A 144,179-nucleotide genomic window follows, 5' to 3' on the forward strand; every position below is an offset into this window, starting at 1 on the left:
CGCGGGGAGGCAGGGGGATCCTCCCACACCGTGCAGCGGACTCTAAAAGCGGACTTTTAACATCAATAACGACGACAATGGCACCTGATCAAATGTCCTTTTTTACCAAATGGGAGTGAGAATGTGTTTGAATGCCACAAAGCTTCTTAATCATTTTATTTTGGTGCTGTCACTCGTCATCTTGGAGCTTGGGAGTGAGAAAAAAAAAACAGGCTAATAACAGGCTACATTTTACAGATATGCTTACAGTGTGTATTGAAGTCACTTTTTTTCTAGTTTTTGTCCAGTCTTGCTTGTTCTGTATGAACATTAATTGTAGAAAGATATTTAGAATTAGACATAGCTTATGGAGATTTGTGCATATGGTTGTAAAACATATTCTCGCATTTTGAATACGCTTTGAAATTAAGCCTAGTCCTTATAAATTTCCCAGGAACAAGATATATATATTTTTTTATTTATATAGTGCTTTACAGGCTAATCAAAGACACTTTACACTAAAACCAGCACATTTAGCGCATAAAAACATATACAGCAATAAAACCAACACATAAAACATGCATATTAAAGCAATTAAAACGTGGAGTGACTAAGTAGATTTTTTTTAAATCCATATGTATTCAGTCGGTCTGCTATTGTCTGTCGGGCTTTTTTTCCGTTTGATAACAGCCGCAATTCCCTTTTTGCATGTTTCACCTCCTCGTAAATTTCCATTAGAAGCTGCTGCTGCACGCGTCTTTTCCATTTCTGCATCAGTAAATCTGTGATCGATACCATGGTCTATTTAAGAAATCCGTGAACGTGCACTTATCCCAGCTATGTACACCTGGCTTGACATAGCTTCACCTACTTATTCTGGGGTTAGGGTTAGGGTTAGGGTTAAGCCGCGATGAGTGGATCACACTAAGTCAAGCTGCGCTTTTTCATTTATCCTGGATTTCTTTATTCTACTTTTGTGCAATAGGCCCCAGGATGGTCACAGCTATGAGTTGCTTCTGAAATGGGAAGCAGAAGTACAAATTGAACTGGGTAAAGAACAAATCTTGCTTACCCAACTGCAGCATAAACAAGTGCAGATAGAGATACATCTCCTAAAGGCAGAGATGGAAAGAGCTGGTATCTGTCCTGTAAATGATTTTTAACTATTGGATAGTATTGTTTTTGTTTTGTAAATAACAACATCCAAAGATGGATGGATGATTTTATTTTGTTATTTAACATTATAAAAAAATAAGGAATGTATAATGTTTCTGTTTATTACAATTTTTCTGTTTTTTAAAATTAAAACAAACCATGGAAATTTGTGGCCACCGGCATTTTGTTGTTCTTTGCTAAGCCAGTAAGCTACACTGTTGGTTCCATTTAAGGCTCTGGTAAACAGGATTTGGTAAACCTGAAATTTGGTATTTGGCTCACAGTGATCCAATCCAATGTTCCTTTAAAAAACTGTCATAAAAGTAAGATGGAACAGGTGATCCTGGATAGCAAAACATGGGATTTCCAAATCTGCATCAATTTGATCCAGATTAATTGTTTTGAAAAACTGGGCCCAGAAGATCTTGCTGTATACAGTGAGTTTAATAGTTTAACACTGAAAACAATAGGCATATGGTCAGAGAAGGATGCATCCTCACTGCTTATGGGCCAGTTGTTCAAAGGTAAACTGATCGGATTTTGGTTATCGGATTGGATCAAATCTTGAAAATGGGTTGTTCAAAAGGGAAAGAAGGAATCTGAAATCAGATTAGATCACGGAATCCAATCCTAGTTTTAATCTGGATCAAACCTTCAGTTTGTGTTGTTCAAAACTTGTCAGTAGGATTTGGATAACTTTGATCCAAAAAAAACAGGATTATCCTGATCCCAACAGAGGGTAGGATTTCAAGGTGGATTCCAGGAAGAAAATTTAGTAAAACTTTAAAATTGGTAAAATAATACATTTGTATCATTTAGTGTATATACTTTTATTTATATTTTGCACTTGACTTGTGTAACCGTTGTAACAGTGATAAAGTAGAAAAAGTAGATATAGGCTACCAATTAAGCTATTCAGTATAGTAAAGTTAAAATAAAAATAAAAATGATCTTGTCCCCATGTCTAAGCGAGAAACTGAAAGAGCAGAAGCACAGATCGTCCTGGCAGAGGAACAAATCAAGCTGACCAAACTGCAGCAAACCAAAGCGAAACTTCAGATCTGCCTCCTAAAAACAGGGCTTGGAAATGCTGGTCTCTCCTCCTCAGATGAAGAAGAACCCTGAACATTCATTATTTTATTAACTATTGGACATTTAGCCTTTTGTTTTGCTTTTAATACGTTTTTCAAAATATCCACAATGTATTTGTTAATGCATATTTGTTTGTATTTGTTGTGGCTCAGATGAGGGGTCATAAAATAAATTATGAATGGAAGTGGATGTTTAAATGTTATTTTTGTCTCAAAATAAGAAACACTTACACTGACCCCATGTTGGCTCTTCTACCTGTTCTTTACATAGCTGGTAGCCCTTGTGATATGTTGTCCCATTTAGTGCACTGGTAATCCGGATTTGGTAATCTTAAAAACTGTGTATCTGGATCAGGGTGATCCAGTCCAATGTTGCTTTGAAAAACCGGCATAAAAGTAAGACAGATTACCTGATCCAGAATAGCAAAAAATGGGATTTCCAAATCCAGATCATTTTGATCCAGATTAAATGTTTTGAACAACTGGCCCCTTGTTATCAATGGAAAACCCATGGGATAAAATCAGATCAAGAGTGTGCCCGAACGTGGATCGATTTATGTACTGGAGGAGGCCAAATGACTCCAAGCTCACTAACCAAGGGTCACCTAGGCAACAGACATGAATATTAAAATCACCCAAAATCAACAAACGGTCATAGGATGTTGCATAATGAGGCAGAAAGTGTGAGAATTCTTTTATGAAATGTTTATCTGATTTGGGAGGCCTGTAAACAAGTGCGCACATCAATGGTGTAGTAGCGGATTCTACTTTTACGCATTGTACTTCAAAAGGAAGAAAAGCTCCCAGCAGAGCCGCAACTTAACCTTTGTGTTTTACTCTCCTCAATCTCATAAGCATTGTTTTTGGCAGCTCTTTCTAAGCAAAAACTGTAAAACCTCGCTGTAAATTACCTGCTCAGTACCAAACAGCAGACAAAGATAGAGACCAGCAAATTAACATAGTGGCATAGAGTTTAGAGCTAAAACTAACTGGTCTAATGTTCAGTCACAGTAGAGCTCAGACCCAGTACTGGACAGGAACATTTAGAAACGTAGCCCTAGTGTTAATGTACTGTATGAGATGAAACATCGCTTTATCTGTTAAGTACAGAGTGAAGAACTCCTTATCGTGAAACATTATAATCTCTGAAAGGTTGTCAAACATTGGTTAAACTCTGCCTGACTTCAGTCATGAAAGATAAAAACAAGACAAGAAATCATATAAGGTGAACACTGCACTTGGTTGCACACCAGAACACATTGGTTGAACTCTGACTGACTTCAGTCATGAGAGATAAAGAAACAGACAAGAAATCATATATGGTGAACACTGCACTTGGTTGCACACCAGAATACCCTATTTGTGCCCTGTCAGTAGGAGGCTGCATCAAGCTATAAACCAGCTGTGTGCATCTTGTTTCATAAAGGACAGCTTAGTTGTAGGTCACAGGGTTCAATGAGGTTTTGTTCCTCCTTTTCATTCAATGGTGATGGTGAAGCCACAGGTTACCAGCAAATTAGGTGTGATGTGATAGTGGACACCACTGGACTGCTTGTTTGTATTCATTATTTGCTGCTGGGACGTCAGGCCTCTCTTCTCATTTCTCTACTCAACTATTATATGAAAGACTGCATATAGTTGATGATAACCACTTTTTAGCGTTAAATGTCCTTTTGATGTCTGTGTGAGGGGATCTTTGTGAAGCGTAAGTCCCCAGAGGGCCTCCCGCCACAAAGACACTATTTCTGGGATACAATTTACTGGGTCTTTCCCTCTATTTTCTGCTTCACTTGTCTGTTCCAATAACAAATTAATTTACATTAGATGAATTATATAAAAAAATATATAAAAATGAACTAAATCAACTGTCCATAAAGCATTGATGGTTTTTCAAAAAACTTCCAATTGTTGTAATGGTAGCATTTGTAACATTATTTACATGAGTCACTATGACTTTGCTTGATATTCCCAAGAAATAGTTCAACAATTTGAAATGTGTTATTAGTTGTCCTACATGAGAGGATCAATCCTAGTCTCACGTTTGTGCATAAAACATAGAGCTTCACATAAAGTAACTATTCCTCAGCAAACAAATTCTGTACAATTCTGTATCTAGGGCCACAGTGCATTTTTTTTTGTTACAAGACTCAGAAGTCACTACAGGCAATAACCTTGAAAAATAAAATTGAAATTGAAAATAAATTCTTCCATTAAAACCGCAAACTGTTTTTACATTTCAATGTGTGTACAGATTAAATACGCAAAATAAAATGAGATAATAGTGGGAGTTTTAGCTAGTGTATTTTTGAACGTTGAAGAGAGCCAGTCTAGCTGTTTCTCTCTCCTTCCAAACCGTTACGTTTAGCTTAACTGTTCACCCCCCAACTATAATAATGCACAGACATAAGTGTAGTATGGATCTAATCATTTAACATTCTGAAGGACAGTAAATAAGCAGTGTTCCCAAAATGATTCCTTTTAAATGTATTTTTGTATTATCTGAAGATCTTGTGCTGCATGGTGTCCTATAGGTGAACAACACGGGGACACTGCTATACCAACTGTGCAGCAATATAGGTCCCAGGTTCTAATTAAATAATGAACTGATTGTTGTTGGTGCGGTGGTTTCAGCTATCCTTTCATTGGATATTTCCATCGGCTGTAATTCTGCAGCTCTAATAAATCGATAAAAGCCATAATTTGTTCCCTGTCATGCCAAAGTGGGAATTTTTAGGGTTCATGTCCTAAATGAAAGAAAGAAGAGAGCAAAAGAGCTTACATGTGTAAATGTAAGTAATTACACAAAAAAGTTGCTGCAATGCAGTGAATAATTTGAAATGATTTGAATGTTTCTTCTTTCTTTTATAGTCACCATATACTGAGATGACCAAATCAGTGAAAAGTCAATGCAGTAATACACACAAACACAGTGTTACATACAGTATATCTCTCTGTGAATGATTGTCCGTGACACAGTAGTCTTCCTTTACTTCAAGGGAGAGGAGCTGATTTCACATTCACATTTCCTCTTCCTTAGGCATATAGTGGTTGCAAGCAGCAATGCATCTGCAGTTTAAGATTATTGGGGTGAATTTTCAGTTTTGCCACACCACAACTTTGATGAAAACTCCTTAAGTGGCTTAGTTATGCTTCTGTTGTGATGTTCAATCTATGCCAACTGCTGAAGGGCCTAAGTTGTTTTTGTGGGAATTTCCTTCCTGCTTACAGGATCTTAAGTTAGTTTACCCCTGGTGGGGTAAGAAGCCATCCTTTCATTACATTATGTGTGGTTTTACTCAAAAGGGAAATAGTGGTTCTATGCAATAGAGGTGAACTCGCAACTGCAATGCTCTGCAAAAGATTCTCAAATTGGACAAACTTATTTCCATTTCATAATTCAAAACCATCCTATTATCCTTGTTCACGGACATATGCAGTTGCTTCTCTACATGATAATTTTTCCAGCCAAATATTTGAATGGTTTCTCCCTCTAGTGACCCATGTACCTGTGCACGTATCTCTTTATAAGTGTTGTCTGTGTAGTATTTCAAATTTTATTTTATGTAACTTCTAAACTGTATGTATTTCTAATGAATTTATTTTCTAGCCCTCCTTCCCTTTCCCTAAGTGGCTATGCCACTTGTCAGTCCGCCATTGTAAATAAGAACCTGTTCTTAATGACTTGCCTGTAAAAATAAAGGTGTAATAAAAATAAAATAAAAAAATGAGTATAACACAGCATTTACATAAGACTTCTAACACTCCGCCCTTACTGCCCTGTGGATGACCGAAACCATGCTCTTGGTTTACCTATACTGTAATGCTGTTGATATAGATTAAACAGTGGGAGCTGATAAAGCTCTTTCAGTATGCTTTTAGACCATAAAAAGAAGGCATGTCCCCTCAGCCTGGAACATGTTCTGTCCTAGTAAGTAAAGAAACTTTAAGCAGGGTTCAAACGTTAAGACAGCAAGACAGTCACGCGTCACTAGCGCCAACTCAATTATAGATTGGCTAACAGCACATTCAAATCAAATCATTCAAAAAGGGGCGCCCAGATAGCACAGTTGGTAGAGCGGGCGCTCACATATAGAGGTTTACTCCTCGATGCAGCAGGCCCAGGTTCGACTCCGACCTGTGGCCCTTTGCTGCATGTCATTCCCCCTCTCTCTCCCCTTTCATGTCTTCAGCTGTCCTGTCAAATAAAGGCCTAAAATGCCCAAAAACTCATTCAAAAAGCATTCTCCACCAGTAACCCTATCTGTGGGTCCCAAACTTTTCATGACACCACAGCAACAAGGGAGTTGTCAAGAGATCCAAATGTAATATTTAGAAAATACAGTAAAATGACTTTAAGTTATTTTTCTATTTCAAATATAACCTCATCAGTTAACCAGTCCTAAGAAATTTCCTATAGACCCATCTGAATATCAACCGACTTCCCTGTGAAGTCCTGACTCCACAATTGAGTAATTACTACATAATCTATATGGGCCACTTCAATTCTGCTATCAACCTGACTTGCACGTCTGTGGCATTTATGAAGGAACATAAAGAAGGGGATTCTTCCTGTATGCCTTGTGCTGTCAGTTAACGATTCACCTTTCAGTGCCCCCATAGAAACCATAACAGGTTTATTACGCCTCTTTGAGTGATATGCATTGCAATTGTACAGTGTTTCAAGCAAATATTGGGGCACAAAGTTAAATTAAGATGTAAAACCCAGACATGTCATGTTACCAAGATATTTCTCTGTGGCAGTTTTTTTAATGCATAACTGATATTTAATTCATTAAGTTTTACTTTATATACTGATAATACATAACTATATTTTTCAGTTTTGTTGTTTTGGGGCTTAGGCAAACACTGGAGGACCAAATAAGAGCCCTTACGTTTGTTGGGCTGTTGATGAATGTCATAATACACACGGATAAACAAGAATACATGTTTGTATACTTATGTTAAAACAATGTCCAGTATTGCAGATGTACATAGAGAAAATTTGTTGTTATTCTCAATCTAACCTTCAGTATTCTAAAAAAATAAATAATAAATTAAATCTACCCAAACAGGGAATACCAGTTAGCAAGAAAAAAAAATCTCAAATGATCCATTATTCCAGAAATAGAAGTTTACAGACAGAACATCTGGTCGATTTTGTGCTTGTATAAATATTTTGGTCACACTTAATAAAAAGGGTACAAGTAATATCCATGAACATATGATGTTAATGGTGAGCAAAAGTAAGTCATGATAGCCTATATCCTGTATTAATCATGCATTATATCAAGAGTGATTTGTTAGTTACTACTGTATATACCATTACTTAAGTGTATAGTGTACCTTTTATTAAGTGTTATTAAATTTCCCTACCAGCTATTCATCCAAGTGTATCTGCTTTCACCATCACTGCACATATGCATGCATATTAAGCATGAAAAACTAAAATATAAATGATCATGTGGAATAAAGAACTACTTGAGGAGAATGATGAATGCTGACTTGGTTTTTGCCACTTGTCAGTAAGATTTTGTGATTATCTCTGTGAATAATTTACCAGTTGAATAATCTTGTGATCACAAGTACTTCTGTTTTTTAGAAGCTTATGCAATCATAAAATCGTGGTTTGCTTGCCTAGTTATCTGACTGTTTCTAGGGGGGTCACAGCCTTGACGACAGTATAAAGCTGAGCCAGTGTCGGAGAAACAGTAGAGACAGAGCTACAGCCATGGACACCATCACACATCAACAGAACAAAAGCCCAGGTAAACATTTTATTCTACTAGCTGTGCACAATTTCACTTCAAATCAATTATTTGTTTAATTGACAATGTCCCTTGTTTTATATGTTGAAAATGGGTCTATGGTTTGCACTAAAATAAAGTTTGTTACATTTTTCCCCCTAGCGCTAACAAATTACAAGTCTAGGCAGAACATCGACCACTTCACAGATGTGCGTGGTCTGCCTTGCATTGAGAAGATTGTGCGCTCAGTGGAGGATAACCCTAATCCCATCAGCACCGTTATCACTGGAAAAATCCCAGAATGGATCAACGGACGCTTCTTGAGAAATGGGCCTGGGAAGTTCGAGATCGGAAACCATAAGTGAGTATAAGATTTTAAAGTGTTTATACATCTACTGCTGCCACTACATCACAAAGCTGACTCCTTTCTCTTGTTCCCTCCATTCTCATCAGGTTCAACCACTGGTTTGATGGTATGGCTCTCCTGCACCAGTTTAAAATATCCAACGGACAGGTGACTTACAAAAGCCGCTTCCTGTCCAGTGACAGTTACAAAGCCAACAAGGAGCACAACCGCATCGCAGTATCAGAGTTTGGCACCGTCAACATACCAGACCCCTGTAAAAACTTATTCCAGCGCTTCCTGTCAAGATTTGAATTACCAAGTGAGTATTTAATCAAACTGAATGAACAGGAACAAAACTCAATGCGGCGAAAAGACGTAATCTGAATGCAAAAAGCCTTACAACAGTTTAATTCACTTCAATGTGAAATACAAAATATGAATGATTAGTGAGGTGTTTTTGTGGTTGTGCTGTGGTGTGTTAACTTTGGCATCTTCCTTTTCTCCTCTAGAGACCACAGATAATGCCAATGTGAGCTTTGTGACCTACAAAGGTGATTATTATGTCAGCACTGAAACCAATGTCATGCACAAGGTGGACCCTGAGACACTAGAGACAACTAAAAAGGTAACATGATTTTGAATGTAGTTGTAAGATGTGTTGTAGCTGATTTGTCTGCAGAGACACATCTGTGCACAGCAGTTTTATTGCTAAGGCAAGTCATAAACAAGTGCAATATTATTGCTAGTTCATAGCAGGCTTGCAGGCTACTGTCACTCCCCATTGTATGATTAGCTGCTGGATAAAATCATAAAATAGAAATAAAGAGTTAACAAAGTCTTTGCACTCATGTATTTCTACCTTAGGTGGACTGGAGCAAATTCATTGCTGTGAACGGAGCGACTACACACCCTCACACGGAGCCTGATGGAACAACTTACAACATGGGGAATTCATACAACTCTAAAGGTAATTTAGGAAACACCAAATCAGTTTGTTCACACGGCATCATCAAAAGTCTGTATATTGTATCACTGTATGTAAGTGTACAGAACAACAAAACTGCTCCCCATGTGTCTGATGATGACCTTCAGCAAGAAATTCATTGTATCTGTGCTGACAGGAGCGACCTATAACATCATCCGAGTGCCGCCGACCAAGAAAACAGCTGAGGAAACCCTGGAGGGAGCCACAGTGCTGTGCTCTATTCCCTCAGGGGACAAGAGCAAACCATCCTACTACCACAGCTTTGGTAAGCAAAAGTTGTAGCACTCAAATCAAAGTAATCATTGCTTACACCCTTGAGCCTTGACTATAGAGCTATTTAAAGGACTTAGATTAACTCTTCATGTTTATTCTACCAATGAATGGTATCTACCAAGGAATGGTATCTGTGCATGTACTGACGTTATTAAGTGGGCTAGGTATTGGCCAGATGAGACGGATTAAATACAGTTTCTTCAATGTGATTGAAGTGAGTGTTTCTGCTATCACATTCATTCAGTCACATCAATCCCTAGCTTACTTAAAGTGCTAATATTATGCTCATTTTCAGGTTCATAATTGTATTTAGAGGTTATATCAGAATAGGTTTACATTAGGGTTGGGTACCTTTCGCATTTGAACCAATACTAGTCCGATACCAGTACCTGAAATCCGGTTCCCGGTACCCAACGGTACTTTTTTCGGTACTTTCCCTCTGTAATTACAAAAAAAATATTTCAGTTGTAAAAATAATTCCAAACCTATTTACTTAGAACATTGTTATTTATTTAGAATATTTTACACGGACAGAAATTAAACAAAAATAAAAATGAAACCCCTCCCTCTCTCCTTCCAAACCCCTCCCTACAACCTATTAAATTGAATAATTATTAATTTCTTACTCACTATAACTTTTATTCTTGTATTTGTATATTATTCTATTTTAGCCGGTTTTATTTTCATCATGACCATTTTTAATTGGTCTTTAATGTTTTTTGTAAAGCACTCTGAATTGCCTTGTTGCTGAAAGGTGCTGTAGAAATAAAGTTGCATTGCCTTACAACCTCAGCCTGTCAGTCAGTCCCCAGGGCACAGAAACCACTGTTGTGCCTGCTCGTCTCAGAGGAAGTGTAACGTCAACAGCACCGCGACTGCTTTTGGCTCGCCATTAAAATCATATCACAGTGAATGCTGTCTGCGTGAAGTTTTGAAAAACTGTGACCACACTTGAAACCGATTTATCGGCACTGCCGTAATTCTCTGTGACATCAACAAAACTGCAGAGCCGACGTGGTTTGCTACGTCCGCACCGCTGCGTGCGTGCTTGTGTGTCGGACCTGCTCTCTGTCAACATGCAGAGAGGACAGATAAGCTTGCGCTTATGGTGCGTTTTGTCTTGTAATGGCGACTAGTAGCTCGAGTGTGACGTCACATCCAGGTCGGAAAACGAGTAACCGTGGGTTGTTGCGTTCTTTTTGTCACACAATACTACGAGTCGGAGAAAAGATGGATTTTTGTAACATTTTTTAACCAGTTATTGACATATTACACACATATATTTCACAGTTTGATACATGAAAATTACGTTTTGATTAACATTAACGTTCGGCTACTGCTCTGCTTTCTGCTCAAGGCTCGGCTTAAAGCCGTTGTTGTCATATAGCAACCGAGCGTCTCTAGCCAATTTCCGCTGCACAAGCTACAAAATAACTAATCAGGCGGTATTTTAACTCCTAATAAGACTGTAGCAACATGCCTATAGGTAGCAGTATACAGTGCTATGTGTACCACTTCTTAATTTGGTTACAACAAAGACAAAAGTGCTTAAAATTGTAGAAAACCACAATGTTTACTACGTGTGATGCATGACGTAGCCATCTTTGAAAGTGAACTCGGGGTCCTCTGAGTTCAGACGACTTGACGAGTCGTATACACGACCTCGGTGGCGTTCTTTTTGCAACTTCCGGTTCGTAACTCCGGAAAACAACTCGTAAATCGACTTCGGTGGACAAAAAGAACGCACCATTACTCTCAGGTACCAAAATTTGGCACAGTTTGATTTTACGTGAACCAATACTCGTGATTCAGTCGGTACCGGTAAAAGTACAGGGTTCGGTAATTTAAAAACAACACCATATGCTACTAGTGTGTTGAGCTCTCTGTTTTAGCTACAGAGTGAGGCATCACACTTCTATTCCATCTTTGTTGGGAGTCTCACACAAAGTGACGCAAAATGAGGCGCATTTGTCACAGAAGTAAAGGCTGGACTATAATAGAGCAGTTTGGAAGTTTGTGAACAGTGTTTTCTGTTGGAGTCCTTTTGGGGTGGACTTTGCCAAAAAGCATAATGTGAGCACTTTAAATAAAAATGATCAAGGGCTGCAACTAACGATTATTTTCATTATACATTAATCTGCCGATTATTTATTCCATAGATCATTTGACCTATGAAATTAATCAACTAATCATTTCAGCTCTAGAATGATCCCAATGAGTTCCACGCAGGTTCACAGATTTTGGGAATAAAATATTATATTAATAGAAGAGAGAGCACTGGTATCTGATCAGGACTAGGTATTGGCAGATTCTCTTGGTTGAGGAATCGGAATAGGTATCCATCTAGTTTCCTTATGAAAATGTCTGAACAGAATGCCAACTACAACTGAATCATCCTTTCAGAATTTTGAATAGAAACTAATATAACCTTCTCAATCCATTACAGCAATGTCAGAGAACTATGTGGTGTTTATTGAGCAGCCTATCAAGATGGACCTGTTAAAGATTGTGACAGGCAAGCTGAGAGGGAAAAGCATCAGTGACGGAATTTTCTGGGACCCGAAACGCGACACCATCTTCCACCTGATTCACAAGCATACAGGAAAGGTCAGGAAATAAAACGGACCTTGAGTTCTCTGAAATGCAGTGTATTCACTATGATTGTACTGTATATTAACAAATATAGGCTGTTTTTTATTCTTCTACTCAATCCTGTGTTGCAGTTAAGCTCCATCAAGTACCTTGCCAAGCCGCTGTTAACTCTGCACCAGATTAACGCATACGAGGAGGACGGCTTCTTGATCCTAGATATGTGTGCTTCAGATGATGGCAAGGCAATTAATAACTACAACATTCAAAACCTGCGCAAGTCTGGAGAAGATCTTGATGAGGTAAGCAGTTTAAGTAAAGGTCAATGTCCAACAAGTTGTACGTTCCATGATTCCACGATTTGTCCAAACATAACTCGAGCGGAGTGCTGGGGTTGCTTTTGGTTCAGCTGAACGATAGTTGATTTGTTGAGCCTGAACAGATGTTCATATTTTCCCACCAGGTGTATAACACCATGTGTAAAAACTTCCCACGGCGTTTTGTCCTGCCTCTCAATGTGGACCGTGATACACCCTACGACCAGAACTTGAACCGGCCCAACACCACAGCCACTTCGATAAGAACTGCCAAGAAGACGGTATAGTCAGCCAACATGATCTCCACGTATCAGCACAAAAGAGATTGTGAAACTATTTTTTGAGTCAAGTCTGTGACACATGCGTAGCAAAAAGGAAAAAGATGCAAACTCCAACTGATAGCAAAACACATTAGGTAACTTAAAACTTTGATAAAACGGTAGGCTACCACTTACGAAAACTCTCTTTTGTAGCACACAGTTTTATGACCGAATGGCCATGTGCAGACATGCTTTATAGTTTTTATATCCATTTAGTGTTTTAGTAGTTTAGTTTAGTATTAACTGTTTGAATTACAGTATGTTTGATATCCACAAACAGAAAAGCTATTTCTTTTTAACATTCTGATCTCATTTTAATTACTTATTTTTTGAGGGTGGATACCTTTTTTAATTTAATTTCACAACTGTTAATTAAAAAAAAAAAAAAAAAACTATAGAACTGTAACTGCTAATGTTTCCTGAGTCTCATTAACCAGGTTGCTTTTTCTTTGTATAGGTCTTCTGTACCCACGAGGACCTCCACGGAGAGGATCTTCATCACTATGGAGGTCTGGAGTTCCCCCAGATCCACTACGACAAGTACAACACCCACCCCTACCGCTACTTCTATGGCTGCGGCTTCAGACATCTTGTAGGAGACACGCTGATCAAGATGGACCTCCACGGGAAACACATGAAGGTGAATTGAGTTTTACTGATTTCTCACTCGGATGTTTCCAGTTGTTACAGCATGGCAACAATTCATTATTATTTTAGTGATATGCAGTCGTACATGTAGTAAAGAAGTGTTCTATATTATTGTAGTAGATAAAAGGGAGACAAATTCTAACATCCAGTCTATGATCATTACAAGTTAAATAAGAACCCGTACAACAAAAAATTTCAGATGTACACTACCGGTCAAAAGTTTGGGGTCACTTAGAAATTTCCATTCCATTATAGACAGAATACCAGCTCAGATCAGGTGCATTGTTTTTTTAATCAGGGCAACAGTTTTCAGATTACATAATGTGCTTACATAATCAGCTGGTATTCTGTCTGTAATGGAGCAGAATGGAAATTTCTAAGTGACCCCAAACTTTTGACCGGTAGTGTACATTTGCACATCATTTGTTGTACTTTTTATATCATAAACAACAGTCCTTAAAATTTAAAGAACAAAATATGATAACAGCTATACTGCAGCAAACTTAAACTCTACAACTCACGAGTAACTCTACTGTATTTTCTCACAGGTGTGGGAACAACCTGGTCTTTATCCCTCCGAACCAGTCTTCGTACCCTCCCCTAATGCCACGGAGGAGGACGATGGTGTCGTCATGTCTGTGGTCATCACTCCCAATAAGGTCAGTCTTTGCTCGTTTGACAGCCATGATGTCTCTCTCTCTCATGGGTTCTCTGGGTGGGCAAAGCAGAGAAAGGGGAGGTAACCTTGCTCCTTATGACCTCATAAGAAGCAAGATTCCAGATCGGCCCATCTGAGCTTTCCTTTTCTCAAAGGCAGAGCAGGATACCCAGGGCTCGGTTTACACCTATCACCATTTCTAGCCACTGTGGGACCATAGGCAGGCTGGGGGGACGCATATTAATGTTAAAAAACCTCATAAAGTGAAATTGTCATGCCATGGGACCTTTAAACTCTATAGCTTTAAACAAGTTTTTTTCACCTGTGTCTTCATTTTTTCCAGGACAAGAGTACATTCCTCCTGGTTTTAGATGCCAAAACGTTTGAGGAGCTGGGCAGGGCTGCGGTGCCCGTCAACATCCCCTACGGTTTCCACGGGACATTCAATGCCACGCCATAGATGTAGCAGAGGAGGAAATACATGATGAGTGTACCTTTGACCTCACATGGATGGATAGAAGTCATAGCATAAGTTCTAAACTATTTAAATATTGTGGATGTTGACGTTTTGGTTGTTTCAACATACACGTGAATTTAGAGGTCACTACACAAATATGAATGTAATGTATAGTTTACTTGTTAGAGAAAGAAGAAAAACATTCCTACTCATATTTAATCCTATTGTAGCTGTATTATTGAAGTTGTGCTTTTAATTAAGTAAGTTCTTCTTTCTATACATTAAAACATTCTCTTAAAAATGTTTGTAAATAAAAAGGAACTGACAAGTATAATGCATGCTTTGGCACAATTACCAAATGTTGGAGAAATGTATGTTAATTAAAGAAATGATTCATTGTTAATTAAAGAAATGATTTATTGTATAAATGACACTATGAATACAAAAAACTGTACTTCAACATTTGGTCAATGTGGATTAATTTCCTTCTGGTAGTAAAAATTGTTTAAAAATAAAAAAATAATGTACTTGCTAACTGAACAACTAAAGATTAGCTTATTACAACCGGTGGAAAATATTGTAGACAGATATTGTATTGCTTTAACTGGAATCCTATAAATGGTAACTCAATTCTAGAAACTGTACATTTCAGTCACTGATATTTTATATATTACATTTGTACAACAGTACTAGCAAAAGTACTAAATATTTCTAAGTAATTGTTAATGTTAATTTATAAAGTTGTGGTCACTGAGTATGGCACACTTGCACCCTCTGCTGGCTGGCCAATTGAAAGAATACTGCTTGAATACCAATTAAAAACAAGAAGCTTAATATATACTGTATAGCCAAAAAAAAAAGGAATGCAACAAAGCTTTCTCTACTTTTCCTTTTGGTCATGGGTTTTGGATAAGTTTTCCTTTTATTTATTTATTTTGTGTGTGTGTTTGGGGAGAGGACATTTCCCCAAATCCTTCTTATTAGCTATCAATAATGACAACAAATAAACATAACTCTTACTTAATTGGCACTTTAATTCGGAATAAACAGTAATAGATACATTTCTGCATAGTAAACTTTCTTTTAATATTCTTTAAAAAATAATGATGGTTGGTTTATATTTAGGCTATATCACAATATCTAAAGTATGTAAAGTATGAAGAATCAAAGCGAAATTGTGATATGGGATAAGGAAGAATAAATAATATCCTATTCACTAAAACTATTCACCTATTTACTAAAACTCATAACTCAATAAACATGTAACATATATTAGTTTCTTTCATAGTCAAAGTAATGCCAGAGTATTAGTTAATGACTAACATATGAACTGCAGAAGGCACACGTGCAATACATAAATAAAGCCGTTCACTGAAAGAAAAGCATTCTTCAGTAAAATGAACAGGTCTGCATCTTTACATAAGTAACAGTCCATACAACAGACTTAACCCTGCAGTTTATCCGAAATCAGAGCCAATGTTTGCCTCAGGTGCTTTTTCTTCTCTTTTAGGTAGGACTCAAGGTTTTGAGCTTCTGTCAAAATGCCCTCCAGTTCCTTCATCTGGGACGTATCTGCTGCAGCTCTCTCACTGCAGAAGAAGCAAGTGTGTGTCGGTGTTCAAATCGATTAAAATAGTTTGTGGCACTAAATTAAGAAGTCAAGGGATCAAAAGAGTCATTAGGACTCATCATCTGGGCCTATCTGTACTAAGTTTAATGTATCTTAATCAAAAAGATGTCCAGTAGTCACCACACCTTTTACTTTTTTAGGAGAAAAACTGATCTACTGAATGACGTTAAAATGACTGCATTGGAGTTGTGTGTGGCTTTCACCTTCTGTATGTCTACCTGCGAGCCAGCAACTCACTAGAATAGGTGCGTGTTTTCCCACAGTTCTTCAATGTTTTATTAGCATCATTTTCAGATGAAAAGGTCGTAACTCTTTCATTTTGTTTTACCTAATTCGTTTAAGTTTTTAAGCAAATATAGATAATCAAGAGTAGAACATGACACTGCTTTGTGAACTCTAATCTAGTTTTTGGAATGTGACCTACCTTAATACTTCAGAAAATTTTAAAAACAGCATGCTGACCTCTCTACTTGCACCTGTAACAGAGAGCAAAACAACAGGAGGGATGCTGCAAATTTCACTCAATGGCAAAAAATATCTTGAAAATCAAGCAGAATAAGTATTATTTTTCCCAATATTCTATTTATGTGACTGAAAATTTGATTTGGTCTGGAACCAGACTATTTCAATCAGCACAGTGACAAGTCGCAAACGGATATTTCAGCAACAGCTTTGAACCACATTATTCACGTCATGCAATGTGTTTACAAGACACTTTTCTCATATCCTGTTTTTAATTCACACCACTCGCAGGCCACTTAGTTGATGGGGCACTTCATTTTGACTTGCTGTGAGCTCATGTTGCTGACAGTGTGACAGCACAGTTTGTTGCTGCTTTCATTTGTTTTGACATTCAAAAACAGTAACATGTATGAGAAGAAATGATGCTAGGCAACAGCCTGGGTCTTTGTTAACTTCCTTTGTCAGCTGATTTCATTCACATAGACTGCAACAAGAAAACTTATAATGTTTCTAAGTTTCGTTGCACTGAAACAGGAAATATACTGGGTGACATTTTGAATGCTTATGTTTACAACTGTGAAATGGCCTATAGTACTATATTTATTTGTAGGCTGAAATGTAATGTGACGGCCACTATTAGGGGTGGGAATCACCAGAGGCCTCACAATACGATATCATCACAATACTTTTGTCACAATACGATATTATTGCGAATTTAAACATATTGCAATATTCTGAAATATATTGCAATTTATTACCTTTTTTTACAACTTCAAATTTTTTCCCAATTCTAAATTATGTCCCCAAAAGGAAACTTTGTCAACATCTGTTTTATCTAAAAACATACATTTCTCTGTTTGTTCATCTCACTTCAATTTTATTGCTGCAAAATGGGATTGTCAAGCAGACAAACTGACCAATACATATATATAATGAAAGATCAATACTTGGTGTCTGTGTATCGATACAGTATTGCCATGGAAACTATCACGATACTATCCTGTATCGATTTCCCCCCCACACCCCTAGCCACTATAGTGCGACATACCTGCAGTTGTAGCCACAAATAAATCTGCTGACTCCAACGTGGATGGTTTAGAGGGAGGTTTTTTCTTTTTCGGTGGAGATTTGTCTTGATTTGCGAGTGTATGTTCCGTCTATTGCAATGGGGAAAAGACTGGTTGCATTTAAACATTATTTAAGCATTGAAAAATCTATCTGTTTCAAAACAAGTGAAAATCTCATTAATATAAAAGCAGTACAAATTCTGTACCATTTCCAGCACACACGTTACTTTAATTATTGTTATTTCCTTATTCTGGGGGACTGTGGCAAACATTCAGCAGGTCATTAAATGATACTGGGAAGGTAAGAGGGTCTCTTACCTCCTCAGTATCTATTAGAATACTGTATTTCTGAGCTGTCAATGACTCAAGATGAGCTTTATTTAAAACTTGATTTTTTTCTTGTAAATGATTGAATACACATTTCCTCATTTCTTACCTCTTGGGGTGTTGTCTGTTTAGGGGTTTTGTTGTTGTTCACTGCCCTCTTGTTTAATGTTGGGGGAATCAGCTTTCCTACCATTGGTGTTGCTTCTTTCATTGTCACGCAATGTTACTGCAAATGTGAAATTAAAATAGACATTATAATTACCTGTAGTTTATTAATCACAGAGTTCTGTTTGTCTCTAAATACCATCAGTGCTACAGTAACTTATAGTGTGTGCTAAAATCTGCCTATATAAATCCTGCGTAGGTCTTTGAATAACTTCTTGTATATTCTTGTATTGTATTGCTCATCTTATTCTTCACAGTCTCAGTCACAGCTGATGACCAAAATATTGTTAAATCATGATTTGGTAACAAACTGACTTAAGTCTGACTCAGGTGTACATTTTACTACACCTTGTCTATTTGTGTCTGTAGTACTCGTCACTGTGTCCACGTTCGGACACCACTTGCTGCTATTGGCCATATCCGGACACTTCCGACGTCACGCGCTTTCCGGTCTTTTCGCGGTACTTTGAATTTTCAATCGCCCAAAAATGTAAGTATAATTGATTTATACCCATCAAACAATCTATGTATGAAATTTCGTATATGTACACGGACATTTACATGTCTATTTAGTATATGAAAGTGACTTTGATGAGGGAAAGTAGTAAAAACGCTTGGGCGGCGATCTTCGCTCTACAAAGTTTATTATTTTTACTGTACTGCTGATATGATTTAGCGTTAGCATGAGTATGCATTTTTTTCTATAATTACCTGTAGTTTATTAATCACAGAGTTCTGTTTGTCTCTAAATACCATCAGTGCTACAGTAACTTATAGTGTGTGCTAAAATCTGCCTATATAAATCCTGCGTAGGTCTTTGAATTACGGTTTCTTGTATTGCTCATCTTATTCTTCACAGTCTCAGTCACAGCTGATGACCAAAATATTGTTAAATCATGATTTGGTAACAAACTGACTTAAGTCTGACTCAGGTGTACATTTTACTACACCTTGTCTATTTGTGTCTGTAGTAGATTTCTCCTAAATTCACCAAAAGATTGCATTAGATAATGCCTCATTTGCACATTTATCAAAACATAACATTTCAGAAAACTTGTCATAAAAAAGTATTGTCTTAATGTAGCTAGCTAGTTAAGTAATCAACAGGAGCAGTTTCGTTAGTTAAAATATTTACCCTATTCACCTCTAGTGTCTCCACTAAACTGTTAACACCTCCATGTCATCAATATAGCTAACTTTAGCTAGCTATGCTACAGGTCTTTCATAGCTAACTATATATAGTGTTATCATACCATTTTGACCTAATTCACTTAGTTAGCTAGTCAGTTATTATAATCAACTTAGAATTAAAATTAAATGTTAATAGCAGGTAAGCTAACATTAGCTGCTAACCTAGCTAGCTAAATTACCTGCTAATATCCAACTTTAGTTAACGTTAGCTAACGTTAGCTGTTGATGGCATATAGCCAGGATTTTTAGAGCAACGACAGTTAACGTTAACGTTACTTACAAGACATACAAGGTCTCAGTCGAAGAGTTGAATATTTCATAAAATAATTTAACAGAGTAACAGTTAACTGTCAGATATTAGCTATATCCCTAGTATGTGTACAGTGAGTTATCGATTTTAACGTTAGGTCCAACTTCCATAACGGGCAGCCACTTGCGCGTCTGGAAAATGTTGCATTCAAGGATCCTAGTGAATTCAAGTTCCACAGTTCTGCAGAAAATTCAAGAGGGGAGGGGGGTATAACTGACTGTAGAAGAATAACTGTATTTTAACTTTTATAAGAATACTCATCCTACACACCATGGACAAAATGTTGCATTTAGCTGTCAAAAATTGGTGGAATTTGTATTTAAATTTTCAAATGTTAGCTTCCATCTGGTGTAGGCTACTAGCCTACTGAATAAAACAATAAAAATAAACACACAAACAGGCAATTAGGCTGCATCATACCCCTAACACACGTGTGGGCAACGGACCAGATTGACAAACCATAGCTTTGCTGATGAGCAGTGGGATGGCCTGTTTATTGATCAGGGTCACCAATGGCAGAGCCAGACAATTCCAATAGGCCAGGCTGAGGCCAGTACTCACTTTGGGGTGACACAGAAATGAGTAACTTGTTCAGATTTTTCTGCATAGCATGGTGCTGCAAAGGTTAGATTAAGATGTTTTCTTATGGCCTAAATGCATGTATCTAAAACTTATTATTTAAGCCGCCCATCTGTGTTTAAATTAATTTTGTCATTACAATCAGATTAGACAAAAGTTATTTGTAAACCAGGTGCCTTTTTGAAGAATGTCCCTCCTTAGTTTAAGTCACATTTGTTGAACATTAGCCATGCCTTGTGCTACTGTATGTTCTGTTTGTGTTTTATACCATGTGATTGTGGTCCTGAGCCACATGAATAAATTAATTAAATTAGCCCCTGATAGATGTGCAGGCAATAAGAGAGAAACCGTGCCATTTTATTTATTTACTATTAGAAATGTCTTCATTGATGATATTATATGCAACTTTTAGTAGACCCCTCAAAAGGAAACTAAATGGGCCATGCTTTTTCTCTTTCCAATTAAGGTTGTAATGGAAAATCACATATTTGTCTTAATATTGACTTGTTTTTTATATTGACGTAAGCTAGTTTTTTAAGCTGTGTGAACTTTTTACCCTTATCTGATGTATGGACCTCACTTAGCTTAACTTTACGTTCTTCTGTTCATCTAAAGTGCAGAGACTGGCTTTTCTCTACCTCCCATTTTGGTCCCAGATTTGGAGGTCAGAGGTCAGATGGACTTATAGTCACAAGGGCTGTTAATTTTACCCCCTCCCTCTCTCTGTCAGCTTGTTAGAGGGTTAATTAGCAATAGATTCTCCAAGACTCTTTGTTCATTCTCTCAGACTCGATGAACTGAACCTTCTTTGCGCAAAGAATAAATACTTGAAAGACTTGGTTGAATGAAGCCTTATTTCAGATCTCACCTAGGTATTAGAATTTCTACCACAAACTGAGCAAATATTATAAAGCTTTAAATGTGACATATCCATTCCCAGATGTGGATTAAGATGGTTTTTTTTGCACATGGAAAATGTCTCTTTTAATAAGAATAACAGAGACTGGCTGTCATAGACATGCAGTGTCGTCAAATCTCTTCATGTAGCCTAGGTGGATTAAATCAATGGGATTATAAAAAAGAAGATTAGCAGTACCCTGTGAATATGAATAAAGTGGATATCAGATGAAGCTACTAAAGTGGTGGATTTACCGGCAGATCAATGCTGCTGCCCAATGGCAGCAAAGTGGATTATTGTAGTGTAAAAAAAAAAAACATAAAGTAGCAACATAAACTGAATAAAGTAAATTAACCAGATAATCAGGTTAAGGTGATAAAATTTGATTAATGTGTAAATACTTAGAAGTGCTAATCTTACAAGAGGTGCAATGTTGTTTTTACACTGGAAATATAGTATGACCTGCTAGCTGGATAGCATGGGCCTACAACCTATTACCTTGCCCACCTCACTTTGATTTATTACTTCATTTGATTTTTTAAGGCATCTGTCTTTAATTATCTACAATTAACCTGCTCTTGTTTCTAACTTGACATAACACAATTTATTTTTATTTTTTTTTGTGTGTGTTGGCTCCTGTTTGTGCATCTACTATAAATAGCAGCACATTTGGGATGTATGCAAATTTACTGTTTTTACTTGTGAGTCTATATGGGTGGGGTGGGGGAGGGGGGTGGTGGGATCAGTTGGTGTTGGAGCAGTCAGGCTTGGGAGGGCTGTGTGTATGTGTCAATGTATTTTGTGTTATTTATGTACTGTTTAATTGTTTTAAGGACCCCATCGAAAATGAGATGATTCATCTCAAGGAGTTATCCTACTAATACATACTTCTAAATACAATGTTGTTTGACTGGACATGTTAATTGTTTGTGAAATGGAAGTGACACTTCATAATGTCACCAGTTTGTTTTTATGTGTTGCTGGAACTTGTAGCATTTTTTTTTAAATATACTGCATGTGTGCTGATGAAGTATTTTCTGCATGCAAGATCACTTGAAGTTTAGCAGCTATAGTTTCACATTTCTTTTTTATGTTAGTATATATAACATATATATATATATATACATAAATACTGTACTGTATGTGCACACATTTCCCTGAACATAGTTCTCCATTTTGAGGCTGACTGGTTCTGAATGTTTTGAACACTGAAAACAGGAAGGTCACCTCCATACAGACTGAATATCCATCACATAAATTGAATATACAGTGCATATACAGTATATAGAGATTGTATTACATTCAGCGGTCAGATTTTGTGTAATGTAATGACTTCAATAATGGTGTTGATATACTAACTTAAAGACTTCTTGAATTTACTGCAAAATAACCAAATCGATAATCCATACCCATCTTGAGTGTTATAAGGTCACTGCAGTTTCTAGACTGCTTTAAGAACTAAACCAAAAAGTTACTTTTTAAACCATAATGAAACCCCCCTGCAGGGCTCACATTCAGACCAACTGTGTTTTCCTGTAGAAGTGGGAGTCCAATCAATTTCCAACTAATTCACAAGTTTTACAGGAAAGAATTAAATTATTGGAAGATGTTTATGAATGCAATCCCTGAAGAACACAATCAATGAAAATAAAGCAGACTGAATCGATTTCAAAGTAGAGACATTGTAGAGAAATGTGTCTGGGTAATATTGTTGCAGAGCTACACTGACAATTTTCAGAGTTTGTATGAACATATAGCATATAAAACTGAATTAAAAGGAAAATAAGGAGAAAATGTATTGATTGTCAAAATCTGGATTATTCCTTGACTTGATATTTTACCTTGACTTGAATGCTGGAAGAGCTTAGTTACTTGACTTGAAAACATAAATCTAATGTATTGTAAAGTTTAAAGTATATACTGTATGTAAAATAATCAGGCAATTCTTACATAGCCACACATCTTGAATATTTAACTATTAGTCAATGAAATGACTTGGTATCGGCTATGTAAAAAATAATATTAGCTCGACTTTAAAAGGAAAATAGGCCAGCATACAAAGACCTGAAAGACTTGCAATTTTTAAGACTTGTGACTTGACATGGACACTTGACACTTGAGATTTTGACAGACTTTTTATACCAAGCAACTATCCCTTTAACATTTCTTCTTGGCAGGCTACACTGTAAGCCATTGTTGGCAATGTTGCAAATTGATGCCTGATTGATGACTTTGTCTAAGATAGCGGACATTAATTGCATTTATTTGCTTCTGGTATCCCGAGAGGTGGCTAATTTCCTTTATTTATTTATTTACTTAATGTAGCCTAATTCATTTGTAACTCGTATGATGATAAGTAGGCTATTCATTTTCATACTGCGTTTATTTTTGCGGTTGCCAGTGTGTTTCTTTTGTTCTTTTGTCTCTCAATAAAAAAAAGACAGCGTCGAGCATCGGAGACTTGCTGCCTTTGTGTGTAGTAGTCTACTTACACGACGTTAGGATGTTTGAACTGAGAAGTCTAGTTGTTCCCTACATTCCTACGGCTTGTGAATGCAGCATAAGGGGCATCACTGCCAGTAGAAGGAGCTCTTCAGTCTTACCTAATCCACAAGCCAAACATACACAAACATGGCGATATTACGAGCAGGCAAGATGCAGTGCTCTCTTCGGTGGTCGTTATATGTATTAGTCCTCTGGGTTGCCGGAATTAATTCGTCGACCCTTCGTCTGCACACGGAGCGGCACTACATACTGCCGCAAAACAGAGGATTTTTCACAATAGAAGCAAATGAGGATTTACCAGACAGAGATGGAGGAGGCGCCGCGGCTCCAACGCTGCTTCTGGCCGCTCGTAGTGCTGCTGAAGGCGGGTCGGACTCCGGCGCCTATCCGCAACATCGAAGCCGTCGGAGCCCTGGTGAATCGGCTATGCCAAAGGTGTACGGGCAGGTAACGTAAATGTAGTGCATCTCGGCGGTACTAACATTACTCTGTTAAATCTACATACTGTGCATCACCTCAGACTGCCATTAGCTGGCATTGATGTCTTGAAGAAATTACGCAAGCCCCAGTGTTGTTTTCTAAGTCACACCATGTATTGCACCTTATGCTGAAGTAGTCCTGATGACTGTTGTATGGAGAGAATAGGACGCAAAGTGCCCTGTTTACCTCAAAGCAACATACCTAGCTAGTGCACAGGACACTCAGTGGTGTTTTCGACGTTTACAGCTCACTAAACATGTATTGAAATGAGTGCCAGCTGCACAAACCTGGTTTCCCTTGTAGTTGGTTATGGGCAACCTGTCCGCGGCTTCTAAAGTAAATACAGAAATAAAGTAAGAACTATATAGGTCCTACGTAGCTGAAATGTATGCCGAAGTTACCAGAAAACCCTTAAGAGTCTGAACAAGAATTTGTTTAGTGCTACCGGGCGTGTATGTCCGCCGATAAAAAAGAAAACCAAATAAATTTATTTTGTAATAGTTGTTCTCAATAGAAGATAACGCGGACAGAAGAGTGGTGCTAATCAAGGTGAGAAACAAATGGTTCAAGCTGTTATCTTTTACCCGCTGTCTCAACAGAATGTTGTGCTGACATGACATTGAAAGTTTGTGTTAAGCAACCAGTTTCTCAGAGAAGGACTCCGATTCAGAGTATCTCTGGTAAGCTGTTCAGCCAAACTTGATTCAAAATAAGGCAATTCAGCTGTCTCTGCTCATCGTCAGATACTGTAAATTACACCTGGTAGAAAATGATTCAATTTACATTTTCTGTAATAGCCTACATGACAAACCTTTATTTTAAGAGTGGCATCAATAGCTGTCAAATCAAATCATTTGGATCTGTGGGAACTTAGATGAAGGTTGAATTTAGCCAAATATAACATTTTCAGAAAAATATAGCCTACAGTTAGGGTCAAACATTTCAGTATTGCAAGGCCACAGTAAATAGAGTTTTTTTTTTTTTTTTGGTGTGGATGTCTCTCCACAAGGGAACACAACCTTTTGGTGCTAGATCTAAATTTGGAAGCAAACTGTTTTTTTTCTCCCGATTTGTACCAGTCCAGCAGCTGCTGCCAGTGTTTGTAGAGACTCTATCCTAAATTGGCCGTATTTGATCATATTAAACTCTTACAAAACTGCACTTGGTTGAATTTAAATTGGATGGAGAATGGAAATCCATGCCTGGTGTCACAGTTAAACCTCATTCCCTCTCTCCTTGTTCAATATGAGACAGTACTGTTAGCTGAGGAGCAGTCCGAGTCCAGCGTTGGTTTACAGCGTCAGTATATGATTATTGGCTGTGGTGCAGTCTGGTATAGCATTGTCATTCATTACAAAGACCGTTCATTCAGTAGTCTGACATCTTGCACTGGACTGTTGCACTCTCCAAGCCTACCGGCATTATGAAGCTGTTGAACACATTTAGAGACAACACCATGCTTGAAGAAGTGTAATGAAGCATCTCAGAGCAAACTGCAGCAGTCTCAGTGAAACATGATTGCCTGGGAAAATATGTCCTGCTGCAAGTGGAGAAAGAAAGTGAGAGTTAGGGCAGCGTCATTGTGAAACTAGTCTGGGAACCTATTAGTTGGTTACACCATGAACACAAATTGGCTGGAATTGTAATGGGGACATGGATCTATGCCTCAAAGGTTAGAGCTTTTCTACGATGGATTGAAGGAGGGCTGAAATTATTAGTTGATTGTTGATGGCATTTAACAGAAATGCCAAAAATTCACTGCTTTCAAATGTGAATATCTGCAGGTTGTCTTAGTGTAATATAAAAGAAGACTGTATGAACATGAACCCCTGCTGTCTGGAAACGTGTGATTCACATTTTACAGCATCTTCTTCTCATAAATTGACTAATCAAGAAAACAGTGTGCAGATGTATCAATAATGAAAGTAATCCTAAATTGTATCCCTAATTTCAAGCATTAATGGCTCTAGGGCCAGACAAGGAAGATGAAAACACAAAGATTTGTGCAAAAAAAATTGGGACAATATCATAAAGGATTTGTCAGAAAATACAGACAAGAAGAAAAAAAAAACAGTGTGGGTGCTTGTCTTTACATGTGTGGATGTCTGTCGTTGACAAAGCCAGAATGAGCTTCATAAGGAGGAAGAGAAGTGAGCAGAGGGAAGTGTTTATCTCCATCAGCAGCCTGCTGTCTCACGCTGAACGTTGCTTCCTTGTCTGGTGACACACGCAGCCCAAACACAGCAAACAGGCAAATAGCCTCCAGAGAGTCAGATCAGGATCAGGTTTCGTTGCTCGTGCAAGATGCGACCGACAGAGGTTGTTATTAAATGCTTAGCTTGTTGTCCCTGTTGGCTTGTAGCAGTATGACTGGGCTTGTTAAGCTTGAGCACTGTGAGCAGGCATCATAATTAGAGATAATGGCTTGGTCTGAGTGGGGTGCAGTTTGCATACTTAATAATAATTTCTCCGTTGACCTAATCTGTGGGTAACTGACCTGGCATGAGGTTTAATAGTGCTGGCAAAAAAATGCCCCGTGAAAATACTGTCTAATGTGCGCTCTTACATAGGGCTGGGTATCGTCAATGATTTTTTTTTTCCGAATCAATCCGTTTCCGATTCACAAGGTCCCCGAATCAATTTTATTCCCGATTCGGTTTTATTTTTGATTCAATATCAGTTAGGTTAGGAACACTTCAGTTACAATACCCATTTAGCTTTGATATGAAAGAGATTCTCCAATTGTACAAGGTTCCCTGTAACCTTCTGCATTCTTAAAAGTATTAGTGTTTACATTAAGAACTGACCCCAAAGCAGTTACATTGATGTACTTTTTATTTAACATGCAACATGCAGCTCTATAGACTCTACAATCAGTGAGTATTGAGTGACCTTTCATTCAGATATATTAAAATGGCCAGGGCAGTTTTTCCCTGACTGACTACATGGAGCTAGCCTGGTTGACACCAGACCCTTCTCAGTTGTAACTGAGAGTGGGTCTGGGAAAGGTTCATTGACAGCTCATTTCCAAAGGGGCGTCACCAACGGACGCCGCTCAAATGCCTCTTGGCACATTGGATAGTCCTTCAACCAATCAGACAAATGATCCGGGTGACGCTGCGCTTCGGTAGCCGACATGTTGAATGTAAACAAAAAGGTGCTCGCCGTCGCTGCGCTGTCATCGTCGCATAAAGCCCGCCTCAACGGTTGTGATTGGTGTAAAGCCCGCGTCAGTGGTTGTGATTGGTGCCTCGATTTTGGGGACATTGGAAATGGTTTTGAATGGGCTCTTCGCCAGACTGACTTGCAGAGCAAATCTCAAATTTGCCAGAAGTTCGTCAGGGTTTACCCAGGCTAACGTGTAGCCTGACTTTGGAGGGTTATTTAACCTGACAAGCTAGCATGACATAGTGGGTACCAATGGATTCCTTAGGTATTTTAGTTTCATGTGATACCTGACCGATATTGGTCCGTGGATTTTATGAATTGATTTTGGATCATTCAAATGAAAATCGATTTATATTGGAAAAACAATTTGTTTTAAACCCAGCCCTACTCTTAAAGGAGGTAACAAACGTCAGTCCTCAACGGAGCAATATATAGCTAAACAGAGAATTTCCATGACCACAGTACTAAACAAACATGGCATCTCTGGAGGAACTGTGGTTGTATTGAGCAGAAGTGAACCCCAAAAGAAGGGTTCAGCTCTCTTGTTGTTTCATGTTATAGCTCGCCTAGCAGCAACGCTCGCACTGCAGCTCAGGCTTGCGTTACAAATGTCAGGTGACTCATTCGAGAACACATCAACACTTGAAATTGAAAAGTTTAGAGTGACAGTTTAACTTGAAAGTTATGAAAATAACCGTCAATGATAACATATTCCATATAATCTTTTTTTTTAGCTGCACCACACCTAACGTATATTGTTTCATTATCAACTAATCTGTCGATTATTATTTTTTGATTAGTTGAGTAGTTGGTTAGTTGCTTGTTTATTCAGTAGTGAACGTTTCACATTTAAAAATTGCACCAAATTCAGCACAGAGCACGTCCTTGGGTACCCAGCAAGCAAGTAGATCTGATGAACAGTTCTCGAGTTATGTGAAAGACACACACACACACACACACACACACACACACACACACTAGGGCTGTTTGAACGAATACCGAAAGTCGAATATAATTTGAATTGTAAAAAAATCAATACTATTCGGATGCTAAAATTACTACTTGTTTTGACTTTTATTTATAAATATGTTGGCTAACATTAGCTAATCTCCCTGTTCTCGCCTTGGCCTACCCACATGTGTCACTCATGTCACATCTTATGAACAGTAAGTTAGCGGGAGTGAGAAACACAAGGCATTGTGAGGTCTAAGTTAACGCTGCGTACCGAGTAACGTTAGTACAGAGGGAGTGACATGACTTAAAAAGCAACATCCACCGAGCCAAAGTGCTTATGTCAACATTAATTAGCTTGTTTTTGTTTCCTAATCCTAACTGCGTCGTGAGTTATAGTAACGTTAGCTTAGCTGGGAGCTTCATGGAGACAGCTAAAGTTTATGTTAGCTGCCCTACAGCCGTCAGAGTTAGCTTTGATTTCATATATTACCTTCTAATAGCTGTATTCTCAGTAACGTGACAATCTGCAAGAAACAGGTTGCTAATAAATCACTAAAATAGTAGTGACAGCACCGTTTGGCTTAGTTATTAATATCGTTAGCATCGTGGCTAACACTATTGTTACTTAGCTAGTTTATGACAAATCGTTTCGGCTGTGCTTTCTAACATGATGTCATTGTGCTAACCGAGCACCGTTAGCCTTTACAACAGAGTCGCTTCACTACACTTGATAGATAATAGCTGCTTTCCGACCAAGTAGTTACAGGAACATAGTTATAGGAAAAGTCCATTTCTAAGCAGTTCTACTAACTACTCTCCCCCAAAACCGGTTTTCCCATTTGCATTTGCACTGGCCAAGTGGCCATAGGGACTATAGGAGGGGTAATGGATTAATGCAAGCACGGCAACAGTCTTTATGGCGTTAAAATCAGAAAACAAATGCACCAAAAAAGTATGAACTAAATCTGATGTATATAGCATATTTGTAATAATTTAAACAAGTCTCCCGAAGAGAAACGGGTATCTCTCTCTCCCCCGCCTCTGAGGACGTGTGTGTGCGTGTATGTGTGACGGCTGGACAGCGAGGTTGTCAAGCCCGCAGGGCACGCTTGTGGAGTTTAACTCCGAAAAGACAGTTAACCACAGGTTCCCGTTAATCTTATGATGGACATGTGTTGTGATATTTAAACAAACAAACCGTCAATGGCGAAATAAAAGCCTCTTATTTACGATAGTGGTCTGAGAGACCTCCAGCTTACAGCGTGGTCTCTGAGCCAGTCATGGCCGAGCGATGAGCTAGCGGCCAGGGCAGGCGCCTGCCGACTGTCGCCTCACTTCATGGAGCTTCTCACCTCCGAAAACTTTGAAGCAAATTGTCAATTTGGCATACATTTTCGCAAGACTGCCTATATTCGCCTATGTCGCCTAAAACGTTGTCAGAAGTGAATTTAGGGATGAATAAGATGGCGAAAATTGTTAAAATTGTCCCGTTGTTGGTCTGTCTGTACCGGAAACCTGACCCTCTTTGACCAAGGTCCCTATGCTGAAAAGGGAACAGTGGAAAGACCCTGCCCTGAAGTAGGAGCTGAAAGAGTTACAGGAACTGCAGCCAGAGGAACTTAAAAATCCCCAAATTGGTCCAGTCGGAACACGAGAAAAAAAGAGTTCCAGTAATTTTATGTTCTAGGAGCTGCAAAAATCCCTCCGGTCGGAAAGCGGCTATTGTTTCATTACAGAGTTTTCTGTTGATTTGTGTTTGTCGCTGTGTGCTCGTGGTGGAAAATGAAAATGAACAAAGTTGCGTGCAATGCGCCATGATGTAGGTCCCCTTCAAGGCCAGGCTAATGTTAGAAGTCCCTCTAGTGGACAGAACGTGTAACGAAAACAACATGCTTATCGTGGCATTGGCAATGCATAAGCCTGAGTAGTGTAGTACATATTAATAACAGGCTGCATTTCAGCATTATATATTCGAATATTATTAGAATATTAAAAAAAAACAAATGAAATTCCAGTGGCATTATAGAGGAAGATTGACTGACACACACACACACAGAAATTCCTTGCTTGATAGTTAGATTCTTGTCTCTGTGTTAACATCTTACAGTCAGCTGTTTAGAAAATATGACTGGTTTTGAGGTTTCAGCTTGCTGAGCTACAGGAGAGCAGCATCCAAATGACAAGTCAAACTGCTTTAAGTCCTCAAATCTGCTGTTCTTTCACCAGCTGTTGTTCAGAGACAGTCACTTCTATTTCTGGTCTCCCGATGTTGCAATTACCCCCTCTTAATCATAATGTGCTTGCAGTACTGTGGAGTGCAAATAAACCACACAGTGAGTATGCACAAATTGTACTGTATGTTGTATGTTAAGACATATTTCTGTTTTTATCACTATCTCCAGGAACATTTCATTCCAAACAATACAATTTCACTAGTAATCCCAAAAGCTTACATTAAAAATTATGTCTGTTTAGCCCTAATCTAATTAATATAAAGTTGTATTAGATATTACATGGAGTGATTCAACCTGTGGCCTACATGCAGTTTCAAATACTTGGAGTCTAATAGATCTTTGCTTGTGAAAAGTGGAAGAACTGGGTCAGGTCAGTTTACCAAGGAATTCTGTTCATATCAAACTGCAGCACAATTTCTGTCCAGTGTCAACGTTAGTTGCTAGTACTGGAAGTGTTGAATGTATAGAAGCATATTAATGAAAAAAAAATTGAGAGAGCTGAAAACATAGTCTTAGCAATACTGTTCAAGTCAACATTTGAGAGCACACAGGCATGGACTCAGAACATAGCAGAATTAGGGCCTGTGTCTATAGCCTTTTTTTCTGGCAGAAAAGCGCTGGCAGCGAGCTGGGAAGCACTTTGAAGTGCTGCCCGTGGGTTTTGTTTCTATGACGGCATTTACGTTAGCTAGGTAGCAAACTTAACGCTACGTTAACAACGGGTTGACTACACAGCCGACTCCAAAGGCTAACAGACTAACAGGCTTACAACACGTATGCTAATAAAAGCAGAGCACTCACCAGCCGACAGTCAGTGTTGCGCTCTCTTCTCACTGGGAACAATTGAAAAAAGACGCTGGCGCTTGGAAAAAAAATTGTGGACACTAGGCCTTAGATTTGTGCAATCTCGATCATGTGATGCTCGTTTCCGAATCTGTTCTCTCAACTTTCTCCAGCTGTTTTGGCAAGAGGTCACTAACCAAGGAAAAGTCTGCACAAGGAAAAAAAAGCTTTTTTAATATATATTGCTTCTCTGTAAGAAGCAATTGGCGACCATATGACTATTTAGGATCCACATGTGATTTACATATTCTACACATTATGCCTTATAGGGCTGGGCGATACGGAGAAAATCCAATCTCACGATATTTTTTACCTAAAACTTCTATATCGATATTGCAGTGATATTGTAGGGTTGACTATTGGTGCTTTCACAAAAATATTTACACAACGGGATTTTTGATAATCATCAATGTCAATATAATGACTAAGTGGGTAAAGGCAAATAATAGAACAGCTAGAACAGTCTGGTAAGTAAAAAAAAAATGGCATTCCTTTACTTTAACGCAGCCTGTATAACCAGTAAAAGACAACACTTACGATGCAACGATATCCAAGTCTAAGACAATATCTGATTTCATATCAAGATATCGGTATATTGCCCAGCTCTAATGCCTCATCACTTAGCCTACAATTTTGAATTATTGGGGGTGTGTGGATCTGCACCAGTTGGGGGGTTAGTACCACCTAGGGTTGGGTATCGCTTGGGTTTTTTCGATACTGGTGCTACAATGATACTTTTAAAACCTGAACCTGAACCAATACTTAAAAAAGAAAGAAAAGAAGAGCACAAAATGACATTTGGTGACATTAAAGAACGGCTTGTTTATTGCTAAGGCCATATGGTCAAATTTAAATGATATACATGTAATAACAATAACTTATTTTACCAGTCAACTGCTGGTTCACTCCACATAAAACACATCAGAACTAGATTACATCACTTCCAGCTAACTTCCCGGATAATAATGAGCAGAACAGCATCACTGATCTGTTTTAATCAAATTTAATCAGGTCCAGCTCAGCTTAAAACACAAAAACACAGATTTCGCCAGCGTAGGGGAAACACTGGAATGAATATTTGCCCTTATTTCTGGCATTACAAAAATTGCCTGGTCGGGGTTCCCTGGCGGCCTGTTCAATTGTAGGAGAAACACTAAATATTGATTATTGCAATACAGATTACAGATGATCAGATTATCTTTGGGAAGTTCATTATTATAAATTGGAGACAAAATACAAAAACCAAACCCGAATCTTCATAGACTACCACTATGTGTGAGAGTGATGTGTATGTGTGCGTTTGAATAAATGCATGCTACATTTGAGCTATCGACTGCAAAATATTTATAATTGTATGTCTATGATTTGAGCTGAATGTAAAGTCCAACTGAGTGTCTCCTTAAATGACCCAGGGCTGAAGCAGTGTAAACTTACCTCCTCAAACCACCACACACACTCGCACGCCTTCATAACGCACGGCGCCCATCTTTACCCTTAATGCTTGTGTGCTGATTCTGATTCTCAAAGCCTTCTTAAAATTCATGACTGACTCTCACTCTGAAATCCCTGAGCTCGGGCTTGAGGCACAAAAGGTGTGTGTGTGTGTGTGTGTGTGTGTGTGTGTGTGTGTGTGTGTGTGTGTGTGTGTGTGTGTGTGTGTGTGTGTGTGTGTGTGTGTGTGTGTGTGTGTGTGTGTGTGTGTGTGTGTGTGTGTGTGTGTGTGTGTACGCACTTAGCTCCAGTATGAAAACATCTTCATTCGTTTTTGACTGGTTGAGTTTGTGCAGCTGCTGTCAAGACGTTTCAAGCTGAGCTTTCTTGGTGTGAAACCACCTTAGCCCACTTCACATTCAGAAGAACTAGAATATAATATTAATCATTCATTCTTGAGGGCCTCCTCCATTCCACGCAATAGAAGGTCTTTGCATTGGAGCTTTGTTAATGTTCAGTTTCACCTACACAAACGCGTTGGCCAATTTTCTTGCATCTTTGTATCTGTATCCTGTTTTGTTGTCTCAATTCGTCAACACCTTGCTTTCCATAGGTGAAAGCTAACCTGAAAAGAACCCATATGGGGATGTCCGCTGTCACATTGTGAGGACAGTGGCTTAGTTGTGTTTTTTTTCTGCCTGTAGCCAGAAATACGCAGGTTGCTAACAGCACAGGCTAACTTACATATTCAAACTGGAGAGTGCTCACTGCATGGTGAGCGCGCAGCGAGCCTTCCTTGCCTGCCAGTCCTGCAGATATGATGTCATTGTTTGAGACTGGCTCTGCCACTGATGACCCCCCCCCCCCTCCAAACACAGTTGAATAATGGAGAGCTCAGAGCTGAGGAGAGGGGAGGGTAGTGGAGGGGGAGAGTGTAGGCTAAATGCCCAGGCATATTGTTGCTCCGTTCCGCTCCTTGGTAGTACCAGACACAGAGCCTAACTCCTCCACGCTACCAATAGGATATCAAAGTGCCAGAAGGGTGGGAAGGAAGGAGAGGAATGCAGCAGATAGCAATAAAGTGGTTTCTGTATCAGTTTTAAAGCCTGTGCTGCAAAAAGATTCTCTCAATTCAAATCAAAAGTGTCATTTCCCTCATGCTAATGCAGAAATTTGCCATTTTCTGCCATTTTAAGATTCTTGTTTCCAGACAATTCTGAACAATCTTACTTTGCTGGTTGAAGAAGACTAAAGCTGCAGACACACTGACCAGACGGCCGACCCTCGAGAGAAAAGCCAGTTGGACTGATCAGTCTCCCCGAAGTTGGTCAAGAAATTGCCTCGGAACACACCAAAGCGACGAGACGTAATACGTCTCCATAACAGCAGGCGGCGCTAATCTGTATTGGCGCTAATCTGTATTGGCGCTAATCTGTATTGTCGCCCAAAAATGAAAACCTTGTTCTTGTTTCTCCAGAAATTCAAAGACAGACCGAAACGTGTTTCTGAAAACATTTTAAGCGAGAAATAGGCCGTGCAGTTGCTGAATCGGTCTTCATTTCAGATCAACAAAGGTCAGGAAAAAATATTTTTGTCAGATTTTGAGAGACTCTAGTCACACAGTGCCCGCCCCGTCGATTATACATGTCAAATCGGCCAAAATGAAGGACTACGGTATGGAACACACCGAACAGACTCGAGTCACTGACCTCGCCAGACTGTCCAACGGCCGATTATCGGCTCTGTGTGTCCGGGCCTTAAGGGCCCTATCTTGTACCCGGCACAGCGCAAACCAAACTTTTTGAGGCACTCGTCTTTTGGACAAGTGCATTTACGTTTCACTTGTCCATGCACAAAAGTCACTTGTAAAGATTTATCATTTTATAATTTTTGTGTGTTTTGATGCAGAATTCACAAACAAACCGTTTATATTATTATATTATATATTATATTTTAAGTTTTAATTCATGAAAAATCCCACTAAAAACGTATTGGTGTAGTTATTACACTATTACATTTCTCCTCTCGCGCACCCGCTAGACGCACCTCAAGCACCCCAAGGGGTGCGCACACCACACTTTGTGGTGTTTGTGGTGTTCAAGTTTCACTTACATTGCTAATCCTCTGACGAGATTTGTCTGGTCTGGATCACTAATGTTGAGAGGCTGATCATGTTTTGTTTATGGCCATTGTAAATAATGTACTTTGTGAATACTAAACACTGCAATTGAACATGTCTAAATGACATTAGTTCCATTCCAAATGTTCAGTATACATTGATGAGGCTTTGCATAACCACTAAAGATGCTCCTTAACTGTTGTCAGACAGCCAGTTGAAACCCCTGCAGCTTAACAAGACCAGAGGCTTTTTATTTAGATCCAAGCACAAATAAGGAATGCAGTCAGTTTCTCAGTTGAATGTAATGGCTTGTTAGTGAAAGGAAAAGCCTTGCTTGTAATTTCATTTTTGTTAGTTTTAAACAAAAACTATATTAGTAGTAGTAGTAGTAGTAGTAGTAGTAGTAGTAGTAGTAGTAGTAATAGTAGTAGTAGTTAGTACTAGTTTTTTTTCCGTGAAATTCGTCTCAATTTGTCATGCATTTGAATGTCTTCGAAGCATTTTGAGATTATAGCATTATGTCTGTTATGTACAGTTGCCATGGTTACATTTGTCCTTCTCGTACATCAGGAGGATGTTTGTTTTCGTAGTGTGACCTAGCTGATTTGTTGCTGCTTCTTTTCTAATTCTCAGTGTAGATACATTTAGTCCACAAGTCTGGTTCTTCCAAGAACCGTAACATCGGATAACATTATAGACACACTATGTTATTGAATGTAAGATGCATCTTATTAAGAGTAGCCCAGCTAAATCAACTTTTGGTTAGTTCTCTTACTTTGGGGGGAGGAGGATTGTTACACTAGTTAGCACTAGAGGTTACAGTGTGTGATTCTGCAGATGCATGCAGGTTGCTGAATAAGACTGCATAAAAAAAAAAACAGTAATGCGTTCATTTTTCAATTTGTAGTTTTGTTTTTAATTGTTGACAAAAAATAATACATTATATATTGCATCATAGTATTTGCTTCCAAAAGATTTAGTATTGTCATGAAAAATAGGTTGTCAACAAAATATTTTTTGGTCATAGTTTTTGTTGATGAAATGAACACTGATTGGACTCTGTAAGGTGTAAAATGAGATAAAGAGCACAAAAGGCATTGGTAACTTTAAGGAAAGTCCATGGTAATTACAGACCAAATGATGATACCTTAACCAGTGTTTTGTCCAGGTGTTGGGGTCACCTGTGTGGGTGGAAGGGGCCAGCTGGGGTGGGGCTGGTGCTTAACTGACTCTTAAAGTGATGGTTCGGAGCAATTTCACCCTAGGGTCCTTTGCACCATGACCTCGAGCCAACCCCGAGCTTTTTCACCTGGGTCAAACATTGGGAGAGTTAGCGTAGAGTAGCGTTATCAGCTGAATAGCTTAGCGCAGGGGCTAATGGACTCACATCTCGTAAGTTACCCCTCTAATAATGCACGAAATGATACCAAACGTCTACAGTAGTACAAACAGGTTATGCATTCATAAAGTGGAAAGTTTGTAAGTACACCAGAAGTTCATGTAAATAACACTTGCTGCTGGCTTCTGCTCTCTGCTGCTGCTGCTGTTGTTGTTGTTGCTGCTGTAAGACGAGTGTTTAGGGCTGTCTACAAATTACAACACCGAAAAGAGATGCAACAAAAATATTTTTTAATTTAACTTTTTTTTTTAAAGTATGTGCTGTAGTATAACTAGCAGGAGACAAGTAATAATTGAGGTAAGTTTGGAGACATTACCTTATTTAATCATTAAATTAATAAATATTTTTGTTGTATCTATTTTCGGTGTAGTAATTTGTAGACGGCCCTAAGCACTCGTCTAACTGCAGGTAGCAGCAGCAACAGAGAGCAGAAGAGACCAGGCAAGTGTTCATAAACTTCTGGTGTACTTACAAACTTTCCAATCCATCGTTTTATAAGTGCATAACCTATTTGTACTAGTGTAGAAGTTTGATATTATTTCGGGCATTATTAGTGGGGTCATTTACGAGATACAAACGTGGGTCCATTAGCCCCTGCGCTAAGCTATTCAGCTGATAACGCTACTCTATGCTAACTCTCCCAATGTTAGACCCAGGTGAAAAAAGCTTCTGGGGGGGTGTTTGGCTCGAGGTCATGGTGAAATTACTCCGAACCATCACTTTAAGGCCTTTAAGGGTAAATCTGTGCTGTTGACCAATATAAAAACATCAGTACTGAAGGAACAAAGAGGTGAAAAGTCCAAAAACAATGACGTTATTGTAGCTTAGTTGCTGTCTTGCACCAATCACTTATATTTAACCTCCTCTGCCGGAGTATTAACTGCAGCTCCAAAACGGTACCATTATGAGACCGGTGTCAGTGGTACAACATCTTAGTGCTTATTCCAGTTAGACATAATAATAAAATGTTATAATACAATTTCATTTATTTGTGTATGGGATTATGTGGAGACAGAACTTGTGTATCAAGGATGGGTGTGTATAGAAGAAGTACTGTTTAACTTGGTTTTAAGAGGACTGCTTAATGGTCTCTAAAAGTCTTTATGGCCTTTTTCCAAATTCCCTTTCTGGCAGTTTAACTTATTTTTTCGGGACTCAGTGGGCCTTAACACAGGAGCCAGTTTTGCCCATTTCACCTGTGCTGACCGGAAAAACTAAGCAAATATAAAATTTTACAATTTGTGGGTGTGGAGTTAGACAGATTGTCTGTCTGAATCTCGCTTATCATCTTTGCTTGAGACTAGCACTTCAAGGCTTCATCAGCCGCTACTAACATAACACAACCGAAACTCCTATGGAACTATCCAAGGTTGAGTTGCATTGTGGTTTATGATGGCTCCAGGTTTTGACAATGATGAGAAATGTGTGAAATAGGGGTGTAACAGTACAGAAGTCACAGTTGTGTTCATACCCCGGAGTCAGGGTTTGATGGGAGTTCGGTACAGGGGATAATAAAATAAAATGCACCGTAACATTTGGGCAGGAATACACCAACTGTTACAGCCCTATTGTGGAATAAAAAACGATATATCTGGTTCTGCTGCATCTATTTTGATCCCTTTTTCTAAACTGTCCATCATTAGTCCGACAGTGTGAAACGAGCGCAATGCAAAATAAGTGGAGTACTCTTTTAAGTAATCCTAAATGTATTGTGGGATCAAACCCTGGAATACAGTTTTGGCAATAATATCATAGCCATTAGTCTTTTTCAATGGTACTAGTATTACCTCATGTGATTTAGAAATGACCCCACCCTACGTCTGTGTTTATGGCAGCGCATTGACACGGGAAACTAAGTGAAGTCTGTATTTTACTCGAATTTAGTGGATATAATGTCAAGGCTCTGTCAAAACTTTAATTTATAATTGGCAACACAGCCAATAGGACCACAAATCAGAGATGCTGATTCGCAGGTGACTAATATTTAATATTAGAGCTGGGCAATATGGAGAAAATCAAATATCACAATATTTTTGACCAAATACATCCATGTCGATATTGTAGGGTTGACTATAGGTGCTTTCACAAAATATTAACACAATGAGAGTTTTGATAAATAATCACCAATAATGTGGATACAATGACATAAGTGTGTTAAGGCAAACAATAAAACCGCTAGTAAGTAGGGCTGCCACCTCTTAGTCGATTAGTCGACTAATTGGTCATTTTGGTCTTAGTCGACTAAGATTTCTTTAGTCGATTAGTCATTTTTTTTATGCTTATTCATGCTTAATTACTCATTTCAAAGAAACTTATGAGCAGATTTATGGTAAACACAAGATTTAAAGTGGTGCTTTTCCAGGATTAATTGTGGAGAAACTCAGTTTTACAGATGGTTAATTAACTACATTTATATTGTGCTTTTCTAGTCTAATCGATTAGTCAACAAAATTGTATAAGTGTTAGTCGACTAAGAATTTCTTTAGTCGAGGACAGCCCTACTAGTAAGTCTGGTTAAGTTAAGAAAGGTACTTCACTTTACTGTAATACAGCCTTTAAAACCAGGAAAAGACGGTATTATGATATCTAAAATGTAAGACGATATCCAGCCTCATAATCGATGTCGATATAATATCGATATATTGCCCAGCCCTATTTAATATACAATAAAAATATACAAATTCTGTGTTTAGCGAATTATGGTAGGCTATTTGTCGTGTAGTTTTTCCTTTACAAATTACTGACATGCCATGTTGGCACGGGATCAAGATCACGGCGACCTCCCTAATTATTACAAATTACTAGAGGTTCCCAGGTAATACTAGTCCAGTACGAATAGGGCTTAATTCAAACTGTGGTTATTGTGAAAATAGAGTTGAATGTGATCCTGCTGTCTTTTACAGGACTCAGGACTGTGTGTGAGTGACTCAGACTCATCCGTAATTTGTAACACCATTAACTTCAATTTACTGAATGAAAAATATAAGTACAACTTTTCGCTGTGTATAGGCCTACACACTTTATTTCTCAAACAAGGTTTGATCCATCTACGAATGTTAAGTAAATGTGTGTTTTTTGCTAAGTAGTTTTCTGTATTGTATTTAGTATTTGAGCAGGTTGTGCCAGTGCAGATATAAATCTTCCCTCATACCAGAGGTAGTTGGCACTGTTAAGATGGCGATAAACTCACTGTTCCAGTCTATCGACTCTCAAGGTCTGACAGAGGAGCGACCCATCATGAAAAGAGAAAAATCTTTCCCCTCTGCACTCTGCTCGGTCAGGTATGAAGGGTTTGCACCAGATAGCTTTTGGTGAGATGGAATGTATAATGAATGTGAGTGTGAGCGCAACAGACAGAAACCGTGGCAGTACAGCGGCTGCGATGCGCTTGACGCCAACTCCTCCCTCTATCCCCCCCCCAACTCCCCCAGGTGACCACAAAGCTGTCGTAGAGATTGATGGACGGAGCAGATGAGGAACACCTCTCTGCCACTTATAGAACCACCTCTGGACTACCCGCCATGTTGCAGTGCAGCGTGTGATGGAAAACAAAGGAAACAAACCGCACAGGCAAAATGCATAATACCATGATCATTACTTAAATCTTATCAGCAGTGGATAGTGTTGCTATGTAGAGATCATATTATGATTAAAGTGATGGTTCGGAGTAATTTCACCCTAGGGTCCTTTGCACCATGACCTCGAGCCAAACACCCCCCCCAGAAGCTTTTTTCACCTGGGTCTAACATTGAGAGAGTTAGCGTTATCAGCTGAATAGCTTAGCGCAGGGACTAATGGATCCGAAGTGTCTCTTAACATTACCTCACTAATAATGCCCAAAATGATACCAAACGTCTACTGTAGTACAAATAGGTTATGTACTCATAAAACGATGGATTGTAAAGTTTGTAGGTACACCAAAGTTTATGTAAATAACACTTGCCTGCTGGCTTCTGCTCTCTGCTGCTGTTGTTGTTGCTGCAGTAAGACGAGTGCTTAGGGCCGTCTACAAATTACAACACCGAAAAGTATTTATTAATTTAACTTATTTTTAAAAGTAAGTGCTGTAGAATAACTAGCAGGAGACAAGTTATAATTGAGGTAAGTTTGGAGACATTACCTTATTTAATCATTAAATTAATAAATATTTTTGTTGCATCTCTTTTCGGTGTTGTAATTTGTAGACAGCCCTAAGCACTCTTACTGCCCGGTAGTAACAGCAGCAGCAGCAGCAGCAGCAGCAGCAGAGACCGACAGGCAAGTGTTATTTACATACACTTCTGGTGTACTTACAAACTTTACAATCCATCGTTTTATGAGTGCATAACCTATTTGTACTACTGTAGACGTTTGGTATCATTTCGGGCATTATTAGTGGGGTAATGTTAAGAGGCACTTCGGATCCATTAGCCCCTGCGCTAAGCTATTCAGCTGATAACGCTACTCTACGCTAACTCTCCCAATGTTAGACCCAGGTGAAAAAAGCTTCTGGGGGGGTGTTTGGCTCGAGGTCATGGTGCAAAGGACCCTAGGGTGAAATTACTCCGAACCATCACTTTAAACAGTAAAGTACTTTGCAACAGGGCGATAATCAACCCTGACTCACAAAAATATTTTCTGATGTACTTTTTAATCCTTTAATGCTATAATCCTTAAGACTTGCATTATTTAAAATAAAATTTTTATGCTATTTATGGTGTCACTTATCCAGCAAAAGCTATTTAGTGTATATGCATTTAGTAATTACCTTTGTATACAGTAGTTTTTATTGTTCGGGGTGGAGGTCGCCATTCCCACGAGGGATTTAAATGAAATACACATGAACAAGAGATTCATGTACTTTAACATTACAGTTTACCGGTAGTAAACACTGTAGCTGTAAATGTGGGTGGTGTCAGCAATGATGTACTTAGACAGTGCATTTGGAATTTTAGTCTTGGTCATAATCTAAGGAAAAGGGCTGCTTGAGGTCTGATGTACGTATGTGCATGAAAAGCCCTGGTGTAGCCTTGTGTGCTTATGTGAGGGAGGTCATGAAAATGTCAGTTTAGCTTGAAAGAGAGCTGTGAAACTATAGTTGTGAACCAAACCACAACGTCTGTTCTGTGCAGGCTTTCATTAGCAGTTTATGGAGCTTACAACAAACGGTGCTGTGTTATAAAAAGATACCCGGGAGCTTTTATGGTATACAAATGCACCTCATTATGGTGGAGATAGTGGCCCTCCCTCCATTTTGAGCCACTACCGATGAACAGGAAAGTGATCATCTATGGATAGGCCCTTGCAGCGTTAACTCTCATGCTGCAATTTGCTGCAACCGGGCACATTGTTTTCATCTTCACAGTCTTCATCATTCTATAGATTCAACTGTGTCAGTCTGTGGAGCCGCTGGCACCCTTTTGTCCCACTTGACCGCGGCCAATGAGGCCTAAAATGCAGAGATTTACTGCTGCAACACCTCAGACTGAGAGCCCTGGCTTTTACTGAGGTGGCCCAGAGGGAGGCAGACTGAGGAAGATGGAGAGGGGGAGGAGGAGGAGCAAGAGGCTGATGACTAAGGCAAGAGCTAGAAAAGAAAGTTGTGTATCAGTGAAGCTGGCTTCATGACAGTGGCTCATAATCGTCCCTTTGTTTAGAAGTTAAATGAGGAAAAGGTTAAATTAGTGTCCTTCTGGCGACATACAGTCTAGTCCTGCAGAGTGTTGGCTTTGCTGTCGTCTGGCGACGACTGCAACATCATGCTGAAGGAAAATATCCACAGTTAGGTCGTCTCTCTTTGACTTATTTGTCATCGATCTCTGATGTTTGATGCTTTCCAGGATTTTTTTTGTTGTTGTGATAAACTGTTATTTTCCAGAATCACCCACCCCTTTTATTCAATGCACAATATGTGTTGTGTTGCTGTATTGCTTTATAGATTTTTGAGGCCTCTGTGGGCGGTGATATTAGTGTCTCTGCCTTTTCTTCGATGTAGGCTATTTCTCATGTAAGATTATTGTTGAGTTTAGGTGGAATCTAGGGCTGCAGCTATCGATTATTTTAGTATACAACGTTAGTTACATTGTTTAAACAAAGCTTCGATTCAACGAATTTTAGTAATCAAATTATTCGAGTTACTCGAGGAATCGTTTTAGCCCTAGAGGAATCCAAACCTTGATCCAAATGTTTCAGGCTGAATATTTTATTACAGTTTTTCTCGATTTCTAAGACACATTTCTTCAAACCCTCACCCATTTTCTCAAAACTGTGAACAAAACCAAATTCTCAAACTACACCTGACTCTGGCAAAATCAAACTCAAAATGCTTTCAGATCATACACACAGCCAGTCAATAACTAAACACTTCAGAGCATTCATTAGACGTTACCTCAAAAATCCGAGAACACAGTGTCCAGGGTATGTTACAGAAAAAAACATGTTTATTTCATACGATAAACACATTTTGCAATGAAAACAAAAAGTACTGTACATCACAACTTGTACTGGGAATATCTTGTACACTGCAAGTAGTGCAAGCAATACAATGTTAAATGTCTGTTTACAGTATTAGGCACTTGTAGAACAATACAACAATATTAACTTTTGCTGCTAACCATTTTGTAACACAAGTGCATCACAGTGTGAAATGTGTTTTAGTGAGTAAGAATGTGTTTAGAGTTTTGCAAGCAGAGTGATGGATTCGACTAATGGGTGTAGGCCACTTAGCATTTGGTTCAGAGAATGGGGTTTGCAGTGGGAATTTTTCTGAAATAAGGCCCGTCAAATATGACTCTAATTCTCTAACTCCAGCGTTCTTTCATCAGGCTTAAGTTCACCAGAACACAAGGATCAATCGGAAACGAAGAGTTCAGTTAAGCAAAGTTTATGGAGTCCAGCGTAAAAGTTACAACACAATTTTGGGTTCACAAACAGAGTATCATTTTCCCTAGCGACAGACACAAAGTCAGAGCCCGGTCCACCAAGTTGACCTCTGAATTATGAGCTCTGATCTGTTCTCTCCCTCAAGCTTTTATCCTATCCTCATAGGGTGGTGTCTTCTAGTTTCTAGACAGAAACGGTTACTTCACAAACACACACACCTAGGTCGGGGCCTTTGTGTGGTGTAAATTTCTCTTCTAGTCTTTTAACTTTAACTGGCTTTTCCTGTTCTTCTGCTTATCTGTCTGGTACACAATGCATTCTTATGCCATAAAAGGCTTAAACTATAATTAAAGCTTAAGCTAACCTTCTATGTGGACATTGGAATTTCCTCTTGCGGGATTACTAAAGTATAAATTATTATTATTATTATTATTATTATTATTATTATTATTATGTGTCAGAGACATTTCCTTGAACCAGTTCTTCAGTGACTGCACACAGCTCTTTTATGAGCACAAAATACAACTTTAACTGCTAATATTCTACAGGATTAGTGTTTTAGCAATTCAGAAAAGCAGCACTGTCACCCACATCAATGTTGTTAGTAGAAAATACAAATCGAAACTGGGTCAAGGGTTGCGTCTGATCACAGCTGACAGGAGTAGCAAAGATATTTGTTGTTTACTCCACAGTGCTAGTCACTAGAAAAGTTAAAGGAAAAAAGCCTTTGAAGCAAAAACGAGCCGGCCCCCCCTCTCAAAATCATCAATAAAAGATAAGGGAAGGAAGCAGCACGGAGATAAAATGGTGAGGCAGTGACAATGAAAAAGATGAAATAGCCTATTTCTTTTCATTGATCTACGAACCCGTTGGGAGGTGCACTGAGTGGGGAATCTGTATGTGTTGGAGCAAGTCATTGTATTACCCACCCCTTACATGAAAATAGACGTGCTGTACACACATGCATACATACTGTTTGAGCTTGATTTACCAGGTGTTTATATGGTTAAAGGTATGTGTGGCATGTTATTGTTTTTTATTGTCAGCTAATCTTATAAGAAAGACCAAAACCAACAATGATTTGATCCTGCTAACACATATTGTCTGTGTAGCTCTTTCTTCTGTGCCGTAGAGCTCCATTGTTGTCCAAAACCTATTAAAACGCATCTATGAGCCGCACTGTTGCACCGGGTGACATGTTCCTTCATTACCATGAACGCATAAACACTGTAGTTTATTTTTACTCAATCCCACACACCGTCCTGCTGCGGTACATACTCAACCAGCGCACCAAATATATATTATTCCACAGCAGGAAATAGTCTGCAATAAATGCACTATTTCCCCCTGTTTGAGTACCATTTGCTAAAAACTACAGTGGCCAGCAGTTTTAACAAATTAATGATCCTTTAAAAAATGGTATCCAAAGTGCTTTACATCAAGGACAAGAATGAAACAACATAACCTACAATGAAAAGAATAAAACATAAAATCATAAAAGGTTATATAAAAGCAGGAGGAGGAGAGGCAAAATGTCACACCGCTACTAAAAGCCATTCTAAATAAAAAGGTTTTTATCACTATATTGTTTGAAAACATGTTTCTATCCAGCTAACAAATATAAATCCAATCTACAGTCTTCTTTGGACTGTTTTGGTCTCTGGCAATTTCTGAGTAAAAATATCTGACTTATTATCTGTTAAATTCTCCGCCATGTTTACTAGCTAGTCGCTATTTCTTTATGCCATTTGGTGCTGGAAAGGTAGCATACTATGTGTTTATCAGAGCCTTTTCCTGCTGCTTGCTGTGTCTGGAAACCAAAACAATGAGCTAACTTATGCTAAAATTGTCTATAGAGCTGAGGGAAACTGCAGAGTTGGGCTATTGTTATTCTCTGTGTCCCTACGAGCAACACCTTTTTGCATAGTCATTTGGTGACTTTTTCATATAAAAATATTTACTAGTGCAGCTTTAACCTTGTTGCTCATTAGCCTATTCAGACTACAGTATGCACAACCTTCTTGGATTTGGTTATTCGTTTTGTGTGTTTTCTTTATTTTTTTTTATTTTAACTCCTAACAGATACTTGGCTGTACAGCATGAGGTCATAGCCTTGTGTGTGAGCATTAGCCACACCTTTAGGAGTTGTCATTAAGCCTTAAGAGCTGGTTCAGCTGTTGTTAATCTTTATCTTCTTACATTGTTTTAGTTTTGACAGTTGGGCTGTTGAAGAAAGAAGGTTAGTGCGTCTTTAGTTTCCAAAATAAAAGAAGTGAAATGAGCTTGACTTGGTGCCTGGGTCTAAATCATTACAGACTGCCAGGCTTTATGGCTGAGGTTTTACTGTGAAGACAAAAGTCATTACTGTCTGCCGTAGCCTCAGATTCAAGCCATATGTTTGGCTGATGAGATGTCTACATCTATTCTTGTGACTGTCAGCAGATCAGGCTGATTTGTTATAGGTCTACTCGTCGCCCCAGTATATAACATATTCACAGTGATAATAAGAATCTTAACACCAAGGGGTGGCATGTACACGTCATGGGCCTAGCATTAGCATTAAGCACTATAATAAAATATTGTGATATTTTTAAACAAATACAACAATATCAACACATAATAATGAGTTAAATCAAAATAATTTGTATATAATGACCAAATTCATGAGATTTTATTTGTAACTGATTTTGTTGAGCTGGAACATTCAATAGCGGGCACCATTCATCTGCATGTCCAGCCCGCGCTGCAGTAACACAGAGATGGGCCTGGGCATGATTCAAAGTAATTGTGTGAGCTTGAAGGAGGGAAAAATTGGAGCGGGAGATAAGGCGACGCTCCAACTTTTTAAAAATCCACTCTGCACTCCATCCAAAATCCTCCTGCCCGGTCATGCCGCGCTCCACTCACATGCTCTGATTCCCACTAGACATTCCTATTTTTTCATGTTATTTCAACAGGAACTGAACTAATATTATCACCTCCTTTTAGAGACCGCATACACAGATATTGCACTAGCCGAACCAAAAAATGTATGCTCCCGGAGAACACTTATGTAGGTCGACACTTGTTGTGTTGTTGTGACGTACCAAAAGCTTTCAGTATAAGTAACATTTAGTATAAGTTCCCGGTATAAAAAGCTACATTTACCTAGTGACAATCTGTGTTGTTTGTAATGCAATATGGGACCGAGGACTGGTGACATTATTCAAATATGTATGTAACACTGGAACTACAACGGAGCAGCAAGAGTGGGTCACTAATACTAGTATCAGGTATATCATATCAGGTGTATTTGCCTCGGTGACAGCAAAACTTTACACACACTGTCCAGCGGTCTACCACAGCTTTTGGCTTTAAACACGTTTGTGACTGGGTGCTAACTTTAGTCAAGCTTTCACAACATTGCTAAGCAAAGGAATCACTGTTTCTGAAATACCTTACAGTTTGACCTTTTGTTTTTCATATGTACCTTCATGGCACTCTATCAAGTAAATCCACATATACACACACACACACACACACACACACACACACACACACACACACACACACACACACACACACACACACACACACACACACACACACACACACAATACAGCAGCAATGCACAAACACACCGGCGAGGATCACCGAGCAGAGGAGGCCTTCATGTAACAACAAAGCCAGCTGAGCTTCTGTTGCATTATAAAGTTCTACAAAAAAACAACATAAAAAAACTATTTTTGCCACATCCAACCTACTACTGTCGTTATTTAACTGACGCTACGTTCAACAGGCTAAACTGCAATTAATAATAAAGCAGAACAAGTAGCGTGCTTTGGTCACGCGTTGTTACCAGGAGGAAACCACAATGGCAGTCAGCGAGGTCGATTCGGCAGGTACTCCGTGGGCGAGGATGGTCAGCTAACTGGAGGTGGTTTCTATGGCACATTAACCCCCTAGGACGTCATATCCACCATCAGATCTGACTAGCTTGTTGTTACACACGTTTTCTGATGTATGAAGCAGGAGTAATAGAAACAGGATGGTCTTTTCTCATACCTTGGGGGTCTCTAGACACACTGGGGACACATAAATATGTTGAAAAGCCTTTCAAATTCTCTTTGGTCTATTTGTCTATCACTTCACAGTAACCCAGTATCAATGTGGTTTCATTTTACATCGGTCTCTTAGAGTGTTTCTGAGTCTGCTTCCCGAGGTGCCTGTTTAGTTCATATATCTGTTTTGTCCTGCAGGCCAAACTGAACGACTCTCATAACCAGATGGTGGTCCACTGGGCTGGAGAGAAGAGCAACGTCATTGTCGCCTTGGCTCGAGACAGCGCAGGAGCCACCGGGCCCAAAACCAGCTCTGTAAGTACACCTGGACACATCCATGCATAAGACATATAGAAAAACTAAACCTAGCGCATCCATGGCCTTTTATAGTCTGTTATAACATATGTATATCATCAGTCTTACCCCCTTTTTCTGTTGAATCTCAGTCACTAATTTGCTTCAATAAGTTAACAGTGCAGCAGAAGGTGTGTGTGTTTGTCTAACATTTCTGTTGATGTTAGGACTGTTGAGCCACAGATTAAGCTCTCCATCTGCCACACACACACACACACACACACACACACACACACACACACACACACACACACACACACACACACACACACACACACACACACACACACCTCAAGCACAGTTTTTGGACCTAGCATTTCTGTTATTTATTTATTTCTGTTTTGACTTCCCCACCTGGGCTGCTGTGGATGTCATTAGCTTTCTAGAGCTTGCCTGAAAAATGTTAAAAAATAAAGTTAGGAGGCAGAAACTTTCCATGTCCATATGTTTTTAAGGCCAATACCAATATTAAGACCTTAAGATTGAAACCGTTATCTTTTATCCTGCTTAAAGGTTCCATAAATAGTACCTAGTATTGATCAATAAATTACATATGATTACATCATATGTAATCATCCATCATATGAGAGATGGACAACATCAACTGGACAATATCTGATTTAAAATGTTGGGTCTATGAAAGCATGTTTGATAGAGCGTAACTGCACAGACAATGGCATAAAAAAGAGCATCTAAGCAGACAACAGCCAAGATTTATTTTTTGTTGATTTTCTAATTCACATAGAAACTACATCTGAGAAAATGTACAGGTGACATTAGAGTAAGCGAAATCCCCCGTTGCCCGCTTAAATTTTCATTTGCAAAGCTTGTCATGACACCGTTAATTATGTAATTAAAACATAGGCGCAGGCAAATTGTAAATTGCACAATTTTAAATCGCAATTTTGATGTAAAAACAACTAACTGTTTAGGCCTTTTTCTACATACTGTAATCCAGAGCCATGTTTTTTGTACGGCTATCGCAGACCACAAGGTGTAGTCGTTGATTACTCCCTCTTCTCCTTTTCGTCTCCAGGTCTATGTGTCCTATGACTACGGGACCAATTTCACACTCGTCTCAGACAAGTTCCAGCTTTCAGGGCTCAAGGCCAAGGACGGCAGCAAGCAGATCATCTCCCAGTTCTACCACAGCCCTGCCGACAACAGGAGGGTAAGTCACGACTTACTCGTGGGCATTGAGGAATGCACTGCTGAAGGTGAAGTTATGAACATAAGGTGAAACGTACAGTAGAGGAGTATCTGTAGACAAGAATGGAATTATGTTCATCAACTGCATGCATAATAAACACATCTAACACCAGGTACAGTAAGTGGACATGAGGGTCTTCAAAACACACTTTTTCCATTGTACAGCGATGAAAGCCATTGTGCTCTTGGGTACTGTTTATGATTAAGGATTGTGACTTTTATAATACCATGTCTACAATCTGTTCCTCAACACCGATACAGTACATCTTGGAGAGCTACCAAATTCCAACATATATGGAGTTGTTTAAGATCCTGGCTTTGGTTTTCCTTTGACCATACCCTCTGAACTTCACGCCCTGCATCTTTTGAAAAGAATTGAAGTTGGCACAGTTCAATTAAACTCCTATGATGGTCTAGAGACATTCAAGGTTGATCAAAAGGAATTAAAGCAGTCTCTCCTAAAAGTAGCGTTCTAAAGCCTGGGGTATGTTTAAAACAAACTAGTTTCTAGGTCTGGTCCGAATACCATTTTTTGAGCTTTGAAGCTTCGGTAGTAATGAGCATTGAATATTCGAAGCTTCAGAGAGAGGGGGCTGAACATATTATTATCTCTAATAAAGGCAGGAATCTCTATGTGTCTGTCTGTTTGCATTTTGATTATTTTGAGAACCTTTCATCCAAACGACTTTACAAGTATGTATTTGGTGCAATATAGATAGACAGGCCAGACGCCTTCAGAATTAATAAACTTTTAACATCTCAAGGATCACTGTCCTGTCAACGGGACACTTTGTGACTGGGGCGTCGCTGTAACCTCATAAAACTTCCACTCATGAGCGTTTTTATAACTTTAAAGCATTAAATCTTTAAAATATACAGCCATGTACACAACTGTTACAAAGTAACAGAAAATAAAACAATTCAGCCGTAATCTGCGCAGCCGAGAGTGCGTGCATACCTGTTTTCGTTGTCCTTTCAGCAACAAAGTGGTATTTTGACCAAAAAATGATTTTCATAAATCCCCAAGAGTCCCAGGAAATGTAATATCCAAGCTTTATATTCCAAAACGATCTCTTCGCCTCACAATGTTGAAGTTTCTGGCCAAATCACAACGGAAAAACGCGAAACAGTTTTCCATTTCCGCACTTGTTATCGCCGCTAGCTTCTCGGCCCAGCTCGCTAAATGCTCAAAGTGGGCGTCATCGTGTACCGACAGTATCCTCTTCTTCTTCTTTGTAGTTTATTGGCGGTAGGCAAATCAACTTAAATGTGCATTACCGCCACCAACTTGACTGGAGTGTGAACGAGAGATAAATGCAGAAAATAAATAAACCAAAATAAAATAAAAAACGAATATTCGAATGTCAAATTTTCAAATCGAATACCAACCCACCGAACGAATATTCGGGTTCAGCCCTACTAGTTTGCATAGCATGTTGTCCAACAAGTCTAAAGGCAAAAGTTTTTATAGCTGTAAATTGCCCCGCATGAAGGCAGGGCTAAAAGCCAGCTATCATAAAGACAGCATAATTGTTCAAATGTGGATGACTTTTGGTCAATCTTTTCTCAAAGGCATTTATTGTTTTGTGCTCAGTTGTACACATGAAAAGTGACAAAATCAGTTTGACCATCCCTTACGCACTTCCTTTGAAGCATACTGAGATCATACCAAAGCGAGACATAAAACTATTTTATATTTGATTATATGAAGCAAAAGTAGGTACCATTTATTCTTTAAAGTATCATTTCATTATAAGACCGAATGGCCCACATGGTTCAGTTGCAGTTTCTCATCCTTGGAAGAAGGATTAAAGCTAATCTTGAAGAAAAAGGCCTTATTCCTTCCAATGTACTTCAAAGGCCAATCTTCATTTAAAAAAACTACTTTTAGAATATAAAAAAAAAATTTAAATGTAGGTTTAGTCAGGACCCAGGACAGAATTTTGACAAAGTGCTATTAATAGATCTTCTTAATTAAGGAAAGTGAACATTTTCATGTAAATTGCTGGAGCATCCCTTTTTAAAAACTGAAAAAATATTCAGTGGAGAGTTTTTCAGTAATACTTTCTGGATAAGATGCTACTAAGTCCTCCTAGTGGATATTACATTTTTAAGGGAGCATCTTTATTTCTTCTCTTAGTGTGTCTTGGGATTCTGCCTGTCATCAGTGTAGCTATACAGTTCCCTGCTTACACAGAATTGAGTGGTTATTGGGAATACAGTGACAAAGCACATCAAAGAGAGCTGAGAATTGTGGGATTAGCACAGTACCATTACATAATCAAGAGTGCTGGGGAATACATGTGTTGATGGTGCACTTAATATGTAGGACTCATACATTTCTGAAGTAGAATTTGTCAAAATAAGCCAAGACATCATCTTTCTGAGCCAGTTGAGGTGGTTCGGGCATCTGGTAAGGATGCCCCCTGGGCGCCTCCCTAGGGAGGTGTTCCAGGCACGTCCAGCTGGGAGGAGGCCTCGGGGAAGACCCAGGACTAGGTGGAGGGATTATATCTCCAACCTGGCCTGGGAACGCCTCGGGATCCCCCAGTCGGAGCTGGTTAATGTTGCTCGGGAAAGGGAAGTTTGGGGTCCCCTGCTGGAGCTGCTCCCCCCGCGACCCGACACCGGATAAGCGGACGAAGATGTATGGATGGATGGATCATATTTCTGTTTCAAATAGTTTCTTATGTCTTAGGCTCTTGTCTGGGAAAAAAACACTTGCCTCTGGGCAATTTTTTCTGGGGGGAAACCCTGTGCCTTGGTTGTGCTAAAAGTGTGTATTTTCTTCTTCTTCAGTACCTTTTTGTGGACTCCACCAACAACTACCTGTGGAACACCTTTGACTTCTGTAAGAGCGTCCAGGGCTTCTCTCTGCCCTTCAAACCGACAGATCTGCTGCTCCACAGCAGAAGATCCAACCTGGTGCTCGGCTACGACGGCTCTCACCCAAACAAACAGGTAGAGACTCCAGTTGCAGCGGCGCCAGCTTGATCTTCACGGGGTGTAGTCTGATCATTGTTTTATGATCCAATCTCATGTGGGAAATGTCAAGAATCACACAGGCATATTCAGTATCAAACCATTTGAAATCGATTCACGTGACTGCGTGAAATGTGTGAAAAGCTGTGCTGCCTTCCTGCTTCTTGTAGAGAAGCCTCTTCCAATTTCTGTAACAAAATTTAGGGTAAGAAGCTATATATATATATATTTTTTTTAGATACATATACTCTTACTACTAGTATACCTAGAATAACTATAAACATACATAAATGATGATATGCGAGTATGGTGGAACACGCTTTGTTCAAAATTCCTTCACTTAACAGTCTTGTTTCTGTTGCATTTATTTCCTTACAATTTAATAGTAGGAAATGCTTCAGTTGAGAATTTGTTGTACCTCTTGAGCTGCTATCAAATGTTCAGTAGGTGTGTAATATAGTGCTTCATGTAAACAAGAGAAGAAACCATTGGTTGCTGTTTGCATGGAAGCTTTTTTGGTTTTCTTGTTTTGAGCACAATAGCGTCAAACGGCTCTCCAGTGTTCTCCTTTTGACGTGTGTAAGAGCCAAAACGAAGAAATGAGCTTGACCTACATTTTACAGTGCACCATCCCCCTTTTCTTCCTCTTCTTCTCCTTCCCCCCCACCCCCTTACACCGTCTCTCTCTCCTCCTGTAGCTGTGGAAATCAGACGACTTTGGGGAGACATGGGTGTTAATCCAAGAGCACGTGAAGACCTACTTTTGGTAAGACAACCGCTGTCTCAGCTCACAGCAAGTACAGTACAGTATGAAATGAAGAGTGTCCTGCACTCTATGCGGCCTTCAATGATGCAGTATAAGGAGGAATGAGTAAATACAACCCTTCCAGTAAATACCAGTTCAGTTCGTATCACTACACAAATATGTCTCTCGTCCGCTTTTAATTACTCAAGAAGACAAAAAATGAATTAATCAAAAATACAGGGGTGATTCTGACGTACACACTAGGATGTACTGGGACAAAATCATCAGTGATACAACCTTGAAAGTACATACCAATTATTTTCTCTGCCAGGCGGAGATCTGCACTCTGCTGAGTGCACTTTTCTGGTTTGAACATAGATTAATGTAGTGGCAGCAGTGTTTTGATCATATTTACAGTGGCAATAGACTGTGTTTATCTTTTGGGAAGGGCAAGTGAATGGGTTCATTATTTTTGTTACTGAACAGGACCAGACCTGATTGCTGAAATGGTTCATGTTTACTTTCACTTTGTCAGTTTCTTTCTGTATGTGTGTGGGTGGTTTTTTTTGTATGAGCTGTTAACAGTGACACTACTACTTTTTGTCATGGCATTGAAAATGGAAGGATCAACAAATGATCATGTGTTTTAAATGAGTCTCATGGTCTGCAGCCTCAAATATATATATTTTATGCTCACTGTCCCAAGCACAGAGCCAACCCTGGATTGTTAAAGGAGCGAACTAAACATCAGTAGAGACACTTTCTTCTAGACGCCCAAAAAGTGAATACATCTCATTTTGTAAAGAGGAAACATTGCGCCACAGTATAAAACAAACGCCAGTTCCTTCACCAAAATACATGGCTTAGATCTCAGACCTGGCTTCATATCTTATCTATAATCTTATTTCTGTTTTAGTATCAGAATAACATCGAGGGGGGAAAAAAAAAAGTGAAATAGCTGAAACTGTTGTAACTTCATGTAGGATTCCGTCGCCCAAAGTAAGAAATCGATTGAAAATAGATGTTTTCAGGTCAACCATGCAGGTGGCCTTCACACTTAACTGGATTTAAACAAAGTTGTGTTTTTTACAAGACGTGATTCATTCCTCCAGTTCATCTCGGCAGTCCCTGAGCGGCAGCACAGAAGTAAGGTAGAAACAAACTTGATTAGCTTCGGCAGCAGTGGATCCAGTCAGAACCCAACCCCTCCTCTATGTGCTGTTTATATTTCATCGGTGCATTACTATGTGAACAAATGTCAAAGGCTAACATCAATCGATGATCCCCTACTTTGACGCTCTGTAGTGATAGATTGGCACTGAACAACACCCATCATACACCTCGTTAGCAGAAGTCGAGACGAACAGTCGTGTGGTTGGTTGGTATTATGTATGAACATTTCGAGACAATGCAAAACCCAGCAAACTCAAATTACTAGTGATGTCCTGATCAAGCTTTTTCAGCCCCCATCCCAATCTGAGTCCTTTAAATACTGGGTATCTGCCAATATTGATCTGATAAATATTTCTTCATAAACTAATGCAGCTACAGGATTTTTTAACTGGTTAAGATACACTCTCAATTTAATACTGATGCCTCTATATGAGCTACATAATCAAACTAGACAGTCAGCGAGAAGACTGGCTATCTTAATATAGTTACTCTTAATGCCTGTCCGTGGGTTCGATCCCCTGCAAAATCAGATTAAACTATTTACGGCACGCCGGCCCGGAAGAGCATATGTTTACAAATTTTCCAGGCAAAGATTCACAGTGAGTAGTGCATTAGTCAGTTAAAAGGAAGCATTAGAAGGGTATTTTCTTTTTGATGTTATATTTTGTGGTTATACTTTAGCTGATAGTAGGGATGGAGAGAATGCGAAATTTGAAATAATAATAATAAATAAAATGTATCCTGAATTTGTTCTTGTTACTTGTTAGGATTGGTGGATTAACAGTTTGTCTTGTGAATCATTTACTTTGCACTTTATTTTACAAGAGAAAAGGTGGCTCCTGCTGTGAATCCAAATAGTTGATTTATATTCTGCTTTAACTAAGTTTGACAAAAGCTAATTAATAGCTTCGGTGTAGAAGTAGGCTTTTTGTTTTAAGCCTTTTGGAACTGCACTGTTGCTAACAACCAATGGAATCATTGGAGCAGTCTGTTATCTGTTATTTTAAATTGAAATGAAAGCAGTCGGCATACAAGGCAGTGCTTAAGCCTCGGGAAAACAAGGGCTGAGAGAAAATGAGGAAACGGCACTGAACAACACCCATCAGACCCCTCTGATGTCTGCTAGCTGATAAATAAGTATTCAGATGAATACATGTCTCCCAACTCCTTTCTATGCATCTCCTCCTGTATGAATGGCTGTTAGATGGAAGCACCTTTAGACAGATCACATGTAGCTGGGTTGCCCCCACCGCTGCTCCTTGGTAAAGCTAAATTACTTTTTTGTCTGTGAACGAGATTCTGACAGTGATAGAAAGATAACACACACCCACTCACACCCCTCACTTAGATCATGTCCACTGGTGATGACGGAAAAATTGCATGTGCAAACATAGTAAACAGATTAAAATGTCCTAAATGTGAGTTGCAGTTACATTTCAATTACTTATTATAATTTGAAAATGTGAAAGCAGCTGAAATCAGGTGGTGTAATCCTGAAATAAATCTTCTTTTTCCTGTCAAACTATTTCTGTTCTGTTAGCTTAGAGAAAATGAGTGAAAACCAAGTCGTCTTCTGCCATGTCCATCATGTGTTCAGGCATCCACTCCAATTTTTATTTTTTTAAACAACATACAAAACATACAATTCAAAATATGAACATACCCCACCCCCCTCCGATTTATTCATCACCACCCACCCAGACAAAAATAAAAAAAAAGATGACACATTAACTACAATATTTAAGACCATACAACAAAATAATAACAAAATAGACAATAAACCAAATAAATATATGTATAAATGACACCATAAGCCCATCATACACGTCTCTCCCAAGCACCAAACTTCTTAGGAGCCCCCCAGAAAGCTCAGGCACTTTTCCCATTTTCTAGTATAGACATCCAATCTGGCAAACTGTTTTTATGACATATTTTCAAACGCCGACAACTCTAGCCATCTCAACAGCCCACTCCCGGATTGGCGGCACTTAAAATAATCTGTCTGGCTATCCTTAAACTAGTCTGGACCCAGCTTCTTATGTGCTTATCCATCCTGTTTAGGATTGACCCATCTCCCAGAACAGATAATCTTGGGCTGAATGGAACCTGGTTCTCTGCAGTCCGACATAGGTTATCATGTATCCCGGTCTAAAATTCCTGGACGTTAACACAGGACCATAACACATGAAGTAATTGGCCATCCTCTATGGCAATGTAACTTTTTGAAGAAGAAATAGCATATTCTTTCTGTTACATATGGACAGATACATTAATAATGGTTAAATCAGAAAAGATCATACTTCACCAGAAGTCTTTGTGCATTCATGAATTGAAATCAATTCGGTTTTGGGATTAGCCCAGATGTTTTGGTCAAATTTGAAACTTGAAATTTGCGCCACTCAGCCATTTGGGCGCTGCTGTTGTGCTGCAGATCAGTCTTATTAGGCGTTGAAAGCATGACTCTCGGCCTGCTGCTGGATGCGTTTAAAACCAACCCAATTTGATGGGGTCAGTCCCCCACCCAGCTCCTAATCCTCTGATCTCCCTGCTAGGAAACAAACAGAGTAAAATCCTCTGTGCATACAATGACAAGTACAATTTCTTTTTCCATATGGATTACAGACAATGATACAAATCCTGTAGACAGAGTGATTTTAAATGCACTGAGAGAAACAAACTGAACAGTGAAAAAAAGATGGGGCAGAGCCGGTTAACAAGAAAAACCCATGATATTGGAATGAGTAAATGTCACTGCTCAAGAAAGGAAAAGAGCAAATATGCCTTTGCAAGTCCACATAGACTTGTGAAGGCTTTTTTGTTTAGTAAAACGGACTAATTGACATGTTGACTAAGAGGGCTGTTACTTTTGAATTACTGTACAAAACAAATCAGTCTGTAATGTTCTGACCAAATTCCGCAGTTTGTGTAATGTGTTGAGTCTTGTCACTTTGATCTATTGTGTGCCTTGTTGCGTGATGAGTAAACTAGGCTATTGTTGTAATTTTTGTTAACCAAATTTGGAGAAAACAAGCAAGCCATGATGAACGGATAATTGTGACCATTCAGAGAAGTGCGGACCATTTTGGATTCAATACCATAGACATTCTTAATTAAATTGTCCATAAAGGTTAGGCTATTTGCTGACTTCTTAACTGCGTTACTGTGGTTTTAGCTTGTGACGTTAGCTTGTGACGTTAGCTTGTGACGTTTGCTTGTGGCGCTAGCTTGTGATGCTAGCTTGTGACGCTAGCGTATGAGCGTATGGCGCTAGCTCGTGGCGTTAGCTTGTGACGTTACCTTGCCAGTCCAGTGAGGCAAAGGAGGCACCGCAAATACAACCAAACAACGTTGACTTACTCAAAAATATGGATGTTTAGTTTAATTATATAAATAATGGGGTCTGAGATGTTCACCTCATTTATGATGGCTTGTTTTTTTTATATATTTTTGTTTCAATGCATATAAGAAGCCATGAAAGTTTGGCCTGAAATAGTCACGTTAATGAAAAACTTGGCGGTTGACAGTTCAATCGAAAAAGGGAGGTAGTTTCCTTCAGAAACATTTAAGGGAAACTCCTAATTGAATGACAAACAGAACTGGCAGAAAAGGGGGGTGGGTGATAGGAAGTGTTTAATGAAAGTGACTGAGACAGACTGCGAATAGCCCTCTGTGCAGTCTCAAGCCAGACAGTGTCCATCAGTTGAACAGGGACCTTTGAAAGAATGCCACAGAGGCAGAGCCCAGCCGAGACACTGCTCTCTCTGTTTAGCTCTTAAATCCCTGGAGGAAAACCCACTGATTTGGAAGGCAGACGATAAGACCCAGTGAACCTCCTTCATTCATTCTGGCTGACTCTCCGTGCCACGGTTTCGGAACACACTTGTGGCCACTATTCTGTACTGGCATTTATTGTTTTTATTTATTTTGCCACTGTTTATAGCACCAAATGACAAGGATTCTTTGTGAAATTGAAAAACCTCAGAAACAGCTCAGTGAAAGCCAGAATAGTTCAGTTATTTTAGGTGGTGAATTAAGCACATGTTTTTCAGAATGACCGCTCAGAAGATGTTAAAAGTGTGAAGTTCTCCAGGCTAAAATGATAACTTAAATCAGAATGGAATAGAACAGCCTCAAAGGACCCAGAGTGGGACTTTCTTTTTTACCCTAGCGGGCAATTAAACTGAAACCGGCACTGCATTAGAAATACCCAGGAGACTGTGTTGGTAGGAGTGTGAGGGAGATGTAAACAAGTAATCTACCAAGAACAGTAACAGAATTTGAAGTTATGTGATTAGATGTTTCCTGCCAAAATGCCCCTTGGAGAGTCATAGTTAATGTTTACCTTAAAGTGTTTAATATACACAGGATTGTACCTTCAACTTTTTATCAAGAACCAGATTTTTTCGAACAGAGTTGTTAGTCTTTTGTACTCATTCAACCAGAAGAGTTTGATGCTGATCCAAGCCGTAGAAGTGCTTCACCTGTCGGTCATCTAGCATAGTCCGTCTACTTTAAAATACTGTGTTTTGAAAAAAAGTTTTAGGATTTTGATATAAGTTTGCAAGAAAACTAAAATGGTTTGGCGTCCATGAAGACTATGTATGTTATTTCAGGAAGATTCTGCTAACAAAATAGTTCTTGTGTTCTCTCCCTCACATGCCCTTTCTTTATCTACCCCTCAAAACTTCCTTCCCTCCAATCCACTCTCTGTCACCCCTGTTGCTTTCCTCCCACTCGCTTCTCCCTCATCACAGGGGTGTGGAGCCCTACGACCCCCCCACCAGAGTGCTGGTCCAGAGACATGAGCCCCAGGGTGTCTCCACTATACTCAGCAGCACCGACTTTTTCCAGAGCGAACAGAACCGCACGGTGATCCTGGAGCAGGTCGACAGCTTCCAGCTCCGGGACAAGTACCTGTTCGCCACCACCACACGGGTAAGAGAGCTGGGGGAGGGACAGCTGAACACTCAACGGTTTCAACATGTCTGGTTAATGATCTTAACTTATTAAACTTGGCATTGTGTTATCTTTGGGCTCAAACCCTGCTTTTTTCCTAGCACATTACACTTGTATAGCCTAGTGGTGATGATCTTTATTAAAGGTTAAAATTGAGCTGAAACAATTAGCTGATTAATTGACTATTTAATAGACAGAATATCACTTTCAAATGCTCTTGTTTTTTTTCCTTCAAGTTTTGTATCATTGTAAATGGAGTACCTTTGGCTTTTTGGACTGTTTTACTGTTTTACATTTTGGGATTTAGGAGCATAGTAAAAGACATTCAGTCCTAGACCGTGAGCCTAAAAGGAATAGTCATATATTTTGGGAAATACATTATTTGCTGTCATTGAGATGAAATTGAGAAAGCGAATAAGAGATTAATTTTATTTTTTTTAACAACATAAAACATGCTGTTTAAATCCAACTTCTCAGGAATGCTGTACATTTAAGTCTTAAAATTAACTGCTTAAAATATGTCCCTTAACTGAACTTGACCTATTCAGACATTCTGTATTTTAATGTGGGAATATTAAATTGACTGATTTTAAGAATGTCTTAACACGGCTGAATAGCATTCACCGATACTGATGGAAAGAGCTTGGTCCAGTGTGGCCTTTTCTACAGTCTGTAGTTGTCACCCCAAAAATAGCATTCCCCACTTCATTTAAACTGTACCAGACACCAATAGACAGAAATGAATTCTACCAACTGACAGTAGACAGTTCCTACTGTTCCTACTGTGCATCGCATACATTTTTAAAAGCCTACATTGTAATACAGCATAGTAAAGCAATGTAGTGAGTAGCCAGTTTCCCACCTCAGCATAATGTGCTGAGTATAACAGACGTTAGATCAATATTTGGCTGCCGGTAATGTGAAGCGCTGTATGTTTGTCAGTGTTAGTCTCCAGTGTTTGTGTCGAAGAAGCTTCAGTTAGGCAGCAGACAAACAGGCAGCGTTACAGATGGTGAAAGGATTTGGATCTCATCTCGTCCCTTAGTTTCACAGGCTGCCACGGACAGATTTTGCTTTCCTCCGTGTCACATGTCGGCGTGGGCTGCCGGCAGCCTGTAGCTACAGTGTTTCAGAAACTGTTAATTGTAAAGAGAGGTCGGCTGTCAAGGATTTCTGTTGAAGTTGAAGTTGAAATGTCTTTAATGTCCCAGAGGGTCAATTTGGTTCACAACATGTAGCCAACACATAAACATTAACACAAAAAAACACATAAAACCTAAAATAGATAAATGGATTCTGTGACCTGATAAGTGATATCTAACTAAGTAAATGCTGCTGTGCTTAAATCTCACTTCTTTGATTAAGTGGCTGTTTGCATACTGGTTACATGTTTTAATGTCAGGAGTTTTAGTTTTATTCATCTGCTCCAGCTGAAGATTATTTCTCTACAAAATGATTTTCGGTGCTGGACTGACAAGCCAGACCCACATCCAGATGTTGGGTCTGGGAACTCACCATTGACGCAGCTCAATCCGAGGGGCGGGATAAACGGTTGTCTTTCAAATTCCCTCTGCACGCAATAGGATAGCGCTACAACCAGGCAGAGCAACGAAGAAGGTAGCGGAGCTAGTTGATAGATTCAACTTTTGCCGTGTCCGGTCAACAAAACTCCGAACACATCTTCCTTTTTTAAGAATGATTTCACTGCCGTTTTTTGTTCTTTTCTCAAAGAAAAGCTTAACTCCAAGTCTTCCAGAAGACCGCTGTTCCCAGCAGCAGCAGCCATAAGCCCCGCCCACCGACTCTATAACACGATGTGATTGGCCTGACCAGAGTTTGGTTTTTCCAGCTCGCAAGCCAACAGAGAGTGCCTAGACCCCCCTGGCTGCAAAATAAATTTGCTGCCGCTAGGGTGCGTCTAGATTTCTAGGCTATTTCGGTGCAATACTAAGCTAAATATACAATGATTTGAATGACTGAACGTACTAGAACCTGTTCGCTATCTGCTCTGCTATTTGCAAATAACATAAGACCAATAACAACAAAGAAAGTTATCTATCTATATACTCTGTAAATGTGTTTTCATCTGTTAGTGCAGTTGCATGATGCATATGGTGCAATGTACTGTGTACACAGCAGGCAGGCAGTGTTTAGTGCTGGGCTAATGACTTAGTAGAAATATACAGCAGCCTTAATAAGTACATGTGGTCAAAACTAACGAGTACACCTCATTTCCAATTACTATTGTGGTCCAATAAGACACAGAGGTTAACCTCAAAGTGTTGAGAAGCCAGCAGCTGGTAAGTGTGGTGTGTGGTTTTGTTTACTGCTCAGAATGTGAAGCAAGATGTTGGGAAAAGAGGCATGTGAGGGATTTGAGCCAGACACAATGGCTTCCTCTTTGGGCCCTTTATTATCCCCCATTTACACAATGTATCAGCATTTATTTTGTGAGTTAACCAAACTCAACCAAAGATGGCTTGTTAGAGTTGGAAACTGTTTTGATATTTAAAAAGTTAGTAAGGATTGTGACTTGTTCTTGTTCAAAAAGACCAACAAGCTAGCATTAGCTTTTTAGCCTTGTGCTTCGTTTTGCTTCGCTATAGCGGTCTTGTACTGACCAACAGAATTTTTTTAGTGAGAATCCCTCAGTTACACTAAATGACTAATTTCAGGGTTTTATATTGCCTTTTGACCACCGCTGTGCTACGAAATACAGACTTTAAATGGCCTGCTTGGCTATAATTGATATCTTAATCACCTTAGTTGAGATCTCTGGAGTATTCAAAGCAGCAACTTGTCCTATCAGTCTGTGAAATGATAGTTTGGATTGGCGACAGTTCATTTCATCAATGTGTGTTGCAGTTGTCTAACTCCGTTCTCTACGGGAAACAACAACAACAGTGTTTCCCACACATTGACTAATGTGTGGCGGTGCGCTACACTATCAACACCGGCCGCTGCACATTGTATTATACAAATATATATAATATATATGTTTGCTGCTTCAATCCAGATGAGTATTGAAAAGTATTTTCCGTGACTGAAAAATGCACGTGTTGAGGATGAGGACCAGCCTGAACCGGAGGTATCAGTCTGAACAGAGCTGAATAGTCCGACCAGTGTAATTAGTTATGTTATTAATTTGTTTACAATATTTTCAGGCTTCAACTAGTGAAAGACAGGGTCAGGGAGAGAAAGAGATCGATTTGTTAGGCATTAAAGTAGGAGAGGAGGACAGCATCCAACAGCGTGATCCTCGTCAGTTTGTGATACTTTGTCCTGTAATGTATTTGTGGAAGGGCCAGACCTTACCCTGCAGCGCTGTGAAGATAGGTCTGGCAATGCGAGACTAGTGAAATTATAAAGTTTGCTAACGTTGGCTCAGCAGCCAAAGGGGAGGCTGGGATATATTGACTGAAAATTGTTTCAGATATCTTCAGCTTCAACTGTCAGACGTGACTTACCAGCTGTTTGTCATCATTACCATGAGTACAACTACATAGCAGTCACCACTAAATGTTCTCAGATAAATGCATGTTTGCAGATGTAGCTGCTGTGGGTTTTAAGTGACTGTCAAATGCAGGAAGTTGTGAAGTTGTGCATAAGCTTAAGCAGCAACAAAATTCAAAACAGGATGTTGTTGCACAGTAAGTACAGTTTTTATACAGCTTTGGAGGCTGTTTTGATCTGATATCAGCACTAGTTTTGTGGTGCTGCTTTCAGTTATGCAGTCAAAAGTTAGTTTTGAGGGATGGGAGACTGTGTATCAAAACTGTACACACTGTGAGAAAGACATCCAGTTTATAGTTTGACCAAATAATCTGAACTCAAATTGCACTTACTATGTTTTTTTCATATCAAATCCAAAAATGTATGTAGATTGGAGAACAAAACCATCTCAAATTAGTCTGTGACGTAATACGGATTCATCTGGGGCCGGTTGACATGGAAAAGACAGAGAGGCTTTGAGCACAGGAGGGCAAAATAATACTGCCAACATTTGGCCTGTTTCTTTCTGTAGTGTTTCCTCAGATACACACGTTTCTAGACCATTCATCAGTGTTGCATGTGATTAAGGAAGTCAGGGGGAACGCTAAACATTACTGATATCCAGATAAGCTCAGAAAGTTTAATGTTGCAGCTCAGAGACATAAAAATGAGAGATGGTTATTGATGAGTGTATGCATACTGTTTTTTTAAGTGGTACTGCTCTGCAGTGGTTTTACCATCAACATGGAAAAAGGTATGGTGAGTTGAGACTGTGGTATGGTGAGTTGAGACTGTGTTATGGTGAGTTGAGACTGTCACAGTTTCCTGTTATGATATATTTTCCTTCTGACTGACTGTCATTTTCAGTAATTTTCTCTGTATTGTACCAAAATCAGCTAGCTGCCAATGTGTACAATATTAGCGTCATTCTCAACTAAAATATAAGAACAAGAGGTTTTCGTTAAAACAGTATTGTAACTCTTACTGAGAAATCAAAAAAATGTTAAGGTCCCGTCAGACAGAAGCAAAATGTGTTGCTCTGAAAATTTAGCATTCTAATCAAATCATCTAATCTTATTGTTAGGAAACCCAGTGTAAGACTAATTCATTGTTATCCACAAACTATTAAAAACACATCAATGAGAGACATCGTTGCACTGCATGACATGTTGCTTCATTAAAATGAACATGCACACTTTATTTTGAGTCCATCCCACATACACTGTCCTGCTGACCTCAGTGAAGAACCAAATGTGTATTAATCCGCAGCTGAAAATAGCCCCCAACAAATGCACTGTTTTGTTGAAGAAATGTTTTCTAAAAATGACAATGCCCAGCTGTTTTTGGAAATTAGACCCGTTTATTATGTCTTCAGTAGGACTGGGTCTTAGTTCCTTAGATGGACTCGGTAAGTCAGAAAGTATTGAGAGGTGGACTAACGTAGCTTCCATCCAGACCTCGGAATCACAGCCTTTATTTATCATTTGTTTAGCAATTCAAATTGCTCCGATTCAAAACTCTGGTGTTGGAAAGTCAGTTGACCAATCAGTATGTTGTCAGGATTAGGAGAAGCTAGCTAGATATATCCAAGACAAAAAAAGTGACTGAAAAATGGATTGAAGATGAAGATTGAAGATTTGAGGTGATTGACACAACTGTACAGGTTGTTGTAAGTAGACTTAAAGAAATAATGTTGAGTTGAACGAAAGCAAAATTGCAATCTAGTGCGACTATCAGGCAAACAAATTGTAGGGTTTGGTCATTTCATGGGATTTGTTGACAGTAATATATATGGCCTGCCTTGTCCTTTTTAAAATACATACAGATAGCTTTTCAATGATAAACAACAGGGTTTGCTTGCTGACTATGGAGGAAATATTTATTCATAATTCAAATTGAAAGTCCAAAGAGAAATTGAAAATCCAAAGGGAAAACAAAGCGAGATCAAATTAAAAATATTATTATTTTTTAAATTTTCCATTTGGCTTTGGCTTTTGAATTTAATATTTGGCTTTTGAATTTCAATTTAACATTGGATTTTAATTTTCATTTAATATTTGGCTTTTGAATTTCAATTTAACATTGGATTTTGATTTTCATTTAATATTTGGCTTTTGAATTTCAATTTAACATTGGATTTTAATTTTCATTTGGCTTTTGAATTTCAATTTAACATTGGATTTTAATTTTCATTTAATATTTGGCTTTTGAATTTCCATTTAACATTGCCTTTTCATTTGGACTTGACACATGTCAATGTAAATGAGGAGGCGTGGCCCAAAGGCTGGTGGGAGGGTCTGAAACCAAAGGGGTGCAGAGGCCCCTTATGAGCAGCAGGGGGAGCTTACTGCTGAGGAGCACACTGTTAAGCATCTGTCTGCAGATTCACCACTAGGCTGGGTCTTGTTTCACATGATAGAAAATGATGATGTAGGCTAAACACAAACCACATTTCATGCAACAACAGTGAAGTTTTCATGTAGTTACTATAATTGGGCCTGTGTTAGTGAGGACTAGGTTAGGACTGGATTTAAAGCTGATTCTGGTTCCCAACTTCGCCCCAGGTGTGTCTGTTTAAAACACGACTCAGACAACTTCTCTCTTTTGATGTTATATTTAATTAAGCAACAGTAGAAACATGGGTGTGGGTAGCTCTGCTTACGTGTGTTTGTGTGTGGTCAGATTTCGAGGACGCACACACACACAATCTCAACTAGATAGTCATCGTCCGAACTGCGAACTCTCCTTTTTCTTTCTCTTTCTCTCACTTTTTTCTCCGGGTAGTGCGCGCGGTGTGAGGTGCGTGTCCGCGCTATTCTCCAACATGGAGCCTACTCACAACTATCACTCCTGATCGACGGCCTTTTGTACAGCCCGTGTAGGCTACTTTTTCAGACTTCCAGCTAACAGCGGTGTCTGTGACCATCACTGGCTGGCCGGCAGGGAGGCGATCCCGGCCGCCACCAACTGGCTGTCCCGTCAGACTGAAGCTTCTGACAACATCGGAGAAAATGTGCAGTTGGCCATCAACGTTTGTAAAACTGCCCATATTCAAACTCTACACAGTTAATTTATCGCATAAAAAAGTCTCAATAGTGAATTTAGTGGTGGAATAGCAAATGAAAATTGTAAAAAGTTTCCAGTTGTTTGCTGCTGCTAATACGGCAAACTCCCGATCTAGATAGCCCATAGAATCGATTGCTTTTTTATAATAGCGCGGACCACCCGGAGAAAAAAGTGAGCGAAAGAAAAAGGAGAGTTCGCAGTTCGGACGATGACTATCTAGTTGAGATTGTGTGTGTGTGAGTCGTGTTTTAAACAGACACACCTGGGGCGAAGTTGGGAACCAGAATCAGCTTTAAATCCAGTCCTAACCTAGTCCTCACTAACACAGGCCCAATTATAGTAACTACATGAAAACTTCACTGTTGTTGCATGAAATGTGGTTTGTGTTTAGCTTACATCATCATTTTCTATCATGTGAAACAAGACCCAGCCTAGTGGTGAATCTGCAGACAGATGCTTAACAGTGTGCTCCTCAGCAGTAAGCTCCCCCTGCTGCTCATAAGGGGCCTCTGCACCCCTTTCGTTTCAGACCCTCCCACCAGACTTTGGGCCACGCCTCCTCATTTACATTGACATGTGTCAAGTCCAAATGAAAAGGCAATGTTAAATTGAAATTCAAAAGCCAAATATTAAATGAAAATTAAAATCCAATGTTAAATTGAAATTCAAAAGCCAAATATTAAATGAAAATTAAAAGCCAATGATAAATTGAAATTCAAAAGCCAAATATTAAATTCAAAAGCCAAAGCCAAATGGAAAATTTAAAAAAATAATGACAATATTTTTAATTTGATCTCGCTTTGTTTTCCCTTTGGACTTTCAATTTCTCTTTGGACTTTCAATTTGAATTATGAATAAATATTTCCTCCATAGCTGACCTCCCTCCTGTCTGAGCTCTGAATATGACCTCCAGAGCTGAACAGAGCTGATGAGACTGGTCTGACGGACCAGTGCAGCCATCAGCAAAGCCACTGTCCCTGGCTTTTTGATAGAAAGGGTTGTATAAAGAGGGGAATGGAAAAGATACACGCTGACCTGTCACAAAGCATTAGCTCTATTAGCCAATCGCTAGTCTCGGATTGCCAGACCTTCCTCCATAGTGCTGCGGAGGAAGGTCTGGCTAGTCCACACAGCATTCTGCGATGGGAGAAAAACGTGCTCTGGTTTATTGGCATTTCTTTAAATCAATCACAATTGTCTTGGGCTGCGCTAACGGTGCCGCTGCAAAATAGCCTCGGGAAGGAAGTTGTTTTAGTGGAACATGTGTACGTTCAAAGGTTGTTTTACAATTGCGACAGAAACCTCAGATGGGATAGATAGTCTAGCTAGCTGTCTGGGTTTACCCTGCAGAGATCTGAGGAGCAGTTAACCATAGTCCTTATAAATCCACCGGCGTTTAGAATGCCAACCTAAAGAAAGCGAAAGGTAACGGACATTAGGCCTAAATGAGGGACATCCGGCGGAATTTCTGGTGGCACCTGAACAATCCCGGAAATGAAACATTGTTGATATAGACAAGCCTCTTACTGCTTGCAAGTAGCTACTGCTAGCAGGGCTATCTTTATTTTCTACCATGCTCATTAGCTATGAAAAGACTGATTCTTCTCACTAGTCTCGGTTACTTTCTCTCCTCTTCTGTCTTTAGCTTGCACTAATAGGATTAGAATAATGGAATATCACAAGTGCTTTTGGCAGTGCCAAGCTGCTTAAACTAATTAAAGAGCCAGAAATGGAGAGTTTTATCTAACAATAGGGATCCTGAGGAATATAGCGCTAATGAGACAGGAAAGACCGCAGCCTTTGGTCCCATCGAGGAGACCCGGGGAAGATAACTGGCTTAGTAGATGTAATGGGGAAGTTGATAAGGCCCATTCCCTCTCTTCACAGTTATCTGTTAGCCATATTCCTTCTCATTTAGATCACAGATTATCTGCAAGGAAAGTCTGGGACAGACTGGGAAGAAAACAGGAAGTGGAGATTGGAGAAAGAATGATTCCTCCCATTAAGGCACAGCATACTTTCTAGTGGCTTCTGAAGCTCTTGCTTACTTGCAGTTCCTTAAACAAATCACTTTAGTGAATACCTCAGACTGTTCCTAGCAATCCTGGCACTGTCCTCTTCTATGTTTTGGTATTTTACAGGAAATTCCCAGAGGAGATATGCTGTTGTTTAGAGCTAAATGTTACCACATTGACAGTTGCTATTGCTGCTATTATATTGCTATTCAATAGAGAAAATAGTATGATTATTTATTTTCTCATTCTAAACCAGCCAGCAGGTAGGGCAGTATTGATTTCCCACTTTTGCAACCCCTTGTTTTTCAGTTTGAGTAACTCATTAAAATCTCTGTAAACAGTGGAATAATCAATTAAGTTAATATGGCAAATGTGTTAGCAAACAGTTCTTTTTTATTTATACATCCAGCAGATCACAGAACAACATCTGCATTGATTTGAAGTACTTGCTTACTTGCCGTCCTGCCCCCATCTTCATTTTGTTTTTATATAAATAAAACCCATTAAGTTCATTTTCACACATTAGCGCTCACTGTTATAATGTAAAACAAAACTTAAAGATACTCCACAGATATTCAGGGAAATCAACGAATCAACTTTTCCTGTAAAATGTCGGGCGTAATCGATGTTGTCACAAGTTTATTAACCGGGGGGAGAAAATGTCCCATCCCTAATACACAGACAGTAGTTGCGGGCCTGAAAACCAAAACAATGAGCCGAAAGACGCTAAAATGCTCCATAGAGCTAAGGAAAACTGCAGAGTTGGCTGATAAATCTTTGTGGGTGTGACACTTTTCCCATTTTTCATAATCATTTCATTAATTGTTAATATAAAAATATTATTTAGAGCAGCTTTAAGTATCAGGTCTGTGTTTGCAAGTAAGATTAGTGCATTATTAACAACTGTACTGTAGTTTAGTCAACATGCTAAGCAATTTTATTATAATAATGTTACTTTCTACTTTGATATAACTTTATGTAATTGAAGACAAATGTATTCACATGGTTTTTATCTTTTTTTTTTTTTTTTTACTGGTCAAATAAGTCCTGATTTCATTCTGATATCACACATCCGTTCTTAGTTGGTACAGAAATATCTAAGACCGGAGATAAGTGTGCTGGTTGCCACATGCACGTTTCTAGATTTTCAATTATTAATTGATATTGGAATGACTTCACTTTGATGTTCTACTTTTAAACTGTGGTAAACTCCTGAAAGCTTGTCCCTGAATAATGCCTCTTGAATCTGAATGTAGTTCAGCCCCGAACTTGAGATTATACCTGAGAGCGGAACCACAAAAACAGACGTATACACAGTTGAGTTAGACGGGGTGGAGGAGAAACCATGCACTAGACTTCAGGAGGGATGAAAGCATCTCAACTGCTGTTTCACAAGACTGGAGTGTTGATGCGGTACAGGTAGGGGACTGTTTTCATCCATTTGTCTATTTTAAAGAATCCCACATGCACGACAGAAACACTTGACATAATGCATTTACATAAGCACCTGAGAGTCTCATTGTGTGAACTGTAAAGCATATGAAGGTCTGATAGGATTCAACTAGCAGTTGGGGGAAACTAGCAGAAGGCACTTTGCCTCAGAGGATTTGGCCTGTGACATTTACAGCTTGTTTCCGTTTCGGCGCAGATACCTTTTTCGTTATAATAAAATGTCAACACCGAACATGTGCTCTTCCTCTGGGCCAGCCATTAACAAATGTCACCTTGTGGCTGGTTACTGTGTGGGAGTGGAGCTCTCACTGTGTGGCCTTGTGGGTTACAGATTTTCAGAGGTTCATGTAAATCCTGGAAAAAAAGTTGCAAACATTTCTTATAATTTTACTCTTACTTTATATTTCATAGTTCATTTTTAGTGGACAGTATTGTATGCAGAATATGGTATTGCTTTCCAAACTACTGTGATTGTGTCTGTTTGCCACCCGGGCTGAGTTAATCTGAGGCCTAAGAACCACATCTCATTTCAGGGATTTGAGAGTTTAGAGAAGATTGGTTTGAGAGAACATGAGCACAGTGTGGAATGTGTGGCTCACTTACAGTTGCCATTGCAATGCAATCTGTGGTTTCAGTGGAAAAATATATAATCGCCATGCCACTTACTGTACATGTGAAAATACATAGTTGACATTCTGCTGTCAAATTTTCCCTCTCGGCTCACAAAGTAAACTGACCTGAAAATCCTGATTAAAGTAAAATGGGTAAAGGAGTAGAACAAAACTCCAAACCCACAATTAACAAAAATCTTATTTCGGAGTTACAGTGGATAGGAATAGTTGACCACTGTGTTAGTTTTTGAAATTCTTCTTAAGTCTAATAGACAACTTTCTCTACATCTCAAAGGGAAATATGCATATCTGTTTGTTTTACATTATTTTATACCATTTGGACCTTTACTTCCATTTGTCCCTCTCTCCTTTCCCTCCATTTGTCTCAGTGTAGTTTCACATCACAGTTGATGTGGGCTCTACACTAGATAAATCAATAGACGGAATGAAAAAGGCTGAAATGCTCTGCTGGAAACTGGGGTGCCCAGTAGTCAAGGGTGGATGAGAGAGAGAGAGAGCGAGAGAGAGACTCACTCGCTCACTCACTCACTCGCTCACTCACTCACTCACTCACTCAGCTGATGATATGATTTTCAGTCACTTTATGTTTTAACAAAAAAAATCTAAAATCAGACCATACAACTATCCAGCATAATAATATGGCTATTTATACTTTTTATAATAATAAAAAGTAAATCATAATGATAATAAATCACTTCCATACATCTGGTGAATTGTGGCATGAGAAACCATTCTCATAGGGATCACTTCTAAAGTAAAAATTGAATGTGTATCTTAACATTCTGTACCATCTATTAGTAGAATTAGGTTCTGAAATTCAGTTCTAGGTTTGTTCCCAAAACGGGAAAGCACCGGGATTTGCTAAGCTCCGATTGTTACCGCCAGTATTAGCTCTTCATATTAATCTAATATTAACATCCCAGCTAGAATAAATTGTGAATGTCCAACTCATCTCACTGAATTCCGGTCTGACTTCTCTCTACTGATCTTTCTCTGTTTAACTCCCTGATGGACCCAAGAAGGTGTTGCTGTTAAAGCCTCAAACAGGGTGGTCCTAACTAATCCAGAGTAAAGTAATGAAGCCTCTTGGCTTTCTGTTAGTTTGAACTGAGCCACATATAAAGTTACAGCGGGGAGAGCGAGGGATGAGATGGAAATAGAAAGGGTAGAGAGTACGTCAACTGTTAGGACAATGTAATTAGGAGTACAGAGTATAGCCGTAATAAGCACAGAGGGCTGCTTTATTTACAATGCAGACACTTTTCTTCTGTTGCTATGACTTTACACTAGAATAAAAAGGAGATAAAACAGTGGCTAGACAATGTTTAACTTTATAGTGCTCATATTATGCTCATTTTCAGGTTCATAATTGTATTTAGAGGTTGTACCAGAATAGGATTATGTGGTTTAATTTTCAGAAAACGCCATATATTTGTTGTACTGCACATTGCTGCAGCTCTTCTTTTCACCCTGTGTGGTGAGCTCTCTGTTTTAGCTACAGAGTGAGGCATCTCACTTCTATTACATCTTTGTTGGGAGTCGCGCATGCGCAGTAGCTAGGTAAGCACTGCTAGCCAGTCAGAAGCAGAGTATGAGGGCGTGCCACGCTAGCAGCTAGGCGAGCATTACAACGTGTGTTACAAAGTGACCACGTTTGTCTCTGAAGTAAAGGTTGGACTAGAATAGAGCTGTTTGGAGCAGTTTGTGAACAGGGTTTTCTGTTGGAGATGGTAAGTCCCTTTGGGGTGGACTTTGGGCTTTTCACTTGTAAACCTATAACATGCACAAAATATATATAACCCAATACAGGAAAAGGGAAAAGCAAAAAAAGCATAATATGAGCACTTTAAAGATCTAGTACAGAGGAGAGAAAAAGAGGGTCCATCATCTCAGACAAAAAATGTTTGGGCAGGTAGGTTTTAACATAGTTTTTGTAATTATAGACATACAGGAATAAGAAGGCAATCTGTAGTGAAATTAGGGGATCAAAAATTTGAGCCTTTATGACCTCAAAATCATGTAACATGATGTGAGCGAACTGCACACCCCTCTGAACTGAATTAGCTCTTTGTAGATGATGGAGGCATAAAAACGACCTCTTTAGGGAGCCAAGCTGTCTCTGAAAGGAGCACTTCTTTGATTGATTTTGAGGAAACAGTTTTCTATTATCCCTTTCTATTGATAATGAAAAATATGCGTTGAAGGCTCAAGATGAGAATGAATGACTTCTTAAAATTGTTATTTTTTTGCAGTCCAAAACACTAGATTGATAAACTGTTTTTGTAAACTTCTTGATATAGAATTTGGACATTTGATGGACTGCAATTTTGCACAATGCTCAAGTTCTTAGAACCACACATCATACAGTATATGCATCATGTCCTCGCTGTGCTTATGTATGGTGGGTAGTTCATTTGTTGTGGTACAAATGAAAATCTGAGTCACTAATCCAAATAAAGTAGGAGAAGTATATCCCCAGGACACACACACACACACACACACACACACACACACACACACACACACACACACACACACACACACACACACACACACACACACTAACCCTAACCCTCGGGAAGTCTTCTTAAATCTGGACGTTTAATGTTTTCTGACTCGCTGTCGAGCTCTGTACTGTGGGGATATTAAGACAGAAACACATCATCAGGACATTCCTGATAACCAAAGTCTCTTGTCCTTATCCACAACCTCACTTGACTCCACATGTGACAACAGTGTCTTCTTTAAAAAACAAGCAAATCATCATCGAGATTTGGGCTAACTCGTAGAATTCTTTGTGCAGTGACAGATGAAGCATGTATATCAATTCCAAGTTGGAGCTGCTGAGCAACAAAAACATCACAGTGTGTTACAAAGATGGGCTGCCTCTGAAATGTTCAAGGGTTTGACATAAATGATGAGTCGTTGAATGAACTGTGCGGTCTCTTTCTCGGTGTCCTCTGCCTCTCCAGAAACAGTTTGGCAGCCATGAACCTTCGTCTGTTCAGCTCTGGGTCTCCTACAACCGCCAGCCAATGAAAGCGGCCCAGTTTATGACCCGACATCCAATCACAGTGAGTCTCTTTCACATGTACTGCACCAGTAATTCAGAAATGAAGAATGTATAGACCTTATCAGTAGACTGAATGAGAAATCAATGTTGAAGTCAGGCTGGGTATCGACTTTCAATACCTTTTTGGACTGAAATGTGTCTGTAGTATTTTTTTTTTTAAGTCTTGTACAGCTGCTTAAGTATAGACAGGATTTATCATTTGAGAACTTTGGCTAGATTATTTGGCTATCGGCAAATTGCCAATACAATTATTCATACGGTATTTCTTGGAGTAAGATATTTCAAAAAGCGTCGGGCCTCATGTAAGAACATATTCATACTCTCATCCTAAACCTCTCTTTTTATCTGTGAGGCTTGTTTGTGTAAGTGTTTCAAATCAGATTCACATTTTAACTCAAATGTGCAACAAAATGTGTGTTCCCATCCTTCTTTCTTTTCTTTTGTTGTGTTGTCTTTTGTTTTGGGTATACAGTATCTTGTAGAAATGGGGATGAGAGCTTCTGTTTTTAGAGGCGTTAGACCGTCAAGGTGTCAAGATTGTGGTCCCCAAATGATCACCAAGTTCATGAGCTTGTATATATTTGGCGATGGGATCATTCTCGAGTCCGAGATGAGTCATTGTCACCTCACATCCCCAGCTCTGACAACCGCTTGAAACAACCGCATATGAAAAGTGTCGCTTCCATTTCTAAAAATATGTGACACAATCGACGCCCTGATTCTGATGGAAGAACCACCTACACTACACTACAGTATACAAGTCCCTGTTTACATGATTTACTGTGATATCCAGTCTTTTCACATTGTTTCCAGTCATGTATTGTGTCCTCAGTCTAAACAGACAGTAGGTTGGTGAACTAAAGATGAGCCCCTCTCTCTCCTACTTTTCCTAACAGGAGTACTACATAGCAGATGCGTCAGAGGACCAAGTGTTTGTGTGTGTGAACCACCTGAACAACGTCACACACCTCTACATCTCCGACACACAGGGCCTGTCCTTCTCTCTGTCACTGGAGAATGTTCTGTACTACAGTCCTGAGGGCTCCAGCAGCAACACACTGATCAGGTACTACACACACACACACACACACACACACACACACACACACACACACACACACACACACACACACACACACACACACACACACACACAGGCATCAACTTGAATTTAGCAAAAACTCGTTAGGCTAGTTTTGAAAACAAGTTTAGTGAGAAGTGACATTAGTATCACTAAAAACACACATAACACACTTTGAATAAAAACCTTTTTCAGGGTCACAAATCAGCCAAGCTAAGCAGAGTAGCCCCCAATTTCTCTAAAGCTGCTTCCACCTGCTCCTCCTGGGGAATTCTGAGGTGTTAAAATTGTACTTAAGTACTACACCACATGAAGAGATACAAATGTTGTGATGTCAGATGAAACTAGTTTGACAGTAATTTATTAACTTGATGCCAACAGTTCAGTTTTTATGACAACTGAGCAAACTCCTTCTGCTGATAAAAACGTGCGAAGCATTCGAAAAGCTCCAAAGAATCTTGAGTTTCCAAGGTTAAGAATGAACTTTCATGCTTAATAGGTAGTTGGATAAATATCAGTAGTTAATTTGCTCTTTTAGCCTTCATTTAAGAAATGAACCTGTGCTCAAGCAAATTGTACCAGCATATAAAAATAAAGCCAGTGTACTTACAGTACAAATTAAGCACAATCTGCAGATTTTATTTTTTTATTTATTTTTATTTACCCTTTTATTTAACCAGGAAGAAACTCGTTGAGATTAAAAATCTCTTTTTCAAGAGTGTCTTGGCCAAGGCAGATGCAGTACAACCACACATTCATGCCAATACAAAATACACAAAAACACTAAGAACATAAAACAACTGAAACAGCAAATCCCTCAGAGTCAACCAGAATACTAAACACATCAGGTAAAACATCTACAGCCAGATGTCATTCCCTCCAAGTCAAACAACATCCTCTTAAAAGCGACCAATGAGACCAGTTTAGTAAGTTTCATGGATTTTTGCACCTTGTTCCATGCAGAGGGAGCAGCAAACTTAAATGCCTTTTTCCCCAGCTCAGTTCTAACCTTTCTAACAGACATAAGGAAAAGATCCTGGGAACGAAGATTGTAAGTCCCAGTACTGTTTACATTGATATAGGTCAGAAGGTAGGATGGAAGGAGACCTAAAATAGCCTTGTATATGAGAGTATGCCAGTGTTGAAGTCTCCGTGTTGATAAAGAAGGCCATCCAACATGTTCATATAGATCACAGTGGTGAGTGAGGGCTTTCATACCAGTGATGAACCTCAGAGCTCCATGGTGTACAGTGTCCAGTGCATGTGGACTTTTAGAGATTTGCTTGTAGTTCCCATAGCAACCTCTGGAATTGACAGGAAGACCTCAAGTTCTCCTTACGAATGCCAGATAACACTGATAATACAAAGGCTTTGCAAACACGGACGAGTAATGCTTCTTTATCTAATAAATGACGATCTATTGATCTGAAGCCGCAACCCCGTACGACCTCTGAGCTCTGCAATCATTGTTTTTCTGCTAAGTCTTCTCCATAACCACATCAGGAAGATCCTGTGTTGTTTTGGCAGAAGCAGCCACAGTGTTGGCTCAGGTGTTTGCCCGCTAGCGATGATTCTTTCTGTGTATCTGACGCTGTGTCTTCTGTTGATGAAATGAGCTGTGGCTCCTGTGCCTTCTGTTAATGTTAACATAAAGCATCCTGTGCTGGACAGGTTAACAGTTTTTTTTTTTTTTTTTTACATCATTGTGTGTAAGGTTGCCTAGTACAGCTGTAATTTCAAAATGCTGATGCGTTTAGTTTCCTGTGTTTGCCCTTTAGTGTTCTCGAGCCACGTGAACAACAGCATGTACAGTACAGGGAAACCAGCGATTTAAAAAAAAAAAAAAAAAAGGGATGCACGATTCAGAAAATGTCACGATTCAATATCAATTTTCAGGCTCAAGATTCGATTCAAAATCGATTTTCGATTAAAAAACGATTCTCGATTAAAAAACAATTCACAGTATGTAAACGTAGTTACTTTTCCCATGTTATTGCAGTAGACATACAATTAAAAAAAAAAGAGTAAAAAAAAAAATGAATCGATTTTGAATCGGTAGCGCTTAAATAGCGATTTGAATGTGAATCGATTTTTTTTTTTTTTTTTTTGCACACCCCTAGAATTTATGCAAGAAATAAATGAGCAAAACGTTTTCTTAGCCATGTTCAGGCTGGGATTACCACAAATTACACCTCTATTCTAAAAGTGAATGGTGTTTAAATGAAAGTAAAACATTGCTCCTAAGGCTGTAGTTGCATCAGGCAGCAACTGGGGTACATTAAGCAAAAATAATTGTTCAAAATTCATCCCTTCCATGACCCTGACGATGATGTATCCCCTCCGTGTTTCAGGTATTTTGCCAATGAGCCTTTTGCAGACCTGCACCGCGTGGAGGGGCTGCGAGGAGTCTTCATCGCCACGCTCATCAACGGCTCGGTCAGCGAGGACAACATGCGATCCGTCATCACTTTCGACAAGGGGGGGACGTGGGAGCTGCTTCAGCCGCCTGCTGCCGACAGCCTGGGAGGAACTGTGGACTGCCAGGTACACCAACAAACCTGCGTCTTTAATGATTTAAGATTTTGTTTGCTGACATCAGAAATTGGTCCCCTGTAATTTATTATTTTTATGGCGGGTCTGATTCTGATCTAATCCCCTTGTGAGGTCTTATCTGTAGCATAGTGTTTTGCACAGATCGTTACGTTTTCACCCAGATGTGCCACCACGGAGACCTCTGCTTCCAAACAATGTGTAGTTGCTAAGGGTGTGACGAGATCTCGTTTTACGAGATCTCGCGAGATTAAAATATGACGAGATTTCTCATCGAGGTGAAAAGTTGTCTCGTGAGGCGATGTTATGTCAGCGTGATGGAGCGTGAAATTACTATTGAAGATCCCCCTGCCACTTTTAAATCATTTGTGTGGCAACATTTTGGTTTTCCTGCGGAAATAATAAACGGCGAAAGAGTGACAGACAAGACAAACGCAATATGTAAACATTGTAAGAAAAAAATGCCGTATACCGCGGCTAACACGAGCACTATGCAAAAACACTTACAGCACCACCACAGCTCTCTACTAACTACTGCACCCACGACGAAAAGTGCAAGAGCCACGGCAATAACGAGGGACATAGGCGTTTTCATTGCAGCTGATATGAGGCCATTTTCTGTGGTGGAAAATGTTGGATTTCGGCGACTCCTCCACACACTGGAAACGAGGTACGTCATCCCGTCACGCGCGCATTTAACTCGCACTGTAGTCCCAAACCTCTACAAAGAAGCCAAGGTCAGTTGAATAAAAAAACCATTCATATATTTCATCATTGAAGATTTCTTTAAATTTTTTTTAAAAATCTCGTCTCGTTCTCGTGAACCCAATCTCGTGATGTGTCTCGTCTCGTGGAGTAAGTGTCTCGTCACACCCCTAGTAGTTGCTGTAGAGAATAACGTTTGGTTTATTAGAAGAAAACCTTACCTTCTGTGTCCAGTAGTTGGCCCAAGTCTCATGATGTAAGTGGTGGTAAAGCAGAGAGAAGAGTAATGAAACTGAACAACATCACCTGACTTTCCTCTTCTCTCCCCTTCAGCTCGGAAAAGGTTGCTCTCTCCACCTTGCCCAACGCTGGAGCCAGCTGTTCAACATCCAGCTCAGGAGAATGCCAATTTTATCCAAGGACTCTGCACCAGGACTCATCATGGCCACAGGTGGGAGAACAAAGCAACATCACTGATAAAGACCACATTTAAAAGAAAAACTCAAAGTACTGAAAATTCTAGTTGACATTCCATGTGTGGCCATTGAAGGCACAATCAATATTTTCTTTTAACCACATGCATTCATTGAATATTAGTGGTTTGGATCACAGATCATGCCTTTTTAAACCTTTGACATTGTAGTAGCATATTTAACCCGCAGTTAAATCTCATGCTTATACAACGCAAATACCACCAGAAATGTCTGGTATCTGTATGATTGACAGAAAAAAAGAAATCAGTTATAAAAGGTTTCAGTGAGTTTGGCCAGGAATGTCTGTTAGTCAAGACAGATGAAGAGACTTTGTGTGTCATCTGTTGGAGGATGTTCTCACTGACAGAACTGGAGCCAGGCAAGCTCGTGTTAGTTTTACAGCAACTTCCTCTTGTTCTGATGACACAGATAAGTTTGCTGTACACAGGAAGCAAGCTTTACAAACCCACAAGTCTTTTTTAGTCTTCCGGTATTGCCCAAAACACAAGAAATACGGTTGCACTCTGTGAAGAAGGTGGTAGAAACGTCTTGTTTAGCGTCAGGGCTTTAAGTTCTCAGGAACCATGCCTGAATTCAGACATAGAGGAGTTCATATAACGTTCATATAATACTTAGATTCAATACATTGTGCACATTTCCTCCAGGGCAGCTTTTCAGGCTCACAAATGGTTTCTTGCTTCAACCCCATATCAGTGTTTTAAAGTTTGTTGTGTCTCTCCGAAAACTGTTTCAAGATGTTGCCGACATCACTCGGATTTCATCCGAGTGAAGAGATTTTCCACCTCGCTGCTGAAGCAGTTTCTGCCTGCAGTTTGAGGCCGCTTTACAGCTGCTGGAAAGCATTGATTTGTTGATACTCTCCAGTGTCTAGAAGGCTGCTTCCCCTGCACCCAGCTAGTCCCTCTAATTAAATTCTTATTAGATAATGGGCATGGAGAGAGACAGCAAGAGAGAGGAGGAGGACTGGCAATAGCCGGAGCCATTCGTTTCGTTATCGCTCTCAAACAGATGGGCTAATTACTGCCGCAGCACCCAGCGGGCACTCAACGGGTCAAACGCACTAATGAATACAAGCGGGCATATACATACACAAACTGCACACATGTATGTTTACATACACAGCAACATAGATAACCGGCTCATATATTTTGCCACACGTTTGACTTACACTTTGTTTGAGATTATTATTCAAGAATAATTATAATTATTGCAAATCTATATTAAAAATGAATAATATGAGTATATGCTGATACATGCAGTGTATCATGCAGCTCTGAAATTCAAGGTCACTGTTACACTGGATAATTAATTCTGAGAAGACACTTCAATCAATTTCTACATAGGTATGCAAGAATTTGTTAGCACTATATTGTCTTATTTCTCTTCTTTTTGTCGTTGTTTCCATCATGGCCATCCAATATTCAAAGATATCGCTAGCGCTTGGCCCTGCGGAAATACTATAGCCACGCACACGCATGATTCCCTCCATTCCCCTTGGGACCACAATGGAAATAAGCCTCAGGGCTTTATTGTGTTATCCTGACTTTTTGTTTTTAATGTATGGTTCATAGTTGTATCATATTTTATAATGAAATGGGCAAATAAAATCAATCAATCAATCCATGCCTGGCGGGGATAATAATGAAGTAACATGCCTTTCAGTAACAGTAATTTAGTTATTTTATTTGAAAAAGGGTGCTTTAGAGTACTAGTTATTGCCAAAAGGAACAGAGTTACTGTAATGTGTTACTTTGTAACTTGTTTGTCCTAATGCTGCTCCTGACCAAACTCAACCACACTTCATCACTGATGCTGGCTTTGGTCCGAGGTCAAACAGGCCTAAAACTTCCAAAAGGAAGGCAGCAAAACACTGCTTTTCAGCCTGGTGTTAAGTTACTCTTTAAACAGCGATAATAATAGAACTCTAGTAAGCACACATACACAGTGACAGCATGTTTGTGCTTGCCAGTTTCATATCTGCACAGTGGCAATGTCTTCTCCAGAAGATTTGTTTATTGTCTCGAGTCTCTGGCTTCTTGTTTGATATTTGTTTAGAGTCATTAGCCCATTTTACACAGAGAACGTATGTAATTAATTTCCGAGGCACATTTCAGGTTACAGTCCTTGACACAGTCACAACCACCATGTTGCTCTCATTTGAATCTGCGCTTCTTGAAGTCCTTTACCCCGAAGTGAGATTTGATTAACAGGATTGATGTGTAAAGATGTAAGCAGGTGTCTGTCTGATCCTAAGTGCCAAAGGCAGACACTGCTGCTATTAATCATCCAATCCCTAAATTCCATTATTTATCTTTGATGGATGCATGCTGTAGATGGCGTCGGTCACAAACTAACAAAGACCCTTGCATCGGGGCTTTGCGCTGTGCTGTGCTGGGTGCAAGATAGGGACCTAAGTCTTTGTAGTTACGCTAAAGTGGCATGGCTCTAGAAAAGGCAATGTCGTCTGGTCGTTTGGTCCACCACTTTGGTCCAGACTTAGATATCTCAACAAATATTCGATGGACTGTCGTGAAATTGTGTACAGACATCCATGAATCCTACTGACTTTGATCATTGCCTGACTTTTCCTCCAGCTCACAAGCAGTACACACACGTGTGAGTACACACATGTTCATGTTCTAGATGGGATGAGTCGTAATAACTCTCACAAAAGCCCTGCACCATCCAATACCGCTAAACAAGTCTCTTAGCACTTTCATGCTCAAAACATGACAAACTCACTTGATAAATGCTATCAAAGAACTTAACTCTAACAACACCGTTACCCCCACTTACATCATTGTGACTGCTAAGGATCAGAAGCAAACTTTGGACCTCAACTTTTATCTATCCCACAATTTGCTTTGCAATTAACATTATAGCCTGTCATGGCTGTAGACTCTTAGTCCCATTAGTTTTCTGAAAAACAAGTTTAAAACAAAAACAAACGAAGTTCAGTTTCCATTTTTGCATGTTTGATTTCATTATGTTTCTTTGTGAAATGCGTAAGCCGATCATTCCTGGTGATCTGCCTTATTAAATAAGAGCACACTGTCAGGAAAGTATTTGTCAGTGCATACAGAGGTCACATGCATGACAAGATACACAATGCTATGGTTTGAGTTCTGGGGTTACAGATTTTCCATATGTGAAAGCAAAAGCAGTGGCCACATAAAGTCTGTAATATTCAGGGAAAACCCCTATTGTGTGTGTGTGTGTGTGTGTGTGTGTGTGTGTGTGTGTGTGTGTGTGTGTGTGTGTGTGTGTGTGTGTGTGTGTGTGTGTGTGTGTGTGTGTGTGTGTGTGTGTGTGTGTGTGTGTGTGTGTGTGTGTGTGTGTGTGTGTGTGTGTGTGTGTGTGTGTGTGTGTGTGTGTGTGTAATGTCTTTTTGTCCTCTGATTGCAGGATCTGTTGGCAGGAACTTGGCCAACAAGCCTAATGTGTATGTATCCAGCAGCGCCGGAGCTCGGTGGAGAGAGGTCAGTACCAAATCTGACACAGATGACAAGAAAAACACAGCTTTCAAAACTAAGTGATAGGCAGCTCGTCTGTCAAAGAGAGTTTTCAACATGTCAAAATCTATTTCATGCCAGTGCCTGTATAATGTATCCAGGTATTATGGACCCTCTGCACTTTTTACTTGGACTGACTTTCTATAGTCCTTGAAAACGCATCTAGATTACACATCTAGGCTTAATACGAGCATCAGTTCAGACTTAAACTTGCTTATGTGTTATGGATACGCTGCATTATTTATAAATTTAAATACCTTTTCTCTGTGAATTGACGTGTGACGAAGTGACCTGCAGAGTACGACGATAATTCTCTTTGGGTTCGTCACTACAAGCGACCCCTTTCACATCACACGTAGTCATTCGACCCATCGTTAATATACACATATAAATTAGTGCAGCTTTAAATGATTTGAACCTTGAAGATTCATAGACTGTTCGTTTTAGGAGGTCTTTATCACATGTGACTCAACATCGTGCTCTGTTCAGATGTTAGTAATGCTGAAAACATGTTGTAATTAGATGTCTCTGTATTATTAGTTCAGAGAGCTTTGTTCTGCATATATATCTGAATATAACTGCATGTACTGAATTTGAGAGTGCCAGGCAGCTTCAACCACATTCTCATTTACAAATGACCAGCGCCACAGTTTGCTTGGAAGATGTTCTTCTCAAACTAAAGATGTAAATGCATAAGAGTTTGTATTTTGCAAAACTTTAAAGACCCACTGAAATGGACACTTAGATTTTCTGGTAACGAGTGAATCTGTATTTTTCCCAGGGAGGTGTGAACATAAAGTCTTAGCAATAAAGCAATAAAAATATTTTTTTTAAATTCCATCCCGCCCTTTTGACCCTCCTATCTAATCAAACACATTTTCATTCCTTAAGTGATATTATAATGGTTTACAGTTTAGAATGAATCACCGCGTCTTCTGTCCCACTACAGCATTCTGTTTTAACAGGAATTGTATCAAATCAAGGAAATAAAAGGGCCAGTTCATGAGGTCATAAAGTTGTATTAAGATCTCCTCCTCCAGATAAATTAAAGCTTGTATTAACCCTAGTGCTAAATTACTTTTTATGGCCTATTGTGTATATTATGTTCCATGTTTTCTGTTGTCCAGGCACTGGCAGGCCCTCATTTCTACACATGGGGTGACCATGGTGGTATCCTGATGGCTATTGCACAAGGAGGCGCTACCACACACCTCAAGTGAGTCCAACTGCCATGTTGAAATGTTTTTTTTTTTCAGGACAGGACAAAAAAAAAATCTGATTTGAGCTCAGAAGCGAAATCTGTCTTTCAGTTGTTTCTCCATAAACAAAACCTCTTTAAACACAAAATCCTGAGCGGCTGGTTTGTGACCGGAAGGCTTCCATTTGAGTCCTCAAACAACTTGAGGAAATCTGGAGAGTGAAGCACATGAACGGCACTTGCTCCAGTGGATGTGATATTTATTTAACAGGAGCAGACTGCGTGAATGTGAAGCAGATTGTTGTAGAGCAAAAAGGGAAATAAACAGTCAGTCAGTAAACAGAGGTGTAACCTAACACCTCTATGCCAACCGCAGCTTTTTAGGCTATTTGTAATCATGTGCAGGTGATACACTATATTAATGTGAAAACCACTGAACTCATTTAAATGCAGAGAGGATTTAGTGAAGATTTAGATTTTGGTTACTCAGTAACCTGGTTTTGGCTTTTATATACCAATGTCAATATAACTATAGTTAAACCTCCCAATTTAAATGCCTGATGTACTGATATACAAACTCTATGCCATATTACCCCTAAACTCCTTGTTCTTCTCGTGCTACTGTTCAATCAAAGAATGAGTGTGTAGGCTGCAAATTAAATGGAATTCTGGTAACTGATTTATAAAAGAAAGAATGGGCACAGTGTATGGGAGCTCATGAACAGTTTAAAAAGCATTGTTAATGAGTTAAATATTGGCCACGTCCCCATCAGGTTCAGCACCAATGAAGGCGAGACGTGGACCGACTTTCAGTTCTCAGACAGGGAGGTGTATGTTTACCAGCTGTTGACTGAGCCCGGGGAGAAGAGCACCATCTTCACCATCTTCGGCTCCTACGCCGACCAGAGGCACAGCTGGCTCATCCTGCAGGTCAACACCTCCGAAGTTCTGGGTAGGTCGGAGAAGAAGGAGGTTCAGAGGGAGGGGGGAGAGTAAAGGGCTTTTATGTTGGTGATTCTCAGCTCTTAGCAACAACAGCTCACTGCAGCTATTTATAAGTTTACACTTAATTTAAGTGTGGCTAGTTAACCTTGCATTGTAACTCATTTACTGTACATGCATGACTTTTAGCCTGTTGGCTAAATAAAGTCACGTTAGCTACTGTTGCTACTTTGCCTGTTAGCCATGTAGCAGCTGTAGCTAACACAGCCTAAAGCCAGCTGTGTGTTCGGGTTAACTGAGATGACTGTTTTCAGTTAGTTTTCGCTTGTCTTTGAGAAAACACTACAACTAAAGGAACCACAGTATAATAAATAAATGTATTTTTAGAATGTATCTTTATCATAAGTCTTATAGCAGCCAACAGTAAAAAAACAACAACAGTATTAACATTTATTGTGAAAGAATTTGGAATATGTAGCTCAAATAAAACATGGAGATTGCTTTGGCAAACATTACCACTCTCAGTGAAATTTGTAACAGATGCTATTATTAAGTATTATTCTAAGAGTTATGCTCAGTAAGTAAAAAAACACTATTGCAAAAGGTAAATACAACAACTGTGGTTAAAGGAGCTACAATAAATATAATTGGTTACCTCACACTTGGTAGCCATGATGCTAGCAGTATGATGGAGGTGTATTGCAGTAATTGCTGTGTGCAAAACATGGCTAAATCTATACTAGCTGGGCTAGAAAAGTGAGAAATACATGCATTCTCAGGTGTTTCCAAGAGCTGTGAACCCTTTTTAATTAAGGCTACTAGATGGATGTTTCATCACGTCAACGTCCTCACCCTACAGAGCTAGAAAAGAAGGAAATAGAAGACTGATTGACAAATGGACCACCAGGAACATTGGCAAGTGACTCTGTGTGAAATAACTACTGTTTTTCTTCTTCTTCTTGCTCCAGGTGTGCCGTGTTCTGACGCTGACTACAAGCGCTGGTCACCATCAGATGAGCACGGTAACGAGTGTCTCTTGGGCAGAGAGGTAACGTTTAAGAGGCGAGCTCCACACGCTACATGTTTTAACGGAGAGGACTTTGACCGCCCCGTCACCATCGCTAACTGCTCCTGCACACGCCAGGACTACGAATGGTTAGGGATCCACACGTGAACAAAACACTCATATTCATCAATGTTTGTTGTTGAAATCTTGTCTGTGTCCCATTGGTGTCTGAGATGGAAACAGTTGTGCGTTTGTACATGTCAGTAAAAGAAGCACATTGTTGGACTACTTGGAATTTTTAGAACACACCTGTATTTTTGCAACAAAGCTGCCAATATGACTAATTACACACTGGTTTGTCTATATACAATACCACATAATAGCATAAGTGTTGATATCTAAATGCATGCATTCATTAGCTTTAGTGTGAGTAGGACCTCTGTCATATCAGAGGCAGTTGGCACTGGTTCTTAATTAAACTTCAATACTCTCAAACCAATACATTGGTCTTAGCCTACTTTGCACATTTTTTATTGCTCCTGGAGCTCCCATCACAGCTCATAATGATCCTGTTTTAAAATGCACATCAGGTACTGCCATTAATCACAAGGCAGAAGCTAACTGGCTGTTTTTTCTTTCTCCCCGTGTTTCTTATCCCAACCTATCTTCCTCCTCCTCCTCTTCCTCCTTGTTCTAGTGACTACGGCTTCAAGCTGAGTGAAGACTTGTCTTTGCAGGTGTGTGTGCCTGACCCTGAGTTCTCAGGTGATCTCTATGCCCCTCCAGTGCCATGTCCTGTCGGTACCACCTACCGTCGCAGCAAAGGGTAAGCTGTTGTTATCGGACTTAACAGTGCAGAAATGTGATTCCTTTGTGTGGTAAATTAGCATAATATTTGCATCTGCAGCACGAGTGGATTCACATTTACATTAGTTTTCATATTGTAAGCTATTTTCCTTTGAGTTGTTTTGACCTTCTTTTTGTACTTTTAGTTATATTGACCTTTTGAGGTTTTGTCAAATATTTAAAAGTCATGGGCCTCTCTAAACTGACTCTTAAGTGGTAAAATATTTATTTATTTTTAACTTTGTTTTCATAAAACTGTAGTACTGTAACAGAAGTGAGAATGAAACCTCAGTTTGATAAATCTCACTTATCTGCTCCTTGGTTTTTCCTGTCTGCTTTTGTGTTATTTATCTGGTCGCATTATGGTCAATGCACATGAGCTGGAATTTTAACGTCCTACCTGGTGTATATAAAATAATAATTTGGACCCATTTTCATTTCCTGAGAATTCCCCAGAATGCAAACCAGCCTTTGTTTTTTGTGTGGTTTATTGCTACTGTGGAGATAACTGATGTTGCTGTCATTAGATATGTTTGGTGAGAGCACCACCAAGAGTTGAACTGAGGAAATCTCTTTCTCTTCCTGCTGCAGCTACAGGAAGGTACCAGGCGACAGCTGTAGTGGAGGAGATGTGGAGTCCAGGCTGGATGGAGAGATGCTGCCTTGTCCTGTCGGAGGTAAACTGGAAAATCAGACATTTGATTAATCATGTGATCACCTGAGAGCTGTTCTTAAAGGTTACTCCTACACTTTGCTGTAAGTAGGAGTAAACTGGTAGTCTTCACCGTCAAAAAAAACCTTTTTGGCTCTTTATAGCATTCCTATGTGTAAGTCTGTAAAGTTAGAAACCATATACTTTATTAAAAATTCACTTTTGCTTTTGAGATGTTTGGTAGGATAAAGACTGCATGACTGTCTGGTTGAGTAAGAGTAAATCTTTGAATTATTCTGACAAGAAGACATAATATTATGTGGAAGATTTCCCTTTCTGAATTGTTTAAAACTATATAGAAGTACATATTTGAAAACATAAATATCATAAACTGCTCTGCAATGCATGGCGATGGACTGTTATAAAAAATTATAGCAGAATGCCGTAGGATTCAACCAAGCCGTGTAACAAAATGCGTTAGTGTCTTTTCCCATCAGTCGTGTCTCCTGTGTTCTTTCAGAGAGTAACGAGTTCATCCTGTACGCGGTGAGGAACTCCATCCATCGCTACGACCTGGCCACAGGCACAGACCAGGCCCTGCCTCTGGTCGGCCTCAGGGAGGCTGTTGCTCTAGACTTTGACTATGACAGGAACTGCCTGTACTGGGCTGACATCTCACTGGACACCATACAGGTTAGTGAGGAATTCAAGAGGGAGTGGTCCAAGAGTTTGTTTGCAGTAAACACAAGTGATACCAGTCATTAGACTCAGTTTTTTTCAAATGTTATCCTGCCAAGCTAGACATTTTGCTTACTTGTGTATTTAATGTGACTGCTACTGTATGATATGTTTACCAAGGTACCAAGTGTTCCATTTATGTTAACCTTCAGCCATCTTTCTTCTCCCTCCTGCAGCGTCTGTGTCTGAACGGCAGTACAGGTCAGGAGGTTGTAGTGAGGAAAGATCTGCAGAATGTGGAGGCTCTGACCTTTGACCCCGTCAGTAGGTTGTTGTACTGGGTTGACGCTGGAGCGCAGAAAATTGAGGTATAGATGTGTGGTGTGTGGTGTGTGTGTTTGTACATGTGATTGCACTGTTAAAAGATGTGGTTTAACTAATCCAGATGTACATGTTGTTATCAGGCTAAAATAATCCTGTTAACTCCCATCCAGCTAATTTGTAATAAAGAGAATTGACTTGTATTCCATTGTCTCCACATTTACCGTTACTTTTTACTGTCATACAGTGAATGCAGTTAGATGGAAATTGATGTTGTTTGCAATAATAATCACATTTAATCAAAAGGTAATTAGTTGATTTTGTTCTGCCATCCAAAGGTTATCCGTGGCCTGACACTTAAATTGACGAACCTCTGAAAAGTTTCACTGTTGTTGTGTTTGAAGGTGTCTAACCCTGACGGCGACTTGCGTCACACTCTGCTCAACTCCTCTATCCTGGAGCACCCCAGAGCTCTGGTTCTGCTGCCTGGAGAGAGGTAACACACACACATGCACGCACGCACCACCACTATTATATGTTCTTCAAGTAACTCTAGCTTAACCCTTAAATAGCCCTTTTGAGGAACGGATGACCAGACAAAAAGTCCACTCTTTCCGAAAATGCTGTTGCACTCGATGTCTGAAACTCACTCAAATGCACCATAACAGAAAGTTGGTTCCACTTCTGCATTCTGCTTTTGTTTAAGATGAATTCAGCTGATCAACAAAGTTACAACACTGTGGTATTCATTTTTCAGAAAAGGAATTCATCATTGCCTCACTGCACTCGCTTCCTCTTTCTCTCCTGTCTGGTCTCTGTTATTAACACAGGAATTTATGTAATAATAATTTATACTTTATTAATCCCGCAAGGGAATGTATCTAGGCTCTCTTCGTATTTGTAAGGAAGGAGACACTTAAGACCAGGCAGAGTGTAATTGTTAATAATATAATGAAATATTTCCATGATAATTAGATAAATGACCATATTCCTATTACCAGTTGTAGGGGGTGTGTTTTGTTTTAGACCTCTGTCACAAAGTCCAACCTTGGAAAATCTTGGATTTTTTTTCTTACAATACTGTTACAGTGTGTGTCTGGGTAATGCTTAGCTCATTAGATGAGTTTTTCCCCACCATCAGCAATGTGCAGTACAACAAATATATGGTCCATCCATCCATCCATCCATCTTCGTCCGCTTATCCGGTGTCGGGTCGCGGGGGGAGCAGTTCCAGCAGGGGACCCCAAACTTCCCTTTCCCGAGCAACATTAACCAGCTCCGACTGGGGGATCCCGAGGCGTTCCCAGGCCAGGTTGGAGATATAATCCCTCCACCTAGTCCTGGGTCTTCCCCGAGGCCTCCTCCCAGCTGGACGTGCCTGGAACACCTTCCTAGGGAGGCGCCCAGGGGGCATCCTTACCAGATGCCCGAACCACCTCAACTGGCTCCTTTCGACGCAAAGGAGCAGCGGCTCTACTCCGAGCTCCTCACGGATGACTGAGCTTCTCACCCTATCTCTAAGGGAGACGCCAGCCACCCTCCTGAGGAAACCCATTTCAGCCGCTTGTACCCTGGATCTCGTTCTTTCGGTCATGACCCAGCCTTCATGACCATAGGTGAGGGTAGGAACGAAAACTGACCCGGTAGATCGAGAGCTTTGCCTTCTGGCTAAGCTCTCTTTTCGTCACAACGGTGCGATAGATTGAATGCAATACCGCACCCGCTGCGCCGATTCTCCGACCAATCTCCCGCTCCATTGTCCCCTCACTCGCGAACACAACCCCAAGGTACTTGAACTCCTTCACTTGGGGTAAGGACTCATTCCCTACCTGGAGAAGGCATTCCATCGGTTTCCTGCTGAGAACCATGGCCTCAGATTTAGAGGTGCTGATCCTCATCCCAACCGCTTCACACTCGGTTGCGAACCCGATCCAGTGAGTGCTGAAGGTCGCAGGCCGATGATGCCATCAGGACCACATCATCTGCAAAGAGCAGCGATGAGATCCCCAGCCCACCAAACTGCAAACCCTCCCCACCCCGACTACGCCTCGATATCCTGTCCATAAATACTACAAACAGGATTGGTGACAAAAGCGCAGCCCTGGCGGAGGCCAACCCTCACCTGAAACGAGTCCGACTTACTACGAGAACCCGGACACAGCTCTCGCTTTGGTTGTACAGAGATTGGATGGCCCTGAGAAGAGACCCCCTCACCCCATACTCCCGCAGCACCTCCCACAGTATCTCCCGGGGACCCGGTCATACGCCTTCTCCAAATCCACAAAACACATGTAGACCCGGTTGGGCATACTCCCAGGCTCCCTCCAGGATCCTTGCGAGAGTGAAGAGCTGGTCCGTTGTTCCACGACCAGGACGGAATCCGCATTGTTCCTCCTCAACCCGAGGTTCGACTATCGGCCGAACCCTCCTTTCCAGCACCTTGGAGTAGACTTTACCAGGGAGGCTGAGAAGTGTGATACCCCTATAATTGGCACACACCCTCTGGTCCCCCTTTTAAAAAGGGGAACCACCACCCCAGTCTGCCACTCCTTTGGCACCGTCCCAAACTTCCACGCAATGTTGAAAAGGCGTGTCAACCAGGACAGCCCCTCCACACCCAGAGCCTTGAGCATTTCTGGACGGATCTCATCAATCCCGGGGCTTTGCCACTGTGTAGTTGTTTGACTACATCAGTGACTTCCGCCTGGGAAATCGGCGACAATCCCCCATTATCCTCCAGCTCTGCCTCTAACATAGAGGGCGTATTAGTCGGATTCAGGAGTTCCTCAAAGTGCTCCTTCCACCGCCCTATTACCTCCTCAGTTGAGGTCAACAGTGTCCCATCCTTACTGTACACAGCTTGGATGGTTCCCCCGCTTCCCTCCTGAGGTGGCGAACAGTTTTCCAGAAGCACTTTGGTGCCGACCGAAAAGTCCTTCTCCATGTCTTCTCCAAACTTCTCCCACACCCGCTGCTTTGCCTCTTTCACGGCAGAGGCTGCAGCCCGCCGGCCCTTCGGTACCCTGCAACTGCCTCGAGTCCTCCGGGATAACATATCCCGGAAAGACTCCTTCTTCAGTCGGACGGCTTCCCTGACCACCGGTGTCCACCACGGTGTTCGTGGGTTACCGCCCCTTGAGGCACCTAAGACCCTAAGACCACAGCTCCTCGCCGCAGCTTCAGCAATGGAAACTTTGAACATTGTCCACTCGGGTTCAATGCCCCCAGCCTCCACAGGGATGCACGAAAAGCTCCCCCGGAGGTGTGAGTTGAAAGTCTGTTGGACAGGGGCCTCCTCCAGACGTTCCCAATTTACCCGCACTACACGTTTGGGCTTACCAGGTCTGTCCAGAGTCTTCCCCACCCTCTGACCCAACTCATCACCAGATGGTGATCGGTTGACAGCTCTGCCCCTCTCTTCACCCGAGTGTCCAAAACATACGGCCTCAGATCAGATGAAACGATTATGAAATCGATCATTGACCTTGGCCTAGGGTGCTCTGGTACCAGGTACACTTATGAGCATCCCTATGTTCGAACATGGTGTTCGTTATAGACAATCCATGACTAGCACAGAAGTCCAACAACAAACACCCACTCTGGTTTAGATCAGGAGGCCGTTCCTCCCAATCACGCCTCTCCAGGTGTCTCCATCATTGCCCACGTGTGCGTTGAAGTCCCCAGCAGAACAATGGAGTCCCCCACTGGAGCCCCATGCAGGACTCCAGTCAAGGTCTCAAGAAGGCTGAATACTCCGAACTCCTGTTTGGTGCATATGCACAAACAACAGTCAGAGTTTTCCCCCCACAACCCGCAGGCGTGGGGAGGCGACCCTCTCGTCCACCGGGTAAACTCCAACACAGCGGCGCTCAGCCGGGGCTTGTGAGTATCCCCACACCCGCCCGGCGCCTCACACCCTGGGCAACTCCGAGAAGAAAAAGAGTCCACCCCTATCCAGGAGTATGGTTCCAGAACCAAGACTGTGCGTAGAGGTAAGCCCCACCAGATCTAACGGTAGCGCTCCACCTCCCGCACCAGTTCCGGCTCCTTCCCCCAGAGAGGTGACGTTCCACGTCCCCAGAGCCAGCGTCTGCCGCCCGGGTCTGGTCCGTCGAGGCCCCTGACCTTCACTGCCACCCATGTGGCATCGCACCCGACCCCAACGGTTCCTCCCACAGGTGGTGGGCCCATGGGATGGAGAGGGAGTTGCCACGTAGCTTGTTCGGGCTGTGCCCGGCCGGGCTCCGTGGCAAACCCGGCCACCAGGCGCTCGCCGACGAGCCCGCAAATATATGGTGTTTTCTGAAAATTAAAACACATAAATTTATTCTAGTACAACCTCTAAATACAATTATGAACCTGAAAATGAGCATAATATGAGCAATTTAAACAATACACAAGTTTAGTGAAACATTCCAGTTAAATTCTCTCTGTATATGTACCACAGTCTGATGTTCTGGACTGACTGGGGAGACCGAGCGGCAGGTGTTTACCGGAGCTACATGGATGGAACCAATGTGTCCTGCATCGTGTCAGAGGGCGTCCGCTGGCCCAACGGGATCACAGCTGACGACCACTGGCTGTACTGGACCGAAGCTTACAGCGACCGCATTGAGAGGGCCGACTTCACCGGGGGCCAGAGGAACGTTCTGATGGAGGGGCTGCCCCACCCTTATGCCATCGCTGTCTTCAAGGTGAAACTGTATATACGATAGATGTACATTAAACAACTTCAAACTTTGAGAAAAAGGTTGGATTAGGTTTTAAAATATGTTGAATATGTAATTCCTCATCAAGAATCTATTTTTAAAAGCTTGTGTTGGATGCTGTTTTCAGAATGACCTGTACTGGGACGACTGGTCCAGAATGGGGATCTTCAAAGCTCCAAAAGCTGGTTCCCAGAGCAATGAGCTGATTGTTGGCAGGCTAACTGGAGTCATGGACCTCAAGATCTTCTATAAGGGGAAGAGCAGAGGTAAGGAACAGAGAGTTGAGTCATGTCCAGAAAGTTTGAAAGCTTAGCAGAAATGGTGAGAAATGAATCAATGAGATATGAAGTAACTGGGTCAGCTTCAGACTTTAGATTTCAGTTCCAGACACAAAGTTAAAAACAAACAATATACTTTCATAATTAAAGTGCCCATATTATGAAAAAATATGGATTTGGGGTGTTATTTTGTGGCTCTGGTGCTTCCACATGCATACAAACTTGATAAAAAAAAAAAAAACATCCATGCTGTTTTGAGTGAGATACACGTTTCTGAATGTGTTTCTGAGCTTTTTACGTCCCTAGCCGAAACGAGGGGGCTAAACCATGCTAGCGGTTAGCCCCCTCGTTCTCAATGGCAAAACGCTGCTACAACACACACAAGTTCACCATAATCTACAAAAGAACTACTTACATGTCCCTGTTCTGCAGCTATTCCACGCAAAGTTGGAAGTGCGCCCTCATTTAGAAGAAGTCTCCCGGCTAATCCTGCCTTGGACTGACTGCAGTTAGAGAAACCGCTAGCTAGCAATTGTGAGGCTTATCTAGCTACTGTGCATGTGCGAATCCCAACAAAGATGGTACAGAAGTAGGATGTGTCACTCTGTAGCTAAAATAGAGTCCTGAACACAGTGTGAAGAGAGGAGCTGCAGCAATGTGCAGTACAACAAAAATATGGTGTTTTTTGATAATTACACCATGTAAACCTATTCTGGTACAACCGCAAAATACAATTATGCACCTGAAAATGAGCATAATATGGGCACTTCAAGGCAAATAGAAGATTGCTGCTTTCAAAACTGATTTCAACTAAACTGTATTAGTGCTCAAACTGAGGTCTCGATCTTTCGTCCACCAGGCCATAATGCCTGTGCTGATCAGCCGTGCAGCCTGCTGTGTCTGCCTCAGCCCGGCCACCGACACACCTGTATCTGCCCAGACGGTGCCCCGACTGTAACCACGCCCAACGGAGAGCTGCAGTGCCAGTGTCCAACCGGCTATCAGCTCCAAAACAACACCTGCGTCAAGACTGGTGAGACAAAAGCACATACTGCAGAATCATGATTGTTTGCTGTGAGATATACGATCTTGTCTCTGTTGGAAGTGAGGCCTCAATTTAAGGGGGAACTATCTGATTAATTAGTGGTTGCATGTGATCCATTCTTTTCCTCCAACCAGTGCACAGCTGCTTGCCCAACCAATACCGCTGCTCTAATGGCCGCTGCATCAGCAGCATCTGGAAGTGTGACAGCGACAATGACTGTGGAGACATGAGCGATGAACAGGAGTGTCGTAAGTTTCCAGCCACATCCCTTTTCTCATTAGGGAGATGAACGCAAATGCTGTTTCAACATAAATAACTAAACATATTTATTTGTCCACCTTTAGCCACTACGACCTGTGACCCGTCCAACCAGTTTCGCTGCATGGCCTCAGGTTCCTGCATTCCCCTGGCCTTCAAATGTGACCATGAAGACGACTGTGGAGACAACAGTGATGAAGAGCACTGTGGTAAAATGTTTATCTGTGTGTATGTTTAAATGTGGAGAAAGTATTATGTCCTCATGGTAACTGTGACACACACACACACACACACACACACACACACACACACACACATATATATATATATATATATATATATATATATATATATATATATATATATATATATATATATATATATATATATATATATCATTATTATTTAATTACTTCTACTTTGTAGGCTATTCCCAGTGCCACGTTTAATAGGCTTATAATAGAAATACTTATTACAAGTGCTTTTTTGCATAGTATCTGAGCCAAAGCATGTTTTAGGAGGATCTGTCTGCAAAGAAGTGAGCCCTGTGGGACTCCCATGAATCATATCTAGCTTACCAGACTAACATTTTGTTATTATCCTAAAACATACAGAACAATAGTAAATGCTAGTTCAGTACCACATACATTTTGTATTTGAGATTTATTGGATTTGTTTGTCTTCTAAAGTTCAAGTCCATCTAAACCAAAGTGACCCTTAAACAGCAGTTAAGTTAATCAACCTGTTTTTTTTTTTTTTTTTTTTTGCTGTATCAGGGATGGCAATGGAAATGGATCGTTTTTGCAAGTACTAACTGTACTGTTGATGTATTTCTCAGAGTCTCACCAGTGTGGCCCAGGAGAGTTTACCTGTGCGCGAGGTGTTTGTATCCGCGAGGCATGGCGCTGTGACGGAGACAATGACTGCAGAGACTGGTCGGACGAAGCCAACTGCACAGGTGAGGACAGTGTTATTGACTACATAATACCTCATGAAAACACTATGGAATAAGGCTTCTTACAGTGGAAATAGAATATCATAAGCCATGGGAAAAAAACGTTCTTTCGCCAGTCAGAGTAATAAATAACAGACAACATGATTATTTATGTACCTACCTATTTTAAATGCCACTGCCCTGTATATATTTGCTTATGCAGTGCTACTTGCATTAAGTGTGTGTGTTGCAGTTGGAATCCTAACAACAGATCAAAGGGCTTTAATGCTGTCGTCTGTGAGGCACCTCTGTTTTACCAGCTTCTCCAAGCAATTTAATCTCTCCCCATTTGTCCCTAGTGGGCCACCACACATGTGAGGCCAGTAGCTTCCAGTGTCGCACGGGTCACTGTATACCACAGCGCTGGATGTGTGACGGGGATGACGACTGCCAGGATGACTCCGACGAAGACCCCCAACATTGTGGTAAGTTGTGTCCCGCACATACTCAACATTGTCATCGTGACACACTAGTATTGACCACATACTTAAAAATGTGATTGTTTTGCTGTAAATTGTAATCCGTCAGAATGTACTGACAGCATATATTTGCAGCGTAGCATGTCATTTAACAATAATCTAACCAACCAGCCCTAGTGAAAATACATTCCTAGTGAAAGTGTTGAATAATCTTGTTTCTTATCAGATATGAGGCAGGTTTGCAAGGCTTCACTTTTGTACCGTTATTGGACATGGCAGTCATAAACAGCTATAGCTAAGGAAAGTCATGAGAGAAAAGGTTCCCTGTTAGCGATAATATAATATTTGATTTACATTATTCTGTGTGTTTCTAGAGGGAACTCAGTGTAATGGCTTCCTCTGCTCCAATCACACCTGCCTTCCAGCCACTGCTCACTGCAACGGCATCCAGGAGTGTTCAGATGGCGCTGATGAGCACAACTGTGGTGAGTGATCCCATTTGTTTAGCAGAATGCACAGTAGTCGTTATTAGATATTGAGTCAAATGAGTAGGCTCGGGTAGTGGAAGATCCTATCTAAGTGAATTATGCAAATCTGGGTATGGTATTGAATAAAAACACAACAACTTTAAGTCCAACAGGATGGTTAAAAAAATGAATTCAAGTAATATTTTGAATCCTGTCCAGTAACGTACTGTTGCTAGAAGGGTTTCTGAGTTACACAAAAATCAGTCATAATTTGAGTGAGAGAAAATAAAGGGGTAAGTGACCTTAATGTCAGCTAAACATTGGTTCAATTTTTTCAAAAAACTCAGAGTGCAGAAAGCACACATGCACAGTCCTTTAAATATATGCATCAAAAGTTAATGTTAGATAATGCTGTAAAGATCACTGTGGATAATAACCAAGGGAAGTGCAAATTAGACTTACACATGTGTTCTAATTTGAAAAAAAGACTTAGTAATGCACTTCTGACATGAGGATAGGTAAACCGTTAGAGGGTGTGACAGTTAGAGGTCAGAAAGGTTTAAAGGAGGCATACCTGTGTTAAAATGATTTTGCAGACTGTTTCCATTGCCACATTAAATATGTATGTAATAGAAAAACAATAGAAAGGTATATTACCAATGTGTTTATTGAGAGTATCACTGAGCCATAGCATATTTTGGGAGAATAAGATAGGTCAAGATTAGAGCCCAATAGGCCATGTCTGTGTTATACAATGTATAGCTTAAAACATACAGATCATCAGTCAATGCAGTTTATAATGTTGGAAAAAGTGTGCTCATAAGTCATTTTGCATGTTGGCTTCTGTCTATCACCCACAGACCCGCTGTGTACTCGCTACATGGAGTTTGTATGCAAGAACCGAGCCCAGTGTCTGTTTCAGTCCCTGGTTTGTGACGGGATCAAACACTGTGAAGACGGATCTGATGAGGACGCAGACTATGCCGGATGTGGTGTGTTTCTTATTCTTTAATCCCTGCTCACAACAAGTTACTATTCTCAGAAAACTATAGAAAGAAGTGATTCTAAAAAGCAGTCTGCACAGAAGTGCAACGTGATTTGATTTGTGGGAATTTGATCAATCTTCTCGAGATTCATTACCTTAAAGTGCTTATATTATGGTTCATAATTGTATTTAGAGGTCTCTCTTAGAGCTCCTCTTTTCACCCTGTGTGTTGAGCTCTCTGTTTTAGCTACAGAGTGAGGCATCTCATTTCTGTACCATCTTTGTTGGGAATCGCACATGCGCAGTAAGTACTGCTAGCTAGTCAGAAGCAGAGTATGAGGGCGTGCCGCGCTAGCAGCTAGGCGAGCATTATAACGTGTGTTACAAAGTGCCGCACGTTCGTCACGGAAGTAAAGGCTGGACTACAATAGAGCTGTTTGGAGAAGTTTGTGAACAGTGTTTTCTGTTGGAGATGGTAAGTCCCTTTGGGGTGGACTTGGGGCTCTTTCACTTTGTAAACCTATAACATGCACAAAAAAGATATATAACACAATAAAGGAAAGGGGAAAAGCCAAAAAGCATAATATGAGCACTTAAAAATGAGAGACAGGATTCAAATCTGCAGTAATTCGAAACCCGTACTGCACTGTACGACAACCTGTATTAGCTGAAACTATTAGTAAGAAACTGTACTAACTAACGATGACTCTTGTTTGTAAGATAATAACCGCTGAGAGATGATGATAATGGTTTGGATCTGTTTACACAGCAACAATCTGCAACAGCTGCTCTGTCCGTCACTTGTTTTCTTGGGTGCAAAAACTAGTTCTGTAGTTTGTCTGATCATGAATCTTTCATTTCTTCTTTGCCTCTGCTAAACGTAATGCTATAGAGCCTAATTTTGAAACATTGTGTACATTATTACCTGTATTAATGCCAATAGTATAAGGTAAACATGACAGGTGGCAAACAGATGAAGAAAAAAATTTTAATTGTACATTTTCTTCCCAAAGTTTACCAAATTTGCTTTTCGCTTTGTTGTGCTGTTCATTACATAGCATATTGTATCTTTTCCCCACAACTTCAAACACATTTTCACTACTGTTGTACAAAAGCTCAACTGTTTTTTTTTTTTTTTTAAAAACACTTTGCATCTATACATTTCCATCAAACATTGTCACTATTGTTATTCTGCTTCATACCCTCAGTGTGACATATACATTTTTTTGTTTCAACGAACTGATTTGTGTAACCCACTAACGTTCCTGTGTGTTTTCTGTCAGCCACGCCATCTGAGTTTGGCAAAGTGTGTGATGCCTACACCTTCCAGTGTGCCAACGGAGTGTGTGTGAGCCTGGAGTGGAAGTGTGATGGCATGGACGACTGTGGGGATTATTCTGATGAAGCCAACTGTGGTGAGGAGGAAGAGGTTATGCTAACACACCATGTGAAATACATGTTTAATAAATATTAGAAGTGCATTTGATTTTTTTTCTTCTGAAAAGTTAAGAAGTCCAGTGATATTGAAGCAGCAGCATCTTCTAACTTTAGCTCTGTGTGTTGCAGCTGCTCCCACTGAGGTCCCAGGCTGCTCCAGGTATTTCCAGTTTGAGTGTAGAAATGGACGCTGTATTCCAACATGGTGGAAATGTGATGGAGAGAACGACTGTGGGGACTGGTCTGATGAGGCCCAGTGTACAGGTACGCAGTTGGGCTGTGATAAGGCTACTTGGTTGTTAAAAGCAACAGAACACTTAAGGTTGATGTGTTATCATAAATGACATCAAACCTTATAAATCCCTCTTGTACTGTAGTCTGTTAGGACCCCCCCCCTTCACTGTCAACTGCCCATATAGTTATCTTCAAAAATTGCATCTTGCATATTTTAAAGGGACTCATTAACATCTATCCATACATATAGTGGGGAACTATTTGTTGTAACAACCTGATATACATGCAAATGCATTTTGTACTGTCTCTCTGTAAAGGGATCTTGTATAGTTTAAGAATTTGTTGAATAATTAATTATCAATAAGATAAATTGTTGGTATTTTTTACTAAACCCAAACCACACTCTTTGAATAAGAAATATCAAATACATGTCTGTTAAATGACACCTTTTTTATTTTTTTTATTTGAAGTGTATGAACTTCACACTGCATATTTATATTGTTTATTTCACATATTTGTAATTGTCTGTGTTTCGATAGACCCTCTTGTGCATGCCCTCAGGATGCTTACTCTCTATGGGGTTTCATGTTTATTTTTGCTTGAATTACCAAACTCTCCATCCATCCCCAGTCATTAAACTTGAATCTCCACCTGTTGTAGGTGGTGGTACTCCTCACACTGTAGCCCCTGGTCCCTCTACTTGTGCCCCCAACCGCTTCCACTGTGGCTCTGGAGCGTGCATCATCAACACGTGGGTGTGTGACGGCTACGCTGACTGTCCTGATGGCAGCGATGAGCTGGGATGTCCCACAGGTACCACCTATGTCTGTTGAACATTCTAGGTTTTTTGCAGAAGAAGTGGTTCATATCTTATGTGCATGTTTGTATGTCATGTGTTTTTTTTAAATAATATATTTATTTAAAGTGTATTCATTTTAGTTGACCAAACTGAATACTCCTAGATACAATATACAGTGGGGGAAATAAGTATTTGACCCCTTGCTGATTTTGCAGGTTTGCCCACTTACAAAGAATGCAAAAATCTACAATTTTAGTCATATGTACATTCTAACAGTGAAAGACAGAATCCCAAAGAAAATTCCAGAAAATCACATCATATGAATTTATTAAAATTGATAACCATCTGATGAGGAAAAACAAGTATTTGACCCCCTGGACAAAGAGCATGTTAATATTTTGTAGAAAAGCCATTATTGGCCAGCACAGATGTCAAACGGTTTTTATAGTTGGTGACAAGGTTTGTGCACATTTCGGCAGGGATGTTGGCCCACTCCTCCCTGCAGACAGCCTCCAAATCATTCAGGTTCCGAGGTTGTCGCCTGGCAACTCGAATTTTAAGCTCCCTCCAAAGATTTTCAATCGGATTCAGGTCTGGAGACTGGCTAGGCCACTCCAGAACCTTGATGTGCTTCTTCTTCAGCCACTCTTTTGTTGCTTTGGCGGTGTGCTTAGGGTCGTTGTCGTGCTGAAACACCCATCCTCGACCCATCTTCAGCTCTCTCACTGAGGGAAGGAGATGTCGGTCCAGAATTCCACGATACATGGCCCCGCCCATCCTCCCCTCAATACGATGGAGTTGTCCCGTCCCCTTGGCTGAAAAGCACCCCAAAGCATGATGTTGCCACCACCATGCTTGACGGTGGGGATGGTGTTCTTTGGGTTGTACTCGGTGTTCTTTGCCCTCCAAACACGACGAGTTGAGTTGAGGCCAAAAAGTTCTATTTTGGTCTCATCTGACCACATCACCTTCTTCCAGGCCTCTTCTGAGTCGTCCAGGTGGTGAATGGCGAACTTCATGCGGGCCTGTACATGTTTCTTCTTGAGCAGGGGGACCTTGCGTGCGCTGCAGGATTTCAATCCATGACGGCGTAGTGTGTTACCAACCGTTTCTTTTGTAACTGTGGTCCCAGCTGCTTTCAGTTGATTCATCAGTTCCCCCTTGTGGTTTTGGGATGATTCCTCACCGTTCGCATGATCAGGGACACCCCACGAGGCAAGATCTTGTGTGGAGGCCCAGACAGAGGGAGGTTGGCGGTGGTGTGGTGCTTCTTCCATTTCCTGATAACTGCACCGACAGTTGATCTTTTTCTCCAAGTTGCTTTCCGATTCTCTTGTAGCCCATCCCAGCCTTGTGCAGATCAACAATCTTGTCCCTGATGTCCGTAGAAAGCTCTTTGGTCTTGCCCATGGTGGTGATGTTGGATGCTGGTTGTTTGGGTGTTGACAGGTGTCTTTTATACAGGTAACGAGGTGAGGCAGGTGTATTTGATGTAGATAATTGGTTCGGATTGGGGCTGTGTCTTAAAGAAAGACTAACTGGCTTGTAGGAGCCAGAATACTTGCTGTTTGTCCAGGGGGTCAAATACTTGTTTTTCCTCATCAGATGGTTATCAATTTTAATAAATTCATATGATGTGATTTTCTGGAATTTTCTTTGGGATTCTGTCTTTCACTGTTAGAATGTACATATGATTAAAATTGTAGATTTTTGCATTCTTTGTAAGTGGGCAAACCTGCAAAATCAGCAAGGGGTCAAATACTTATTTCCCCCACTGTAGTACATTCCATCCATCCATCCATCCATCCATCTTCGTCCGCTTATCCGGTGTCGGGTCGCGGGGGGAGCAGCTCCAGCAGGGGACCCCAAACTTCCCTTTCCCGAGCAACATTAACCAGCTCCGACTGGGGGATCCCGAGGCGTTCCCAGGCCAGGTTGGAGATATAATCCCTCCACCTAGTCCTGGGTCTTCCCCGAGGCCTCCTCCCAGCTGGACGTGCCTGGAACACCTCCCTAGGGAGGCGCCCAGGGGGCATCCTTACCAGATGCCCGAACCACCTCAACTGGCTCCTTTCGACGCAAAGGAGCAGCGGCTCTACTCCGAGCTCCTCACGGATGACTGAGCTTCTCACCCTATCTCTAAGGGAGACGCCAGCCACCCTCCTGAGGAAACCCATTTCGCCGCTTGTACCCTGGATCTCGTTCTTTCGGTCATGACCCAGCCTTCATGACCATAGGTGAGGGTAGGAACGAAAACTGACCGGTAGATCGAGAGCTTTGCCTTCTGGCTCAGCTCTCTTTTCGTCACAACGGTGCGATAGATTGAATGCAATACCGCACCCGCTGCGCCCGATTCTCCGACCAATCTCCCGCTCCATTGTCCCCTCACTCGCGAACAAAACCCCAAGGTACTTGAACTCCTTCACTTGGGGTAAGGACTCATTCCCTACCTGGAGAAGGCATTCCATCGGTTTCCTGCTGAGAACCATGGCCTCCGATTTAGAGGTGCTGATCCTCATCCCAACCGCTTCACACTCGGTTGCGAACCGATCCAGTGAGTGCTGAAGGTCGCAGGCCGATGATGCCATCAGGACCACATCATCTGCAAAGAGCAGCGATGAGATCCCCAGCCCACCAAACTGCAACCCCTCCCCACCCCGACTACGCCTCGATATCCTGTCCATAAATATTACAAACAGGATTGGTGACAAAAGCGCAGCCCTGGCGGAGGCCAACCCTCACCTGAAACGAGTCCGACTTACTACCGAGAACCCGGACACAGCTCTCACTTTGGTCATACAGAGATTGGATGGCCCTGAGTAGAGACCCCCTCACCCCATACTCCCGCAGCACCTCCCACAGTATCTCCCGGGGGACCCGGTCCACGCCTTCTCCAAATCCACAAAACACATGTAGACCGGTTGGGCATACTCCCAGGCTCCTCCAGGATCCTTGAGAGTGAAGAGCTGGTCCGTTGTTCCCACGACCAGGACGGAATCCGCATTGTTCCTCCTCAACCCGAGGTTCGACTATCGGCCGAACCCTCCTTTCCAGCACCTTGGAGTAGACTTTACCAGGGAGGCTGAGAAGTGTGATACCCCTATAATTGGCACACACCCTCTGGTCCCCCTTTTTAAAAAGAGGAACCACCACCCCAGTCTGCCACTCCTTTGGCACCGTCCCAGACTTCCACGCAATTTTGAAGAGGCGTGTCAACCAGGACAACCCCTCCACACCCAGAGCCTTGAGCATTTCTGGACGGATCTCATCAATCCCCGGGGCTTTGCCACTGTGTAGTTGTTTGACTACATCAGTGACTTCCGCCTGTGAAATCGACGACAATCCCCCGTTATCCTCCAGCTCTGCCTCTAACATAGAGGGCGTATTAGTCGGATTCAGGAGTTCCTCAAAGTGCTCCCTCCACCGCCCTATTACCTCCTCAGTGGAGGTCAACAGTGTCCCATCCTTACTGTACACAGCTTGGATGGTTCCCCGCTTCCCCCTCCTGAGGTGGCGAACAGTTTTCCAGAAACACTTTGGTGCCGACCGAAAGTCCTTCTCCATGTCTTCTCCAAACTTCTCCCACACCCGCTGCTTTGCCTCTTTCACGGCAGAGGCTGCAGCCCTCGGGCCCTTCGGTGCCCTGCAACTGCCTCCGGAGTCCTCCGAGATAACATATCCCGGAAGGACTCCTTCTTCAGTCGGACGGCTTCCCTGACCACTGGTGTCCACCACGGTGTTCGTGGGTTACCGCCCCTTGAGGCACCTAAGATCCTAAGACCACAGCTCCTCGCCCCGCAGCTTCAGCAATGGAAACTTTGAACATTGTCCACTCGGGTTCAATGCCCCCAGCCTCCACAGGGATGCACGAAAAGCTCCGCCCGAGAGGTGTGAGTTGAAAGTCTGTCGGACAGGGGCCTCCTCCAGACGTTCCCAATTTACCCGCACTACACGTTTGGGCTTACCAGGTCTGTCCAGAGTCTTCCCCACCCCTGACCCAACTCACCACCAGATGGTGATCGGTTGACAGCTCTGCCCCTCTCTTCACCCGAGTGTCCAAAACATACGGCCTCAGATCAGATGAAACGATTATGAAATCGATCATTGACCTTCGGCCTAGGGTGCTCTGGTACCAGGTACACTTATGAGCATCCCTATGTTCGAACATGGTGTTCGTTATAGACAATCCATGACTAGCACAGAAGTCCAACAACAAACAACCACTCTGGTTTAGATCAGGGAGGCCGTTCCTCCCAATCACGCCTCTCCAGGTGTCTCCATCATTGCCCACGTGTGCGTTGAAGTCCCCCAGCAGAACAATGGAGTCCCCCACTGGAGCCCCATGCAGGACTCCAGTCAAGGTCTCCAAGACGGCCGAATACTCCGAACTCCTGTTTGGTGCATATGCACAAACAACAGTCAGAGTTTTCCCCCACAACCCGCAGGCGTGGGGAGGCGACCCTCTCGTCCACGGGGTAAACTCCAACACAGCGGCACTCAGCCGGGGCTTGTGAGTATCCCCACACCCGCCCGGCGCCTCACACCCTGGGCAACTCCGGAGAAGAAAAGAGTCCACCCCTATCCAGGAGTATGGTTCCAGAACCGAGACTGTGCGTAGAGGTAAGCCCCACCAGATCTAACCGGTAGCGCCCACCTCCCGCACCAGTTCCGGCTCCTTCCCCCAGAGAGGTGACGTTCCACGCCCCCAGAGCCAGCGTCTGCCGCCCGGGTCTGGTCCGTCGAGGCCCCTGACCTTCACTGCCACCCATGTGGCATCGCACCCGACCCCAACGGTTCCTCCCACAGGTGGTGGGCCCATGGGCTGGAGAGATGGGAGCCACGTAGCTTGTTCGGGCTGTGCCCGGCCGGGCTCCGTGGCAAACCCGCCACCAGGCGCTCGCCCGGACGAGCCCGCCGTCTGGGCCTGGCTCCAGACGGGGCCCGGGCTTCCTCCGGGCAGGGTCACTCCATCTCTACCTTGCTTCTTCATTGGGGTTTTTGAACCATTCTTTGTCTGGCCCCTCACCTGAGACCACTTTGCCTTGGGAGACCCTACCAGGAGCACAAAGCTCCAGACAACACAGCCCTCAGGTTCACAGAGACACACAAACCTCTCCACCACGATAAGGTGATGGTTCACGGAGAAGACTGTAGTACAATTAAATAGAAAAGAAGAAGAAGGGAAAAAAAAAAAATAATGCAAATATTAACCTTGTATTTCTCTACAGCAGCTAATGGCTCTGTGACGATGGCTCCAGTACCCACCCAGGCCCCGCCCTCCCCTGCACGTTGCAGTTGGGGTCAGTTCCTCTGCCGCCGACCCCCCCACTGCATCCCCGACTGGCAGCGCTGTGACGGCCAGCTCCACTGCCAGGACGGCTCCGATGAAGCCCACTGCCGTGAGTTTGATACTGTGCATAGTGTGCACCTGTGATACCATCACAAACAAGGAAACGAATGATAAAAAAAAGAATGATAATCAAGAAAAAAAATCACGTTATGGTGAAATGTTTTGGATTTAATGGTAAACAATAGATTAAAATAAATAAATCGATAGGATAAACTAAAACTGTTGAATGTAAGACACTGAACCTGAACGTATTCAGTTTATGCCACACCTTAAAATAGTATCATTTTCATTTGTTACTTATTTAGAATGCAGGTAATACAATAACAAGACCTGTAATGTTAAAACGATCCTCTCTCTCCAGCCACTCGTGGGCCTTTGTTCTGTGTTAATGGGACTCGCTGTTCTGATGGTGAAGCCTGCGTACTGGACAGTGAGCGGTGTGATGGCTTCCTGGACTGCTCTGACCACAGCGATGAGGACAACTGCACCCGTAGGTCCCAAATACTCTCACCATGACCAAGTCTGTTCACATTACATACACGTTGTTAGAATTAGATGGCTTTGGGGCGGCCTCTAGCTCACCCAGTAAGAGTCCTGCAGCAGCGCAGGTTCGAATCTGACCCGCTGCCCTTTGCTGCGTGTCATCCCCCATCTCTCTCCCCCTTTAAGGTCTATCCACTGTCATTAAAGGGAAAAGCCCCAAAAATTTATCTAAAAAAAAAAAAAAAAAAAAGATTTAGATGGCTTGATAATATGACCTTTTAATAGAAACTCACATGTGAACCACTCAATGTCCGGTCTATTGTAAATGCCAGTATGTCTACTTGCTACTTACTATACTTAAGTAGCATTAAGTATATTGAAAGTGGTGCAATGCTGCCACTTGCTGGCTGTTGGTGTTGATTTATTTTTAATTTGTTAAAATTAAACTGAGCCATTGCAAACATAATAATCCATAAGGAGTCTCTCCCTCTTTCTTCCAGTGGACTCGCTGGCCTATAAAGTCCAGAACCTCCAGTGGACACCAGACTTCTTGGGTGCCATCACCCTGACATGGTCTCGCCCCAAAAACCTTCCTCTGGACTCCTGCTACTTCCTCATATACTACAGGTGAGCATTAGCTGCCGGTAACTTTGCACCAGCTGAATGTTTCAAGATGTTTTGCTGAAAGATTGAAACAGCCATCTATATTACAGTTGTCACACTACTACTGCAATATGCAGTTGATATGATTATTGTCATTAAAACTTGTTATCAGCATTTGCTATTCCACACTGCCAAGAATATAATTCTGCGTAACACAAACTCCTCTGGGCGCTGCTCTCAGTATCATAACCGGCCCTGGTGCCTTAATGTCACTTTGTCTCGTGTTTTTGCCTTCAGGCTCGTGGGCACCCAGCAGTGGACCATTATGGACACTCACAGCAACAAAACCAGCTACAAACTGACCGTGCTGAAACCAGACACAACGTACCACGTCAAGGTGCTCACTCAGTGTCTCAGCAAGCTGCATAAGACCAACGAGGTGATCACAGTCAGGACACCAGAGGGCTGTGAGTATCCTACGATCAATTTACAGAGGTTCCTTTTCAGTCATTATGACTCATATACTTTCATACTTACTAACTTACATCTGCAGTAAGTCGCAATCCTGATATCTGCTGATGTTTAAACTGTCAACAGATGTGCAAGAGAAATTTAAATATCCAGTTTGTTTTAAGTTAAATCTACCTTTTTATTTTTGGGTGGTTTTCTTGTACTTTGTTTACTAATCTAGCAGGGAATCAGTTTGACACAAAGACTGACAGTCCTTTGTTGCACATCACAAACACCCACCTTATGATGTCAGATAGCTGCCACGTTCATCCTCCTCATCCAGAATAAAATGTGAAACTGTCTTAAGCTTATTTATACTATAATACTGTACTATAGTACATCTTTTCATTGTGTTTGTCCGTGTCCGTCCTGCAGTGCCCGACCCACCCAGGAACCTGCAGCTGTCTTGTGATCACGGTGAGGATGGGACAGTGGACGTTTCCTGGAGCCCTCCTGACAAAGGACACGGCCTCATCAGAGAGTACATTGTGAGTCCTCTTCATCTGCATTAAACTGATTCACATGTACATTTTTTGTCAGTATAATTACCAAAACAATCAAGGCCATTAGTGAGGAGACTCCACCAACCTGCCAGCGCCTACACTATACTGTATTTAAAATGATTGGCATGGTCTGGTTGCTTTTGATTGACTGAGCTTTGAGACTTTCTATCAATCGCAGATGAATGACTGAAACCAAACTTTCTGCTTACTGTATTTATTTTACTTAGCAACAAGGTTATTGTTGCAGTTTATATTGTCTCACTTGTTTGATAATTATTCCACATAATATATTTTATTTGAAAATGATGTATTACGCTGTCCTGTGACACACCTAGTATAACAAGCTTATGGATTGTAAATTTCCTGTCAGACTTTTCTGCCTCTTCCTTAACATACCTCCAACTACTGTCTGATGTCAGGTTGAGTACAGTGAGCAAGGAAGTCTTGATTGGACGTCACAGAGATGCACAACAACCAACACTGAGGTGAAGGAGCTACAGCCACACATTCTGTACAGGTTCAGGGTAAGTCACACACACACACACACCACACACCACACACACACACACACACACACACACACACACACACACACACACACACACACACACACACCCACACATCCACTATGATAAAGTGGTTAGAAAAAAAAATTAAATAAATGGTGTTTTCCACAATCAATAATGTTGTGATATTATTATGTACAGTATGTTTAAATGTTGGCGTTGCTGTGATAATGTTTCCCAGGTGGCAGCAGTGACCAGTCGAGGTGTGGGTAACTGGACCGAGGTTAAATCCATCATGCCTATGAAAGGTAAGTTGTTCCTCCCAACAGCGTCACACACACACTCTGGTTTGAAAACACTGGCCCCTGCTGGTGTCTACAGGTATTTCAGGTTGTACAGGTGTTTGAAACTACACCAGTGTTTGTAACTTCACGTGTAATGTGAATGCTGCAAACGGGATTGTTTGCCATCTCCTGCATTTGTCTCTGCCTGTTCTTCAGGGAGTGCAGATGTTTGTCTCAGTCGTCAGAAATAGCCTAGTCTCGCTTTGTCAGAGGTCTGGCTAGTCTACTCCAGCATTCCTGGATGGGAGAAAAATGCTCTTGTTTAATGGCATTTCTTTAAACCAATCACAATCGTCATGGTCACTGGGAAAAGCCACGGTGCCTCTGCAAAATAGCCTCGGGAAGGAACTTGTTTTGGTGGAACATGTGTACGTTCAAAATTTGTTTTAGTCATGCAACAGAAACCTCAGATTGGACAGATAGTCTAGCTAGCTGTCTGGATTTACCCTGCAGAGATCTGAGGAGCAGTTAACCATAGTCCTCAGAAATCCACCAGAGTTTAAAATTACAAAATGGAAGGTAACGGACATCCGGCTGAAAAGAGTGAAATCCTGCTGCTGCAGGCTAAATGAAATGCAACTAAATCTCCCTGAATATATTTCCTTGTCAGCCATCTGAAATAAAAAAAATATAATATATATAATATAATTAACCGTGAAATTCCATTTTGACACCTGCTCTTTCTGTGCTGCAGCTCTGCCCCCACCCTCTGTGATCGCTGACAGCATCACAGCCGACTCCATGAGCCTTTCTTTCAGCTTCAACTCCCAGTACGACGTAAGAGCACCTCTTCAGTTTGTTACCTTAAAAGCTTGTGTCCCCTCTGTATTAGCACAACTGATGGGGTTCTTTCTGTTTCCTGAAGGTGAAAAAGTACATAGTGATTCTGTCCTGGCAGTTTGACACCCACGTCAAGGAGAGTAGGAACTACACGGTCACAGAAAGGATCCTTAAAGGTACTGTTTGTGTATGATTCTTTAATTAGGAATATTACATGTTTTAGTCAAGTGCTCAACTATTTCTTCCTCTGAAATTCACTGTTCACTTACATGTTGATGTCTCCTGTCTTTTTCCAGCTACAAACCTGACAGCAGGGACAGTGTATGAGGTGGCTGTGTGGGCTCACACCAGTATAGGAGACAGTCCCACCGCCCTGTCCCATCATCAGACCACCGGCACCCAGCCAGACCGGCCCCTCCTCAAAGCCCGGGCCCTCAACCAGACAGCTGTGGACTGCGGCTGGACCATCAGCAGATCCCCTGCTCAGGTACAACAGATAGCAGAGTTTGACCTCTGACTGGTACATAGTATACAAAAGGTTTATCAGTATGTCATGATGTATGCAACAATAGATCTCCAAAAATAGGTCACAGGATCAAAACACCAAAACATTTCACTAAAGTTGGAAATATTATTTTGAACTTTGAGACAGAAATATGTCCTTAGAATTATGCTTTTATGCTGAAACGCTCAAAGAAGGCAAATATATATAGACTTAAAGTTATGCCTGGGTATCGTTCAAACATTTTCGATACTGATACCGTGACTTCGATACCAGTTCCTAAATTATACTTTTTTCGGTACCAATTTTATAAAATCCGATTTAACAAAAGGTAATTACAATATTACACATTACGGCACAAATCTTTTTATTTCTTTCTCAGCTCCTACTACGTGAGCCATATTTCTTGAATTTTTTCCTGTGTGACTCTATGACATGTAACGTTAGGCGGACAATCACAAGCTTTATTAGATCTTGTTAGAAGTATGCTGCATGCTTATTGGCTCAGTGACGCTGATGAGATTTACTTCTAGAGGGATTGAAATTTGGTATTGAATGACGAGGCATTTTTTGATATTCGATACTAAGGAGGCAATTCAGTGGGTGCCTAAAATTCTAATTCGGTACCCAGCCCTACTTACAGTATAGACTCACTTTAAGTGTTATGCTGCATTGTGTGTGGTGCCCAACCTATGAGTCAGGACCCTCCAGAGGAATCGCAAAATAAATCTGAGGGGTCACAAGATGATAGACCGAATGAGTGTTTCTTCAGGCCTTTAAAAAAAATACTAAAATTAAACCACCTGAAATAGGAAAATCTCTTCTTGGCTAAACTGCTCACAACATCTCATAGACAACCTGTTAGGAGGGATTGTAAGTAGCCATTGCTTTATTTCAAGAGATCATAAGCCTAAAAGGTTGGGAACCATTGCACTGTACTGTAAGGCCTTTACGTTCTTAAAAATGAATCACATTTTCCATATCTGGAAATGAAACTTTGATATGGTTTTATAAAGAAAAACTCACTCACCAAAAAGCCCTTTACTGAACCACTTTACGGAGTAGACACTTGTTTTATGTTTGTGTGTAGGTGTATGGTGTGTTTTATGCCACCTCCTTCCTGGACTTGTACCACAGCCCTCGCATGGTCTCCACCACTTCTCTCAGCCTGACAGTCACAGTAGACAGTGATGAACAGTATCTCTTCCTGGTGAGTCTTCTCAACATCCTACCAACTTCCTCTAAGCTCTAAACTATTCCACTCCACTCCAATACCTCATGCCATCAAGTGTGTCCTGATCTACTTATTATTTTTGGCTTTGATTATAATGTTTGAGTATCTGCTGATAAGGAAAACTGCACCAATATCATTGTATTTTTGTGCATTGTTTTGCGCAGTAAAGCTCAAATCAAATGTTAATTCAGGACAGACGTGAAACCTCTTTCTGGCAATCTCTCTGTGTTTTCACACTGAAAAGTTTGTTCGTGCAGCCAGATTTGTTCCAGCGGAAATGTCTGTGGGAAGATAACGTGTAACGCTTAAATAACAATAATGATTATTAACAAAAATAATAGCATACTGTGCAGGAGGTGAACGGTAGGCTTTTTATTTTATGATTTTGTCCCTGTTTTTGTCTTTCTTTTTCAACTGAATTTCATATTTATATTTTGATATATGTATTTAAACCAATGTGTGTTTCTTTGGATGCGTGTGTAATGTTTGCTGTGTTTTCTTTCCCTTAAAAATGTAATTATTGTTTATAGGTGGGACGATAGGGGCAATATAGGACACACAATTAAAAACCAGCATGTAGATAATATAAAATAAAAATAATAATATACTATATTCATGTCTGGTATACATAGGTTAATTTGCCTCCCATAGATAGCCATTGTTGTATTGGTTATATTAATATATGCAAATCATGTTAGGAGTGAAGATGTATTATATTGGTCAAAAATGGCCAGGTTATATCAAGCTATTGTTATGTTGGTCCATTCCTTTTCTGTTTTATTCTCTTCCATCACTCCATGACTTGTACATTTTATGATACAGAGCATCTTGATGGTACTTTTTGTGGTTTGCCTTCAGGTGCGGGCTGTCTCTCCCTTCCTGGGTCCTCCCTCTGACTACGCTGTGGTGAAAATGATTCCCAACGAGAGGCTGCCACCAAGGAATCTCCATCGTGTTCGAGTAGACAAGACACAGGCCATGCTGAAGTGGCAGCCGCCCTACGACGCCCCAAACACAGCTCTGGTACAACAGTCTCGTGTTACTGTGATGGTGATACATGATGATAAGCGTGAGGAATGGGACCAGAAGGGTGTGTCAGGATACCTGCTATTGTATTCCCAGAATCAGTTACTGCTGATCTTCACACCTGCACTGATAGGTGCCTTTAATCCAGCAGCAGGACATTTTTGGGAAAACAATCTGGTTTAAAATCAGGATCTCACCAGTAGACAATCTGTGTATTTATCTGAATAGATTTAATAGTTTGCATCAGTTACCTGAATAAGTCTAAACTGAATGTGTTCACATTGTGTTTCAATGCATCTGACCTCAACTCTATCATCTGCTTTGATATACAGTACAAAGAACGTCTTGTAACCCTATGTGTTGTGGTGGTGCCTTACTCTCCTCTCTCTGGCTGTCTATGTATCTGTAGACGTATGCGATTCACGTGCGGGACGTGATCCGCAAGGTGGAGCGGGACTACAAGCTGACCACCCAGAACAACACGGTGGAGTACCTGCTGAAAGGCCTGGAGCCCGGAGGAAGATACAGCATCTCTGTCCGCCTGCGCAACATGAGCAAGGAAGCCAGTTTTACTCTCAGCACAGGTACACTCACAGGACTTAGAAGGATAAATGCTAATTTAGCTTCCTTTCTTTTCATTTCATTTCATCAGAATTAACCATCCGGGCGCCTGGGTAGCTCTCCTGGTAGAGCCCACGCGCATATATAGAGGTTCACACCTCGACCCAGCACTCGCGGGTTTGACTCCGACCTGCGGCCCTTTGCTGCATGTCATCCCCCTCTCCCATTTCATCTCTTCAGCTGTCCTATAAAAATAAAGGCCTAAAATGCCCCAAAAAAATCATCTTTAAAAAAGAACTAACCATCCTACACAGCCTGGTAATGTGCATCACAAGTTACAGCTCATAAAAGTATATTCGTTTAGTTTGGTTTATTAGTTTATATGTTGTGGACAGTCCCCTTTAATTAACTGCACAGTAAAAGGAGCAGCTTTAGGCTATATAGCTAATTTCCAGCTGTAGTCCCAGGCCAGCTGACAATTAGGCATCCTAAAATACAACAGTTAACAAATTAAAATAAATTACATTACATCTATAATGACAGCGGGCTTAAGACATACAAACAAGTGGCACACAGACGAGCAAGCAAGCAAGCACACACAAGCAAGCACAGATGCAATACAAAGGAGACAAGGGAAAAGAGAATAGTCACAGAGGCCACATTGAAAGCACATACAAGACATAACATGGAGGCAGGCAGCAGAGATGGAATATAAGTTGATTAATTCACCCTTTGCTAAGTCCTGCCCCCCTTTGTTGTTGTCCTCTGGCTGCATATGAAAGCCACATAAAGAGATTTTAAATACGCACTTGATGGCTACATATATGGTTTTATGCTAAAAGAGTCCAAAGTCAGCATCGTCACCAGGTAATGACCCATAAAGAATACATATTAAATGAGCAGCATTGTCCTTGTATTGCAGTTCAGAGCTAGTTAGCTTTAGTATTGTAGTACAGTATTATAAATAAAAATGTAATTTACATAAAAATAAAAATGTTATTTCATTCTAACATGGCCCCATTTGGGTGCATAGTTTACTCTAGAATTGTTTTTGGACAAGCAACGAAGAGGTTACACTTTTGCTGTATTATTTTGTATCAAATAATATTTTCCTCTTTTATGAGAGAAAAGTATTTGAGAATGAGGACTAACCAATATATTGCCATCTCCTTTAATGAGTTTGACTGAGTCTGCTCAAGTATAGTTTCCTCAATCCAATAAAGAATAGGGTGGAGCTGATAACTTAAGCCTACACTCTGATATAATCATAGACAGTATATAGAATGGACCAACAGATCCTGTTCCTCTGGACGGAGACCAGTGAAGGATATTAGAAGCACTTTTCCGGTAATGGCCAGCTTTACTGCGCAGCCTCCAACTGAGAGAGACAACGTAAATGTGATGTGAGCAACGTGTCTGAAAGTTGTAAGTCTTCTGGTAGCTGTGCCAAGAGAAATCTCAATCATTCCCAGTCTTACAGAGACGGAGAGCATAGGTATATGTAAGGAGATAACATAGACACAGGCTAATTGTTGCTAAGTAAAATGCTAGTTAACATTAGTAATTAAACCACAAACAAACAGCTTATGCTCAGTTGCTGTTCCGAGGAGGGTTTAAGCGAACCGTCAATTGATTGGTCAATCAACAGAGAATGAAAAAAAATATCTTTCATTGCAGCCCTAATTACAACATCTGTTTCACTCTGTGCAAATACGTACATGATTATGGTGGGTTACTGTAAATTGCGATCTGTATGTGCAAAACTGATTATGATTTTGTGAAACACATTCCATGGTACTGTATGTATTTGTAACTTTGGTGCAGTCTCATGTCTTTCAGTGATAAGAAATAAAGCTCCCACCATACTCAAGTACGACTATATAAGCTATATGTGTCTTTACAAAGAAATGCATTGCTTAAAGAAGCATTCTCCCTCTGCTGCAGTTCCTCTCCCAGCTCCTGAAGCCCTGAAAATCTTGACCGAGAAAGATCATGTGTTCCTCTTCTGGAAGAGTCTGGCTGTCAGAGAGAAGGGCTTCAATGAGAGCAGGGTGAGACACCAATGACCAATGTCTTGGGTTTTAAACAGTGTCACTTTTTCTTCCACCCTGCTTGTGTTCTAACTCTCTTTTCCACACACTAACTTTGCATAGAGGGTTTGATATGAGTATCTACCACTGTACTTGTCTAGGTATAGGACTCATATTTAATTGTATACTTCTAGGGAATAATTATATTCTAACCTAGTGAATATAGTCTAATAACAGTCCAAAATGAGCATAATTTGTAATTCTTTTAAGTTGTGTGGTTCTTTGCTCATAATATCTTCCATTAACTTGTATATGATGTTTACAGGGTTATGAAGTGCATGTGTATGACAGTGTGACCAACCAGACGTCCTACCTGGGAAACACCACAGAGAACTATTTCCGCATCAGCACCCTGCTGTTGGGACACAACTACACTTTTTCGGTGCAGGCCCGCTGTCTGCTCGGCGGTCAGCTGTGTGGGGAACCTGCGCAACTGCTCTATAACCAGATGACAGCCGGTAGGAGAACATACATACATACACACACACACACACACACACACACAGACACACACACATACTTACTTTGAAACATGAGCTCTAGCAAAAATCAGCAGATTTGGAGGAAAAAATAAGTGCAGTGAGTTATAATGTTACTTTTCCACCTGTCCAGGGGCCAGTGATGCATCCCACGGTGAGGGCCACTCAGGAGACATGGCGGCGGTGGTGGTCCCGGTCCTCTTCCTGTTGCTGCTGGGGGTGTGCGGCGGCTTGGTGGCACTCTACATCAGACACCGCCGACTGCAAAACAATTTTACCGCCTTCGCAAACTCCCATTACAACTCCCGTCTGGGCTCTGCCATCTTCTCCTCAGGGGATGAACTGGGTGAGACAATCAAAATATCTTGGTAACCGTGTCAGCCTTTGGGCCATCCAGGCGCTGGACAGCAGACACTCAGAGATCTGACTGTGGTACTTTAACTTGACTGGGCACTTCAAGGAGTGCAATTTACAAGATTGATGAGTGTGAGCCTGCTGCAGAACTCCTATTGGTTGGTCAGATTGGCTGTAAAGTGTTGAAGGTGGGGATTCTGAGGGAGAATAAAAAAAAAAAGGAAAAAAAAAACTACTTGTCACTGACGGATGGAAAAGGCACCTTCATGCTCCATGTGAATTGGAGAAGGCACAAGTATGGGCAGAAATTATAGCATTAGAAAACTGAATAGGAATTTGTATTGTTTAACATTAGTTTGGAACTGAATTCCAATAAACTTGAAACTGTAATATTATGCAGTTGAATTCAGTTGCTCTGAAAACAACATTATATCCTCACTTCAACTCTATATGCTTCTACATTCAGTTCTCACCATTCAAATTCAGTTCTTGCAATTCTATTTCAGTTTACTGAGATACAGATCCGGTCGTTGAGGAAGATCAATTGAGAGCAGATTCTGCTTTGGTTTCCCCCAACCCTGCTAGTTGTTAGCTGTTAGCCGCTTCACTATGTTCACAAGTTACGTAGTTGCTAACCTTGTTTATTAGATTTTTTGTGCTAAAAAAAACATTGGCTAATATGGGGTTTGTCACTACAAGTGACCGCTTTACGATGAACATAGTAACTGTGATCCATTATTAATATAAAAAAAAATATTGACTCCTACAGGAAAGACATTTTCCTTAACATCCCTCTCTCTTTTTTTCCTTCCCTCTCAAGGTGATGATGATGAAGATGCTCCCATGATCAGTGGCTTCTCAGACGACGTTCCCATGGTCATCGCGTAGCAAGACGTCCCTCCATTACCTATTTCTCTCTTCCCTTCTCCCCTTTTCTTCTTTATTCCCCATCACTCCCCATCAGTGGCGCGGTACGATGGAGTGAAGGTGAAACAGGCGGAAACTTCGCCATCCCAAATACGTTGATGATAGCCACCCCGATTAGCAGGAAACATGAAGAAAATTGGAAAAGTGTAAAGAGAGAAAGAGATATTTTTCAAATATACAATGCACTTTTTTTGGATGCGCAATAACTTATTTTTTATAATATTAAATATATATATATGGGGTCAAAAAAGGACTGTGAGAAAGAGGTGGACACTGAAGCAAACTGTGAAGGATTTGAGTTTGTCGAGCACGCCAGGGAAAGAGAGACCCTATTTGTAATGCAAACTCACTATCCATAGGAGTGGTTCATTGCTTAAAGCCAAATCAAGCATCCAGAGACTGGGGTATAGAATGCAAAAAGACACATAGGAAAAACATACAGATATATATAGACAAATGCTGTATACAATATGTACAAATGGAAAATATCGGAGCAGTGATGATTACATATTTTGGTAAAAGTACAGTGTGTACAATAGTAGTATATGTAACATTGGAGCCCAGTGAGGCAGTTGGAAGAGCTAACTGTGGATCATGTTTCATCACTTACAGAATCTGAATTGTTTGTCTATTTGAATGATCAACAGTTTGGAAAACCGCTGATTATTGTAAATGCATTAACAAAGTATATTGGATTAGATAGATACACCTTTATTTTCCACCACCAGCACACTGTTGTATGTCTGTACGGAGAGGCAACACATGAACCATGACACGAATATTCCTGGGGGGTGGGGGAGAAGAATCCCTCACAGCATTGTCGACCTCATCAGTCCTATTTGTAAATATTGGCTTTTATTATGTCCTTTCCTTGTAATGCTGCACCATATCATTCTGTAAAATGTGTTTTTTTTTTTTTTTTTTTTTTTTTTATCGTTTCGGACCACAAATTATCGTCCCCAGCATTTTGCCATAGCTGTAGTTGTAGAGGAAGTGGGTTCTCAGGGAACTGTGTCGGAGAGGACACCAGCGCAGCACCACCATCACCACCATGGCTTAGGCAGCACTGTCCATCTACTGTTGAATAGGTACAGAAAGCTTTGATGAGGAGGAGTTGTGGGTGGAATGACTGGCAGACACAGATTATTGTCAGTTGTGATGAAGAGTCAGGTTCAGGCTCACCATCCGGTTTCGAGAAACATTTAAAGGGGTTGATTCAAACAAAAGAAAACATGTTTTAACTCACCTGTTAGTAGTATCTAGTAATGCAGATAGTTTTGTTTCAATCAGTAACCTTTTTTTTGCCCCCAGTTATGCAGCCGTACATTTAGCACACATCAAACGCAGGGCACATGAGTACAACACTAAGACCAAAAAAGCAAAGAAAAACATAAATACACAGTAAAAAAAAAAAAAAAAAATACTCAGTCATTTAAAAGGATATATAAAACGATAAGTTAAACCATTATGCAAATGACTGCCTTGGTTATTTTTTTCCCCAAGTTTTTAGATATGTCTGAGATTTCAACAGCAACATGTCTTTCCAGAAACAGTTTGTTTGCTACTCAATATCAATTTTCACCGGACTACTACTACTACTACTTTCTGATTAGAAACTAGCACCTCTAAAAACTGTTGATGCTGTGGTTTATCCAGAGTAAGCACCTGGTCACAACAGAAAGTGGCAATTAATTAGCATATTATTGTGAAATAGGTGGTACTAGACGTTTGTTGACTACTTGTGGGGCTAGTTGGGAAGTTTCTATGGCTGGGAAGCTAACCGGTGTTATGCTAGCTAGCTGGTCATGTGCTAGCACGAGCCAGCCACAGGAGCCAACCGAGTTAGATAACTAATCCAGTGCCATAAATACGTTTTAAAAGGTATGCCAGCTAGCTAGTAGCGTGATAGTTAGCTTGGTCACTAACCAGGCTGAAAGTAAGCTCTGCATCTCTCTGTTCTCTCTCTCTCTCTTTTTTTAAAAATAAACTTTATTAGCAAATTGTTTTAACAATAATACAAAAGTGCTTATCATTTAAATTACGTTTTGTCATCAAAATGCAGTTATATTACAAGTACTAAAACAAAAATGTTTTTTATTTTCATTGTCCAATCATTTTGTCTTAATTATCCACAGTGCACTTGTTATGTCCGACAAACGGTCCAAAACGCAAAGATATTTTGTTTACAATCCTAAATGAATTATAAAAGCAAGTACTGTGAATGTTTGGCATTTTTAGCGAATCCACTGATTGCTGTGATTCTATTCAAATTAATAGATTTTAAAAAATGTTTCTGTTGAGTATTTAAATGTAATTGTTTTATCATTAGCATCACAAAATACATTTTAACTCACATGTATTGTGTTGGTGTGAAAACCTGGTCAGGCTAGACACTACTAGGGGAATGTGACAAAACATGCATTTGTTGTAATTTGGATGGTCCCTTAGAAGTACCAGTAAGTAGTACCAGTTGTATATAGAGAATCAAACTGTTGCACGTAAATGTATCAACACAAAAAACATTTTAGGGAAGCATCATCTTTGTTCTGCTCCTGCCCCCCTCACCTGACCCTATACTGTAGTCCATTAACTGATATTTGTGTTTTGCCTCTCGGCTTGAGCCATTTGAACTGATGGTGTTCTGCTTTCTATTGATCTTTTTCTTGTTTTGTTTGTAAAGATGCCTTCATGAATGTATTTTATATCTGTACTTTTTAAGGTACTGTCCCAGCTCATTATGCTACTATCACCGCCTGTGAAGTTAATGCACACACTCTGGTTTCACCCTTGCTACAGTGAATTTGTAACCCATTCATCACTGTGGACAACAGACTTTTTGTTGTTACTCTGTAGAGTGGCTTCTGCAGACAAATCTTACAAATCTGTTACAACCCAAACCCAATTCACAAAACCCAGAGCAACAAACCATTTTTGTCAGGAAGAGCCTAGATATTTCCTGCATCATATTTTCTCATCATCTTATTGTTCCAAGCTCATTAAACGGTGTCTGTTTCCTCAATACTTAAGCTTGATTTCATGCAGCTCTGCACTCTGTTTATGATGTACTTTTGTTTTGTTTTCTTGGCCTTAAAAAACAGATTTTCTGGCATTAATGATGTTTTTTGCTCTGTGGAGTTTCTGTTTTCTGATTTTCTGCCACATAATGCCTTATTAGAACACATTGGGTTTGTATGTGATGTACTGTTTGTATGATAGAACACAAGTGCACACACGCATGCATACACACACACACACACACACACACAAATGCACACGACTTGAGGCTAAGGAGGCTGAAGAGGGGGAGGTTACTGTTAGGGCATTTGGTTAATTTTTGTCCGATCACTGCTCCTTTCTGCGTCGGCTGCTGTAAGCCAGCCACTTAGTCTCTTCTTAGTCAGGTTTTACACATGTACAAAGTATGATTATTGGTTATTATGTGACTGTTTGCTCCCCACTTGTCTTAATGTTGACTCTTGTCAAATAGTTTGCTTCAAAATGTTGTTTGCCACAGAGTTTGATCATGTTGGACTTGTTGGCCATGTTTGAAGATATTAATGTCTTGCTTGCTTATCTCGGAGGTTGCAAGAACAATGAGATGTTTGGAAAAAACAGTGAGGTGTTTTAAAACCACTTATACTGGAATAAACTTGCTGAAAATCAAACTCTGTCGTCCCTTTCTTTTATTCTGTATATATGTTGTTATTCTGTATTTGATGAAAGTGCAAGAATCATGAACACCAACATACAGTGTACAGATGGCATGCCTGTGCCTCCCACGTGTTCAGCTAGGCATGAAGATTGAACTGTTTTATGAATGACCCTGGTATGGAGCCTGAAATGTGTCTCCAGAGTGATTCTAGAGGTTTTAATACTAACTATAATCAAATATAAATAAATACAACTTAAAGGCATAACTAAATCAAGTAAATCCACAGTGTACAGTCCTTAAGTAAATCCAAGTAAAAAGAAAAAAATATAAAATTCTTAAATCCCACACAATGGTCCTTTAAAGACAGAAATGGAAATTATCGGGAACTATTGGAATGTAATATAATATTCATAATTATGTTTTCAATGTTGCAACCTCACTGCTAGATTTCACTAAATTCTACACACTGCTCCTTTAAAAAAAAGACATAGTAAGGCAGTAGTAATAAATTAATAATTGAATATTAAAATGGTATTATAAATATGTTTCACGAGTCACTTGTGACTTTTGTTGCTCTTTTTATATCCCATCTTACAATTCACTGGTTTCCTGCTTTAACATTTATATATAGTTCCCTTTTGTGTGGAAAACAATCTGACTTATTGCATCACAGCTCAACTAACGTTACCAGCAGTCAGCGCCATCTTTGAGGCCCGATGCCAAAGCAGGGCCACTAACATCACCTGTGATCCGACCCACCCTGCTCACCACCTCTACCATCTGGCAGGAGATTCCGATATTTTGGGGAGGGAGGGGGCCGAGACGAGATGTGTCACCTCTGTCAGCCCTTCTGAGTTTGCAGGTATGATATACAAGCCTGAACTACTAAACAGTTTCTTCCCCCAAGCAGTGAAACTGTTCAATGGTTCCTAGTCTCATGTCACAATTCATCAAAATTATTTATTTATTGATCTATTTATTACTTAGGCTGCTAACTTATCAGGAATGTGCAGTACAATCTGTTAACTGTTATGTGCATTATCTACTGCTGGGACTTTGTCACTTATTGGTCTTATTTAACTGACTTTTTAAAAATCAATTTTTATTTTTTTTTTTTTTAAATTTATTTTTTAAATTTTTAGTGTTTGTTGTGATTTTTGGTGTTTTTTTAATTCTCAGGGAGTACCAATGTAATTTCATTGTAATACTGTCAGACAGTGGTGCAATGACAATAAAGCATATTATGTCTTATGTATTTTGTGTTGCAATATAACTATTATTTGAAGTCCAACGCACAAAGCAGCTTGAGCTCGGATTGGCTGTTTTGTTTTGCACGGGTGAAATGGCACCTCTGACAATGTCATTAACCATTTATGTGTAGCCTACATTAGATAGGCTACACCTCCGTCTACGTCATTGTGACTTTCGAAAACTCTAATTACTCCCCTTACCGACATTATATAAACTAAATAATGCATACAGATGAATACATCTAAAATACAAGAGATTAATAATTGATAATAAGATCATTAGTTGCAGCCTTACTGTTGTTTAACAATCTATATCCAAATAAAATATAACCTGGCTCTGGAATTGGCTTTATCTTATCTTATCTTACTGTGACTTGGTCAATTTTAGCCACTTATTTGACTTCTTCCCCTGACCAAAACACCAAAAAGACATTCTGAGAACCTAATTTATTACTACTCATTTATTTGTCGTGACAAAGTTGAGTTAAACCTGCCAATACATTTACTAATAATTTAAAAAGAAAAGAATGCAGCAAATTTTTTAAGACAGATTATGCAACCTGAGGACAAAAAGTGGCCACAGACCATCTTCCTCATTAACCCTTTCACTCCTGAATCGGATTGTTTGAAAGCCCCTTTAGTGACAAATGCAACGTCCTAGTTGGAGATGATTGAACTTTCTGAGGATGACTGAAATCTGTGTTGAGAGAAGGAACCAAAGATTTCTGAAAAACAGTGCCCACAGACAGATATCCCAATGTTTAACAGACTGCACTCAAGCTAATATCTTTGTATGCAGCAACTTGTCTGTGAATCAGCATTTTCTACACTGAAACACGTTAAATCAAAACATGTGAAAGCGTTTGTTTGAGTGGCCACAACCGAGTACAACCAGACCTAAAAAGGATTGTGGATAACAAAGACTGTCAGGTTTCCCACTGAGTCAATCTAGGTCAGAAAAAAAAAACTATGAAAACTGCATCGTTGCGTAATTAGATCTGGAAGTCACTGTTGCTGTTGTAGTGTAGACTTGTAAGTAGCTATCGTGTTTATTTTTTGGGTCTTTATGCTAAACTGGTTGGCCACCCCTGCCTTAGACTGTAGGCAAAAACTGAGAAGCCAAACAGTATCTAGTCAGCAGCTCCCTCAGGTGGGTTAAAGATGCCATGATGAACTGGGTTAAACCAGAATGAGAAAAAGGATGGAAAAGGTTTCATTACACTGTGAAAACGCCTAAGAAACCTAAATTAACAGCATTTAAGTAAACATGTTTTTAAATTGTGCCAACAAATCAAGTCTCTTGCTTCAACAAAAGTAACAGACTTCACATCTTAAAGGTCCAGTGTGTAACGTGTTTAGTTATTCATTATCAAAATCTGTGTTGCCCGTTCAAAAACTTGTCCTTTTTCATGAATATTTACCACCACCATCAATTCCAAGTATTCCTTTTGGCTTGAAATTTGCATTTGCATGAACTGGGCTAGACGCTCCATATTCATGCGCCATCTTGAAATACGTCAGCCGGTAAGGGACATACAGGACATTCTGCTCCGCCTTTCGCGTTTTTGCTGTTACACGATAAACTCACAGGTGCTGCTAATGCTGCTAATGGGTATCGTAGCGTCCCGGCCCCGGCAAGTTTGAAAAAGGAAACATGGAGGACCACACGTATTTAAAATCCAAATTTCAGGAACAGGAGTCTTCTTCTTCGCCCAGCATATATATAGCCTCTAATTCTCCCACGGAGATGGGACCCAACTGGAGAACGTACCTTGGACTTGAGGTCAGGAAGGACAAGGACCGGTAACTGATGACCTGGCTTTGTGTTGGACCTTTAGACAGCCATGTAAGAGGCCTGTGACAGCTGAGCTGTAGGCGGAGCAGAATGTACATAATGTGTTGCTGTGATAAGGTACCAGAGTGCATTGTACAGGAATAGATTATTTGGATTCAGAATATGCATAAACTGGAAGACTTCAAGACAAGGTTGAAGAACAAACTTTGGAACTGTGACATCTGCTCAACTACATCAGCTTGCTGATGCTTGTGAAGATGGTTATTGAAGGAAAGCACTGGACTTGAAGTACGCACACATCTTGGTTCAGGTGGAAAAGACAATAACAAAGGGAGGGAGACAATATGCACAGCCTGCAGTTCTCCCACGGTACCATACTGCATTGTAAAGGAATGGATGAATTCTATTCAGGATCTGCATAAGGTAAACGACTTCAAGGTTAAAGAACAAACTTTGGAACTGCTTAACACTATCAGTTTGCTGATGCTTGTGAGGATAGCTCGCAAAGGAAAGCGGTGGACTGGAAGGATGGTTCAGGTGGAAAAAGGAAGGAACAAAAGGAGAAAGGCACCATATATGGCCTTGAATTCTCCCAATGGAGATTTATCCTCAATGGAGGACGGCCCTGGGACATGAGTTCAGGAATGGCTTTAGGAACGGCAAAGACCGGTAACTGATGACCTGGGTCAGGGTCAGCCTAGTCTTTATCCTTGACGTTCCACTTCCGGGATTGCTCTAGTGCCACAGGAAAATCCGCTGGATGCATGTATTCTTGGAGATTTTCGTTTCCTTCTGCTTTCTTTGTGTTGGAATTTTAAACTCCAGTGGATTTATGAGGACTATGGTTAACTGCTCCTCAAATCTCTGCAGGGTAAATTGAGACTATCTGTCCAATCTGAGTTTTCTCTCCCACAACTTTATTTGCAGCGGCTCCGTCCGGCGCTTGGCACCACCCATGAAGATTGTGATTGGTTAAATGTGATTGGGCCTTTTATCATAGACTGTCCCACATGAGGAAGCTTAAGATTTTCTCAGACAACTTGTGCTAAGAGCACTAAAATGTCTGTCATTTAAATTTAGAATTTAATGTTAATGTGTTATTTGCATTTTCTCTTTTGATTTGATTACATCGCCAACATGCATACGTCGAGGCGATGTACTTACTGCGAAGTAGGCCAAAAATAGCCAGAACATGCCCACATTATAGTTAGGCTACGTTGTTTACACAAAATACTAATTTTTGTAAACAAATTAGTTTTTGGTGAGCACAAATTAGTATATTTTGGCCACAAATTAGTATTACATGGCCAAAAATTAGTATACAGATAGTGGCCACAATTTATTTTATTCTTTTTTTTAGTAGTATCAATATTTTCACTTTATCGATGATATTGGATCATTGAGGATTAAAGCGATGTATCGATCCAGATCGATCTATTGTTACACCCCTGGTCAGTTCTTGACGACCTAAGTCCTTTACAGACTGAGTAGCCCATTTCTTGTTATATATATGTATATGTATATATATAGCCTTTCTCATTTTAACTTAGGTCATCTCTAAAGATGAGCTGTTCCCCTGGACTGAACTTTGGATAACCTTTTGTTTCCAAAGGAAGAAAAAGAGTTTTGAGCCTCAAGGTCTTTAGACGGGACTTTTGAAAGGCAGGTGATATGAAGCAACAGCAATGGCAATTTGTTGGGCATTTTCACCTTAGCAATGCTTCACATTTTATATAATATATTATACATAATGTGTTTTGTATGAAAATGTTTAATCTGTAAAGTAACTGGAAACTACAGCTGTGGAGTAAAACGTAAAATATTAGCCACTAAAATGTAGGGAAATAAAATGTATAAAGCAGCAGGAAATGGAAATATTCAGGCTGAGTATCCCTTTAATATAGACGTTAATTGGGGATGCTGACTTAAGTTTAAAAGTTATGTATGTTAGGTTTAATTAGAACTTTCATCAACTTTCATTTGAATATATCAGAGAGAGCGTTTTGGCAGGTGTCCTGCGGAATATCATTTTGTTATGAATAGCTGTGGGCAGCACGTTATCAGCCCGGCAGTGTGCAGACTGAGTGCTGTCTGATGATGAGTGGAAGTTTGGACGAGGAGGTCATTCGCTGTAGATAAACAATCCTATCCTGTCCTGGTCAGGAAGTGAATGTCACTAAAGCACCCACACAGAGCAAAGTAATGGATAAAATGAACTGACCTAAAAAAAGGTTCACTCCTTTGAAGGGCAGTTTGGTCAAAATGGAAGTCATCGGTGAGTCTTGTGTTACTGCTGGACATTGTTGAAGCTGAAACTGGGCTGTGTTTAGCTAGTTAGGCCCCTTAGATGGGCCTCAGGTTGCAGAGGAACAAGGATCCGATTTGGACGACAGCATTCATCGAACACAGCTGTGTCTTTGCCTGAGACAGCCACCAGGGGGCAGGAGTGACTCTGCAGCAGTCATATCAGATGTTTTATTGAAGATGCAGTTCAGTCTGTCTGGTGGATTTTACTACTACTACTACAGCTCGGTGTTTATGGTTTAGAAGAACAAGGCTCAGATTTTCTATAAATGACCCAAGCTAGCAGAAAAATATTAAATGGACTTTACTATATTTGTGAATCATCACATCTGTAGGCCAATATCATACATGTGGTTTTTGCACTGAAGAAGAAGAAGAGGAAGAAGAAGACATACTTTATTAATCCCCCAAAGGGAAATTACAGTTTACACTCTGCTGTTACACAGGTGTAAGGTCACCAGGTGTTTGTCGGAGAAGAGCTGAGGCCGGCAGTATTAAAGAGGAGCTGAGTGTGATGTGATAGCATCACTCTGGTAAATTAGTCTGGAGTCATAGCTTGTTAACTGCCACTCAACTGTATATAACACATGCATGTTCTGCATCAATACAAAGACATACAGTATAACAGAGAGAGTCTGTCACTATGCATATGTGTTAGTAAAGTTAATATTTTTGGCTACATTTGTGTCCATATAAGTTTTGACATTATACAAAACATGTGGTTGACTTGCTGGCACCATGGCTGGATGGCATTGATGTCTGTCTTTTGGTTGGTGGGTCCACCATATTTTAACAATTATTGGATGGATTATTTTGAATCTGTATGGATATTGCTAGGATGAATTATATTGACTTTGGTGATCCTCTGACTTTTCCATCCATTTGTCCAATACTTGGATTTATGACAAATGTTTCAACTCTGCACCTGGTTAGTTTTACCTCTTAATGCTCCTAACATTTTTTAAATGACGCTTTCTGAGAAGATAAAATCAGTCTTAAATTACTCACAATTCAGACATATGCAATCTGTGACAAGAAGTTTCTGTGTTTGCCCTAAAGTAATGATAAAAAAAGTGAAGATTCAACACCGAATGAACTGAAGAAATCTGTAATGCTTGAAACCCGACTTTCTGATACCTTTAAATACCTGGCTATACTTAATATATATTTCTAACAAATGTTTGCAGTGTTTTTATATTGTACAGACACCGTATAATTTTGACCTGATGATGGCCCTCGATAAATAAGTCAGGGAATCACCAAAGTTATTAGGATACATTGTCTGAGAACCATGAATGTCTGTACAAACTCTCCTTTTCAATCCATCTAGTTGATGGAGTGGTCAACACTGTCACTGCTGGGGTAACCCAGAATCAGCTGAGGAATTTGTATTTTATTTGAACTGAAAACCAAGCTCAGTGTATTTTTAATTTAGCGAGCACCCTCTGACCGGCTTATGCTGTCCTGTGGGAGGTGTTTTCTAATGCCTGAAGCACGCAAGCACGCGCACGCATGTACACACACACACACACACACACACACACACACACACACACACACACACACACACACACACACACACACACAACAACAACAAACCGCTCGTCTTACTCTTGACTCCACGGGTCAAGAGGTGGTCAAGAGGTTCCTGACTGTTTCTGATTGGCTGGGGTCAAAGGTCAACAGACTGGAGGCAGACAGTGAGAGGTCAAGAACAGGTGGAAGCTTCTGAGAGAGAAACAAGAACAACAGAGACGAGTCGGAGCAGAAAAGAACAAAGCAGAGTACTCACCCTGTCAAAGCCTGACAGTCCTCAGAGTATTGCTCTACCATCATGCTCCACTAAAGGACAATTATCATCATAGTAAAGGAGGATTACACTGGCTCAGCCATGACACATTCTTTTCCACATTCAGCTGACATGGAGAACCTATGGAGTGGTAGACCTTGATGAATTCCTTACAGTGTAACATAAAACAGTGATGGGAACCACCACATTCTTCTGTGTGTGTGTGCAAATCTACAAACTTTTTCTAATTGTCTAATCTAGTTGTCGACAACGATCTGTTAGAAGCTAGTTGTTCTTTGTAACATTCAAAATCTTAAAACATTGTGAACCAAATGTTGTTTCTGCACTGATGTGTTCGTAAGAAATTACAGAGGAATATCAAGGAAAGATCTAACTGAATCTTTGTACTTTTCAACATACAATGGGCACACATTTTTGATACTACATGCTTAAAAAAGTCTAAACTTAATAAGAAAAGAAAAATCTGTATCCTTGTGGCCATCATTCCTATTAGTTGGGATACCAATTTAGCAACCCAATCTCCTAGAAATTATGTTTATACACTACTAATTTAAAACAGCAAATACATTTGGAGAGCAATGCAAGGAAACCTGTAATACATACATACATACACTACATTAATTACCATGATGAGGACATATTTTCAAAGTATCTGCAAAGTCAAATGTTGTGACTGCAAAATGTTTACTTTCAACGTATTTAAATATTCCTTTAAAACATGAATTTTGAACATTTTGTCTTTTTTTAAATTTCATCAATTTTCATTATACAATTTACTGTCACAAAGCCAGCCAGTAACTTTCAGACAAGACTTACAGGCCTTTTGTTTTGAGCAGGAGCAGGGTGCATGGGCGCAGCCTAAATTTCTTTGCAGGTGAGTCTGCCTTTGATCGTCATATCTTAACCCCAAAGGCAGCTGACCTCATACATTTTTAGCCAGTACACTTGATTCTCAGTGGATAGTTTCCAGACAAATATGAAAATGTCAAAACTGAACTTGCATGACATAGGCTTGCAGCAAATACATTTCTGGCAAAAGCCACTGGTCCGGGCATGCATTTTATCTCCCCTAATTCACCTTAAACTGAACATTTGATGATGAAGTGAGACAAGGCGAATGGGACTTCTTTGGGAATATTTATGTCCTCATTCATCTTGTTTCCTTCTTTCACAGCCACTGCAGTTGACACATATTGTACCAAAAGTATTTAATTAATGCAATCAACCTTTTATTTAATTACATGATTTAACCAAATTTCAATACATATAATTTACTGAAATCAGAAAGTGTAATGGCATTACTGTACCATTTCAAAACGTTGCCTGCTCACAATGACACTTACACTGTACAGTATGTAGGCTTCGCAGTGTTAAACAGATCTGGTGTGTTCCTGAATGTCCAGTGGGGAATTACTTGGCAAGAAGATGAGAGTTGAGAGACAGGTTGTGGTGATGTGGGTGTATGTCAGTATCTCTATTTACTACGGTAGATTCCAACCTTTATTTAACAAAGCAACTTGCACTCAGAATCTCTTTCAAGGCATTGCCGTATGTGAAGTTGCAGATACTACTACACTGAGACAAGTCTACAGCCATGCTAATGGCTCTGTGAGGCAGTGCTTTGAATGCTAATATTAGCATGCTAACGTGCTCACAATGATAATGTTAATAACATGCTTTAGCAGATATGTGTACTATGGTCATTTTCTTATTATGCAGCTGAGGCTGATGGGAATGTTTTTTTTGGAGGTATTTGCTCCATTACACCAAATTATTACACCAAATAATTGGAAATGCTGAAATTATGACCTGCTGATGGCGCCAGATGTCAGTCAGATCGACAATATCATTAGGATGCATCATCTTGGGACCATGAATGTCTGTACCAAAAATGACCATATAGGTCTATTATCGAGCAGTTCATAACAACCCATAATTACATTATTTGTTAGGTGGTGACCTTTTGTGACTGTAGCAATTATCACAAAAGCAAGCGCCGCTAGCTAGCTAGTAGTAGTAGCTAGCTAGTAGTCCTTACCTAGCTACTGCGCATGTTCGACTCCCAACCGAGATGGGATAGAAGTGTGATGCCTCACTCTGTAGCTAAAACAGAGAGCTGAACACACAGGGTGAAAAGAGGAGCTGCAGCAATGTGCAGTACAACAAAAATATGGTGTTTTTTGAAAATTAAACCATGTAAACCTATTCTGGTACAACCTCAAAATACAATTATAAACCTGAAAATGAGCATTATGGGCACTTTAATATTGATAATATATGTCTTTGACAGTATCACAGTTGGGGTGGTGCTTTGAGCTGAGACTCGCCCTGTCTGCTTGAGGAATCACTGCTCTGACCTTGTCAGACACAGACAGAGGCAAGCAGCAGCCCCTCAGGGATCTGTCACTTTGTCTTTCTGCCCTTCAGAAAGATTTAGAAGACTTAAGTTTCTAGAGCTTGATGGGGATTGCAACATGGATAAACCGCTGGAGATGAGCAGAGAGCAAGTCATTTATTTAGTTATTTTTATTTTATTTAACCTCGTTACTGTCTTTACCTTTTATTATAAGATAAACTCCCAAGATAGAGGTACTATTTCACATTATACTGACATTATATATCTAAGGAATGAAAGAGCACATTTTTCTCTTCAGATTGAATTTCAAAATTTTAAATGTTTTCTACTGTTGTCTACAAATCCAAATATTTACTGCTGAGATTTGACTCATCCATGTCATGACACCACATGTTCTATGCATGCCAGAACACACGTTTTATGCATGCCTACTATTAGGAGGCTAGTGTCAGAGTCTTGCCAAAGCAAAGGTTTCTGCTAACATGACAAATTCTTAAGCACAATGTTACTGTTACCGCAACATTTTGGGACTTCTAAATTCTAATGGCTAATGCCAATGCTAATATCTCTTAATAGTTTTGGAGACATTCTGACCAATTACAGTGCTGCTCCATTCCCAACGAAGTAATTTTTTAAAACAACCGACTACACTGGAGCCTTGCTACTAAAATCCCCTGTTGCCCAAGCACTTATTTTTTGTATAGGCTGCCATTGTAAAATAGATGTATGTAAGACTCTTGACTCTTTGTATTGTGACTTGTTAAACCATGAAGATTCACTACTAGAGAATAGAAAACGTGTGTGACATCTTCTTAATCTTAAAAGTCAATGGGACGAGAAAGCCGAACCAGGGAAAAAGACAATAATGCATATTTGTAGAAGGCTGCACAAGCTAGATGAGCAACTTTAATGGCAATGAATGGGCGCCATCTTAAGGTCCAGTATCCCATTCTTAAAATACAGCTATGCTACCAGCTAACCTATTTCTCTTCACGTGATCAAATTTAATTAAATGCCTGGTCTTTATGTGATAGTACTAAATGAGAAAATGGCTGACTCTAAACTCTGTTGAGCACATTCATGTTCAAAAGGGTGTGAACCCTTTTAATTTTAATGACTCAATGGTGTTTCCTCAAGTGCTGCCCTATCAGCAAGTCCACACCATCCAAACATTTGGCCTCGCTTTGGCCTCTGCCACAGTTTGTTACATATATATATATATATTAGGGATGCACCGAACGCAGATTTTTGGGGTTCTGCCGAATACCGAACCCACTGGTTAAGATTCTGCCGAACCCCAACCGAACCAAACCCTACTACCATTCTTAACACAGTAAACACATTAACGAAGTAAACAACGTCCACAGCAGTGCATTTTTCATTGTACTTTAACTGTAAAAAATAAAAAGAATAGGCAACATTATGCTTGGCACACAAGTGGGAAAAACTATTTTTGACAAGGCCTATGTTTACCCTATCTCAAGATCCAACCAATATCCAAAATATTAGCCTTTTAGATTTATAATCCCATAAAGTAGGCTACCCCCAAGCTCTATTCACATCGTAGGAAAGTACATCGCTATCGCCAGATGAGTGACAATTTTGTTTTGCAAACTTTCGCTAACCAGTGTATGATGAAGGAATGTTGGGTGGGTGAAATTAGCCGTTCGGTCGCTCCGCTCCCGCTGTAGGAAGACTCATTTCCAGAAAGAACGCTGACAGCCTGGGAGAGGCACAGTCTGGTTAACACAAGTTTTTAACTGTGACTGTCCTTTCTTTGCCGTACCTGAAGTACTTCAGTACTTTTTCTTCCATTTTCACTTTCTCACAGCCTACTGCCATTGCTAGGTTGCTACTTATATACTGTCTATGGGTTGCTACTGCATTCCGTCTAGCTCCAACTACGTCATTACGTCGACCACGTAACTCTACAAAGAGTAGTGAAGTAACAAGATAGTTTAGTCCAAGATGGTGGAGCTGCAGCTCTGTCATGGGTGCGTTTGTTTGCAATGGAACGTTCTATTGAGTTTCGCCTCTTGTTACTTCTCTTTGGTATCTATATATATATATATATATATATCTGCTGTAGGGATAATTGCTTTCTACAGTCTCTAAGTAAAGCTGGTGTTTGTTATATAGTTGATATAAGTGTATGTTTCTGTTGCCATGGCTCTAAGTGACACTAAGAGCAGCACCTGACCTGTAATACGGCAGGAATGCGCTCCAGCATATGTCTGCAATGCATGCTTTGAAAACACAGCTGACAGCTTTGTAAGTAAATGATTGGTAGGAAAGTACAGCAGTCACAGTATTCACATGATTGTGCCTTTAATCACACCAGAGCTATGAATTGTAGCTTTGTTTAATGTTAATAGGTAAGTTTGTGACTTAATGTTCTCTATTTATTTTTAGGGAGACTTTTATTGAATAAAGATATGAAAAGGAAAAGTCACTGACAGCAGCAAGATATTGATGGTTTCTTTAAGAAGAAACCAAGTAGTCAGACAGATGTGATTACATTGTGTTGTTCTATCCGATCCAATGTTTCCTATATTTCTAAGCAGATTTTCAATGCCCCCCGCGGGCCCCCCCCTGACTGATTATTGGTCACCCCTGTGCCACCCCACTTACAAAATCCTAGAATCGCCTCTGCGAGTCTACAGCAATACTAGTGGCTCTGTGAGTCTGTACCCAGGCCCAGTAATGCTTTGAGCTCAATGCTAATGTTAGCATGGGTCATTACTGCAGCTTTCATACAATAGCATATATTTTCAGAAGAGTAGGCTAATGCAGCAGACCAAACACACCACACACATCCAACCACACACATAAACACGCACGCACGCATCCTGTGGTGGAAGTTTTTCTTGAAGCAGCAGCATTAGTGATATTCATGATAAAATCAAAACCAATAACGACCGTTTTAGAATTAAACCAAAGTTTGGTCTTTGAGTATTTATTTACATTTGCAAATGGAGAAAACAGTTTCAAAGGTACACGCAGCACAACTGAAAATGTCTTTCTAACCTAAAGTCTAAACATCCCAACATCATATAGTGAAGAAACTCCGTTAAGCCACCCCTCTAAATGTATCTTTTAGTATGGCCATAGTTGAAAAGAGACATCATTAACAGTCACACCATTGTCTCACCTTCCCCTCTGCTCCTGTTCTTTTCATTAGCCTAAACAACAGTTTATCTCAGGAGGCAGCAGGAGACACGGTTTGTGGCCTTCTCGACTTTGTCTGCTAAAAAGTCAACAATGTGAGAAGGTTCAAACTAGTAAAACTAAATAATTCTACTGGGCTATAGTTCACGGCTGCCAACTATTTCACTTGGAGCCTTTTGAATCTACACATGAAGATCATTAAATCATTAAACCAATGGTTAAAATAAAATTTGCCACCACAATCCTTAATGAAAAATAATGTAGCCTAGTCTAATCTGTAGTAACTGAATGTATCTAAATAACGGCTGAACCAGTTTCAAACAGTTTTCTAGGCTAAAAATAAGCCCATGTCCAATGCGCTGGATAACTTTGGATTTGGTGATCCATTTATTCACAGTACTGTAAAACCCATGTTCACTGTAATGTTCTACTATGAGACAGAGATAAGAGTAAAGTTCTTGCATGGACCCCTATAAGACACCTCACCCACTGTGCAATCCCCTGGTCTAATGTCATCCCCTTCTCCGTCTCCATCCTCGGACGGCTTCGTCCTGGTTGGTGACAGGTGCACCATGTCTTATTTAGAGGTTTTGATAAAGTCTCCAACCCGTGACGTTTAGGGAGTAAAAAATTATCCATTCGCTAATCCTAACGGCTACCAAATAATGTGTTCTTCTTCTTCTGTGTAAATATGTTACTGCATAAGTAAGGTTAAAAGTTGAATGTGTGCTGCGCCCATTGGCCGAATATAATCACCTGTGTTTGCTTCATGTTTTTTAGTCTATAAATAATCGGTTTGTTTTTATTCATTTAATTATTCATTAATATTATATTAATATTTTTATTAATATTTTCAAATATAAATTATAGTATTTACACATTAACGTAAATATGTTTTATAAATAAATCACAGCAATTTCTCTGGGGTGCTAAGGGGGTACTATGGTAATCCTAAGGGTAGCGACAGCACCCCCAAGTCCCTCCCTGGCACCGCCTATGGCTGTCCCCGGATTCAACACAAATGCAAGAAGAACACATAAGTGACATAGATTACTTGGTCCCTTTGTCTTTTTAATGACAATGAAAAATGCATGTGTGTGTGTGTAGACACAGACCTTAAACCTCTCTTCTCCTCTGGCTGACATTTCACTGTTGCCCTTTCCAACAGGTACCTTTCAGTCCACTTCAACCATTGTCAAAGGCATCATAGTAGCTGTGTCTATCACTGTCAGGCTGCTGTGGGACTTTTATTGGATGAACATCCTGCTCTTTCTGGCCAATAGAAGAGATTGGAGTTACATTTCTCCTAGCAACAAGGCTCACAGACTGTGTATTGCCAGTAGCTTACTGACCCTAAATAGGAATCATTTCAAAACTATTCTTTTTGTCAATGTGGTGACATTTAACATGTCGTAACTGTTTTCCCTCATCATCCACAATGAATAAAAGCTTCAATATACTAAAGTAAACAGAGAAGTTGTGTGTTGAGCAACACATCCAACCTAGCTGAAATCTTCTTTTCTGTACTCATAATGTTTTTGTTTTTTAATCTTATATAAATATCACATTCATCTCTCATTTTACTTAATCACAAAAGTTGATAAGTAAACAAGATATCTTTTCAACTCCCAGAATGCTGCAGAGTTTAGTAGTGCAACTGAACTGAAAATATGTTCTGCAGGTAAAGAGGAAGATTCCATTACACAGTCAGTTAAGCATTTATCTTCTACTCATACATGAATGAGGCACTATTTGCACTACCCTACACTACACCATAGGCAGTAGCAAGATACCTTTAAAGGACCAGTGTATAACGAGTTTAGTTGTTCATTATCAAAATCTGTGTTGCCCGTTCACAAACTTGTCCTTTTTCATGAATATTTACCACCACCATCAATTCCAAGTATTCCTTTAGGCTTGAAATTATACATTTGCATTTGCATGAACTGGGGTAGACGCGCCATATTCATGCGCCATCTTGAAATACGTCAGCCGGTAAGGGACATACAGGACATACTGCCCCGCCTTTCGTGTTTTCGCTGTCACATGATAAACTCACAGGTGCTGCCAATGCTGCTAATGGGTATCGTAGCGTCCCGGCCCCGGCAAGTTTGAAGAAGGAAACATGGAGGACCACACGTATTTAAAATCCAAATTTCAGGAACAGGAGTCTTATTCTTCGCCCAGAAAAAGAAAAAGGATATTGAAAAGAGCAAGAGACCGGCTTTTTGAAGTGTGAAGGCTACCGTAGCTGTAATACGTACTTTGAATTGCGTGGTGCGAGAGAGTTGATTACGACATATATGATCTCAACCCTAGATGGTAGAAATTCCTACACATTGGACCTTAAATATAATAGGCCACCCTCTCGCCAGACTAGAGCTGTTACTTGACTTGAAAATGTGGGAAAGAAATCCAATATTCAATCTGTAAAGATCTGTTGAAATTTAAAGTTGACAGTGTATAAGTGCTACAGTTGCAATATGCTGTGGTTCTCTGTGCTAACTCAAAATAGAGAAAATTAGCAAGCCATGCTAAGCATACAGTCATGACAGCAAACTGAAAATGTGGGGAAGCATTTGGGATTTGACAGCATAGATGCAAGATGTGGATGAAGCTATGTTTGCTAACTTTAAACAGCTTTACAGTAATGTTAGCTTTTTAATGAAGTTAGGCAGCAGAGGGACTGTCACTGACAACATTAATTATACAATGTACGGTATTTTAAGAGAAGGCCATGTGGGTTGTAATAATTTGAACAAATTATAACTATTTTATATTAATAATATTAATATTTATTAAACTATAACAATTTAGAACTAACGCTTAGCATTGTTAGCTTGACAGAGATACTAAGGAGACTTAATTAGTTGAAGCAAAGTCAATGAAACCCTATTTTGGACCACTGTTACAAAAGCAAATCTTGTTACTTGAAACATTAATTTCCCTTATTTTTACTTTGCAAGGCAAGATAGCTTTACTGACAAAAAAAAAAAAGGTTTTCTGTCCAGAAACACTCTGCACTACATGATACACATTTTAAGTTTTTAAGTTGAAGTTTTCTTTCTTTCTTTGGTTGTTAAATATATTAAGAGAGAGCTCATCATCTGTTTCAGTTGTGGCTTCAAAATTTGACCATCACACCATTCTGACACACAGTTACATGCACACACTCAGTGCTCAGAGGCAGTGTAAGGTTTCAGCTCTAGAGTGCATTTTGGTTTCACTGGATGGTCTGTCAGGGGCGATTCTAGGATCCGACCTTTAGGGGGGCTCAGCCCCTAATGAGAATGTGACACGGATACAGTGCATTGCAAAAGTGTTGACCCCCCTGCTAAATCAATACATGTATGTATTATTACAACAGTATAAGATAAATGCAAAATACTGAACATAAAAAAACTACAAAAGTCCCATATACCAGAATCAAATGAAATGATAATGAGGTGTAAACAATAAATAAATAGGAAATAAAACTTTCCTTGCCTCGGTTACAGGTGCATAGCATCGGCGACAGACACACAGGATATTGTTATAAACCTGTTTCTTTGAACCTGTAAGTGTTTGCCCTCTGTTACTAACAGACACGTTTGCAAACTCTTACTTGAAGCACTAAAATTGAGCCCCCCTACAAAGGGTCTAGAATCACCACTGTGGTCTGTTACATCTGCTGTTTGTATATACAACCTCTTTACCAACGTACAGTTGTAAGTCCTGCAGCTCAGCTCTCCTGTGTGTTTGTTCAGTCTGCAGACACCTCATTGTGCCCCTGCCATGTTTAAAAATCCCTATGTAGCACTTTTTAATGATGGTAAATATCCAGAGAGGGCTCTTGGCAAATTGATGCATAATGTTCAACCACTTCACCACACAACATTCCAGGAGAAAATTGCTTGTCCAAATACCACAAGTTTGCCTCTCCTAAATTGCTTATGTGAGTGCCTGCTATGTTTTTCAATTAACGTGTTTTTTCAACTTTACAATTTTATATGTGAAGGATTTTAGGCGTTAAAGGTGTATGTATTAATACAATACTTATACAAATAAAAGGGAATTTTGATAATATACAATTCACACTGAAAAGGCAAACACTCACATACATTATCCTTAAAACAGAAACAAAATGTGCATTCTTATTTGTCTTTGAGCTTTGCACTATATTAATAAAAAAGAAAACTGCAACACAAATGCAGTCTACATCTTGCCACCTTTCTACTTCACTTAGGAGGAGAAAATGTGTTCCCTCAGGGAACAGTAATGCTAATATGCCTGCTTTTTATTAGGATCATAGGGAGGTTTTCATCTCATAAACAAAATGGTTACATATTTGCTGCTAAGCAATGCAAACAATACTCTCAACAGCTGTATTGTTAACCTTTATTGTAATGGAAGTTTGGAATCAATTAAAGACTTAAAGAATCGACAGTAAATGAATAAAGAATGGGCTGAAGTCAGACTTAGATTGAAGGGCTTGCTTAAGTCACTTTTGATCTAGTCTCTCATTGCCAGACCTATCTCCACAGCGCTGTGGAGTAAGGTCTGGCCACTCCACACATACATTCTGGGATAGCAGATAATGCTCTGGGTTGTTTGCATTTCTTTAAACCAATCACAATCGTCTTGGGTGGCGCTAACCCCCGAACGCAGCGACGGTGGCTCTGCAAAATGGTCCCAGGAAGGAACTTGTTTTGGTGGAACATTTGCACCCCGCAAAAGAAAATGCTACGTACAATATTAAATGAAGCCAACTGCTCACACAATACACTAACGTGAGTTACAGGGTTAAACGTAATTTGCTGTTACTATTGTATCGCCGCGTATAACATTAGGCTACTTCGTCTATAGCAATTCCCACCAATCGGTCCCAAAAACGTCCCAGTTAGATAGTAAATGCCGTGAACATATTCCTTGTAAATCTCTACAATCTTTCCCTGAAAAAAACAAGCAGGCCTGCCTTGTTGCACAATCCAAATTTTCTTCAAAACCTGCAATTTTCAGCATGTAGCTTGCTAGCTCAAAGTTTGTTGTTGTGTCCCGACGGATTTTGAGAACGGCATCTCACAGAAAGCGGAAGACCACGGACATTAGGCGCGATGGACATCTGCCAGATCTCACGCAATTATCCTAGAAATGCACTTCTGTTCATCCCAATTACTTTTTTTTTGATTCTACCAGTTACATGAAGGTTTCTTTTAATGACTTCTTGCAACTGTAAGTGGGTGGAAATTAAAGTCATGGCTTCTACACCATCACAGTGCGCTGCCATTGATTCTGACTTATTGTTAATCTAATTGTGAATGCTTTTGTTTAAGCAAGCCTACTTTTACTGAACTGTGGCAATGTTTGGCATTTACTGGAAAACGTACATTCTAAGACATAGTGTAACAGCACAAAAAAGTAATAAATTCTGTGACTCAGTATAATGCCAATTATACAGTGATATCTATCTGTTAGCCACTATAAGCTACTAGTCATACCAGACCAGGTAAGGCTGGGGCAACAAAACGCCTGAGTGTATTTAAAGCCGAGGCATTTTATTTTTGGCGTTGTTAGGCAAAATTTCCATAATAATCTTTAATAATTCGAGTAGTCTGAGAGAAAACTAGATTTCTGCACCTCCTATTGGCTCTGTGTTCAGGCTTAAGATCTAGGCTGTGATGGGAGACTTTGGTCAACCCCAGGTCACTTCAAAGAGAGAGAGAGAGAGAGAGAGAGAGAGAGAGAGAGAGAGAGAGAGAGAGAGAGAGAGAGAGAGAGAGAGAGAGAGAGAGAGAGAGAGAGAGAGAGAGAGAGAGAGAGAGAGAGAGAGCGTTCCTATTGTTTGTTCTGCACATGCATTGCCTGTGCCACAAAGAAGGGAGAACTGCAGGAAGAGGTCTCAAATTATGGCAGTATGCAATTTTTTTTGTTGCATTCTACCTACTGCAGCTTCAATTGAGCAAGAGTGTTTTATTGCTTTTGAATTGAACATTTCATGTAGAGAAATAGATATTTGTTATTTGTTCTTACAAAAGGTATGTTGCACCTTTAAAGTGAATGGAGAAAAACACATTTTCATAGTTTCTTGATGACAATCTACAGTTAAGCACAAAACACCTTTTTTCCTTCAGCCTTAACACGCCTCTCTTAAAATGTTCATATTATGCTTTTTGGCTTTCTCCTTTCCTTTATTGTGTTATATATCTTTTTTGTGCATGTTATAGGTTTACAAAGTGAAAAAGTCCACCCCAAAGGGACTTACCATCTCCAACAGAAAACACTGTTCACAAACTTCTCCAAACAGCTCTATTGTAGTCCAGCCTTCCGTAACGAATGTGCGTCACTTTGTAACACACGTTATAATGCTCGCCTAGCTGCTAGCATGGCACGCCCTCATACTCTGCTTCTGACTGGCTAGTAGTCCTTACCTAGCTACTGTGCATGTGCGACTCCCAACAAAGATGGAATAGAAGTGTAATGCCTCACTCTGTAGCTAAAACTGAGAGCTCAACACACAGGGTGAAAAGAGGAGCTGCAGAAATGTGTAGTGCAACAAAAATGTTTTTTTTTTGTTTTTTTTAATAAACCATGTAAACCTATTCTGATATAACCTCTAAATACAATTAGGAACCTGAAAATGAGCATAATATGAGCACTTTAAAGAGATAGCTCTCCCTTCATGAAGGTTACCAACTAAATATTTTCTCACAGTATCAGGTAAGTAACATTTAACCCATAAAAATAAAAGAATAAATCAACAAAAAACCTAATAAATAAATACATAGGAAAAAGAAGAAGAAGAAAAAACGTCAATTTATTACAGCTAATGTTGTGCTTTAAAACTTATTTGTGAGATTACTGCCTTTTTAAGCAATACGGGTAAAGGTATGCATTGCTGTCATAATGTCCTTTTTGATTCCACCAGTAGGAGGCACTAAAGCAAGGCATTTTCATATCCTATACATAGGGGCTTTAATATTTTTGTAACTGATCAATGACTTTTAAAATCACTATGAAAATGAAATCAATCTAGTGACATCTAGTGGCCATTAGAGGGACTGCATTACCATTAAGCCTTGGATTTTTTTAAGTAAAAACAAAATAATCATTGCCAGTACCACTCATCTATTGTGGTTAACAATTAAGCATCATTAAATAATCAAGCAATCTGCCACTTAGTTAACACCACAGATAATATAGCTTAGAGTATGAAAATGTTGGAACCACAAAATGTACATACAATTAAAAATATGATATGAATGCTGTTGACTGGTGTCTGTGTCACAATTACAACAGTTTCAGTTACTGAAATAAGGTTTCTATCAGAAGAAAAAGCCCAAAATGCTTGCAAACTCAAAAAGGTATTGTAAAGATAAGATAAAAGTGAGTTTATCTTGCAGCGTTGTTACCGGCAGAGGAAGGAAAGATGTAAATACATGTCAGTGCAACTTTCCTTTGACCCCACAGAGGTGTTGCATTACTGCAGGCTAGAGTTGGAGCTGTGTGTCTGAAAAGATTCCCTGCAGCTTCAACCAATAACACCCCCCATGATGCTGTCAAAGGGATGGAAGGATGGAGCCATCAAGGGAGAAGTAAAACCTCCCTTATTGGCAGTGAGGAGTGGAAGACTATTGTAGCTGAAGATATAGATGTACAGCGCAGACTCCCAGCTGCTTGTTTGGAGGAGCAGAATATGTTTGATGTGTGTTTGTATGTGTGTGTTTGTGTGTGTGTGCTTCTGTATGATGTCCTCCTTTAATCTCTGTCAGCATGCCAGGCCTTCCAAGAGAGTCTGGCTGTCAACTTGAGCTCATGGTGGTGTCTGACTTAGATTTGTGTGTGTGCGTGTGCGTGTGTGTGTGTGTGCGCGCGCAGATATTCTCATTTCTACAGTGTGAGAATACACCCCTCCTCAAACATCTCCCTATCCTCTGCTCCCCTCTGTTCTCAGAACAAGGCCTAGACATAAAGGACACATTTGTTCTCAACCCTGTGCCATGCTTCTCTGTGCCATTGTTCTGCAAGCCTACTGTTAATATCCGTTGCAAATCTGCTTACTTTCAGATTCCATCAATACGGGTGGGGCAGACAAAGAGAGGACTATATGGCCTGTTCAAGGCCCAGAGAAAGGATGCAAACAGAGGTTGTCAGTGTGTTTCTTGACTCTGGGAGGGCGCTGACAATGGCAGCAGTGTGAGGTAGCGTTGTGATTGATCAGTCTGATGTTGTGCTGTGTGGGCTAGATGTCGCAGACAGAATTAAACAAACAAAGGTTGAGAGGAAGTAGCATGATTTAGTTGATGGGATTTATAAAGGATGAATATTAGCTTAGTGGATGTGGTGGGTCTACATGTCCTTCCTGTAATCCATAAATTATTTCACACTGTGTCATGTTTAAGGTTGGAGGAAAAAAACAGAGAAAATTACAGTAGATTTATTTTTAGCAAATTACTACCAAGTTACAACCTGAAGGTTCTGCTGCACATGGAAGTTTTTGTTTAAAAGTCTTTCTCAACGGCAGAGCTGCTCTGGGTGCAGTAATATTTACATATGGTGAAGTTGAATTTCAATGGATGGAGGCAAGTAAAGCTATTTGTTAAACTTGAATAGCTAAATACAAAAATAAGAAGTTCTGAAAATTGATGGCTGTATAAAAGGCAGCATGTAATTTATGATATTAATCAGCCTCCTACTTTGGAGGAGAATCATGGCAGTCTATGTCCTTCACAAACCAACAGAAGGAATTAAAAAGGATGTGGACTGTAGTCTATGGGGAATTGGCCAATTTAGGAGAAAAATATAGAAAATATAAAAAGCGTGCCTTTCTAACAAACCATACTATAATTTCGGTGTATTGAAATGAGATAATTTTGCATGGTTTTTCCAGGGTACAAGCGGCCGAAATGGGTTTCCTCAGGAGGGTGGCTGGCGTCTCCCTTAGAGATAGGGTGAGAAGCTCAGTCATCCGTGAGGAGCTCGGAGTAGAGCCGCTGCTCCTTTGCGTCGAAAGGAGCCAGTTGAGGTGGTTCGGGCATCTGGTAAGGATGCCCCCTGGGCGCCTCCCTAGGGTGGTGTTCCAGGCACGTCCAGCTGGGAGGAGGCCTCGGGGAAGACCCAGGACTAGGTGGAGGGATTATATCTCCAACCTGGCCTGGGAACGCCTCGGGATCCCCCAGTCGGAGCTGGTTAATGTTGGTCGGGAAAGGGAAGTTTGGGGTCCCCTGCTGGAGCTGCTCCCCCCGCGACCCGACACCGGATAAGCGGACGAAGATGGATGGATGGATGGATAATTTTGCATGACAAACAGGATAAGTGGTTCATTAAATGGATAGGTGGAATTTAGCATGGCTAAATTGCATTCTTAAACCTACATCAATCAATGTGTTTATGCTAACAATGGAGAAAATTGCTGTGTATAATGTATAACTGTTTTGGTTTTACAGCCTACATATGTATTGCTTTGGTTCCAGACCATTTTTTACAAAAAAAACGGCCGTATAGGTCCATTGTGCAAGCAGCTTATAACGACCCATATGCACGTTTGTTGTTAGGCGGCGACCTCTTGTGTAGTAAAGTAGTAATTATGGCACACATATGCACAAAATTAACATTAGCGATTGTTTGTCTCCCGTTCACTTCCATTCTATGTCAGTGAAAGGGGAAATAACACTTTTGCTTCTTCGCATCAACGTGGAGTTCAGTTTGGTGAACTTTGACCGTCAAAATTGCACTCTCAAAGCAGTGTGTGTTTTTGACCCTGCTTTGGTGCAGTTTTTTGCGAGAGAGCCATGATGGAGAAGATGTTGATTGTTGCTGTGTCTAACCAGCTGGTATCGCCTCGGCAGTTGATGGTCACTCGCCTGCATTCGTGCATGTGAGACCGTGCCTTCATCGCGTGAGCAAACCAACAATTAAACGAGGAAGTAAGGACCCCAAAATCCCTGTAGGTAGGGGAGTCAGTTGCTGGGTGGGTCTATCTAAACGCATTTCTAGATGTGAATGCTGTTGACTAGTGCATGTGTCGCCATTACAACTAATCAAACAAGATTCTAAGATGTACTTTATTCAGGTTTTATTAGACCATGGCTCCATTTTTAAATATACCTTAGAAAATCTACCTTGCCAATACCAAAAAAACGACGCTGACAAATTTAAAGAGTTATTGCGCATTTAAATTAAATTTGGTAGTTAAGTTCCAGCGGATACAAGTCAGAGTAAAGCATCACCTGTAATTAAATTAATCTGTAGGGTAAAATCAATGTACTTAGAGGTCCTGAAGTAATTACAGAAAAAACACAACACAGAAAAAGGTTTGAATTTGAATAATTTTATTGATGTTTGCACACCAATGAAATAATTACATGTTGCTCTGCTCTGTAGGTTGAAGAAGTCTGTCCATTGGTCTTACGAAACGCTTTCAAACATCTATAGGATGAACTCAAAGACACATGGTGGTGTAAAGTAGCTAACAACAAGGCTGTTACTCTGAGTTTTTTTTTAACTAACAGCTGGTCAGTAGCACGATACCCTACCCTAACGAAGATTGGAGTTTGACCTATCTGGGTTTTAAGAGAAAATAAAATACAAGGAAGGCTAGTGACACTCACAGTTACTGAACCATGCAAAGTGTAACATTTCAGTCCTGTGAAGAATCTTCAGCTGAGGAGGATCCCATGTGAGATGCGTCTCTGATAAGCCAGAAATGTAACAGAGTTTTAATCTTTTTTTCAAGCCTGACATCACAGCACAGCAAATCACTCTTCTCTAACCTCCTGTCCTTCGTTTTTGATCTAACTGTTCTGTGAAGACATTAGACGGATAAGCTATTTGTGTTGGCCACGGATGCTGGTTCTGTTATACTGACAGATGTGTCTTAGTTGATAATGCTTTCATGCCTTTACATGCTTTCCCCTAATCGCAATAGTGGTACATGTGTGTCATGTGCACGTGGTACATAGCTTGGCATTACAGGAAAATTAGCATTAGTAAACTTGAATCCTACCTTCTACTTCTTAAAAGGTGGATGAGGATAAAAAATGATTTTCGTCTTGGTGCTGACAAGACTTACTGTAAGTGCTAATTTTAGTCCCTGACTGGGCGCCAAGACCTGACCTGTTTGATGTCTTATTCACCGACATCATTCCATTAAGAACTTAGACATATCTCTGATCGGAAATCTCTCTTCACTATATATCATCTATTTCACACTGTGGTTGCAATGAAGAATAGTATTCCATCCATGAGATTTTATTGTGGAAAACATTCACTGAGAATTAAGTCCTGCAGCTGGAAGTTGGACAAATCAGAAAACTATTGTGCTGTGATTAAGGTGTTAATAACCACTGGTGTGCACAGACTTCCTAAACGGAAGGGGCACCTCTTTTATGTACAATGCCAGAGTTAGGTGGTGGTAAATGGTGCCATTTTAGGCTGGAAATTGATGACCTCTGGAGTTCCACAGGGATCTGTGCTCAGCCTTGTACTCTTTGTTGTCTATATAAATGATTTACTAAATGTGATACAATCTGATGCATATATTTTTGTGGACAACACCAAAATATTTAGAATAATTAATGAGGACACTGACATAACCCATCTTCAAGATGATCTCTGTAGCATGAGTTATTGGTGTGACCGGAGGTTACTCACATAATAGCTTCTATTTTTGAAAAAAGATATAGGTGTAGTGGTTTATAGTTCACTTGAATTCCACAATCACATTTCAGAAAAAATAAACTTTATGCTGGCAATAATCAGAAGAACTTTTCAAATTTTATGCAAGGAAATATTTTGAGAAAGTTCAGAGAAGAGCTACTAAACTAATTCCTGGTCTGAAAGAGATGTCATGTGAAGAGAGGTTAAGAAAATTACAATTAGAAACTCTAGCATACAGGAGACACAAAGGAGACTTGTTCACGGACTAATGATAGCACAGCAGAGCCTGTCATCAACTTTTGGAATAATAGGTATGATTTATGAGGGAACTCTGTAAAATTATTCCCACTAAAGTGAAAAAAAAAGCTTCTTCACACTTTGTGCAGTAAAAACATGGAACTAGCTTCCAGAGGATGTAGTACAGGCTCCTTCACTTAACTCTTTATTTCTCTTTATTTCTGGTCAACAAAGGATATTTAGTATAATTTTAAAGCTGATATGTGATTATTTGTGAAATCATTTGTAAAATTATTGTTATCTTAAACATGTACGTATATTGTGATATTGCTTTGTTTTATGGTTTGTTTGTTTGTGTAGTTGGAGAGTCTAGTGTTGAGGATTTATATCTTATATTTATACCAGAAAAACATCATTGAATAAATTATTAACATGTAGGGATTCAAACGTTATTTACTGACGTTACCAACATACTAATGCAAGTAAGTTTTCCAGTGGTTACTTACTTACATTATAGCTTCTATTTTTTGCAGTGTATTTACCTTGCAATAATTACTGCTGAATTTGTAAAATACATTTAAGCTAGTTCCAGTTGGCAACCTTTGGGTTGACTTGACAAGTGCTATTGGTTTTCTATCCCACTAATTATTTGTATAATTCAACTGGTTGTAAAGTAATTCTGTTTTTTACATGATGAAAACATTTCTAATCCAAGTGAACAACTTTTGAGCCTTACCAGAACAGAGTAAGTAGGAAATGATGACAAGGTGGCTTCTGCCCTAAACTTGTGTCAACTAAAATGTGTCAGCAACCCCTCAATATCATTGTGACAGATTAAATTAAATATCTAACTAGCATAGCATCTTAGCTTCCTAAGTGGCTAAAGTTATTTAGCTCCCAAAACTCTAAGTTTTAAGCACTTGTCCAGAGGGTTATCTGTTTTTTTAGCCATAAGGTTTCATGAGCAAGTACTATACTCTGAAGTTGTTGCTTTTGATAATTACATTATAGCAACACTATACTACTTTCTCAGCATTAGGGTGAGTTCATATGGGAGCTGACTGGGACATTTCCCTGTGGACTTTACGAGGCAAGCATAAACAGAAGCTTCAACAGTATAGGAGGTAAGTGGGAAACCACTGATGGTCAGCACAAGATTTCCATTATATGTGGCAACAGGTAGCTTGACATGACAACAGAGATTGTGACTACTTTATGATTGTTTCCTCTCCTCTTGCACCGTGTGCAGGCAGTCAGTAAGTGTGGGGTGGGAGGAGGGTGGGAGTTAATAATGAATTTCTGTGGTTATGTTGACACTCTCGCTCTGGAACTTGGAACTTCTCTCTGGATTGGAACTTTTCGAAATGTGAGAAAGTGGTGCACTATTAGTATAAGTAACATAGCTTTTGGTGAGGATTTTTCTATTGAATCTAATTCAGCCAAGTTGTAAAACCCTTCCATTTCTGTCAGAGTATAATAAAGAATATAACATTAATCAGTGAGTCAATCTTTTTATTTTTAAATAGCCTATTTGATGTCCCTGTAGTGACTTTGTGAATATTTGGCTGAAGATTTCTTTATTTACCTGTTAAATGGCTTTAGGTGATCTTCCCTTGCAGCAACTGACACAACCGCTAAGCTTTATGCAAACAAATGCATGATTACTTCACCAATATGTAATTCAGCGTATGACTTTATCGGGCGGCCCATTGCCAACAGCAAGTGCCAGTGCAGGAC

General features: G+C 40.3%; 2 protein-coding genes across 3 annotated transcripts; both read left to right on the forward strand.

The window, feature by feature from the left end:
* Positions 1–8,429: 8,429 nt before the first annotated feature.
* On the forward strand, positions 8,430–14,965 carry LOC114552708 (beta,beta-carotene 9',10'-oxygenase). Its single transcript, XM_028573715.1, has 10 exons — positions 8,430–8,634; positions 8,825–8,940; positions 9,180–9,282; positions 9,437–9,565; positions 12,020–12,180; positions 12,297–12,464; positions 12,626–12,760; positions 13,257–13,439; positions 13,996–14,106; positions 14,449–14,965. The coding sequence occupies exons 1-10, from the start codon at positions 8,445–8,447 to the stop codon at positions 14,563–14,565; spliced, it is 1,413 nt and encodes a 470-aa protein (XP_028429516.1). The 5' UTR covers positions 8,430–8,444; the 3' UTR covers positions 14,566–14,965.
* Positions 14,966–23,777: 8,812 nt separating this feature from the next.
* sorl1 (sortilin-related receptor, L(DLR class) A repeats containing) lies at positions 23,778–117,901 on the forward strand. 2 transcript variants are annotated; one of them, XM_028573713.1, is made up of 48 exons: positions 23,778–24,143; positions 47,424–47,540; positions 48,616–48,750; positions 51,588–51,749; positions 52,469–52,536; positions 58,443–58,623; positions 72,274–72,375; positions 73,271–73,440; positions 75,807–75,999; positions 77,044–77,161; positions 80,610–80,683; positions 81,844–81,932; positions 82,688–82,866; positions 83,825–84,011; positions 84,560–84,688; positions 85,300–85,385; positions 85,881–86,053; positions 86,275–86,406; positions 86,764–86,855; positions 90,807–91,053; positions 91,196–91,334; positions 92,206–92,379; positions 92,526–92,639; positions 92,736–92,858; positions 93,488–93,607; positions 93,943–94,068; positions 94,437–94,547; positions 95,390–95,521; positions 96,798–96,929; positions 97,081–97,215; positions 97,846–97,998; positions 103,213–103,383; positions 103,696–103,824; positions 104,318–104,444; positions 104,718–104,887; positions 105,306–105,418; positions 105,853–105,957; positions 106,181–106,247; positions 106,978–107,060; positions 107,149–107,239; positions 107,360–107,550; positions 108,656–108,775; positions 109,658–109,822; positions 110,235–110,409; positions 112,331–112,437; positions 112,742–112,934; positions 113,089–113,301; positions 114,130–117,901. In XM_028573713.1, the coding sequence occupies exons 1-48, from the start codon at positions 23,823–23,825 to the stop codon at positions 114,195–114,197; spliced, it is 6,702 nt and encodes a 2,233-aa protein (XP_028429514.1). In that variant the 5' UTR covers positions 23,778–23,822; the 3' UTR covers positions 114,198–117,901. The 2 variants fall into 2 exon arrangements, with proteins under 2 accessions (XP_028429514.1, XP_028429515.1); XM_028573714.1 differs by having other exon boundaries at positions 103,216–103,383.
* The last annotated feature ends 26,278 nt before the right edge of the window (positions 117,902–144,179 follow it).

The sequence above is a fragment of the Perca flavescens genome, chromosome 3 (assembly GCF_004354835.1).
Source record: "Perca flavescens isolate YP-PL-M2 chromosome 3, PFLA_1.0, whole genome shotgun sequence".
Lineage (NCBI taxonomy): Eukaryota > Metazoa > Chordata > Actinopteri > Perciformes > Percidae > Perca > Perca flavescens.

Excerpts from the sequence above, each read along its gene's own strand:
- LOC114552708 (XM_028573715.1), top strand. The coding sequence starts at position 8,445 with ATGGCTCTCCTGCACCAGTTTAAAATATCCAACGGACAGGTGACTTAC. Across the intron at positions 8,941-9,179 it reads CACTAGAGACAACTAAAAAG|GTGGACTGGAGCAAATTCAT; the intron begins GTAACATGATTT and ends TTTCTACCTTAG. Across the intron at positions 9,566-12,019 it reads ATCCTACTACCACAGCTTTG|CAATGTCAGAGAACTATGTG; the intron begins GTAAGCAAAAGT and ends AATCCATTACAG.
- sorl1 (XM_028573713.1), top strand. The coding sequence starts at position 23,823 with ATGGCGATATTACGAGCAGGCAAGATGCAGTGCTCTCTTCGGTGGTCG. Across the intron at positions 47,541-48,615 it reads CCGGGCCCAAAACCAGCTCT|GTCTATGTGTCCTATGACTA; the intron begins GTAAGTACACCT and ends TTTCGTCTCCAG. Across the intron at positions 104,445-104,717 it reads TACTTCCTCATATACTACAG|GCTCGTGGGCACCCAGCAGT; the intron begins GTGAGCATTAGC and ends TTTTGCCTTCAG.